Here is a 134,887-nt window from a genome sequence, read left to right on the forward strand (position 1 = left end):
CAGCTTGATCTAAAATAAATTAGCCCTTTAATAGTCAATCACCACTGTTTCCCATGATATGGTCCACCTGAGAATTGGATCTGTTTCATTTTTTGGCTCATGCCTTAAAATAATCTGTAAAACCAGATGGACGGCGTGGATATAGAATAAATACATCAAGTTGGGCACCGCGGTTAGGGCCGCACCTAATCCTCTCTCATTTCGCTGATGCAAACCAGCAGCATTACGACGCCAACGGAACTCTTTTATAGTGGACATTTCTCAGAAAACTTCATATATCTGCCATTTTTGCAGAGGTCACATACTCGGGCATCATGCATTATCATTCTTATCATCAGCTCCTGCAAATTCTGGACACGTGGCAGTCATGCCAGTAATCATAGTCATTCATCTGGTAGAACTCATAGAAAATCATCTACGATACAAAACTCGCACGAGGAGGACAAGCTCGGGTACCTAATTCTCAGACCTGTTACCGTTCCAAATAACCCTTCACCGTCTGCTTTGCGATATCGATCAGATGGTTAGAACCATTTTATTATAAAATCATACAGTGGCCCACCAGATGAACCGTCTGGATCAGTTAATTGATTCTCCACATTTCCGTTATACGTGGTAGGGCACGATAAAGAGTATGAGTTGCAGGAAACATCACTATTCACTTGAGCACGGCGCACCGATTTCCGTTCCTGTGCACCGCACTTTCATCGACACGTGTAACAACGGATGATCGGCACCATTCACGGGCTGGTTTTAAACATTAATGACGTCCTCTCGAATGGGAACCGTCCAAGTGCACTTACAAACGGAAAACTCGGGGCGCGGATTGGATACTTACAAGGTCAGTAGCCAAATCGCTACTGAAGTGACGTCACCAAGTTCTGTGGACCCCACCATGATGCTTGTGTTGTATCCATCCTGTCCAACCATTTGTAGAGATCGTTTTATCTCATTACAAAGAGAATGAGATAGATCTAAATTTTAAGTGGACCCACCACAGAAAACCATGGGATCTGTCACACCCACCGTTGAAGCATTTATAGGGCCCACAGTGATGTATTGTTGAGATCCATCCACTTCATAAGTTAACATAGAGATGGATGAAGTGAAAACAAAAATACCAGCTTCATCGGAAACTACTTTAGCCCCTAAGAAGTTTTGAATGGTGGATGTCACTGTCCCCACTATTTTCTATGGTGGGTCCACTTGAACTTTATATCTATTTAATTCTCTTTGTAATGCCATAAAACGATCTCTAAAAATGGTTGGACGGTATGGATACAACACATGAATCATGGTGGGGTCCACATAGCTTGGTGACGTCACTTCAGTAGCGAGTTAGCTACTGACCTTGTCAGTATCCAATCCGCGCCCAAAACTCGGTCGTTGAAGGAAGGAAGACTCCAACCCTTGTAATTTGTACTGTGCTCCGGAATCCTCTGCAACGCGTGTTGACAGAAGCTCGTGTAACACCCGAACTATGTGGGGGGGTACAATTGATGTTTCTACGAAATCTGATCCGTTCATTAGTTGGTCCACCTCATTTCACGGTAACTAAAAGTAATATCGTTGCAAAAATCATATGGACCACACCACTAGAACAATGTAAATTCAACACTAAAATCTCTCAATTCATACGTTGTGGTCCAACTCAGTTTTTGAACGGGATGATTGATGGGCCTCACCTGAAGAACGCATTGGATGGAATAGAAATCACACGGTGGGCCCCAGGAAGGTTTCTATGGTAGGCATCTCTATCTCGACTGTTCCTGTGGTGTGGTCCACCTGAGTTTAGGTCGGTCTGGTTATTGGACTCAAAGTCCGAACATGAGGGGTCTCAACAGATGGACAGAGTAGATTTCGCACGAACAAAATCAGTGGCCCCACAGAGCTTCGGTGTTACATGCTTGAGCTACAGCACTTGTTGCAAAGGACTCCGATGGACTGATGCGAATTTACCACAACCAGTTACAGGAGCCTGTGCAACAAAAAGCTCTCAGGACGCCCTCGTGATGTCTGTGTGACATCTACTCCGTCCATTAGTGCGCCAGCTCGGATGTCATCCAAAAATGGCAGATTCAAAACCTAAGTGAGACAGACCATGGAAATAGGAGGGATGGTGACGCACAACAACAAAACCTTCATGCGGCCACCGAAATTTTATATCAGGCTCATAATTGTGCTTTCCCTTCGTTCTTGAGAGACCCACATTGTGAACGGATTGGATGATAGGTAAACATCACGGTGGGCACTAGAAGGTTTCAATGGTGAGAATTTCCATCCTAACCGTTTACGGTGGTGTGTCCCACATGAGTTTTGGATCTTTCTCTTTTTGTTATAACAACCTTAAATAATCTTTAGAAACTGATGGACGGAGTAGATTTTACAGAAACCTAGCTTCGGTGTCTCAACGGAGTTTCTGTTGCACAGCCTCTTTGTAGGGGTGTTAGTAGGAAATTCACTTCTACTCCGACAGTGGAAGGGGTGTCAATGGGCCATGCTCGGGCCTGCCAAATCAGAATTTGAAAACGCATGGCCGGAAACAGTTCAAAATCCGGGCCGGGACCAACCAACCGGTTTGATCGGGAGCTCAAGCGGATGTCTATTACTATTAGGCTGAGATTGAAAGGAGCACCTGCCAAATTCTAGCAGCTCTGCGAGATCCAGACCGTTCATCTGGTGGGCCTCTCAAAAACATAATAATTCCTTTACGCGCATCGGGTCTTCTTACTCATCAGCAGCAGCGTGTGCACTTAATACAAACCGTCCATCATTTTCCCCCAACGGTCCATTCTATGGTAAAAGAGGGCCGGAATTGTTTACGACACATGTTTGGCAAAGCACGCAAAACAATCCGTGTGTCTTTGGTGCCCACCATGTTATATACGTAAAATCCACTCCGTCCATCAGTTTCTATCTTACAAATGCCACAACTCAGGTGGGCACGAGAGAGGGGACGGTGGGGATGAGATGGAAACCATAGGTTTGTTTGTTTGTTTGTTTGTGTAGCCACCGTGGTGTGAATATTTCAGGAAGCCTGTCAATCAGGTTGGGAGATCACTGGGAACTCAACTCATGCAGTGACTCCGCATCAACTTCATAGGTTTTAGTTGCAATTTTAAGTTGTTTGGTTTGTGTAGGCCACTGGACAGGGTCATGTAAAACTTCTCATTTGATGGACGGAGTTGATTTGCATACACGACAACATGATAGGCCATAGAGCTCAGGCAGATAATGCCGCACTTATATGTGGGGCCCACCTTGATGTATTCATTTCATGTTATATGTGGGGCGCACCTTGATGTATACATTCTATGTAAATGCTTCTTCGGATCATGTTAGGAAATAAGCCCAGAAAATAAGCAGAGATCCAAACCGTATCAGGTGGACCACAATGTCATCTAAGCTGCTGGATGGGAGTGGGAGAAGGTGTGTGAAGTTAGAACCAATACCAGATCAACAGCCCGAGATGTCGTCTTTCTCTCTAATAAAGAAAACATGGGAAGGTATTTTAATCACGAAAATCCATCCCCCACTGGCCACTACTAATATTCTAATAACTCCCATACATACGGCCATGTATCGACAAGCGTACGACCCTTCCCTTCCCTTCCCTTCTCATCTCTCTCTTGCATGGCCTCCTCTCTTCGCTTCTCTTCTCTTTCTCTTCTCTCTTCTTTATATATACCTTCCCTTCAAACAAACCAGAATATTAGAAGAAGAAAATACCCCCTTTTCTCTCTTTCTCTCTCAACCGTACATCGCCACTGGATGGCTTCTCCGGTACGCTCCCTCCCTCATCCCCCAAACCAACATATTGAGATTCTGAAAGAAAAAAGAAAAAAGAAACTCCTTTCTTCTTTTCTTCTTTTCTTCTTGAACTTGAAATTAGGGTTTAGGTTTTCTGTTTATACATGGCTAAAAAGCTTCTTTTTTTTTTTTCCTTTTTTAAAAATAAAAAACAAAACAAAACAAAACAGAACAAAAGTAGAAAAAATCTGCAAGTTGAAAGCAGGGTTGGGGTTTCTGTTTGGTGGGTAGAAAGGAAGAAGAGAAGAAAGAATATTTCTTTTTTCAGTTCTGGAATTTGAAAACTAGGTTTTGGAATTGCAAAATAGGGTGGATGTCTGTTCTCTCTCTCTTTTCTTTTTTTCCTGGAATGAAACTAGGGTTAGGGTTTCTGTCAATGAAAATCTCTCTTCTCTCTCTCTCACATTAACTTAAAAGCTTGAATTTGAAATTAGCGTTAGGATTCATTTCTTTAATGTTTGAATTTGAAATTTGAGTTTGCAGTCGTTAATTTAAAAAACTAAAATATGAAATTTGGGTTGGAATTCCTTAATTTAAGGGGTTGTTTGGCAGCATGGATTTTGAAACATGTGGAATGGAGAGGATTTTGCTAATCAGCTTTGAGAGGGGAATGAAAGAGGGGCTTTTGGATGAATCAAAATCTTCACGGTGCCAAAATCTTTGCTACCAAACGTTCCCAAAAACAAAAATCCCTCAGAATCCACACTGCCAAGCGACTCCTCAAAGATTTGATTTTTGGTATTTCTGGCAGTTCATAGAGAACAGATTGAAAAAAGATCTTCTTTTGGTTCTAGAATTTAAGATTATTGTTGATTTCAGTGATGGGGGGTCCGTTTCTTTCTCGAGTAATATTGTTTTTTTTTTCCAGGGTTAGAAGAAATATGATGTTGAAGGAAGGAGCAAGAGGGAGGAGAGATTATGTTCGCGATGTTCGTGATCTTTGATGGTTGCTGATATTCGTAGTCAGGATCCGAGGAGTTGGAAGGGATCGAAAGGCTTGTTTTTTTTTTTATTTCCTTTTTCTTCTTCTTCTTGGAATAGTTGGTGATTTGCGGAGACCATGATGCATAGTCAAAATGCTGGTTCCTTGGACACTGTCGAACCTCAGGATGCAGATTATTCCTATGTCCCGTCTCTCAGCGATGATCTTGCGCTGCTGATCTTGGCTCGGGTCCCACTTTCAGAGCACGCAAAGCTCTGCTTCGTGAACCAGCGTTATCTTAGTTTGTTGAGGAACGGGGAGTTGTACAAGATCCGGAAAGAGATGGGAATCAGAGAGCCATCGGTATTCTTGCTAGCAAGTGGGGAGTCCCGTTGGCGAGCTCTTGATCCCCGCCTTGGCTCTTGCAGGGATCTTCCTGAGTTGCCTTCCGATTGGTGCTTTACATCTGGGGACAAGGAGTCTTTCTGTGTGGGAACTCACCTTTTAGTTTCGGGTAGGGAGCTTGAAGGATTGGTCATCTGGCGATATGAATTGTTGGCAAACAGATGGTTCAGGGGCCCACCGATGATTGGCCCAAGATGCTTGTTTGCTTCTGCCAGCTGCGGTGACTTTGCTTGTGTAGCAGGTGGAATTAGGAGTGAAGGATTAAGGGCAATAGAGGTCTTGAATTCAGCTGAGAAATATAACCCACATACGAGATCGTGGGAACTGCTTCCTAATATGCTCCGTCAGAGGAAGATGTGCTCTGGATGTTACATGGATGGTAAGTTCTATGTGATTGGTGGGGTGGACGAGCGTAACAGAGACCTCACATGTGGTGAATTTTACGACATGGAAAGGAATGTGTGGGACCTGGTTCCTGATATGATAAATGTCACCCCAGGTTTTGCTCGATCACCCCCACTTGTTGCTGTTGTGAATAACGAGCTTTATTTGCTTGATGCACCTTCAAACCAGCTGAAGGTGTATTTGAAAGGAAGCAATTCATGGAGGGAGTTAGGACCTGTGCCAGTGAGAGCAGACGATAGAGGAGGTTGGGGAGTGGCATTCAAGTCCTTGGGCAATGAGCTACTTGTCATGGGCAGTGCACAGAATGCTCCCGGAATCCGTGTGATGACCATATGTACTTGCTGCCCCAATCCAGGTTCCAACAATTTGCAATGGCAGGTTCGTAGAAGCAACGGTCATCATTCAAGCCCCTTCGTTTTCAATTGTTCGGTGATGGTAGCTTGAACTTGAATTTTGACCCTTGATTAAGCTTTTGTGGAAATGCCTCCCCACAAGGGTTCTAGAATAAAAGCTCACTTGGTAGCTAGAATGCAAGGACCTTTTGTTTTCTGAATGAACTCATGAATGACTGCGAGTTTGGAACATCAGGACGTGGCTTGTGTTGCCTTCTTTGATTATATATTTTTATCCTTTGAGATGCTTGCTTTTTCAGGCCTTGTTATTCAGGTCATTGACAGTATGAAAGATGTGAAGATGCATGCTTGCCTTTTCAGGCTTTGTTATTCAGGTCATTGACAGTATGAAAGATGTGAAGCTCCATTGAAGATTAGCTATGATGGACGTTTGTGTCAAAGTCTCTCTTCTCCTGCTTTGGTGTCTGAATCTGTTCTTGAATGTTAGTCTTGTTATGATAGACTCCAAATTGCAGGAGGTTTGAATATTTTGGCAAAACTAATGGCCTATTGATCCGGGGTGGAAAGAATTTTAATAATAGCACCATAGGTATTGTATTTGTTCTTTGTTACAAATACAGCTTTATAGAAAACTACCCATTGCGATTTGGGGTACATCCAAACAAGCCTAATGCATCTTAGGTCTATGTCATAAACAAGGTTTGTAATTCAGAAAATTTAAGACTCGGGCATGATGAGAGGGCACTATTTCAATCTAACTCAATCCAGTATTTGTTGCACATACAACCATTCAATGCTTGCTTTCAGATATTCAGGCTTTTTTTTTTTTTTTTTTGCTAGTGATCTACGCCTTATATATATATATATATATATATATATATATAAGGAAGAAGCAAGTCGAGTTAGTTTTTGCTTCTTGAGTTCTTGGTTGAGTTTTTTAAACCAATCATGCTTCTATTTGCATGGAGAGGAAGCAGGAAGGATGACGCGTTAAAGTGAATGATATTCGGCCATGCGGTAAAGTTCACGTGTATGTGAACACATGAAGCTCCGTTCCGCAGGCGGGCCACACTCAAAATCAACGAACGGGGAGCCAATGAACAAAATAGGACTAGCCAGTACCATTCAGGGTGAGCCCCACGTTACTGGCAACGGCCAATGAAATCTTTTGATCAAGAACCTCATATAGCATAAAATTCAACGATGCAACCCATTTGATTATGAACTCCATATAGCAGAACATCCAAGGATAGCATAACATCCAAGGATCCAACCCATTTATTTTATAGGTATCCCCTTGACTTAATTGTTTCGACAATTGATCATACCAAAAGGATATGTTGGCCGTTCATGTTTAAAGCAAAAGAGCCAAATGATCAAAGGTTTGAAATAATCCAATCGGTGAGCCTTTTGCCTGTTGATTTTCCATCTTATAAACAGTTGTTTGGACAATCCTATCCTGTTGATTTGCTTAAATGGCGCCAAGCATCTGCAGGGAGTGAATATCTTGCTTAGAACTTTTTTCCTTCTTTCTTGTTATTCAAAGAATTTGTCATTGTTCGGAGATGAAGGGGCCTGGGGTGAACACAGCCGCTCACTGACAAACAGAAGCATGGTAGGTAGGACCTACTTGAATAAGGCCTTCAAAAAAAAAAAAAAAAAAAAAAAAAAAAAACATGCTTGTTTAGGTCTGGAAAAAATATCATATACCTACAGTGGGGGGTTCGGGTAACAACCCTCTTCATGATACAAGTCATCAAGAAAGCCCCCACATAAAAGTCGCACAGACCAATTTTAGCTCATGCAGTCACCCACCAATTAGTACTGAAACCAATTTAATGAGGTTCCACCACAGTATTTTTAACATAACTATTTAGAATAATTTTTTATTTTTTTTTAAAAGAACACCTTAAGAGTTAAATGTCAAAACTTCTGGCAAACAAAACACCACCAAGTTCTCAATTGCATGACTACAGAAATGATGAAAAACATAAAATGAAGCCGAAATTTTCAAAAATTTCAGAGCTGCCTTCTACCTATGGTCCACTTAAGATGAATCCCCGCTGCGAAGAGCTTGAGCTTTCTTGGGTTTCCTTGGAGCCAACTGAGTATCAGGCTGCAGCATCAACCAATTAAGTTTGTTAGACCTAACAGCAAAACAACAAGAGCAAACGTGTTATGTGGTAATAAAGCTTCAGGATCTGTTTGGACATGGGCTGAATCATTTCTTGTGGACTATTTTTCCTTTGCTTGAATGGAAAGGGGCACATATACTTATTTTTTCCCTGCATATTCTATAGGCATACATAACTGCAACTAGTGAAACAAGAAGGAGAGTGATTCAAGAATTTGCTTTTTACCTCCTTCTTGACAGGTTCTTCCTTCTCAGACAAAATCAACTCAATATGACAAGGTGATGACATATAGGCTGGCAGAGCAAAGCACAGCATCTTGTTGTTAATACAGAGCACAAATTCACAAAGCAGACCAAATAACATTGATATATGAGATAAAAACTTGCGGTTAATCCTTAATATTGATATATGAGATTGAGATAAAAACTTGCGGTTAATCCTTAATATTGATATATGAGATTGAGATAAAAACTTACAGTTAATCCTTAATATCGATATATGAGATAAAAACTTGCGGTTAATCCTTAATATTGATATATGAGATAAAAACTTATGGTTAATCCTTAATATTGATATATGAGATAAAAACTTACGGTTAATCCTTAATATTGATATATGAGATAAAAACTTACGGTTAATCCTTCCATGAGCACGGTACGTTCGGCGCCTCTGCTTCTGGGCTTGGTTCACCTGGACGTGAGAAACAAACAGCGTGTCCACATCCAAACCTTTCACCTGCAAATAAAATTTTATTATCATGTAACATGTCAAAGAAGAAACTAGGTGGGGTTGAAGAAGATGGTGATTAGCTTTAGTAATAGAAATTAACCACGAGGATAGGGTATAACGTACATCGGCGTTGCTCTCAGCATTCTTGAGCAAGTCCAGGATGAATTTTGCAGATTTTGCTGGCCAGCGGCCCTGCCCGTTTGGATGGCGGTTCTTTGCTTGGGCAGTACGGCCAACACCCCGACAAAATCGCCGGAAGGGGATGGCTTGTTTATGAGCGATTACATCCTCGAGATACCTTTTCGCCTTCACTAGGGGCAACTTTCTAATTGCATGGGCAGTCTCCCTGGTATTCTGATAAGAAAAAATAAATAAAAGGGTATTCTGATAAGAAAAAATAAATAAAAGATAAAGATAAGCGGACAAGGATCTGAAGTCCTAGTATACCATAGGAGTGCAAAATCTCACTTTTCAAGTCGAACTATGATATACAAACAGCAGATTGTCATACACACGGCATGCTGGAGGCACCCTCCAAAGGGGGGTTTGAGGCATAAAGGCCGACTTTATCAAAACTGTTTTTATGTTGTGCATTTTGATGCTTTTTGCACATCCATATGCAGATCGCATATGTGGAAATATGCGTCGCATATGCAATGTATGCGATCTGGCTATGTCACACTAATTTTTATTTTTTATTTTTTTTCAAAAAAAAAAATACAACCTTTTACTTTATAAGAACTGAAGGCGTCCAAACCTCCTCCATTTGCAATATTCTTACCCCAAAACTCTTACTCTCTTCTTCTCTTACATTTCTTAATTCCAAGTAATCTTAATCTCTCTCTCTCAATCTCTTGGAAGTTGGAAAATAAAGATTCAAGCACTTTCAAGTTTCAAGGAAGATAGCTTGTTGATTTTCTACAATAATAAATACATAGCTCGGTGATTTTGTTGTTACTTCTTACTTGTTAACTATATTGTTGAGTGTTGATGACTTGATGTTTAACTCATTGTTTAATCGATTTTATTTCTCTCAAATGTATTTTAAATATGTAAAATTAGTTATCGATTAACTTAGGAAAGTTCCCCTTAGTTTCTTTTCTTTTCTTTTTCTTTTTTTACATTTTTTTTACAATTTCCCTATTTTTATATTTTTTAAAATTTGCGATTGCTCATGATCACATATGCAATTCGATAACAATGATGCCGAGTCAGCAAAAGTGCTTACTAGTTTTTATGTTGTAAATTCAGACCACTCACTGTTTTACCCTTACACATCCATTTGATAGCCCGTTAATTGCAGGGTTACATTGCTTGGTCAGTATGAATTTATAGCTATGCTTCATACACAATGGGACCCACATTTTCGATTTTCTAGATAGCCATATATCAGTGCATGTGAGGAGGACGAGTTGCTACCATTTTAAGTTGGAAAAAAAATTCTAACATAAAGAGTCTGCCATCCAAGCCCGCAGCAGCATCTCAGTAGCAGTACTAGGTCTCAATGAGGATGAGTAAAATGGGACATCCAGTCCACCTGTGCGGCTGGAAGTCCAACTTCTACAATACAAGTACATATGTGTGGCATCTGTGTGGTTCCATTCATTCATTATGGACAACAATGGATGGCTCACACAATGAGAATCATAGCAATGGAGCAATCTTAATCCCAATCATTGCAATTTTTAATTTTTTTTTGGGTATACGGCCCCTGCATGGCACACTGATTGGACAGCCATAGGCATGGGGTATAGAATACGTGAGATCTACCATTGTGCTTGCAACAAATGGGTATGTGAAACAATCAACTATTTATTATCATTGATAGCTGATACAATACAAGCATTGCCTCATCATCATCACTGTCACCTAAGCCATATCCTAACCAAACGGGATCAGCTACACTGATCCTATTCTGCAATTACACACTAATGAAACTTTGTAAGGATTCATGAGACGCATACATGGAAAATACAACTACACCTTTCCAACCACCACATGTCATGCGTGTCGAACCACCCAATGAAGGTCATGTGCCGTGAAAATCAAGTCAACCAAAGCATTAAATAGGCCATGCCTAGTCAGACCATCTGCTGTCCATTGATTTCAATGGCACAGCCCGCACAATGCATGGACTAGCTTGATTTTTACCCAAGGTGATCTACACACAAAGTGGTCCCCACCACCTTTTGCATGGATTGGATATCCTACACATACATCATTAAGGTAGGACAAGATAGCTATATATGGAACCTGTGTGATTAATGAGGAAGAGTACATAGCACGAGTGCAAACATACACAATGCTCTATAAAACAAAAGGAACAAATGTGCATAATGTTGAGTAGATCACACACCATCTCAGTTGATAACGAAAATTAGAAACAAGTCAGCAAAGACTCAAATTACAGCAGTGAAATTAAGCAACTCAGCAAGGCTTCCAAATTATAACATGACAAAGATGGTCCTGTGATTCATAAAACACCATGCACTCAATAATCTAACAGTGGCTGACCAAACATTAAAAGTACACAACAGAGGTGCAGCACTTGGTAGTTTTGAACTCATTAGGCATAGAAAGGCAGCATAGGATGGAAGAAGCAGAACCCAGACATACCTTCCTCAGAGGGTAACAGTTTGGAACAGTATAAACCATGATTGATCCCCAAAAATAACCAGATGAAAATATGCAAATTTAAATTCCCTAAACATTACTAAAGAGGCAGCAAGAGCAGCTTAATAATCAAGGAACGCATCACCAGAAGATGACAAATTATTGTCAGAACCATCAAGCACTAGCACAATATACAGGTGTTCATCCAAAAAGCAAATGACAGAAATCATCTAGCAAATGAGATTTGCCTAGCCCACGCACAAGTACAATAAACTCATGTACGCACCACACGTTTGTCATCATGGCACGCAGGTCCGAGATCCAATCCATCCACTGGAAAGGCACCACTGTATTGATGCCCTAGACCAAGAATGAATTTGATCCACTGGCTAGTGGGCCTCAGTTTGCAAAATAAATGTACGGCTCTAAGACACTTGGCTGAGGTTTTCTAACCCAAACCACCTGTTTCTAATATCGTGGCCCAGCTTCTGAGAAGACAATTAATTTGAAGGCAAAAATGGCTGGGACCATCCAGTGGATGAATTTAATCTTGGACCTACGTGCCATGGTGGCACGTGTAATGTGTACAGCTCTACACTCATGTGCCATCAACAACCCTTCCAACAAGGGACAGAGATCTTTGCAAGCATGTAGAAGTGGAAACCATTATAGAAAAAAGGGGTTAAGGCTGTGAAAAAATGTGCAAATTTTGAAAATTGGTTTCCTAAAATTGATTGAGTGGTTAACCAAACACTTAAATCCTAAAAAAGTAATTTTCAGAATCAAAATCACAAAGAAAAAAACACTATTTAGCGAAGCCAAACAGGCTCTTAGTGAGTTTCTATATAAACATGTACCAGCTTTAATAACCCAGCAAGAAATGAGATTTTTACCTAGAATCCTAAGAAATAATAGCAGCATAACATTCATCCATTTATGGAGTTAGTTTATAGTGGCCCATCATGTACTGAACCCATGGTTTTGAACATTGGCTAATGGTACATAGCTGTATTGTAATGGCATCGGCCACCCCAATACACTACGCAAATATTGATGCATAGAAGTTTGATGCTCCCAAAAAATCCCATGACAATTCATATTGCCAACACTGAATTGTGGAAAATACTTCAAAGAGTTCATAACTTCATTTTCAAATTGAGAAATTAGTGTAGTATAATTCATCAGCAATTTCCACAATGCTCGTTAATTTTGCAGCATGCTTCATTGACTGAAACATCTGGATAAAAAATATATTTAACGAGCAACCTCAATTCCATTAAAAGCAAAAAAAGTAGAAAAAACCAATCAAGAGATTAGGTAGGCAAATGAGACTTCCTTTGGCAAGCATCATGATCTCATTAGCCTCACAAAGTACAAAATTTTTTTGACACATTTGTATGAAAAAATTGCAAAACAAAAAGAAACCTGTAAGCAATTAGCTTTGGCTGAGAACTTCATTAAAAAAATAAAATTTACTAGGAAGTTTCTACAAAATTACAATGGCATATATGAGCTTTAAAAATGTTCAGAAGAACATCATACTAGGGTAACCGCAGTGACATAACTTTTTAATGAGGTTAAGTTAATATTTAATGTGTCATTGTTTACTGAACCTTTTGCCATTGACAAAGCTTACAAAGGTTCACCCAATAACAATGTGTTCAGTTTCCCTGAAGTTTACGAGAGACCTGCTCATATAGACAACAGGCCACTGCTTTTTTTCTTCAGGTTAAAAACCCCAGTCAAAACAAACTCACGACAAGTCAACATTTGGAAAAGTCCATGGAAAAGATAAAAAATCGTCCTGAAATGATTAAAATGTCAAAAGAAGAAGCATTCCCAACCAGCAAAAACTGACCACTGTGGAAGAATGTGTTTGTTTGTATGCTGATCAAGAAAAAGAATGCTACAGCTCTAAAAATACCTAAATATGAGTTCCAATCTTCACCAAACAGTTGGTTGCTACAGAAGCAAAAAGACAAACACCAGATAACAAAATGACACCTTAACTTGAAACTCAAGCATCAGTGGCAACTAGGAGGACCAGATAACTACCAAGCTATGTAACAACGGTGCTCTATTTTCTAAAAAGGGAAAAGAAAAAATTATCATGTCAAACATTAAAAATAAAATAAAATAAAAAAACCACTTGACCGTACCTTTCCATTCTCATACATTAACAGTATCACATACTATTATATAGTTGTTAGTGCATTTTAGTTAAGAGATACATTTTCCAATATCTCATGTTTTCTTATATAACATATTTTTCAATATCATATACAAAGTGAGATGTACAAATGGAAGGCTCTAAAGGGCAAGGAGAGAGCCAAAAAGGACATGGGTGAAGGTAGTAAGAAAAGACTTGATGACCTATGGTCTAGCTGAAGTTATGGTCCTTGATAGAGTGGAATGGTATAATAGAATTCCTGTAGCCAACCCAAATTAATTGGGATAAGGCACAGATGGTGATGACGGTTATGATATTTTTCAATATCGTTATATATTTGTAAGGACATGGCAGCATATAAGGTGTTTCATGGTCCCCATCTCTAAGAGATCAAGTCCATGTTCAACTCCGAATTGTGTATCCATGACGAAATTACATAGCTTTACAAACAGAAGATCTTGGTATAACTGTTCAAACTGAGATTTTCGTTTTTTGATGCATAACAAAATTGACAAAGACAAATGAGAAATTCAAGCAAGGGGAGGGGATTGTTCTATACATTGTGAAGACCTTCCTTAAGGAGATGCATCAGTAACCTAATAAGAGACATGAAGAAGACAATTCTTGACAAGTTTCTCTAGCAAGTTCCTGAAGTTCTTTAAGAATATTCACAAAACACACAATAGCCTGCAGATTATTGAGTTAACCATGAGATCAAACTCGAGCAGTTGCATTACTATGAACCGTCCCAAAAACATGGAAGGAAATCAGGCGAAGATCCTGGATAAGTGCCTTAGCTTCCACTCCATTCAAATCTTTATAGTCAATTAGACAGAAGGACAACCAGGTTAGACACTATACTCATCGCTCCCACAATATTCACAATCCAAGAATTAAAACTTAACCTACTAATAAATTAAATCAAGCATGCACATTTCTCCCTCTTTCAATTTTCTCTAAGACAAAGCTCTAACCATCTTGGCCCTACTATGATTACACACCTACAAGAGCCCACTTTTACAGTATCCAATATGGGTCCAGAATCAAATATAGAAATATCAATTCATAAAATACAAGGTAACATGTCCACTTCGACAATTAATGTATTCTTACACTGCAGCTAAATATTGTATCCAGATAGATAGTGATTGACTTAGAGAAATCAAAACCAACTTTAGTAACAATCACAATTCCAAAATATATGAGATTACTAAAATTCATTTTTTTGAAAGATTACTAAAATTCACATGAAATGCTTAGAAGCAGAAACAGGTAAAAGGATGAAGGTCGATGTACCTTGAAGTGAACCCTCAGATCCGATCCCCTGGCCTTGCAGGCTGAGAAAGCAAACACAACAAAAACAGATTAGAAAAAAATTTCTGAAACCAAAACTTCCTACACGCTTTTGACCTTTCAAGCCTAATCCAAATGACCATGCAAAGTGAAGAATATCAGCAGCAAACTATAAATTGCCAAAAAAAAAAGGAGGAGATGAGGTAGCTGAGAAGAACCCCAAACTCAACGGGAAAATCAACATTGGAAAACAAATACCATAGTCTAGGAGATCTAACACGACAATGACAGAGATGAAGAAACCATAGTTTTCCATCCTCACTGAAAATGAGATCGAATTGACTATCAAATCAGACGAAGAAACCCTAATGCTTCAATTTTTTTTCAATAACAAGATCAAATTCAATGCCGAGTTCGATGAAGAGTCCTAGATCTTCATGTGCATTACATACAACATCGAATTCAACACCACAACAACCGATAAAAGCCCTAGATCTTCAAATCGAAAGAATGGGGGATCAATTCTAACAACAAAAAGATACGAACAGACCAATTTTTCAAACGAAAGAAAAGGAACTCAAGTGCAGCAGATATATCAATATTTTTCACATGGAGAGCAGAGATCAGACGAGAAAATCATCAAGAAAATAGAGGGTAAGATGGAGGATTCTTACACTTGGTCGGATTGTCGGGTTCCCTCGAATACTTCACCTGAAAATACAGAGGAAAAAGCGGGAAGAGAGGTTGAAATCAGTACAAAGAAGAACGCTAGGGGAGAGAGAAGGAGAAGGAGAGAGAGACCGACCATGGCTGCTGCTGCTGCCGCGAGAGGTTCGGCGCTGCAGCTAAAATGGAGGCGAGGAGGAGGTAAAACAAGAGAAGCTGTTTGTTTATATAGCAGAGTGAGAAACCCTAAGCTCTACCAATTCGTCCCTTTTTTATGATCGGGCCGTGTGTGATGGATGATATGCATGCACTCGGAAAATCCTCGTGTGGATAATGTGTAAAGCGTCCAGTTAGTAGGACCACCATAGTTGTCCGGAAAGTAACGAAGAAGCTGATATCACGACTCCTCGATTTGTTGATAACCAATAGATGCTCAACATTAAACCAATCAACGGTTTATATTCTATTTACAGTGGAGTTCCACGATTTTGGTCGGTTTTAATTTTAATTTTAATTTATTTTTTTTGGGTTAGCTTGTTAGTTCACACCCATGTCAGCACACACACTCGATGCTAGGGATCGATACCAAGACCTCAAGTGTTGAAACGAGGTATCTCCACTCCGTCTGCCAGTTGATTTTGGACGGTTTAATTTGAATTGCATATATTGTCACTTGTGCCAATGCAAGTATCTGCAGATTGTTGGTGTCCGAGTCATGGTTAAAGGGATTGAATGGTTCGATCCCGAGTGGAGTAGGAATTCGACTGAGTCGTGGTTGATTTGGTGGTATCATTACAAATTGAATCCAAGTCGAATCAGACAAGGTGGCAGGGTACGTGTCTTAGCAAAAGAAATGAACACGCAACAAAGGTCAATTGACATTTATCATTAGAGTTATTTTTGTATATACACCAGTATTTTTAATATTTTTTTAGAGTTGGTGTGTAGTGTGCAATGTGTGATCCACCCCAGTATTGAAAAAAGACCCAAGCAATATGTATGATGCTGGTGGAATGCATTTTATTGGTCGTTGAAGAGTTCTTTTAGACAAGTATAATGGGTTCTAAGCTTGAAAGAACCATGGTTGCATGAATACAATGAGAAAATCTCCTTTTCAGTAATTTCGAGATATTTTCAATATTTGAGGTATTTTGTTGGGTGGGGGTATTATCAGGAGGCCCAATGTCTACAGTCAAATCCAACAGTTTAGCTGACTAAACAAACTCAAATGCAACATCTACCGTCACAATGTATCTTATTGAAACATGTCAAGATTTATTACAAAAAATAAATAAATAAATAAAAATTTGATACCTATTTGGAAACAAGGACTCCCCACCATTGAAACCTAATTGGACTCACCTTATGAATAGCATGGGTGGCGTATAAACATAACAATGGACTAGGAAGGTTTCCATGGCTGTGTTCTAACCCATGATGTATGTCCCTTACATCCATGCTGTCCAAAAATAAGGCAGATTCAAATCTTTGGTGGACCACACCATAGGAAATGGTGGTGATTAACCATTAAAAGCTGTTTGTGGGCCACGAAAGTTTTGGATGAAGCTGAAATTTGTGTGGTCCCTTCATTGAGGTCTTTGTGACCTTATTAACAAGTTCGTTGTATAGCAAATAAACATTGAAGCTGATACTTGTGTGGTCCCTTCATCGAGGTCTTTGCCACCTTATTAATAAGTTGGTTGGATAGCAAATAAACATCCCTGTAGCCCCAAAGAAGTTTTTAATGGTGGGAATTCAATCATCTCTGTTTGTTGTGGTATGGCCCACCTAAGATTTGGATCTGCTTCATTTTTTGGATCATGCTATAAAATGAGCTGTCAAAGCAGATAGGATGTAAAGCACATACATCAAGGTGGGCCCCATAGTCAGGGTAGAGTCAGGGATCCACCCACCAAAGCTACATTCACTGTTTCCTACCTCGTGGCCAACATGACTTTTCTGAGCTCGAGATCTGCCTTGTTTTTGGACTGATATCTATCCTAACATTAGCTTGTGGATGTCACATGGACATTAAGGTAGGCCACACTTAATTTTTGGTTGCATGGGTTCCCTGTTAATTGGCACGATTATGGGCAGTTGACAGAGGTAACCCCAAGAAGTCCTAACTTCCTTTTTAAATCAAAAGTTCACATCTCTTACCATGAGTAAATACGTCATCCAAAGCTATTTTGCGGATCCACCCACTGGGTAGGGACAGTTATTAGCATTCGTTTGCGGTGAATAAGTAGTCCTCCACATCTGTACATTGAACGTTGGTGATTTGGACTGTCCAATTGATGATCGTCCACTTTTTTCATGCAAATGGAATGGGCCCATCATTGTTAATATGAGAGTGGCATTTTGCTACTACGAATGTAAATAAATGATCCGTAACTGATGGATGAATGGATCAAATGTCTTTTATAAATTCTTCATGCAGGTACAGGGACATGGCGCACTGCTAAGCACCCTTGTCTCAAAGGGGGAGAGTATGGATCTGGCCCAATTAGCAGCCTTCGAGGGGAATTAATAACCTGCATATGGCTATATGCTAACTTAGAATGCAACCTGGCCTGGTTTTTCCCATCATATGCTATCTGTAGGACATATGACTCGTTCAAAACAATTGATTCTACAATGAGGGTCTGTCCTCAAGACCAGGCCAATCCACCCATTGGGCCAGTCATGCCTATTACCTTGAGATACACCACCATCCTATTTATTTCAACAGTGCGGCCTACCTGATCACACCAGTGGTAAAGATGCTGTATGCTAAGTTAGCATGGAGGTGATCATTTCTCTTAATCTTCATAGGAATCTGATAAATAAACCTTTTTCTTTTTCTTTTTTGTTGTTCTACTTTTATTTAGAAATGATTTTTTATGGGGAAAAAAAACTGCAATAGGTTAGTATGGAAGCCTTAAGGAGTATTAAGTTGAGTATCATGGGCCCATGTAGTATGAATGTGACATTGTACCCGTCTAACATGTGCATCCACCATGATGATCATACACCCAAAGATTAGAGTAGGAACCATCTGACAGGGGTGATGTTGGGGCATGCAAAAGGCCATGATCAATGGATTAGGTTACTGAAAAGGTATTACATGGTGTGCAACAGTGAAGCTCCACCAGAATGCAAGGTGGTAGTCGTTAAACCTTACTAAATCAACATGAGGAAAAAAAAACGAAGACAATGAAAGAAAAAGCAAGAGTAATATTTACTTTGTACATGTCCATATAGCAACCACCAAAGAGAATCCAAAGATAAATTAAAAGGAGTAGGTTGACAGAAAGATTGAATAAGCAGTAACATCTACCCAGCTTGGGAAAAAGCCCTTCAATTTCCTCAAATCATCAACTAGATACTGGTCAAGTACAGCTACATCCACCCTCACAGCTTCCGAACTGTTAGCCTGCAAACATGCCCATGGATCAGCATTCTGTTGTGGTATGACGTAAATGTTATCATCGCCATCAAGTGGGTATTTTATGATGCTCCACCAAACCAAAAGCCATTTTTCACTTCAGCCCAGCAACTATACAGGTGGCAATCCAGACCATTTACCTTGCAGGCTCTGCTATTTATGGTTCACATCTCCAAAAACTCCTCCAGTAAGGGCGATTTTTGGGGCATGTGTCGTTCAGGATGAGCTGCACCAATAAACAGCCTGGACAGCAGAGTGGTGGACATGTCATGCACCTATATGTTTGCTGGAGGAAGTGCAGAACTAAACATCTTGTTGATTTCAACTAACCACTGCATATTTCCTCTATTATTGCATACAATGAGGCTGAAATTAAAACCCCTACAGAGGCCAAAAAGACAATTCTGCAGAAACCGGTCAATGGCCTGCAATGATACTTCACCTCTAACCAGAAGGTCCAGTTCTCATGCCTCTTTCCGCTGAGTCTCAAGATATATGAGGGTGGAATGCCGTCTGCTGTTACAGCAACTACAAAGAGCAAAGACAAGAATCAAGATACAGTAAAAAATAACTAAAATCACATCCGACAAGAAAAGCAGAATGAGATATCGTCTTAGCTCACCTGGAAGACTATTGTCAGCAAATGACCAATTGGATAATGGGCCTGTTATGTTGAGGACTGAAACCCATACCTCCTCTAAAGAGCTGAAATTGGAAAAACAAAGAAAAAGAATAAATAAAACAGGGAAATTCTCCTTGAAACCAATAGTTGCAGTGAGATCCAGAAGAATGGATGTGATCGTAGAGTTTTGACAAGCCAACACAGGTCCAGACGATGCCACACGCATGTCACATCCCAGCCATTCATCAGGTGGGACCCACTGTGTATGCAGAGAGCTTGACCGAAAAGTAAGGCAGGTCCACTCTTGATTGACGTAGGTAATTTATTAAAGGAAACCAAAAGAACTCAAGAACTACAACGTAAAGCCCTTTCCATTAAAGTCTTCCATACGACACCCACACAGACACCACATGTATCAGCCAAGCAGCCACTTTCCTCCTTACTCTATGGAGAACTACTTCCAACTATTCATCTTTGTTGTTGAACTTCCTATTGTTCCATTCTTTCCAAACTGCCCACAACACTGCTAACAAGGTCAGCCTCCAACCAGCACCCTTGAACCATGCCTCACCCCAATTCTGGACTTCCGATTCAATCATCCTGGCCATAACCCAATCCATCCCGCGAAAATCAACGAGTCACCACCACTCTTTCGGTAAAAAATAAAATAAAATAATTCTAATTTTTTGTACGCGTGGCCCACCTGATGAGTTTACCTCACCTGACGCACGTCATGGACATCCTACATATGTGCCATGTTGGCAAGTATGGCTGCATGCAGGCATGGCAAAACTCCTTGATTGTATGTATACATGTAATCACATGCCTAATTGTGTATATGATGCATGTGCATCAGGTTTGTGCATGCCCACCCTAAAGAAAGTTCCAGGTATACTTTGCGAGATCCAATACTAGAGAGCATAGTTGGCTTATAAGCGGACAAGTGAGGCAAATCTCTGTAATGATCAAAGATACCGTCTCCTCTTGCAGGGAACTTCAAGCTTCCTGAAAACAAGAAAGATACTGGGAAAAGCGCCTGCAAAATATCTTTAAGGTTCAGGGCGACCTTTATTGGAATGCCGAAGAAATAATATAGCCTGTAAACTGAAGTTTGGGATGTTTGCATATAAAGTGCACTGTGGAGCTGAGTCGAAGTGAATCTAGAAAAGTACTAATATTATCATGTGCAACCAAAATATACAACTTATGTGTGGCACAAAAATTTAAACATGTACCAGCAGCCTACTGATCCAGACCATTCATTTCATGAGCAGCACATGGATGGGCTAGGGTCCCAAAAACTTCAACGACCAGACACTCTTAGTTATCTAATCAACGGACATTTTCCCTTATAAAGTGCCCACTTTCATTTTAACTGTTTTCAGGCCACCAATAAAGCAGATAATATTGCAGGAATGGTCTGGTTTTCAGGCTGTGCCCCACTCCTTGGATAGTTCATTTGACGCCTAGAACAAAACAGTAGTGCATTCTGTCTTGCATTATTTAGAAAGCGCTCCCCAGCATAAAAATAAAAATAAAAATAAAAATTGACAGAGACTAGAATGAGAAGATACAAAAGTTGCCTAATAACATGAGAATACCCAGAAATGAAGATAGAAGTATGATAATGTCCTCGAGCAAAAAGTATACAGACCCACATATCCAACAAGATATGCAACCTTAGTGAAAAACTGCAACAACATGAGGGTGAGTGATTGTCAGTAACAACTGCATGCAGGTACGCTATCTAATCATCATAAATAGGTTGTGGGACAGTCACAGACAGCGAAAACATCTCTTAGGGCTGGTTTGTAAGCCCATCAGCTCCTTGAGCTCTGCCATATACCAGGCCTATCTGGTCAGATTTAAAAGTTCTGGACAATTAGTAATGGGGCCACCTACAGGTCAAGGTCATTGGTCCAGCAGGTCGAATGATAACAATCATTTACATACAATTAATATGCACATAGAAATTGCTTAACAGGCTGAGATCTTGGTTGAAAAAGCTCTAATCCAGTTGAGCTCAGGACTAAAAAATTTGACTAGTTTCAGGTTTTGGTCAGGCTCAGCCCTCATGATTTTGGGTTGGGCCAAAGCCGATGCTGACCCAGACCAGGCCCACCCATTGACATTCCTACTAGTTTGGTCTACCGGCATCCCTAAAGAGTTTACTGTATGGTTCAAATGATCCAAAAACGGTTAAGTCTCAGCAAAAACACAATGTGTCCATCACAAACCACAAAAAGTGACAAAAGAGTGGGATAAGAAAATATTTTATACAGCATTTTTTTAATTGTTATTTGTTACACAGCAAATTGTTTATGAATTATGCAATATATACCAAAAATGAATTTACATACCACCCAAGTACTTCGATCAGAATGATTTGCAGATTTAAGAGGAAATTCTGAATCAAAGTGGAGCTCCTTTGCTGCTTCAGGTGCATACTTGAAAAGAAAAGACAGAGAATTGGCATCTACAACAGAAAAATCATAGCTGGAGTCCACAACCACATTTGCACCTGTCATTTCCAGCAGCAACATATTTTATAAAAGAGAAGTAATCAGAACATGCGGGGAGGCAATGGTACCTTTAGGTGAAATACATTAAAAAATGTCAAAGAAAACAATGCATATAATAATGAAAATGGAAGAGGAGAAGCAGGGAAAAGCTTCACTAGGAGAAAAGTACAATAGCATTCTTCTCTGTAGAATATGCGAGTTAGTAGAAGACTCCACAATCGTATTCTTAGAGAACTCCCAGTTCTTCAAGTACTAAGTTACAACTTACGACATTATAAAATACCATTCAAGGTTTTAAGTAACTCAGCTTCATTAGCAACTCGTCCATGACAGAAACTGACAAGACTTGGCTAACATGGCTCCATATTGGAGTTGACCGCTAAATTAATTATCAGCTAAATCATGTCAAGTTTACAAGAGCTCCCTGTTGTATAGGCACCTCATATCAATGATCACCTACATGGAGTCCACATGGCCAAGTTGTTTCATATCAGCCATTTCTTTAAGACATGCTACTATTATAACTCATTATACTGTGAATAAGATCAGAGTAAAGTTGCATCTCAACAGCAATGGTTTTGGTGAGATGCCCTTTGCACCCCCAATCTCCCCTTCTACCCAACTTAGAAGTATTGTCTTGCCAGATGGGCTAGGTAGAGTGAATAACCAATAACAAAATCAGCACAGACAAAAGTGCTTTATAGGCCAATAATCAGCCTCCAGCTATTGTTGTAACTTCTCTGGATGACAGCAAGAAAGAGAAATAACAAGCAGCAATACGTTCAGAGTCAAGTGTATTCCATAAACTTTCAAGCAACATGGATATATATACCATCCCTAGAACTTCATTAAAAAAAAGAAAAGAAAAGAAAAGAAAAAAAGGAGCAATTTTAACTTTCCCCATTAACCATCTGTACACACAGGAATTATCATTAAAAAATGTAAATAAAGGAATTCCTATCTCACACAGAAATTTAGAGAGAATTCCTAAAGCTGGTTCTACGAACCTTCACGGTTTATTTTTCTATCTCCTGATCATGGAGTCATATTCCAACAAAATCCTTAACGATTTCACAGACTGGAGCCAGTATAATTGTCAGCAAGAAGTTAGAGATTGCATATAGCACATGAAAATGAATATACTCATCATTTCCCTGATCAATCCCTAGCATACCTGTGGTCAGGAAGGCATGCTGAAGCACAAGTCGTTTTGGTGCAGCATTGCTGTATGGGAAAAACTGTGATGACAGTGCCAAGGCAAGAACAGTAACATGAATCAAGAACTGCATGATTGATGATCTGGCTAACCAATGACCCACAATAGGTACTACTGGACCAAAACACCATCCTGTCACAATTCCAATTACAGCTGCCACTATTATATCCTGGATGAAATATCCTGCAAGAGAAGATCATATCACCTCAGCCACATGCCCATTGTAACATTTAGTGATGATAACCAATTATACAGTGTGATCCAATGTGTATAACCTTCAGTCTGCTTTAGGGAGAAATCAAAGGGACAAGTTATTATGAGAAGAGACTATTTTGACGTGTACAGCATCATTTTAGACCACTTAAATTCTATTTTGACGTCACTGAGAATGGACATCAAATCATATGAAATTAACAAATTTCTCTTTATGGTGTGCCGAGGTGAAAGGAAATGAATGCTAAATGCTTCCCGTGTTGGAAAGACAAAAGCTGCACAGAAGTCCAGCAGAAACACCATAAGATGGAATTTTGGTGTAAAATAATTCATCACATCTAGAATACACATCTAAGTATTCCTGTAGGGAAAAAATAAAATAAAATCCACTAACCACAAATGACTTGCAAGGATAAAAGTTCACTACAAAAAAAAAAAAAAACATTACTAGCAAGGATAAAAGTTTAATGCAACTAACCATATGGATGTGGAAGAGAACCCATCATTCCCATCTTCTCAATCACGAATTGGACAAGAAAACCACCGAAGTAGACAGAGTAGATAAGGCATGGTATTAGAGGTACTATATATCCCGCCAATGACCTGCAAAGACTTATCATTCAGCTATCATATCTCAAGTTCAACAAGATTATACCAAGCTAATTATCCAAGTCATGGGTTGATTATTCCTCGAAACCAACTCTCTAACACACTCATCGTCAACATCATAGCCTTATCCCTACTAATTGGAGTCAGCTAATGATGGAAGTTATAGCGTAAGTTAGACGCCAGATGCCAACCTCTCTAACACAGTAAGGGAACTAAAACTGTTAAACTTAAACCAGCCGGTATTAGGGTAGAAAAGAAGAACCATGCTGAAGATTATACCGACAAAATGGGAAGAGAATCTTCTTCTAAAGTGATAAATCCATCTTGACATGAAATCCCCAATTAGTTAAAAGAATCCCCTTATGATGATGCCTCAAACCTTCCTATGCATTGCTTGATTCAAACAAATATGCAGATCTTGCATTCTGGAGGAGGCATTAGTTAGCATGCACATGTTAGCTCTTTACAGAAGGATAGTTTCTTTTCTATTGGACAATACAGCCCTTTTGGAAACCAAAACATTGTTCAGCTTATGTAGTCTCTTCTCTTAAATGTGAATGACATTCGCACCACAGTTGCTTGGCATCTTAGATCTAGGGAAACTATTTGTGCCTCAGGAGGTGCCCTTGTTGATTACTGTACTGTTATTTTGTGTAATGAATTTTTAGAACCTCTAAAAAAAGTTACAAATTTGTCGTCACAGAGTATATTCATAATTGCATATTACTAATGTAGTCCATGTGTGTTACTAAATTCTCCCACCTAGCTTTTCATGCATGAACTGGGAATATTTTAAGTCATTGTTATGTCATTTAACGGAAGGGCACTGTTAGTACATAGTACATTCTGGACTCCTCATGTTCACAGGTAAACAGTGTTTGAGATGTATATTTAATTGTTAATCAGAAGGCAAGAAAGTCTACTAGGTGGTGGATGGAAACACCACAACTTGAGGAGTACGAGTTTATGGCAAATTTCTTGTCACCTAATAGTTTAAGCATGTATTAGACGGCCAAACAGTTTAACGTTTTACTCCTGCTTTACAGATTAGCGATAGACCATTTTGTATCAACCATGGTGTATACAAAGAAGAATAAGAAGAAGAAAAAAAAATCTAACCCTTCAATGCAGAAATCGTTTGAGACACAATGACTTGGCCTGCCAATCTTATTTTTCAACAACAAAGAAGAAAATATAGTACAAAACAGATAAGGAATCAATAAATTTCCCACTTGACTACAGTCAACAACCAGTTAGGAAAAATAAGAATTGAAAGATAAACAATTAGAACATTTTCCTGCATCAGATTTTAGAGAATTACATGCTTTAAAAGTGCAAAAGCTAGATCAGGAGAATTGTTTCGGAAGTACTTGAGTGATTGGCGCCCAAAACACTTGGCCAACAGACAAAAGGAGATCCAAGACGGAATCATAAAAGCTGAGAGGAAAAATGTTGTGAAACCTCCACCCAACCCTGCTACTAGATAAGCCTGCTCAGAAAGTATACCATCACAAAAATGTCACACATCTTGAAGCTTCTATCATGCACTAAAGTAACTGAAATTTATAATCAGTTAGATAAGCCAATATAATTTCATATAGACAACCAAAGAATCAAGATAACAGGTCATTGACTAAAAAGAAGTTTGAACAAAATAACAAGTGCATAAATGCTTTTCGGGGAAGTTCAAACATTTTACCAATTTATTGCATGTAGGTAAGAAGATCACTTCTCATATACTGAATACATTCATATATGAATAGACAATAAATAAGCTACGAGAAGTGAAAACAGATGTGAGCTCATGGGTATTTAAGCAGATCTTCACAAATAAATTAAAAATACATGTATCAAAAATGAAAATTTTATCAGCTGAAACCCATCAGCTACAGAATACACACCCAGAAGAGCAACCTGCACCATAAGTCTCGAGTCCAACCGGTTGGACCACAAAGTACAGTCCAGCCAGTGGATAGCATCCAACCTATTAAGTGCATGTGATATCCAACCCTTCCAATAGGTTGGTCCCACCATGAGGATCATCTAATGCAAAAATTACCCCTATCTACTTATCAGGTGGCCACACCATATAAAACAATTTCTAGCCATTAATAAATAGCGAAAAAGATGTGTGGGCACTCGATGAGTAGATATTGTTTTTTTGTTTAACAAGGTGATCCTCTTGATAAGGCCAAAGTATTGGATGGGTTGGATGTCACATACACATGAAAGATCGGAAGTTATTGGCTGGGTGGAGCATAACTTATAGTCCCACTGGTTGGACTTGAGAGTTTCTATATGTGCGGGCGTGCGCACGCATATATGTATGTAAGTATGTATGTATACACATACACATATATGTATGTATATACGCGCACGTGTGTGTTAGAAAAATGCGATACAACCTGCACCATACAAAGCCCAATAATACAAGAATGCCCAAGAATCAACAGACAAACTACACTCTTTTAGATTGTTCACATTAGATGCCCATTCCATACTGTCCAATTTCACTTTCCTGAACACTTACACAGCTGAAGTGCTCCTATCTAGAAAGCATCAATTGTTCCTTTCTCCCAAAAGAGCCGAAATTCCAGCTAGCAGGGACAACTTTCAAAGCACTCTACCTCTCTTCCCTGCTCCTGCCCCATGTCATGATCTAATGACTTCCAAAATTGAATCCTGCATCACCCATTGCATACCAAACAAGACCAAGAACCAATCCTATAGTTCTCTCGCAGAAGGACAAAGTAAGAATAAGTGGTCAACCAACTCCTCGTTCTGAAGGCATAGCAAGCACGCCTTCACAATCAACATACTCTTCCTCCGTAAATTATCCACCATTAGCACCTTTTTCCTTCCTACTCGCCATGTGAGAACTGAGAACACATGGCCGACTTATCATTTTATAGAAGGAACAAACTATGAATTTTCCGGATTTATCTTTCAACCACGTCATTGCATCATTCTCAAATGGGGACAACCAGATGCCATTTAGCTTCTTTGATAAAGATATAAACTTTTTCGCTTTGTCTTCAAGCAGATTCTTTCGACATGGGATGGATCCATACTGCCCCGAATTCCGACCCCACAAAGCATCCCACAACTATCACATTCTCACTATGGCCAAGACGGCTAACCTCAAGTAATCCTTGGGTGGCCTCTCTCCCACCCACGCATCACCCAAAACCTAGTACTTTTTTCGATCCTCTAGGGAGAAGCTCACCCCCTCTACAAATTTCCTTTTTAACCAGGTAATTTACCCCCACACTAACATCGCCCTATACAAGGACGACTCCTTCGTCTACCACCCCCTACCCTCACACCAAAATTTATATGATCACCTCCTCCTAATACCCGCTCCCCCTTTGTCATACGGCTTGCAAACTTCCTCCCATCAAGTGGAACTGGCCTCTCTTCCACCCCTTTCCATAGAAAATCCCGCCTCAATCTATCTAGTTTGGCTAGAACATCACTTGGACATTTGAAGAGAGATAGGTAATAAAGTGAAAGATTTGATAACACTACTTTAATTAGGGTCAATCTTCCACCCATGGAGAGATTGCACCACTTCCAAGATGATAATTTCCTTACCATTCTTTCAAACACCCTATCCCGTAAATGCTTAGCAGGTTACCAATACATAGGAGTATTATGCCCAAATATAATTGACGCAGGATGTGAATTTAAATATGATATGCAAGATTTCAGGCTTAGATCACACCAATTCAGAAACAATCACACAAATTCCACATCCCACATGAAAATCCAACTTCATTAAAGGGGAAATATGACCTTTAAACCAGGACACTAATTTACCAAGCAAACGGAAATAAAATAACTCTCATCTAAATTATCCTATCCAAGGGATTCCTCATTCAATCAGGAACCAGGTAACAAATCATTGGATCAATCTAGGTTAGATCATAAACGAAGGTAAAGAGAAAAACTCAAGTTTCTGTGGATAAAGCCGCGACCTTGACGCCGCGTGGCCAATTGAAAAAGTCACCTTGCCTGGTCGGCCAGGATGGACTCAAAACCCAAATCTCCTCGATCCGATGTACTTTTGCGTGGTGCTCAATTTAGCCGAAATGAAACTCGCATAAGAATCGATGCAAAAAGGACAAATTCGAATAGGATGGTGGGGAAAGGAAAAGATGATGGAAGATGGGTGAATTGGGATCTGGGTCGCCACGGTAGTTAGCCCTCAAAAGAGGCTTGCCCATTGATTCTTCCACAACTCAGAAGAGAGCAGAAAATAAAGAGAATTTTTATTAATTAATGAATGAAAAGAACTACAAGGGGTCTTTTTAGGAGAACCCTATCCAAATCGCACCAGTAACCTATGACTGGATGAGTAATAAATAAAAACCAAACAAGGAAATCTAAACGCAATGTTCTAAATAATAAAATAAGCAAAACCTAAAATATAAAACCAATCCGCGTGACCACGATCATGAGATCCCATGGTGGGCTTTTCTTCAGGCACTTTTCAACCAAAACTTGTCTCACTGGAGGCCCTCGTGTCTCACGATGGTGGGGTCCTCCTTCTGTGTACGTACGTGCGTAGGGGTGGTGATGTGCGGGTGTGCGTGTGCACGATTTCCTCATCAACTCTCCCCGACTGCGATGATTTCACCACTGGTGAAATAAAACTTCTGAACCGCTCTAAGATGTCAGGATCAAGTCTCTTTGCATATAACACCTTTCTTGCCCCCTTTGTGATGAAAGTCGATACACTCGTGTGCTAACTACACAGTGCCCATTATCAGTCTCCCCTCCGTGAAAGCTCCTTGGACCTTGGATATAACCTTCCCTAAAATCAGTTAAAATCTGGATACAAGATCATTGAAAAAATCTTGTATGGGGCACCGATCAAGCCGATGGGTCTAAAATCTAACATCCTTTCCGCACCTTGTACCTTTGGGATCAAAGCAATGAAAGAAGCACCCATCTCGGATGATAGTCTATTTCTTCAAAAAAATCAAATATGAAGACAAACACTTCTTTCTTTACCATTTCCCAAAAATACTTAAAAGAACGCCATTGGACAACTGTCTAGGCCAGAGCCTTATCCCTCCCAAGGGAATCTACCACCTTCTTCACCTCCTCCAGTCACCAGTTTTTTAAGGTTCATTGCGTCTTCTTCCAACAAACTAGAAAGCTGAAGATTGTCTAGCCTCAGCCTCTTCCATCCTTCACTAACCAGAAGGTCTTTGTAAAATTGGATAATAGCATCACATACCATTGACTTCTCCTCCATTCTAACCCCATTGACCACCACATTGTGTATCTTGCTACTCCTGCCTTGGCACTCATGGTTCCTTGAAATTTTGTATTTTTGTACCCCTCCTTGAGCCACATGGCTCCAAAGCACTATCGCCACTTGATTTCTTCCTCTTTTAGAGGGATTTTGTTCTCTAGTGTGAGCAATTCATGCCTAGCGTTTTCTTTAGACGACAGTTCCGTACCTTCCTCCCTTATGCCGGGCCCTAGAATCTCATTAAGAATGGACCCCCATCTCATCCTCCATGCACCATACTTCTATATGACGACAAAGGTATCAAATTATTTTATCAAATTAGCATGAATACTGATGGTATAGACAGTTGCCTTCCATGCTACACCTAAAGATGCCAGTGAGTATTATAAGAATGGAGCAACACCAGCATATGCACTAAGCCACTGAATAACACCAACATTTTGTACAGGAAAGCCAGCATATGAAGTGTCATATGCTGCCTGAATATCATATAAATCCCCAAAAAATCCCAAAACTATATAAATATTACCTTTTCTACCATATCTCCTACTCCCCCCTGCTTCCATATCTCCTACTCCCCCCTGCTTCCAATATCTATTGATATGTATAGATAGATTATAGGAGAAAATAAGAGCTTATATGTAATGAAACGACATACATTATCAATACAAATCAACATATAATGTTATTGCTCCTCTAATCTTGGAGAAAAAAAGATTGTCATGTATAGTGGATCATACTTCGATATGAAAACAAATGGATCAAATTAAGGGCTACCTCACCAAAATTTTAAGAATTTATGTAAAAGATTACATAGCATGAATACTGATGGTATAGACAAATGCCCTCCATGATATACCTAAAGAAACCAGTGAGCATTACAGGAATGGAGAAACAACAGCATATGCACTGAGCCACTGAATAACACCCATGATGCAATAGTCAACATTTTGCACAGGAATAATACCTTCATAGAAAAATAAACCAATAAATTAGTTACCAAAGTCATGGTAGCATATAACCCAAAAGCTCCCCAAAAGCGTGCTTCATCAGATAGTGCCTGTAAGTTTCAAAAATCATTAAATCAAGCAAGAAATCCAATCATCACAAATCATGCATCATATTACCAAATTATTCACAAGGAGCTAATGTAGGCATGAGGGTGAACAGCCAAATGGTTAGATAAGCAGAAGGAAGACAACAACCATATACAAAATGCGTTTGATGATCCAGAATAACGCGCAATATTAGCATCATTTTGAGCAAAAAATATAAGGATGAAAATCAACTGACATCTGCAAGTCAATTACAAAATCTAGATGTCACAGAAGCAAACTAAAGGAACCAAAGAATAAAATTACAGCGTAAAATGACATAAGAAAGGATCTACAACCTAGTTATTTGAATCACACACGCATGCACACATATACATTACACACAAACACACACACACACACACACACACACACACACACACACACAAAATTTGCCCATGACTGAAAGAAGGTGTGGTTGGGGTATTGATATCATAAATTGGTTATGGGAGTAGAAAGGGACTTCAGAAATTGAATGGTCAAACAGAAGGATATATTGGTTACAAAATTCCACTTAGACTTGGTCCAAAATCACAATGCCAAAATACTCAACATCATTACATTCTCTGGATGGACTTCGGAAAGTGCCAACCAAGATACCAAGTGACCAACCACATGGAAGTTTCAAGGACACTGTCAAGTCACATCCTTTCTTCCACATCCTTCAAGTTGAATGTTACTACATGCCAATGAAACTCAAGGGAAATTTTTACAGACTGCTACTTGACTAGCAATGGTATATGGAGCAAAGTATTGGGCAATTAGGAAGGAACATAGGCAGAGTGAAAATGGTAGAGATGAGGATAGATTGATGTCTAGGAAGACTAGGAAGGATAGAATCATGAATTGGTCATAGGATGCGATCTAAGGGTGGTCCAACAAGAGAAAATGATGAAGAGTAGATTGGCATGGTTCTATCATGTGCTAAAAAAATCCAGAGAAGGCCCTAGTAAAGGAGGGGAACTTTGATCAGGGTTGGAGGGCCTGAAAAGAGAATGAGGAGAAGACCTAAAAGGACGAGTGTTAAGGTGATGAGAAAAAATATAAAAGATTATTTACTATACCAAGGGTAGGACCTAAGATAGGAAAGACTAGCGAAACATGACTGATAAAGGCTACCCCAAATAGTTGAGACAATGTTATGATGAAGATGATCCTTCAAGTTGAATGATTCATGAACCTTTGAATTTGATTTGGTGAATATTTCAACACTATATTGTTTGAAATTTTATGTTACTTGAAGCTACAATGTGCTTGTCAGGGCATGTGATTTGTTTTAGTTTAGTCACTAAAAACTCACATCTCTAATATTAATGACATCCACACCTTCACCGGTATGGGTAATTATTAATTTTGGGGACGTTGTCTTTGATGTTCTAGATTTTCATGTCTCCAACGTGGTAGCCCAAAGAGGTTGTCTTCAGATGGCATGGGTGTAATATAAGGCTCAAGATAACTTTTTTCGAGGCTACAAAAAAAAAAAAAAAACACATGCCTTTTGCATTAGTTGGCTTCCCTTTTGTTTAGTTCAGTTTTCCATTTTGACTTCTTCTGTTCTAGCTCATCGATGCGCTCTTTTGTTTTTAATGGTAACTGAAGCTTTATTAAAAGCAAAAAGACCGAAGGGGCCAAAATAATCAACTAGGATGATAAGAACATATTAGCCAACCTCGCCTTACATAGATCAAAGTGATCCCTGCTAAATCATGAAAGCCCCTCACACATATGGAGTGTTAGATTCGTCACAGACGAGAAAATTGGATTCACCGATTAATAATTTTAAATCAAATATCTTATGGGAAAAGTTCATGTGCTCATGGGCTTGGAATGCCGAGGAAGGAGAGCAGTGTTAATGTTATAACTTCGGGTAATAAAAATGAAGACGGTAGCCACCGTATACAAAGAGTGGCTCACATACAGTGCAGTGAGAGAAAAGAAATCAGAAGGGGATGTTCAATTGATGAGAGCTGTACAATACCAAAAAAGGAAGTTCAATCGACATATGGGAATTATTAGATATATTTGGATGTGTAGTAACTATCATATGTTCAAGATGTGTGAAGCCCACCCATGATGTGTATGTAGAATCCAATTCATGCATCTGGTGTGCCTGCTTGTACTCACCATACATACCAAGAATCATCCTAATCCAAAACTTGGTGGGGCACACCACAGGAAGCAATGAACAATCACACCAAACCCAATGTTTTCATGTAAAGAAAAAAAAAATTCTTCATGTTTTCATGTAATCTTACATGTCTGAGTTTTGGAATAGACTGAGTTTTGTTGTGTTTCTTCATCCTGCTGGGTCGCAACTCATGACTAGGATGGATATCTTATACACAGCACGATGGACCATGCATCCCATCTGGCAGTTTCTATCGTAGGGGTCACCCTCCCTAATGTGCACATCAATTACACTGAAACTATGGGTGAAGGTCTGACACGAGGGATTCATCTAGTGAATGGGTCGGATGGCACTCAGACAACAAGTTAGGCCCCACGCAGCTTGAATCTATGGGAATGAATGTGTTGAACACGTGCATCCAACCTTCCCTGCAAATCTCTCCTAATTACTAGGTTTATATATTCAAAAGGATATGGTGCACACCCCTGATCACAAGGTTTTGAATTTTACAAAGAAAGACATTAATACTCTGATAGAGTTGATGGATGGCACGCAGGCACTTGAACATTACTTAGAAACTGCATATGTAATATACAAGTGGTTCGAATTAAACTATCCAAGTGATGGCTACTTGTCTGGATGTATCATGACCCAAAGATTGCGTTTATTTGAGCATCCGTCTGTTCGATTGATGGACATTTACAGGATGGTTCAAATGAAAACTATCCATTGGCCATTTTTCAACAAACTAGTCTACATGAATCAGAGGTTAGCATTATTGGGGGAGAGGAAGCAATAAATTGGGGTTTATCAGGACCAATGCTACGAGCTTCGGGAATGCAATGGGATCTTCGTAAAGTTGATCATTATGCAACCAATATGATATTTGGAATTTGACATAGAAACAATGTTTTACAAAATTTAGCCGGTTTAATTTGTGAGTCAATGTGTGTCACACGACAAGTTTTGAGTGCTTGCATATCAAGCATCATATGCATCATATGATATGGTGCTCCCACCTCAGATTGCATGTATGTAAATTATAAAATACCATCGGGTGATCAGGTAAACAGATACAAAAAATGGTAATGTCCATATGTGCTAATAAGTCAGATAATCGAGTAATTATAAAATATCCAAAGTGGACACTATTGAATGACTGCACATATTGAACATGGGACCTTTGATCCAAACCCTCCATTTTGTATGGCATTGATCTAATGGAAAGGTACATCTAAATAGTGTGAACTTTTCATGGTGAATGATGAGTGCGTTGTGCTAATAAGTCAGATAATCGAGTAATTATAAAATATCCAAAGTGGACACTATTGAATGACTGCACATATTGAACATGGGACCTTTGATCCAAACCCTCCATTTTGTATGGCATTGATCTAATGGAAAGGTACATCTAAATAGTGTGAACTTTTCATGGTGAATGATGAGTGCGTCAAACCTAATGGATATTCCAGGTTTGTCCATCCACACATCTAGGGCACAAGTGTGCACCGATTCCCCATGTCCAGGAAACTAATGAAATGGCCCCATTTTGTAAATAAAAGACAAAAAATAAATGATACATGGCAATTCTATAGTTGCAAACGTGAATCAAAGCAGCAACATCTTTGGGTGCTGGAGATGGGAAGCGTCTTTTTCAAAATGTAAATGAGTACAAATACATAGGAAGCATTTAAAAAGGTGGGAAGAAATGCCATAATGATTAAGGTATATATGCCACATCTCCCACAGGTCGAACATGTTGAGATTATATATATATATATATATATATATATATATATATATATATATATATATATATATATATATATATTAACATTTTGCATGTGTTAATGTTTATTGTTTGCCTGTTGTATTAGTGCATGTGCACTTGATGCAGACAATTAACCACTTGCTCTAAAAGCTCGACTGTTAGAGTATGGCGAATTAATCCCTTTATCTCATAGCCCGGGCCCCATATCTCATGGATTAGGACCTCGGCCGAACCCCCTTCGTGGGCCTCACATCACATGGGCTGCCCACCTCGAGTGTGTCCCCACATCCGACACCACCTCACTCGAGCCGGTGTGAAATGCGCATTACTCACCTGAAGGAGTCTCGAACACGAGACCTCCCCATGGACCCCAAATCACATGGGTCACCCACCACTAGTATGCGCATCCCACAAGCGACTCCACTTGAGCCCGGTGTGAAAATGCCCCTACATTAATCGCCCCAGAGGAGTCACGAACACGAGACCTCCCGCTCGATACCAATTTGATGTAGGACAATTAACCACTTGCTCTAAAAGTTAATTGTTAGAGTATGGCGAATTAATCCCTTTATCTCATAGCCCGGGCCCCACATCTCATGGGTTAGGACCTCGGCCGAACCCCCTTCGTGGACCTCAAATCACATGGTCCGCCCACCCGAGTGTGTCCCCGCATCCCACGAGCTACCCCACTAGAGCCGGTATGAAATGCGCATTAATCACCTGAAGGAGTCTCGAACACGAGACCTCCCCGTGGGCCCCAAATCGCATGGGTCACCCACCCAGAGTGTCCCTACACCCCACGGCGACCCCACTCGAGCCCGGTGTGAAAATGTCCCTGCATTAATATTTGATGCGGGACAATTAACCACTTGCTCTAAAAGCTCGAAGCTGTTAGAGTATGGCGAATTAATCCCTTTATCTCATAGCCCGGGCCCCACATCGCATGGGTTAGGACCTCAGTAGAACCCCCCTCGTGGACCTCAAATCACATGGGCCGCCACCCCGAGTGTCCCCGCACCCACGAGCTACCCCACTCGACCCGGTATGAAATGCGCATTAATCACCCAGTAAGGAGTCTCGAACACGAGACCTCCCGTGGGCCCCAAATCGCATGGGTCACCCACCCAGAGTGTGCCCCACCAGGCGACCCCACTCGAGCCAGGTGTGAAAATGCCTGCATTAATCACCCGTGAGGACAATAACCACGGACCTCAGCTCGATACGAATTTGAGCATGGGACAATTAACCCTTTCTATGCTCGAATCATGGTTAGGTACCTGGCGAATTAATCCCTTTGGACCAAATACAGGGCCCCACACTCATGGGTATGGACCACGGCGACCCCACTTGACGTGGAAATGCCCCATAATCACATGGGCACCACACAGCCTCAGTGTGTCCCGCAATCAGCGGCACTCCTGGGCCTAGAAATGACATTTCACCCAGGTAAGGAGTCTCGAACATGAGACCTCTACCCGTGGGAAATCCCACTAAGATTCATGGGTAGCCCATCCCCACTCGTGTGCCCTAGAATCACATTATTTACACCCCATCTAATGAGACCTCGTGTGAAAATTGTGCCCCGTTATCATTAGCACTACCCTGCAGAACCATGTAATTGTAATAAGAGTGTTGGTGTTAGGGCAAGAGACACAACACTCATTCTCCCAAACTTTCTCTCTTCTCTTCTTTTTTACTCTTCTTCTCTTCCCTTCACCATTATTTCTTTCTTTTAATCTCCTACTGAACATGCATGCAATCCTTTTTATTATGTGAGAGTCTTATGGGGTTTTCTTTTCTTAATTTCTCAGACTAAGAGAAACAAGACAACATTTATAAATTTGTATTTTTTCATTTCAAAATGGAGTATTCTTATTAATTTCAAAATGGAGTATTCTTATCAATTTAAAAGTAAATAAATGAAGACAGTGTAATTTTGTAAAAGCTAAAGTTGCTTTGTGTTTTAAAGTGCTTCTACCTTTCACTCTTTTAGTAATGCAAATAATATAGTTAAGATCAGTGTTGTCAAAATCCTATGATTTACGATTTTAGTCGAATCTTAAGCAAAACGATTTGAATCCCAACCCTGAATCCCTTTTTGTATGAATCCTATGATTTACGATTCAAATTATACTTGTTCTCTTCTATTTAAGCTTCACTTGATTTTCATTTTATGTTTTTAAATTGGTGGGGCTTTAAGAATCATTTAGAAAAAGTAAATTATTTTTATTTGTTCTTTGTAAGAGATTAAATGATATATATATATTCTCTTCAATGTTAAATCATATAGCTGTTTTTTTGTTTTTTTTTTTTTTTTGGTGATTTCTTACTTCTTAACTAGTCGATACACCAAATTGATGCATGACTTAACTATAATGCTTTTTATGGATGGTTACGATCATGCTGACCTATATGTATTATGGAATGGTGTTTATAATCAAAATATATTTTTCGTCAGTCTACAGTATCAAGGGTCGCTTTTCCACTGTGATTCTACATTCAAAAAAGGCAAAAAGAACATAAAATATTAAAGGAACATTGTATGTTTTTTAAGGAAAATTTCATGAAAGACAAAAAAAATAAAGGAATAAGAATCCTTTAACATTATCATGACATGGTGTTACTTGGTGCACATTGATGGTAAAAGGAAGATAGGTTAGGTTTTTTTTTTTTTTTTTTTTTTTTTAATCTGATTTATTTATATTTTTAATTTCTTTTTTCAAAATTTTAAGAAAATTGTAAAAAAAAATCTTACGATTTACGATACGATACGATTTGTGATCCGATACGATTCAACCCCCACTACGATTTACGATACGATAACAATTTTGACAACATTGGTTAAGATGCATATAGTGAAAGGATAATGTGTTTAAGCATCTAAGCAGTTGGATCCAACTGGAAGCAGAATAATGACATGTCATTCAAGAAATGTTGTGTTGGTGAAGGTGTGTCGTAATGGTCATTACAAGGGCCTAACAGTCGGTGGTGCCCGTTATGTGATATAAGGTGTAACGAGAAACCCTTAGAAAACGATACCATAACAACCGTTATGGGGTGTAACAGTCGTTACTCCCGTAATGGTCACCTCCCCTGTAACCGTTTTAAAAAATGACTCTTTTTTTTTTCCTTTAAAATTGGCGCAAATGGCCTCCCCTCCTTTTCCACTTTTTTTTTTTCCATTTCTCTTCAATTTTCATTGTTCTCGGAGTGACCTAGGCCGATTTCAAGATACCTCGTGCATTCCTTACGGATTAAAACACTCAATTTAACTGATTTGGGTGAATCAAAAGATTCAAAATTCCTTAGCCATTTTGGTAAAAAAAAACGTGTATTCAATTTTTTTCTTTAATTTCTTGCTGAAATAGATGTAAGATAAATAGATTATAAATTCATGCCTTGATGAATCATTTTAATCCGATTTTGTTTTTGTTTATTTATTTATTTATTTATGGTTGGAATAGATATGTGATGAATAGATGTACGAATTCATGCCTTAGATTGCTCATTTTAATCCATTTTTTCTTTTTTTCTTTTCAGCTAATTTTCATATGAACAATTACTGTCAAGAAAAATTCCAGAAAAAAAAATAAAATGTTTTTTTAATATTGATTGTAAATGGTTGGAATCGATGTAGGATGAATAGATATACAAATTCATGCCTTGGATTAGTCATTAAAATTCCATTTTGATTTTTTGAATTTTTATTTTCCGCTGATTTTCAAATGAACAATGACTATCAAGAAAAACTCCCAAAAATCTTATTCATTGTTTTTATATTGATTGTAAATGGTTGTAATAGATGTACAAATTCATGCCTTAGATAGTTAGATTAGTCATTAGAATCCATTTTTTTGTTTGTTTTTTGTTTTTGGCCAATTTTCGGATGAATAGTGATTGTAAAGAAAAATTCTCAAAATATGTATTTATTTTTCTTCAGTATTGATTGGCAATGATCGGAATATATGTACAAATTCATTCCTTAAATTAATCATTTTATTCCCTTCTATTATTTTTTTAATGTTTTAGTTTTTGTTGATTTTCATATGCGCAATGATTATCAAGAAAAATCCCCCAAAAATGAATCTTTTAGTCATATAAATGTAAATAATTAATAGTCTCATTATTAGTACTACGTTCATGCTAATATAATATTATCATTGATATTAGATATTTAGGGAAATTAAAATATAGGAGTTTTGCAGTCACTCTAAACTTGTCAGGTTCGTGAAATCATTGAACCGGCCGAGACAGCATTCTCAGCGAAGAGCAGACCATTACGCCATCATAAACAAGTATAAAAATAAATAAATAAAAGAATACATATTTAGAATCCTCTAAATATTTGGTATTTACTCCATATTTTTCGTTTTTTTTAAACAAAAAAATCTGACCATTATAGGGGCATAACAGTCAAATGTAACAGTATCGGAGGAGACCATTACGCCCACTGATATTGTTACGGCACAACTCAAATTCTTCAGGCACTTGTCATGTTTCCTAATCGAATAAAGGTAAGCATAACCCGCACATTCTAGATCTATTTACATTTGCTTTCAGCCAGCTACATACTGCACAAAATGTTCCATCCACATGAGGGTGACAACAAGACAACAAAACTACTTCTATAAACCACTGTTTCCAGAACATTCATCACTCAGCAGGTTTCACTGATTAATCCTCCCAGGTTCATTTCTCCAATGTCAGCAGCTGATAGAAGTAGATTGATTTTTTTTATTGGAAATTAAACCAAACAAATGTACATATGTATGTATGGACATAGGTAAGGTTACAAATCTATGTATATTAAATTAGCAAAGGCTGTTTGTCATGCACAAAAAAGGTTTTATCCCGCACTTAGCCGCTTTGTCTTCTAATGCATAGTCATGCCACTTTAGAAAATTAACGCTTATGGCCCAACAAACTGATCCATGAGATATCAAAGAATCTGAGTTAATCCATTAACAGTTACCTATCAAATTTAGGGTCAGTCGAAAATGATGGAATGCTAGAAATGGAGCCTGAAAAATGTAGGTCTTTCGAAGGTACCTCTTTTGATGTTTTAAGAAGTGAAGCATCTTGAGAGATGGGAAAGCTTCTCCAGACAACTCTAGGAATCAACAAACCAACTAGCGAACTAGGGACAAACATTACAAAAGCCAAATATGGATGAGCAAACCTGCATAATGTTAAGTTCAAGTCAGCATGAGCGAGGTAAATAGGAGCCAATATGCATGTATTGGTGAGTGCATACTATATTTAGATATTTTATGCATGTGACTGCTCAAATCCATCATTTTCAGGTCTCGTTTCATATAGAGGTGGCAATGGGCCAGGTTTGAGCCAGGCTAGGCAAGGCCCTGGCATGACCTGACACTTACGATAAGACCCAAGGCCCGAGCCCAGCATATGCCTAGCATAACAGGCCCAAGCCTGACCTGAAAAAACAATTGATTGGGCCTGGGCCCAGCCCAACCCAAAAATTGATAAAATCCTAATTTTTCCCTTGAATTTTCCTAATCTATCCATTTATCAAGTGAGCCACAATTAGGGGAAAAAACAAAGAGGAATGAAACCCAAAGCTCCACATTCAGCATAACACATAAAAAATCAGGTATGATCAAGTCCGTTCGAGATAAAATGACTGGAACCCAAGCCTGACCCGAAAATTTATCGGGCCATGATTGTGAGGCCCAGGCGCGTCCTCAGGGCCAAGATAGTAGGTTCAAGCCCGGCCCAAAGACAGGCTGGGCTCATCGGGTCAGGCAGGCTGCCAGGCCCATTGCCACCCTTAATTTCATATCACCTGGACTTGGATGAGTTGCACAGGGATGACTTGTTCCATATCACCTGGACCCAAACGAGTCTGACCAATTCAGCCAAAGTTACTGGAAATATAGGGTGAGTCACCCCCTCAACTATGTGAATTAGAGGGGTGTATTCGATCGCTTGGGACTGAAACCAGTACATTTCGGGCAACATGTACTAGTTTCAGGCGATAACTTAAAGCATGCTTCTAACAACAGCTTTTCCTACAAATCTTTTTTCCCCCTTCTTTTGTGTTAATTCCAAATCTTTCTCAAAGCTTATTTCACCTTAGATATCCTAATCTTATGGAAGTTGTTAAAGTCCCTTGACATACATTGATACACCATCCTCTAACAGCTCGAGCTTTTAGAGAAATTGGTTGTTTGACATGGTATCAGAAAGGAAGGTCTTGTGTTCGAAACAAAAACATTTCTTGTTAACAGTTATATGTATATTGTCATTCCATCACCAAGTTCCCTCATATGACTGGCTTTTCCCTAAAACATCTTTTGCCACTTTCCTAATGCACCTTTTTTTAAAAGGCAACTAAATTTTGTAAGAGAAGCACTTTCCTAATGCACTTAGCCATCTCATTCTATGTAACATTTACTTTTTCCTCAACCTTACACTTTCCTTCTTCCATCAATTTATTTTTGAATAACACTGTTCTCTCCTTCTAAATTCCACCACCTAGTTTTTGGACACCTATTAATTTCACTCCTTTTTCTTCCATATCTTAATGTAAACATCTATTGATTGGAACTTCCCCTCTTGGTGGGTGGGAGTTTTTTTTTTTTCAAACCCACCCCCACACACTCACGCCGTAGTGGGTTTTCACCACCTATGGATACTCGAACCCTTGACCGGGTGTTGAAACTCCAGAGAGTCTTCCACCCGAGCAAGAGTAAGGATCCAAGGTGGGTGGGAGTTGCTTACAAAAAACGGGGATGAGATCTTGAATGAATTTTTTGGCCCTGATAGTGGGGTGAGTTCTGTTGAGGCAAACCCTGATTCTCTGTGAAGGCTTACATATGGCACCATTGGTTGTTAGTGTGTTTTCATATTGAAGGAAACTCAAGTTTTGTCATAAATTGGGATTCTGGTATAGGGCAAGGACCTTGGAGACCAGCTTCTTCTATTTCTACGTTCCAAGACTATGCCAAAGTGAGATTAATGAGATTTGCCATTTCTCTTGGGAAAAAGGAAGTGACGAGAGGATCACTCATAGGCTCCTTGGTGCCTCTCTCCTAGTTGTTTTCACCTTTTTCATTTTATTTCATTCTTTTTTATTGAAGTGGGATTTTTTTTTTTCTTTTTTTTGAAAGATTTATGAAAGTGGGGATTATCATTTTTAAAAAAGAAAAGAAAAGAAACATAGTACTCTGTAAGAAGAGTGATTCTCTTACTATTGGTTTTCATTTCAATGTATGTTCCATAAAATATATGAAATCAATTTGTTTCAGTCATTGAACACAGATCCAAGATCCTTTTTCTTGTTTCTCCTCATCATTTGGTTGGTCAATCTTTACACTTAATCCACATCTTCCTTTCTTCTCCATTTTCAGTGCCCACATCAATTTAAAAGGAAAGAGCATCAAAAATATAAATTACTGTCAATCTAAAACAGATATAGAACCAGATATTTTACAGACTGCTTCAAGTTGCCGTTGAATAGATAATAGCCTGAACTAAGTCATCACACATACAACCTATGGAATGTTTGGTCTTGAGATCTACCACACTAACCAGAAGCTTTATCTAATCTGTTCTGTCGTATCCCACAAGTGATCTCCATGCATATTTGATAGCAATGGTATATCTCTGTGAAGAATTCACTTTATGTCCACCAACAAGGCACTTTCTGCAAGACTGTCCATTTCACCAAAAATTTGCATGAGGTTTCCTTCTTCGTTTGACCTAACATTCTAATGCAGGGGCATTTTCACACTAGGCTCGAGTGGGGTGGCCTGTGGGATCTAGGAGCACACTCTGGGTGGGCAGCCCGCGTGAGGCGAGTGAATCATGTGAGGCAGGCCCCACCCGTGTGAAGCGAAACCCATGTGAAGTGAGGCCCGCAAGGGGGGTTCGGCCAAGGTGCTAACCCATGGTATGTGGGGTCTGGGCTATGAGATAAAGGGATCAATTCGACATGCTCCATCAGTTCGAGCTTTTAGAGCAAGTGGTTAATTGTCTTACATCAAAGTGGTATAAGAGCGGGACGTCTCATGTTTGAGACTCCTCACCGGGTGTGAGGCGGTACCCATGTGAAGTGGGGCCCACGAGGGGGGTTCAGCCAAGGTCCTAACCCACGGGATGTGGGGCCTGGGCTATGAGATAAAGGGATTGATTCACCATGCTCTATCAGTTTGAGCTTTTAGAGCAAGTGGTTAATTGTCCTGCATCAAAAAGTTTCCCCGATCAAAATATAAATCCAAAAGTTTCTGTTGGACGATGCCCCTAAAAAACTAGGGGCAGATATTGTACAATTTTAGCACCAACAATGAAATTAGCGATTGAACTGTTAGAAACAACAGAAAGTCTACACTTCATTCTGTGAGCAAAATGTTGCAGTCTCACAGATCAGCACAAAGCTAATCAACTGATATTGGACAGGTTGACTATAACATAACACACAAGAATACATGATAAAGGAAACCCTTACCAATTCATTGCAGAACTAGAGAAAAGTAATCTCGATATTGCAAAAATAACAGGGACAACAATTGCCAGAAGAACTCCAATGGTATGGAACAGCAATCCTGCATATAGTATCAGATGCATAAAAAATAAAGCACATTTGCGTCTGCATTGACAAAGATAAGACATCTCAAAACCTCGTCCAACTTGGCCAGAGGGGAATGATCTACTTAATCAAATTAATACTTCACATACAGCCAAACACAAAATAAAGGCAATTTTAACAGCATAGTGAGTCCCACCAAGAAAGGAGACTATAATTTACCAAGAAAGAGGTTGATCCTTCTATTTCTGAAATAACAGTAAATATAAAAGCCCATATTCAGATAATTTGAACTAAAAGATATGTGGGAATTGGTGATAAATAACTCACATGAAACAGAGTATGAACCATAACCTTGAATCTAACAAGGACTGTTCTAGAAGAAGAAGCCAAATAGTTAAGACGGTCACCCATGAGGGATTTTACCCAAGATTGCCATCCATCAAAAGTAAGCACCGTTGGAAGATCAAAATGCTACAAACCATGCTACAAGGGTTACCCCTCCAAATATTACAAAGTAGAAGGACCAAACCATCTTGATGTCCACACCCTCCTATCAACACCCTATCCTCAAATCTCTATTGTACAGAGAGGTCCATCACAACTTCCCCTCCAACTCTGTCATACCAATCACTGACTCATTTTTCCTCGGAAAAAAGACAATACAGCACAGGAGAACACCTACTAGCTTATTTCCATCTCTTTATCTCCCAACTAAACTCCCCCCACCCAACAAAAAAAATTGGTGTCTGTAACTCGCCAGACTTCTTTCCAGAACTGTAGATGTTTCTCTCTATAACCCCACTACATAAAAACTCAATTGGATGACAATTAAAGCCATCAAAATAAATTGCTCCTAAGAAATTTGTGATCGCCAATGTCGCTTACGTTTCCCTCTTTTTTCTACAAGTAATCAATTTTCCATCTTGAATAGGCAAAGTTCATTGCACAATTAACTGAGACAATTATCAAATCAATTTGCATAAGACCAGCAAAGTTGAGGCAAGAAATTTTCACACTATGATTGACTCTCAGTAACTCTTCACCCAATATTTGATCGGTTAATGATTTATTCTGATAATATTATTTAACATGACGATCTAAACACTATTAACATGAAACAATGTCATAGGTACAGGGTACATTTGGACTTCCAAAATATCTCATGTGGATGGATGTTTTTCCAGCCATACCGATTGTGAGAATATTTCAGATCAAACCACGAACAATCTAAAAATCAATCTGCTGAGGGAAAAGGGTGGTCACAGTAGAGAAGAAGAGATTTGAGGAAGAAGATGGAAGAAATGGAAGAGTGAGAGGAGATGGAGAAGGAGAGAGAGAGTAGGGCTCCCAACCCCACACACCTTTTTATTATAATACTTGAGTTACAATAAAGTGCTACGCAGGAGCACAAAACACCGTGTGAACATGCACACACAAAAGGACACATAAAAAACATATAAAAGTACATCTATAACTTTCTATAGTCACGTAATCTGTTTCCTAGTTTCCGCACTGTCCCAAACCACTACAGAAGGGGTTCTTTTTTCTAAATGGAAAAATGGGTTCCAGCAAAAACAGATACATTTGCAATCTGTGTGGATGATTGCATCCATTGGTTCCATGACTAACTTAAAATAGAGCACCCATTTATCAAGAACCTACAGAAAAACCAAAAGGAGACAAAACAGGAATAAAATCAAGTACGAAAAAAAAAAAAAAAAGTAAAATCCATTTTTGGTATATATTTGTGTATACACATGCACGAAAGCAAAAGGGTGAATCATGAATTCTTCAACATGATCAAATGAAACCCTTCTCACATAGAATTGTTCTTTCAAACCCAATTGTAACTGTCATACCTTTCATCAAGTCGGCAAAGGTCGCCAACAAAGAACAAACTCCAATGTTGGGAAAATGCAAAACCAATGGCATGAGAAAGAATATAACAATGGGAAGACTATGAATAACCAGAGCAATCTTTCTAGAATAAGATACCTGTAGCAAACACAAAGAACAAAAGGTAGGTTACCACAAGTATACTTTAATAGCTACAAACAAATAAATGGTTGTTTGATAAATGTGTATCATAATATTAACATGGAATGAGAAGTCTGAAACTATGACAATAGGAAACTCAAAATACCAATAGGGTGAATCATGAATAAGGAGCATACCATAAAGAGCGATAAGTAATCAAAAAAGACAGACTGATCATCCTTGGTACCATTTCCGGCATCTGCAAGCGCTATTCTTTGCTGAGCATTTAGTAGCTCAGGAGAACTAGCAAATGCATTAATTAAGCTGAACAAATTCTCCCCTCGTGCCTGAATGCTTCCAGGTCTGGTTGACAAATGCTTGCATTTGTTAGCCATTTGACCAATAACAAAGTTCCATCCACATACTCTAAAAATTAAAGAATTTGTACCAAAATAACACTCTTAACGCATACAATAGTCTTTCCACTGTATCATAAGAAGTGTGATAGAAATAACCACCAAGGAGAAATATGATATCCAGCCCAGGAATGTCCCCATAATCTTCAGCAAACATTCTGTAATCTGTGTCTCCAGGAATTGCAGGAAAAACATCCTGCAAAAAGAATTAAATCACTTCAAACCTCATGAAGTTTACACAAGTGAAAAACATGCAACAACAAAGATGGAGGAAAAGAAAAACTGTCTTCAGAACGATAAGATTAACATATATAATCCACCTTCAAAGCACTAAAAACTTATATGAGGAAAATAATTTTCTATCTTGTGCTAATGCCTCATCTTTGCCGTTTAAAAAAGCATGCAACACAATAGTACCCTGTAGTTTGCAGATGATAAGCCATCTCACAGTAACTTTGAGGCTCCTATGATATTATCTCATTGATATTTCAAAAGAAAATGTTACATCCACTAATAAGCCATAAGTTGCTCAATCACAACGTGGCAACTCTATATCTCAACGGAAGTATGTCTCAGACATTCTTAATGACTTCCCTCTTAGGTGCTCAGGTCACATCTCCTACTATTGAAGTCAATCATCTCCCACCAAATCGAGTATTCTACTCTTATGGCCTGTTTGGTATGTGGGCTTAGGAGGGATTAAGTGGGATGGAATTGCATCTAGTTCTGTGCAAATTCCATCAGACGTTTGGAAACCACGGGAAGGAATGGGATTGGGTGGAATGGAATTGCATTTGGTCTCATGCAGGATTTCTAGTGGATTTTGAAATCCACTACATCTGTGGGCCCCACATTGATGCATGTGTTTCATCCATATGCATCCTTTACACGTAACATTCGAGTTGTATATGTGTGCAAGTGTCCGACATCAGTTGTGAATCTGGTCCATTGATTACAATTCCATGGCCCACCAGACATGAGTTTTGTTGAATACGGTGTTTTATACTGAGGAAGAATCTGATCCCAAGCATGGGGATTGGATGGTCAAAATACCATGGTATTTCCAGACATGCAATCATTGTGCAATAATGGTGTCAATCCCATCCAATGCAATGACATACCATTTAATCCAGTGGACCAAACAGGCCGGGTGCTTAGTCAGGAAGTTGATATACTTATCTATCATCCGTCCAAATATTGTCTATGCAATGAGTGTTGGTATCCAGTTTATGCAGTCCCCTTGCTCCCATCATCTTGATACAGCGTATTGGATTCTATGATACTTAAAGTCAAATCCAGGAAAGAGTCCATTACATGATGATCATGGTCATTTGGATATTCAGGCATATACTAATGCAAACTAGGCAAGGTCCTCTAATGATCACCCCTAAACTTTTGATCATTCCGTGTTTTTTAGAGGAAATTTGGTCATGTGGAAGAGCAAGAAACAATCTGTGGTTGCTCATTCATCTGTCGAACGATCTATAAAATTCAACTTGTGAGGTTTTTTGGCTCTAGCCGCTTTTTACGTGATCTATATGTTAATATTTGTATAGTAATTCTCTTTTATTGTGATAAGAGAGTTGTGATCCACATTGCTTCTAAGCCAATGTTTCATGAACAAACAAAGCACATTGAAGTTGATTACCACTTTATAGATGAGAAGATCTCATTAGCACGTGTAATGTGTAATGGACATTCACGCTATCAATTAGATGTACTCCTTGTCCCCTCTCCTATTCCTTATAGTTGCTGAAGCATTATCTCAAATGATCCTTTCGGGTTAGCGGGCTGGTCTGTACAAGGGTATCTCAATGCCGGGTGTCGAAGAGCCTATATCTCATATCCAATTCGCCGATGACACCTTGATTATGGTAGAAGCTGAGTGGGAGGCGATGGAAAACATTTGAACCACCTTGAGATGTTTTGAGGCTGTGTCGGGTCTGAAAATTAATATGTCTAAATCTAGGGTCTTCGGCATCAACATCTCTGACCAGGTGCTCTCCTCCTTTGTTGATTCCTTGGGCTGCCCTACAGCATCTTTCCCCACTTCTTTTGTGGGTCTTCCCCTTGCTCTAGGCCCCCCGCCGATCGCAATGTGGGAGAAAATTATTAAGAAAGTTTAAAGATCTCTTGCTAGATGGAGATGCCGTTACCTCTCTATGGGTGGTAGATTAACTTTAATCAAAGATGCCCTCTCCAACCTCTTAGTCTATTTCATGTCGCTGTTCAGATGTCCCTCCTCTGTGTTGGCTAGGATTGACAACCTTAGAAGAAGCTTTCTTTGGAGCGGGAAGGAGAACCAGAAAAAGCTTCACCTTCTAGACTGGAAAGAAGTGTGTAAACATTATAGGGAAGGGGGTGCAAGTATTAAAAATCTGAGAGCTATGAATAGTGCTCTTTTAGGCAAATGGACCTGGAGGTTGGGTCTTGAAGTGCACGCACTCTAGAATAGAATCATCAAAGGAAAATACAGCTCTTCCCCAGGCGGTTGGTGGACCAATGACTCTACTACGTAGAGAGCATCTTATGTTTGGAAAGGAATTCTTCACTCCAAAAATTCTACTCCTAATATCAATTTCCACCTGGGTAATGGAGCTACCATCAGATTTTGGGAGGACCCTTGGGTGGAAGACAGCTCTTTGAGAAGACGATTTCCTAGTATCTTCGCTATTGCCTCTGATAAAAACAGCATGGTATCAAATCATTATTCTATTTTGCCAGCTGGGGTGGTGTGGAACATTCCCTGCGTCAGAAATCTTCATGATTGGGAGGCAAACGAATTCATTGAACTGATGGCTTCTTTATCCAAAGCGGTCCCTGATACTACAGCTTCGGATTCCATGATCTGGAATAAAGAAAAGTCGGGCGTTTTCTCGGTTAGATCTCAGTACTCCTCTCTGGACCCCTCCCCTGCCCTACTACCTCAGGCCCTCCCTTTTATTTGGAAGTATCCTACTCCTCCTAAGTTCATCTGCTTCGCCTAGTTGGTGGTTAAAAACCGTATCTTAACGAAGGACAACTTGCGGAAGAGAGGCATGCAGCTGGTTAACGTCTGCCTATGCTGCATGAGACACGAGGAATCAGTGGACCATCTTTTAGTCCACTGCCCTTTTATCTCCCAAATCTAGAGCGAGTTCTTCTCCCGTTTCAACGTTAGTGGCTGTCTTCCTAGCTCTGCTCCCTCCACGCTAGCATACCGGCATGGGTTTAATCTGGGCACCTCTAAAATCCGTATCTGGAGGGTGGCTATCCTTGCTATTTGGTGGGCTGTCTGGAAGGAAAGAAATGATCGTTGTTTCAACAATGTCCACCACTCTGCTCAGACAATGGGCTCTTTTGCCAAGTTCCTTCTGATCGAATGGGTTTCCTATGTTTTGGGTCTAAAAGACTTTAATTTCCTATTCTTAGGTTTGTAATTTTTTCTTTTTTCTCTGCTTGCTATCTCAGCAGCCCTGCTCTGTAAGTTTTTCTTCCTATCTTAATGATATTCCCGTTGCTTTTATATTTTAAAAAAAGATCTCATTAGCATGTTGCGTACACCAAATGTGAAAAATTAGTTAGCCAACATCCTCGCCAAGCAATTCATTCTTCATCTCTCCAGGTGTTTAAAGGCAAGCACAACACAATTGACATCTTTGCTCCAGCTTGGGGGGAGTATAGAGAGAGTGGGAGTGTATATACTTCTGTTACACATGCATGTACGGGGTAGAGCTCCTCCTCTGCACCATGCATCTTTGTGTTTAGGGTTTTTAAAAAGGTTGTTATGGGTTTCTTCTCCAAACCTCCTCTTTCCTCTCTCTTCTTCTTTCGTCTTATTCTCTAACCATGAACACTAACAATATGAAATTCAGCAGGCCTCATATGCAAAAGTAATGATAATGAGCTTATTCTATATGTAGGCTTGTTTTTATGATAAACCTCTTGATTAGAAAACTAGATTATTCTTGCTAACACAATATGCCAAGGGATAGTTACACAAAATTTTATGTGAAGTCTATCATCTCCTAGGTCCTCCCCAGACGTTTCTCAAAAAGGTGGCCCTCTATTCCCAGAGTCATCTTTCATCAATCCTAATGCGGAAGCTCTAGATATTCCTCCCTTTGGGCGGCCCTTTGATTCGATGATGCCCAGCCTCTCTCGGATATTCATAATCCGAGATCCTCCTCACTGAAGAGTTTGCATATTCCAGTGGACACCGTTAAAGAGGCTCTTGGCCATGTTGGCAGATTATTAGGTGTACTTTTTGGCAATAGGGATGTTGACTATGCTGCCCTTTTCCAAATGACAGAAGAGAGGAATTTGGCTAGCTAATGTTGTTGGTCATTGTCGCTCCCCTAGATTCTCCAAAGGATGTAGGGAGCTTCTTAACTTGGGTATCAACCTAGCTGATGAAGCTACCTCGATTCCAATAAACAACAGAAAAGGGAGAGGGGCAAGACTTGTCTCCTAGTGAAAATGCTATGTCAGAATGTTAGGGGTCTGGGATGCCCCAAGAAGAAAGTTATAGTTAAAGATTTGTGTGTTAGATTTAAAGCCAATATCATTACACTCCAAGAATCCGAACTTCAATCGGTCACTAGAGGCACTGTTGAATCTGTTTTGGGTCAACGAGGGAGTCGATTGAGTTTACTTAGATTCTACAGGGACCTCTAGAGGGATTCTTCTTATGTGGAACCCCTTCTTTTGGAGCAAAGAAGATAGATGGGGTGTTTTTCGGTCAATGTGGCCTTTCGTGAAATTTCCTATGGTTTTAGGTGGATATTTTCAATAGTCTATGGTCGGAATATTCCCTCTGCGTCCTTGTTTATGGAATGAGCTTTTTTTGGTTTGGGATATATGGCGGCTCCCCTGGTGCATAGGGGGAGACTTCAACGTCATCCACTTCTCCCAAGAAAAGCTACACGGTGGTAAGTTAACTCGTAGCATGTGTGGTTTCAGTGAGTAGATCCTCAAGCACAACCTTCTGGATATCCCGATGGGCAGTTGAATGGGCAATCCCCTCTGGCCATGTCCCTTTTGGATAGATTTATTATTTCCCCCTCGTGGATCCAGAAGTATCCCATAGCTCATCAGAGGGTATTGCCTACACCTATTTCCGACCATAATCGCATTCTTTTGGAAGTAAATGACGTAAATTGGGGACCCAAACCCTTTTGTTTTGAGTTAGCTTTGCTTGAGATAGAAGGGTTTAGGTCCCTGGTCTCTAATTGGTGCTCGTCTTTTCAAGTTGTAGGTCATGCAGGGTTCGTTTTATTTAAGAAAATGAAGCTGCTTAAATCCAAGTTAACCTCCTAGAAGCGTGAAATCTTCGACTTTTGGGAGCAAGAGATGGATGCAATTCTTGGGGAAATCCAGTCCTCTGACTTACAGGAAGAAGCCGGCATCCTCTTGGTGAAAGATTGACTTTCCAAAGCTAAGTAATTTGATGATTATTCTTCTAGAATTAGAGAGCTAGAGATCAAATGGCACCAATGCTTGACAGCGCTTTGGCTTAAGGAAGGTGATAGTATAGGAACACTAAATACTTCCATGGTATAGCGAGTGCTCCAGCTAGATCCAATTGCATCTCTTCCCTTCTTATCAATGACAAGAGAATCTCTGATAAAAATTTGATATCGAAGGCTATTGTTGATTATTACGTTAATCTGCTATCTAATGAAGGTCGAGTCAGGTCCTAAGTCAAAAATCTAGATTTTGATTTGTGATCCCCTGAGGAGGCTACTAGCCTTGTCCCTATTAGGCTTGAGGAAATCAAAGAGACTGTTTAGGAATTAGGGTGTGATAAAGCCCAGGTTTGGACATATTTCCATTGGCATTCTTTCAATCATTTTGGGATATGATCCATAAAGACCTTTTTTTATTTCATGTCTAAAATTTTGAGTCAAAGGATTAGGTTAGTATTACCCAGTGTTCGAGTTGTCGGTATCGCTACAAGTTTCGCTAACCAGAGATAAAGATATAATATCGTTATCGCCGATAATATCGCCAATAACCGGAAATGTGGGAAAAACAACGGAAACATGAGGAAAACGGTGGATTTTTTCAATGAAACTTCAAGAGATGCCTAAATACACATATTTGCATATTTAGGAATAAAAAAATTTGCATAAAGAATGCATACACAATGAGTTTTCATTGAATGGGGCATAAAAGCATGCGCTACCATAAGATATCATTCCAAGTACCATCTGGTCCTCATGAGATTTGGATCTGCTTCTGACTATGTCCTAAAATGAGCTGAAAATTTTGATAGATGACATGGATACACAACACATACATCAAGGTGGGCCCCATGGTTAGGGAAACACCCACTATAGTGTTGCCTGGATAATACTAATCTACTCATTATAAAATTGATGTACACAACACACGTGTCAGCATGGCACATAAGTACAAGATGCAATCCATCCATCAAGTTGATCCAACCTTATACATGTTTTTCAAAAATAATTATGATCCAAATAACATGCGGGACCTAACATGGGAAATAGGTGGACAATTAAAAAGCTTCACCCTAGTTGTCAGAGTTGTACATTTGTTTTGCAAAATGCGGCCCACTCGACTAGTAGATCAAACTGATTCTTGGACTATGGCATCAATGCAGTGGTGCCTTTTTTTATCACAGTTAGATCTTGGACGTATCATGCCATGTAGGCACGTACATAACGCATACATGAGCTTTTATTGCATGTGCGTGTCGCTTAGCAAGGCTCCATGGGCAAAAGAAACCCTATAAGGGCGCACTCTTCAGGGGAGTTTTATGATTTGCAGCCCCTCCAATACACGTGGCAAAATGACATTTCATTTAAGTTTATCAACACTATCCATTTCATTTTGCTATATAATTTTAGGATATAAACCCCAAAATTAGGCAAATCCATGGCTCAAGTGGACCACACCATAGGAAGCAGCAGTGATAAAATGATCATGGTGGGGATCCACTTGATATTTGGATCTACCTCATTTTTCAGATCATATCAAAAAATGATATTAAAAAATGGATGGACGGCCTGGATGAAACACATTTCATAGTCAAGCCCACATTACTTTGAAAAGCAGCTATTTGCTATTGGATATGTTGTAGGCCAATCCGGGGCGCGGATTGGATACTGACAAGGTCAATAGCCAAATCGCTACTGAAGTGACGTCACCAAGCTTTGTGGACCCCACCATGATGCATGTGTTGTATCCATACCGTCCAACCATTTGTAGAGATTGTTTTATGGCATTACAAAGAGAATGAGATAGATCTAAATTTCAAGTGGACCCACCACAAAAAACCGTGGGAGCCGTCACAGCCATTGTTGAAACATTTATAGGGCCCACAGTGATGTATTTTTGAGATCCATCCTATTCATAAGTTAACATAGAGATAGATGAAGTGAAAACAAAAATATCAGCTTCATCGTAAACTATTGTGGGCCCTAAGAAGCTTTGAACGGTGGATGTCATTGTCCCCACTATTTTCTATGGTGGGGTCCACTTGAACTTTAGATCTATCTCATTCTCTTTGTAATGCCATAAAACGATCTCTAAAAATGGTTGGACGGTATGGATACAACACATGCATCATGGTGGGGTCCACAGAGCTTGGTGACGTCACTTCAGTAGCAATTTAGCTACTGACCTTGTCAGTATCTAATCCGTGCCCGCCAATCCGCGTCCTTTTCTAGTTAGGTGGGTGGGACGGGACTTATCCATGGGGCCCACCTCAATGTACATGTTGTATATCCACGTCATCCATCCATTTTACCAAATCTTTTTAAGGCATGGTCCAAAAAATGAAGCAGATCCAACACTCAAGTGGACCACTAACCGCACCTCAAGAGACGGTGGTAACTGACAATTAAAATCTTTTTGTGGGCCACAAAAGTTTTGGGTCAAGTTGATATTTATGTTTTTTCTTCATTCAGTTATATGTGACCTTATGAACAGCTTGGATGGGAAATAAACATTACGGTGGACCCTAGCCCCTAGGAAGTTTTTAATGGTAGGTGTTCAACGACCATTGTTTCTTGTGGTGTGGTCCACCTGAATTCTAGATCTCTTTTGTTTTTCAGCCCATGTCCTAAATTTACATGGAAAAACTAATGGAAGGTGCAAATATACGATGCATACATTGATGAGGGCCTCACACAGTCAGACACATCACGGTTGTTGTGTCCATAAGAAATAAAAATGAAAGGGAAAGTGTCGAATTGTTGAAGCCAACCTTTTCGAAACCCCCATTTCAAAACCCTAAATCAGATTCTCTCTTTTGAATCGAAGTGTTTTCAAGCCCCTTCAATGCAAATATCGCGGATTCTTTGCAATAGGAGGAAATTTCGGTGGAAGATCTCCTACACCCTCGCCGAAATTCCCAAAATTTCAAGTTTTTTCATTCCCCGCAATCCAAGCACCTCCAAAAGGAAATAAAAAAAAAAGGTATTTCTTCTTTTTTCGAGTATTTAATCTGGACCTTGCTCGAATTTGTAGTTGGATGAAAATGCCTAAAATTTTCCCTTTCTGTCTTCGATAACAAGGTGTTTGTTGGATAGAAACAGTAACTTAGCGACAATAATTTGAAATTGTTGGAAAATCTGAAAAAATGGGCGAAAATTCGCCAATATCTGGAATAGAAACGAAATATGTGGTGTTCGATATCGATGACCCAGCGATACCGAAAATATCGGCGACAATTCGATAATGTCGCCGATAATTTAAACACTGGTATTACCTAAGGTGATTTCAACCTTTCAAAGTGCCTATATCTCAAGTCGGCAATTTTTGGACGATGCCTTAATTACTCATCAGTGTCTTAACTCTTGCTATAAATCAGGAACTAAGGATGTGGTTTGTAAATTGGATATGGAAAAGGCTTATGACCACTTCAGCTGGGATTTTCTTGACTATGTGTTGAGTAGGATGGGTTTTAGAACCAAGTGGAGGCAATGGATCCATTGTTGTGTTGTGTTTCTTCAACCTCCTTCTCGGTGATCATCAATGGGTCTCCCTTTGGATTCTTTGAATCCTCCCATGATCTGCACAAAGGGGATCCTCTTTCCCCTTTTCTATTCGTTACTTTTTCCAAAGCTCTTAGTAGGTTGCTTTCTACAAGGCAATTAGTGGGTCTTTTCAGAGGATTCTATTTTGTTAATTTCCTGACCCAGATCTCTCATCTTCAATTTGGGGATGATTCGATTTTGTTCTATGAAGCGAATTCCTCTACGGTGGCTAACTTGAGAGTATCAATCTGCTAGTTTTGAGCTGATATTTAGGTTGAAAATCAACTTATCTAACATTTCTCAAGAATTTTTATCTTCTTTGGCTAAAATCTTTGGTTGTTCGACTGGGGCATTTCCATCTTCATACCTGAGTCTTCCTTTATGTTTAGGAAAACTTGTTGGTCATCTTCGGGATAAAGTTGTGGAGAGAATGGAGAGTAAGCTCAGCCCCTGGAAGAGCAGGCTACTTTCTTTAGGGGGCAGGCTCACTCTCATCAAGCCTTGCCATTCTAGCATGCCTCTCTACTTCATAGCCCTTTTCAGACACCCCAAGGTTGTGCTCGAGCTCATTAATAGGCTCAAAACAGATTTTATTTGGCAAGGTGGAGCCTCTAACAGAAAATTCCACCTCCTAAACTAGAAAGATGTTGGTCGCCCATTTAAAGGAGGGGTTGGTATTAGAAGGTTGTACCTTGTTAACTCCGCCCTTCTGCACAAGTGGGTCTGGAGATTTGGCACCGAGAAGACTAGTCTATGGCACTATTGTTTTTACCAAATATAGGCTTTCTCGTATGGGTTGGTGGACTAAAGAATCTTCCTCCTACCATGCCTTTTTGTTTGGAAAGCCATTTATCAGATTGCCCACAAAGTGTCTAGTTGGATAAGGTTTGATGTTGGGGATGGTTCTAAAGTCATATTCCAGGAGGACATTTGGTGTAGGGATTCCTTGCTCTGCATCGACTTCACGGATCTAGCGACCCTCTCTCTCGTTTGTAGGGTTTCTATATTCGGTCAGATGTCAAGGATTCAATGGTTTGATTTTTTGGGGAAGTTGGAAGTTGGGAAGGTTCTCTGTTCGATCTTCTATCTAGCCATGTCTTCCTTTGGCACTAGCAGTGATAGATTTTGTTCTTCCCCCATTTGGTCCCTTGGTGCTCTGCCAAAAGTTACATTCTTTGCCTAGATAGTAGGAAGGAAGAGGATCCTTACAGTAGACAATCTCCAGAAGAGGGACTTTGCCTGGCTAGTAGGAAGGAAGAGGATCCTTACGAAAGACAATCTCCAGAAGAGGGGCATGGTTCTCCCTAATGCCTGCATTCTTTGTCTCGAGGAGGAAGAGACAGTGGATCATCTTTTTATCCATTGTTTGTTTTCCAAGATTGTTTGGTCTGGCATTCTGTGATCTACGGGAGTCTCCTAGGTTATGCCAGATCGAGATTCGATCGACTCCCTCTTTTGGTCTTGGCTCGGCGATTCAGGCGGCTGCTTCCCTTCTTGCAATTGGAGGTTGTCACTACTAGACTTGCTCTAGTTTAATCGGTGGGAGAGGAACAACCGCGACTTCAGGAACATTCGAAGTTCTTCCACATAGAGGGGGGGACCTCTTGAGTGCAGAGTGTTTAGGTTTGAGGCTGTGTTTTTTCTTTTTTGTAGTGTTAGTTTATTTTCCTTTTGTATAGCTTTTCTTTGTGTTTTTGTTTTTCCCCTTCTTGTTTGTTTTCTTTTTTGGCCTTTGGCCCTAATAAAATGCATCATCTTTCAAAAAAAAAAAAACATATGTTTCTCTAAAATAAATAGAAAACATCTTAAAAGTGCTCAGATAAATATGGTGTAAGAAGTGAGTGCAAAACCTGGGCAGCACTATGTGCCATGGGATATATTGCTGACTGAGCATATACACGAGATGGCCAAGACCCAGGTCCAGACTGGCAGACCAGATCTGTCAACAGAACAGTATACTAATCAGGCAAGTACTCTGCAATGTATACAAAGACAAAAAGAAGAAGAAGAAGATAAAAATAAAAAAATCATAACCTCAACAATTAATGTATTCTAGGTGACTTAGAACCCATACACATGCCTTTGAAATTGAACTTCAATTTCCATTGGAGAGAAAATTGTGAAAGGGGGGAATATGCCTATGGCATAAAGAAGTAAATCTGTGTAGGAAATATGACAAGAAACATTGACCACAGATATGGAGCAGTGAAACTCAAACAAGCATGAGCAGACAAAAGTCATTAACAACACAGTCAAAGCATACGAAAATAATTCTAACTGATGCCTTTCGAATAAGAGATAAGTGCACTTAGGATTTTTCTTTTTCTTTTTTGAAAGGTGCAATTAGGGTTTCAATACTAGCATGGTTTAATGCTAAAAGGAGTAATAGAATGCCCTCGGTCAATAATCCAACACTGAAGTTATTCAGATATTAAGAAATGGCAATCTATAGCAAGCGCTCTACATTAGAATATATGTTACAACACTCCCCCGCATGCAAGAGCATATAGATATCTACAAAAGTTCGTGGAGCTGAATTTACCAAGACTTTCTTAAACATGTCTGTCTTCCAGACTCAAGTTGATCCTATGATTTGATTCTTTGAAGAATGGAACAAAGATCTCCCTTGCTATAATCTTTTTCACTATGGAGGTGGAAATCCACTTCTATATATCTAATCCACCAGTTATACACTGATTGGATATGTGACTAGCCATCTAAATATCAGATACATAGAGCATGTTCAGAAGAGACACCCTTCAATCTTTACTCAACGGTATCTTCAATGAGGCTATCTATTACCTCTATATACTTGTTACTAGATCTGGCCAACAACAAATTGTTCTTTACTCTCCAAGTCACTAGATCACTCACAAATCACAACAACCAGTGCCCCCAGTAGTTCATTTATTGACAAAAGAACCTGCCGAATCAGCATTTGAAGAGGCCACTATATGGGGATGCCCGTAATGAGAAAATGAATCCTTCCAGCAGGAACTTAGATTAATGATTCCATGCATGACTTCTCTATATGGAGTTCTAGGAGCATGAATGGCTTCTCTATACTTGTGGAGGATAAGCTTGAAACAATGAACTCTCGAAAGTAGCTTTCAAGGATCTATACAGTACTTTGGTTTATCTTTAACATAGGCATTTTGTAAAGCTTGAATATTAGAAAGTTTCAGGTGAAAACTATGACTGTATGAGTTCCATGCTAAGCATATAATTAATGTGCTTCCAATTCAGAAGGTTCTGGAACCCACTACACTCAAAAGGGCTTTCATAAATCGAAAGTAAATATTTGTGATACAAAGAGTTTGATACCTTACAAAAGAATCATACTAGGGACTAGGAGAAGGCACATCTTCCACACGAAGAGTCTTGTGCCATCTAATGACTCACTCAAGAATAATTTCACTAGTAACCCCCTTTAAGGAACTAAATCCATAGGAGCATGGAAGTAGGTGGCTAGACATAATTTGAACCTCAGGGGCTTTAATAAAACATATATCCACCTCCCCATAGTTCCAAAATGGAATTTCTTCAACATAATCGGGTGCTTGTAAAGGCAAGCAACTGACTAAGAATTCTTTATGAGTGAGTTTCTGTTCAATCTTATCCTATTTTCCTCTTTAGGCAATCTCACAGTTGCAGAGTCATGTGAAAAACTAGAAACTTCTACTTGCAGTTTGTGATATTCTTTGTTCCAGTTATTATTAGCGCCGACAAAATGGACATGTCAGTGCTCAAATATATTCAAACAACAGTAACCAGATTGGATGAAATCCATACCCGGACCACCAGTCCCAGATGCTTCGACATTTATAAAAGCTCCGACCGAATCATGCCATCTGTGCGTCTCCATAAAGCCATGTGAACCCTGAAATGTGGTATGCAAATTATCCATTAGAAGATTGAATAAAAATCCATTGAAAATGAAAGGAACAATAAAAAGATAGATACCTCACATTATTGACATTAACGAATCAGATGTAAATAAACATTGACTACAAGGTTTCAAACAATCATCTCTTCTACAGATACACAATAGACCAACCTCCTAATGACTTATTGATATATGCAGATAAAGCCTCGCAATCATATTCAAAATGTGAGCAAGTCTGCCCGTGTTACTTACTTAAAGACTCCTGGTTTAACCATGCCAGCACTTGATGAGAGATCAAAGGCAATTGGAAGATATCACAGGCTTTTGTCACTTTCATTCCCCCATGGTACATGCTAAACTTTGTCTTCAAATAAGGCAAAATCCACTTCCATCATTCCATAACGGAGTCGAGTACGAAACCATCCTCCAGGTAGAGACATACCAAGTGTGGGGTGGGGTGCAAGGAACCACACTCAAGCAAAAAGGGGTCAACATTCCATACCGAGGTTTGATGAACACGATCATGCAACCAAAAATACAACTCCCACCTAGTGAGAATACAAAATAAGTTTAATTGTTCTATTGCTCTCAGTTATTGTTATTGCCTCGTGTTCTTTGTTTAGTCCAAAGTCGGATTCTTATGGAAAGTTTAGGACTTCCATATAACTATATGAAAGTGCTTAGATCGACAACTTTAACATACAAGTCCATAAAAGTATAGCACCATATGAACCTAGATGCTCCAATTTGGTAAGAGTACCCCAATCATCTCTTAAAATAGATTATTTGTCATCTGCATCTATCGCTTTAGTATTGTTGACATGAACAAAGCCGGTTCGATCTCAATGGATTTATCTGTTGCTTGCTGTTTGTCTTGCTATGCTTGTCTGACACATGCTTTGTGAACTGCTGATTTGCCACTATCTAATCTTTGCACAAAAGAATCAGAAATACAATTCCTTTTAAGTTTTAACTTTGGTTTTTCCTTTTTTTTTTTTGGTTGGCCACAGCATGTTGCCAATGCAGGCCTGTCTTGTGGATCATTAGTGTAGGGTTGTATGCCTGCTCCAATCAGCCAATTCAGTTAGATCTGACATGATGCATGCCAATAGTTCATCAATATCTTGACTTTGTGGATCATTAGTGTAGGGTTGTATGCCTGCTCCAATCAGCCAATTCAGTTAGATCTGACATGATGCATGCCAATAGTTCATCAATATCTTGACTCGGCTGACTATATTACCAAGACACTCCTTGCCATCAACTTGACATGAAGGATTTCAACTGGCATTGAAGCTTTCTTCATAGATATTTTCTCAGCTTGTCACTCCTCTGTTATCTGTTGTGGATGTGGATAACCATCTATTGTGTAGTGTTAATGTGTTATACACATGCTCATATGCAGTGCAGTTATGGGGCGCCAAGACCCTCTACTACCGAGACTCGGAATGGCAAAGGTGTAATGAGCCTACTTATTATTTGGACCGGGTCAAGGTATTAGTTGGAGATGGCCCCATTGCCGATGGTCAAGTAGGGAAAAACAAATGTGATCCTCATTGAAAGGCCCCGGGTGGCCAAGTCAATTGTCGTGTGTCAAATGGGAAGAGGTGTGACGAGCCCAATGTTTGCCTCGTTGGAAAAATAGCGTCACCCACAGCGTTGCACGGGGGCTTAGTCCCGATCCCAGGTATGACAAACATATATACATATGGGCCATTGTGAGGGAATGGCGTCGGATATGGTTTTATCTATAATGGTACAAATGCGACATGTGAACATGTATGGGTATTCCTGCATTCATGCATTCGGGATTGTAGATGCGTTAATATAATCTAGGTGCACATATTCGCTGGTCATTGTCCCCAATAGGTATGAGACTATTGGGGATCTGAAGTCTATCATCCCGGAATCACTTTGCACGTTAGGTATGGGACTAACGTGAGTTGTGGCCCTTAGTGTGAGGCCTCTACCAGCCCGCAATACCACGGATTACGACTCAACCATTCGTTATATATTCTCTTGTAACATGCCTACTTATGATATATTGCCCGTCATAACATGCTTAGCATTAGTTTATCATGCCCATGTCTGTGATACCTTTTGTGATTGAGGAAGGTCCATGATAAGTCGTGCTCACCTTCTGGCACGTAGTATGATCCACGAGTTTGTGTGCTCACACCCATGTTTCCTTATGTGCTTTCAGGACATTACCGGGCTCGAGGTGCCTATAGACGTTGATGGACGTCCTTATCAGAACTTTCCTTCGATTTTGGAATTTTGAGATTGTGAACATGATATAGTGTGGATTTATTTGGTGATGTAGTCATTATGGGATATTGATGTTTTATATTTCCTTTATAAATGTAGCTCGCCTAAAAAAAAATGCCTCCGCCACAAGCCAAATTTGGAGTTTGGGAATTTGGTGAGCCCGTTCGCCAAGTCTGGTACATAGCGAGTTAGCTAGAGCAACATGGGATTGAGACCATTCTACTGTCAAACAATGAACCTGATTACTAGAAAAGGCATCCTTGCCAACGGAGTTGCCTTCAACAAAAGAAACAATTTGGACCTGGGGAACCCAACACAAACATCATTAAAAGCTCAAAGTTACTCTTATGAGACTGCGTCAGCTTAAGCTAAGGAGCTTGTGTTTTTGAGGTTGTTTCATACTTCAGCTATATCTTTCAATTAAATATATAGATTTTGAAACAGAAAGGAATGATGAAGACATCAATATCCTAACAACTAATAATAGATTGAGAAAAATAACTATAACTAAAGAGAAATCATGTCAAGCTAGAACTAGTTCACAAACTTATAATCACATAGATTCTTACCAACATAAAAAGTTCTTCTGCGCCATTGAAGAGCAATATAACAGGTCGTGGTGGTAGCCAGCCAGAATCAACCATAACTCGTGCTATTTCAAGCATTGATGCTACAATAAAAATCAAGATCAGACTCAAAGAAAAATAAAGCACATAGCAAATGGAACAAGCTAGTAGTTAATATCATTAAACCCACCAACACATGAAGCACAATCCCCAGCACCAGGAGAACCAAGCGGACTGTCAAAATGGCCATTAACTAAAACTGATGGATCAGTATCTTTTGACTCTGTTGATGAAATCCTGTAATTTAACTGCAAGTTATTCATAGCATTTTTGAGACAATTCCAACAAGAAAATTTATTAAGCACTAGATGGTACATAATAAATTTGTTACATGGTATAGGGTTCATGAAATTGGAAGGGAAATTGTTCTCCAAATGCAGCATATGCAAAAATATGACAAAGAAAAAACATGTCCATTTCAACACAATGATGAGAGGAGTCCCAAAAGAAAGTTGATGACAATCTATAATTCATATCAAGTGTTCGAGAACCTAACTGCACCACCTGGGTTCATCTAATTTCATTTCCCTTTTTCTTATTCAGTCCACTTCCATTCAAGGGAATATCAGCAACATCATCATCATTTTAGCCTTTCTCAATTTGGATTTCCTTTCAATGGTAGATTGGCAAAAGTTCTACAATTGGATGCCCACCAGAAATCAACCTCGATCTTTTACGACCATGGCAGAGTCTTCCATTGACGCCACACAATGCCAAGACAGTCCTTTACCCCCAGCCCAACAAAAACATGCGCAGTCCAAAGCACAAGCAAGAAAAGTAGGGCCATGGTGGGGCAGTTTCTAGGCAAACTGCTATGCACAAAGCACCCACAAACATGAAAGGTAATGCTCAAGTAGTTGGCTGCACAAAATAGAAAAGGAACCCACTATACATGATTACTAACATGACTCGCATGCTAACAAGGTCAACACCTTAATACAACTGTTACTGAATGTGATATGACTGTTAATGAATGTGACATGGGCCTAACTTGGGCCCACTTAGATGGGTTCTTACGGTCTAAAACATAAAGGAGATTTTTACTTTTGTTATTAAGGGCATTTCTATAATTATGAAATTTTGTTATTAAAAACCAAGGGAGGGGATCTATAACTTCCATTCAAGCAGTTTATGTACCTGCGGATGATTCGGGTCCACAGGTACTTCTACCAAAGAGGGATCTATAACTTCCATTCAAGCAGTTTATGTACCTGCGGACGATTCGGGTCTTAAGTGCCTTTCCTCCAAAGGGAGAGATTGATTGGAGGAATCCTTCGAAAGGATTCTTTCCTAGTTCCTATCGATTAGAGTCGGAACGTTGGGAACTGTTTTCCCGTAGAAATCCCATTCCCTTATCCCTGGAAGAAGAAAGTGAAGGACTACATGAAACAATTTGTGTCTCACTCGATCATTAGTCAGCCTTCTATGGGACTGGTCACTGGGCACATCCCCCTCAGCTGGAGGGGGAGGAGCTAACTTTTACCCCTTTCTCTCTCTTTCTTCTCCTCTATTCCATCTCTCTTCCCACTCATTTACATCGTATCAGAGCTACATCATTTTCAATCCAACTTCTTCTCCAAATCCTATTATTTTTTATCTTCTTTTATCCTTTGGTGTTTCTTATCCTGCTTGTGCTGAAAATTTCTTAAGAAACCTAGGGTTTCTTTTTGGTTTCTTTTATATGCCGAGCCTTTGTAATGGTCCGTGTATGCGTAGGGGAAACGAATACATCAGCTTCTTGAATGATAGCACCTGATGTGTGATTGTTGCAAATGTGTGAGTTGTTTGCCCAATATTTCTTCGTAGCCAGTTGAAAGTAGTGGGAGTGTGGACTTATTCTTTTGTCTGAGGTAACATGTAAAGTGCCTAAGTGTGGTGCGCATCAATTGTGCTAGGTCAGCCCTTGTTTGTGCTTTTGAGGTAGTCTCCTTTTATATGTTATGGAGATAAAAAGCAATCCGAAATATGGATTTATAAACCCATCTGATTTTTAGAAATCCAAATAACCTCTATTAAGTTAAATGGAACAAATTATTTACGGTGATCTAAATCAATCCAAGTTTTTTCCTCATGACCAAGGGAAATTTGAGATTGACCATAAAGAAACTTGATAAAGACTCCAGTACTTTTGACCAATGGATGCAAAAAAGAAGAAGAAGAAGAGGAAGAAGAAGAAGAAGAAGAAGAGCATAAATTATGACTTGATTATGGAATAGTATAGAACACTCCATACGTGCAAATGTCATGTTTCTGGATACGACTAAGGAAGTACGGGATGCTCTATGAGAAATGTATTCATCTAATATAAACATCTCTCGGACCTATCAATCACATGAAGAAATATTCGATCTCCAACAAATAGATAAATCGTTAGGTGAATACTAGTCCAAACTCAAAGGAATGTGCGAAGAGTTGAATGTGGTATTAGCCTCTAACAACCGATTTGGAGAAACTACATGAGCAGTGTGAAGAATTCCAAGTGGCCAAGTTGTTATCTATGTTGAAACATGAGTATGAACCGATTCGTGTACGGATTTTGGGTGGCAAAGATGTGCCATCTCTAAACGAGGTGTATGCATGCCTCCAGCATGTGTCTTTGGGCTCTACAAGTAGACACACTAACAGCTCGGCTCTAGCATTGTTCTTTAGTCGGGGCTACGATGGAGGCCGTAGTGGAAGAGGTACCCATGATGACATGGGAGGTGGCCGTGGCCGTGGCAGAGGTCCATGAACGTAGAAAATGCACGCATTGTGGGTTCCCCAATCATTCTATTGAAAAATGCTAGAACCTCCTTAAGAAGCCTGTATAGGCTAATCAAGCTTCCCACACTAGAAAGAGCAGTGAGCCTTCTTTGGTTGACTCTGCATCTATTGCTCCATAGACACGTATGACTGATGAGATGGTTATGCTGGCCAAAGAAAATATTTCAAGTTGTTGAACAATTTATATAATCAACCTCTTCATACTACTTCTATAGCTAATTTTAACCACCCGACTACACTTGTGACCTTAGGCATGGTTTGTTTAAGATCCAAGTCTCCTAGTCCATGGGTAATTGACTATGGAGCATCTGACCATATGATAGGGGAATCCAGTGTCTTTTTGTCTATTGATGGCTCATTAATAGGTTCTATTATCACTCTGATAGACAATACCCAGTCCAAAGTATGTAGAATGGGTACCATTCATACAAGTCTCTCTTTCATTATCCTTTGTGTTATTTGTTCCAAAATCTCCTTTAAGACTTTCGTCCGTCAGCAAACTTACCAAATCCCTTAATTGTTACATCAATTTCTATCATTCACAATGTGTTTTCCATAATCAAAAGACGATGAGGAAGATTGGTGGAAGACATGAGCATGACGAGCTATGTCATCTTGATCGTGATATTGTAGGCGCAACAACACAAAAAGACATCTCAGTTTATCAATGACATTATCGTCTCAGTCATCCATCATTGAAGAATCTTAAGGGTGTCATTCTTTCCTTGTCATCAATGTCATGTCTAAAGTGTGATGTCTGTGAGTTAAGTAAGCATCACCATGTTACTTTTCCACAACGTGTTAAGAAGCTTCATTAATTCATTTACCTTTAGTTTATTCTAATGTTTAGGACCTAGTTAAAATATCTGATAGGTCTAGGTTTAAGGTATTTTGTTACATTTATCGATGATTGTTTGAGAATGACATGGTTTTATTTAATGAAAGATAGATCTCAATATTTTCTATTTTTAAGACTTTCTACATGGAAGAGAAAAAATCCCCTCTGTCCTAGTCCAAAATAACATATCTAAGTGGACCGAAGTTAAGCTCATATCACATTCATTAGCTCTCCCCCTCTAGCTGGAGCATAGATGTTATCTATCTCAAGCTTGGAATATATGTGTAGCTTGTGTGAAATGAAGAGCCTTAGTGAACACATCAGCAAGTTAGTCCTGAGATTGAACATATGGGGTAAATATTTGGCCACCAAAAACTTTCTCACATATAAAATGACAGTTGACTACGATGTATTTAGTTTTTTCCTAATAGACTAGATTGTTCGTGATGTGTGAAGTAGCCCAATTGTTACAAAATAATTGCATAGATAGGTGCATCATACATCCCATTTCTTGCAACAATTTCTTATTCCATGTCAACTCACAGGAGGTATGAGCCATTGCTTTGTACTCTGCATCGGCACTCAATCAAACTTTCTCTTCGGGTTATACAGTTTATAGTTGTTAATCATGATTGGCCCCTCTTCCAACTTGACATAAAAAATGTCTTCCTTCATGGTAATCTTATAGTGGAAGTTTATATGGAATAACTACTTGGATTTATTACTCAGGGAAAGTCTAAAAAAGTGTGAAAACTGGGAAAAGCAATTTATGGGTTAAAACAGTCTCTACGTACATTGTTTACAAGTTCAGCAGATTGTCTTAAACTATGGCTTTGTTCAAAGCCATGCTGATCATTCTGTTTTTATACGAAAGGGTATCTCAAGTCTCATTGTGCTTATAACATGCGGATAATATTGTTTTTACTAGAAGTGACAACAAGGGGAAAGGAATTAAAGAAGTATTTTCAACGGCATTTTCTCACAAAATAACTAGGTCATTTCCGACACTTCCTTGGTATAAAAGTAGCCATATCCAAAGAATGAGTTAATCTATCTCAACAGAAATATGTTCTAGATTTACACATGGAGACGGCTCTTCTTGGAACCAAGACAGTTGATACTCCAATGTATCCTAATCACAAGCATATAAATAATAAAGAAGACGTCGTGGAGGATTCGCGGAGATATAAAAGATTGGTTGGAAAACTTATTTACTTCACTAATACTTGATCAGACATATCCTATGCAATAAGTGTGGTAAGCCAATTCATGATTTCCCCAAGAGTACCCTACATGAAAGCAGTTATTTGAATTCTTGTTACCTAAAAGGAGGACTAGGTAGAGGAATTTTGTATAAACAAAATGGTAATCTTCAAGTCATAGGATATTCAAATACAAACTGGGCAAGTTCCTTAGTAGATAGATCAACTATTGGATAGTACATTTATATAAGGAAATCTAATCGTGTGGAAGAGCAAAATGCAGAATGCGGTGGCTCAATCGAGTGCCAAAGTAGAGTACAAAGCAGTGGCTCATACCTCTTGTGAGTTTATGTGGATCAATAAATGGTTACAAGATGGATTTATAGTGCACCTGCCTATGCAATTATTTGTGGCAATCAGGTTGTTTCACACATCACGAACAATTTGGTTTATCATGAAAGAACTAAACACATCAAAGTCAATTGTCACTTCATATGTGAAAAAGTTTTTAGTGGGAAACTCTCTACTCCATATATTCAATCTCAGGACCCACTTGCTGATGTATTTACAAAGGCTCTTCGTTCCACTCACGCTACACATATATATTCCAAGCTTTACATAAGTAATATATATGCTCCAACTTGAGGGGGAGTGTTAATGAACGTGATATGAGCCTAACTTAGGCCCGCTTAAATGGGTTATTTTGGTCTAGGACAGGAAATAATTGTTTTTATTATTACGGGTGTTTCTATAATTATGAAAGTTTGTTAATATAAAAGAAGGGGAGGGGGCCATGAACCTTAACTTTCACCCCTTTCTCTTCTCTCCGCATTCTCTTTTGTTCTCTCTTTCTTCAAGTCTATTACATCTCTCTTCCCACTCATTTACAACAACCATTGCATGCTACTCACAAAAGGGAATTCGAGAACAAATGATGCCTAGAGCTGTAGAGCATGCAAAAGTGCAAGACAATCCCACCGAGCATGAAGTTCCCACACAATCAAACAGAGATAACACGAACAACGAACATTGATAGTTGCAGTTATATTGTGGCATCAATTTGTTTCTAATGATTAATAGTCAAAGCAACCATCACATTCAGCATTTGATAGGAACTCAATAAACACAATTGACCAATGAAAGTACCTCAAAGCAAGATTGGTATGGTTTCTGTACCCAAAGGATATGCCATGGCCGAGAAAAATCATGTTGAAAGAACCATCAACATGTGTTTCATCAACCTCAACTCTGCAACATTCACAAAAGACAGCGTGACTCAGAATACAGTTAAGTTTAAATTAAATAGAATAGGATCAATAAATAAGCACCGACAACATTGTCTAGCCATCCTTCAAAACAACAAAACCACAAACGAATATGGCAAGACTTCTCTGATAAAAGTTACACAACAAATTAACATCCAAATAATTTGAAATTTTAACCTTTACTGACCTGATATTAGATCCAGCTCGCTCTGCTAGCAGCTCCAGCTGCATCTTTATGTAACGAGCAGCCTCATTTAAACCCGGGCGCCCTTCCTAATAACAACAATACCACTCCAAATTAAAAAGCCAATCTTGTAGCAACCCAGGTCTCCAATCCAAGACCTTTTGGTTTCCAAACAAGTGCTCAGAGCACAATTTAGTATGCTTTGGACTGCACAGAAATAGTATCTTTTGTACAGTGTTCCATTGATCCAGAACATTCATGGGGTGAGTCCCATAGTGGACAGGCCACTGCTTAAAATCACAAGCATTTGACAACATCACCAATCCAATTGCTGGAATTAATGTTCTGACGTCCATTTCCAGGCAGCTGATAGCACCGTACAATCTTCCAATCAGTGAGATTTTTATTATGAGGCACATTTATGGAGTGCTCCACCAGATGAACCGTTCTGATCATTAAGGACTTCTTTCTTTTTCTTTTTCTTTTTGAAAGATATTGAGGACTACTTTCCGACATGTAAAATTTTGTGGGCCACATGGAAAAGTTAGATCTGCACACCGAGCACAGGTTAGATTTCCCCATTTTTTTAAAACGGAAGAAAATGTAACAACAGTCATGGGAGCAAATTACTTATCCTGAGCTCCCTGCGAAATCAGGCACAGGGCATGATTTTTGGGTGATCCAAACCGTTCATCTGATGGGACTCAAGTGGGTAAGCCACAGTCCAAAAAAGAAATCTTGACTACTAAATCATGGATTTCATAATAGAGAAGCCAGCTACTGCAGCCAGGATAGAGCCCAGTACTGTAGTGCATGTTCAACACTTTTTTGTAGGGGCGCATGATAGATAACATCACAAAAGTGAAACTATTCACACCCAGCTACTATTTATAGACAGTAATACAAAATTGTACCATCGTATCACCAAAACTAGACAAAACTGATGTATCTATCATGGGTGTAAATATCAAATTCCGAAAAGAAAGAGAAATAGATATTTATACTCGCCTGTCGGCCGTCGATTTCCTTGGCCAGCTTCCGGACGTGCTTGACCGCCCTCGCTTCAGAGAACTGATCCATCGGCGCATCGAACGCCAGTGGCTTCACGTGCTTCATGTGCACGATCGAGTATCCGACGATCGACAAAATTCCGTACAGTACAGCGAGAGAAACGAAGCATTTGAAGGCCGAAACGTCTCCGGGATTCAACCGAATCGCCATTCTCGATCTCCGAAACTGATTCGGGGATCTCAGAAATGCATGGAAAAGGAGAATTCGCAGCCGATTGGAGAAAAATCAACTTCTGAATTCAGAGAGAATTTTTTTCTAGGGTTTCTCTCTCTCTCTCTCTGTGTCTCTCTATGGACGATGAGAAGGTCTGCGATCTTTTGTCTGTTTGGAGACGAAACAGGTTGAAATGAAGAACATCTCCCGCTTCTGGGCGTGCCTCGAAGAACAGAAATAATATTTATGCGGAACTCGCGTATAATACTCGGGTTTTCAAGACGAGTCCGGATCCTCTGTTTGCGTTAAACCAGGAAAATCGTTGTTGTTGCAATCTAATCGTACCCTGTTAATACACACCGCCTTTAATACTGCATTACTGACGCAAATAGAGGAATCAAGACGGACGCGGATTTCCTGCCAGAGCCTTCCCAAGTATTCCGGGTGGGGCCCACTGCGATGTTCCTGAGAAATCAAACCCGTCCATCCGTTTTTCGATCTCATTTTAGGACACGGAAGAAAAAATAAGGTGAATCCATAACTTAAATGGGCTACAAGAGATGAAAAAGTTAGGATTTAGTTTTCACCATTGAAATATTTATATGGCCATAAAAGTTCTGCATTGGTTTAAGTTTTCGGTGTTTTCACATCATCCCATTAAAAATGACCGTATAAACATGACCGTATAAACAGTTTGGATGGCATATAAACGTCAAGACAGAGCCTGGGAAGGTTTCAATGGTAGGTAATCTTTTTCCCACTATTTCATCTTGTATTACCCACATGAGTTTTGGATCCTCCTAATCTGGTTACATGTCCTGAAATGAGCCCGGTAGACCCCGCTTTCACAGGAAATCCACATCCAAGACGGACCATTTGGGCTGGGAAGCGATTGGCTGGTGTACCTCACATCAGCTATATAGCTGGCTGCTGTGTTGACGTGAGCAAGTTACGTAGGTCTAATAATAAGGTAGATGTTATATACAAATCGTACGTCTATCTTCCTAGCTCTTTTTAAGACTTTAGACGAAAAATAAGGTAGATAAAATTATCAACCAGACCACATTACAGAAAGCGATGAGAGATTGAACGTGTACCATTGAAACCTTTCAAAGGGTTACAAAAGTTTTGGATAAGTATAAAATTTGTTTTCCCTCTTCATTTTGGTCTTTGTGACCTTATGAACAGATTGAATGGAGAATAGACATTATGGTGGGCCTTAAGAATTGTTTAACAGTGAAAATCATTATCTCCACTGATATTTGTGGTGTGTTCCGGATGATGATTTATGTTTTTGGATAATGCTCTAAAATGACCTTTAAAAATAGATGAAACGGTGTGGATATAATAAATAAATCACTTTAGGCCATGTAACTTTGATCTCCTTCGAACCGTTTGTACAACGCGGAGCTGGAGCCTTCGAGCGACACGTACCTACACCAGTTATATAGCTGGTGTGTGGTACAAGCCAATCCGGCTTCCCTTGGGCTGTGGACACGCACTATGTACGTATAAAGCCCCCAGTAATACACATGACAATCTCGGGACATTTTCTGTTGAATGTGAACCGTTGCTATATTTCTCTTCTTAACCGGCTATCGTAGGCTCCAAAATCCAACGATTAGATGGTCGTCGAAGATATTTTTCATAAATAGTGCGTCCACGGTGGGAAGCAACGAACCATGGGACGGATCCACCGAGGTCGGTGGATCCCTGACTGTAGGGCCCACCTTGATGTATACGTATTATATCCACGCCGTCCTTCTATTTCTCTGTATCAATTTAGGGCATGATTCGAAAAATGTAGCACATCCAAATCTCAGGTGGACCACAACACTGGAAACGGAGGTGATTGAACACTTACGGTTAAAAACTTCATGGGGATCATCAGAATGCTTATCTACCATCCAAACTTTGATAAGGTCACAGAGAACTGAATGAAAGAACCACACGGATATCAGCTTGATCCAAAACTTTTGTGGCTCCCTGATAAATTTTTAAGCGTTCAATCACCACTTTTCCCATAGTGTGGTCCACTGAGGTTTGGATCTTCTTCATTTTTGGGTTTATATCCTAAAATGATATGGAGAAACGTATGGATGGCGTTGATATAAGTCACATACATCATAGTGGCCCCCGCAAACACGGATCCACCGAAGCTGCCATCCTTACCATGGATCTGGATTGCAGAAACGTGGGGCCCACGTGAGGTATGAACGATATCCAAACCGTCCATCAGATGTGCCACATCCAAAACTCCTAGGAAATAACAGAAAATGGATCCAAAACTCATCTGGGCCACAAAGCAGGGGACTAGGTGAGAGGAGACTCCCACAGTTGAATTTTGTGAGGACCCACCGTGTTATTTATATGGAATCCAGGCCGTTCAGGCCCTTCATACAGCAAATCAGGAAGATCCGCATCTCAGGTGGGCCCCTATGAAAAGCAAGGTTGGGTATCCCATACCAATTTGTTCTCTATGATATGCCCCCCTATGAGTTTTTTCTCCAGGTAAATCTTGAATTTTGGATCGCAGGGGTTTTTTGAGATGAAGAATCTGACGGACGGGGCACATCACGTGGGCTCCTTTTCTTCACGGTAGCTCCGGCAGATGGGTGACCCGGACTTGTTCACTGTACTTAGGTTTTCAAATCTGTGAAGATGGGCTCATTTTTCAGTAATCCAAACCGTTTATCTGTTGTGTAGCACTGTCGATGGATCTTGCCCAACAAATATTTCCGCAAAACCATTCCAGCCTCTTTTTTTCTGGCCTACAAACAGATCCAACAGTTGATATCCTACGAATCCTATGAGGTGCCATGCTCCTCTACTAAAAGGGTAAAAACTACCTTTAACCATCACTCCGGGCGAGTCTTGCAAACTGTCCACCCGCTTTACTTGCGTTCCACGTATTGTATTTTTAAAAGAATTTTAAAATAATTTGTTTTAAATTTTAAAGTTTTTCTTAAGTATTTTGTTTTTAACGTATATTTCTTCTCCCACTTCCAAAATATCAAAGAAAATCCCAACTATATAAAAAAGAACTGTCAGAATAATCAAAAAAAAAAAAAAATACACAACTAAATAAAATGCGATCGACACATATACGATTGCATGCAGCTCGTGGGAGATCCATGTAGCTCGTCAGGCACGCATGATAGCTCTAGCATAAAAAGTCGGTACACTTCGTTGAGTGGGTACGTGTATGGTAAAAGATGGGTAAATGGTACACAACCAACATGTGGTGGGTGGCCCACCAGAACAGTGGAATGTGAGATCTAATAATGCGAAATTACCGTATGACCTTGTGGCCCACTAGAACAGTGGAATATATGATATAATAATTCAAATGATCTTGCTATGCATTGGATATGGAGATATGGAAGAATATATTGCTTACTTTGCTACGATGCAATTGCTGCGAAAATGGAATGCCAAAGTCTTTTTTCCTTTACACTATTTCGAGAACACACAATGGGCTTGAACTTCTGGAAGCGGTGTTAGATTGGAGACCTAATCATGTTAATATATGTTAGAGGGGTGAGGAGTTTAAAACCTATCAAAACTCTTTACCCCAATGCTCTAAATTGGAATGCATACTGAGTAACTTTGTATGCTTTTACCGTACTAAGTAACCTCAGTTGAGTCTAGGTTTATCCACACTGTCCATACCCCTATGTGAATTTCTTGAAGTATCACAACTTAGTGGGGCCCACTAGTACACCCGATCATATTATTGGACTCCAAGGACAATCCAGACCATTGATCAACAAATCCCACCTAATAAGATTCTTACATGGACACACTAGACCTTTGGGCCAGGGCGCTCATGTGATGGAGCATGCCCTATGAACGGACTGTGTCTTTCGCACGGCAGATTATTGGTTGACCCAACACTACTTATCTACGTGGTGTCTTTGCAGCCTCACAGTGATGTCTCTGTTTTATCCAGGCTCTCTGTCCCTTTTTCAAACTTATTTCGTGTTATGAGCCCTGAATGGGAGCCTATACAAAAACTCAAGTGGACTTCATCGCATCACATGGATAAGACCTGCATTGGAACCTGAAAATCACGGATACATCCAAAACTTTTGTTACCCGAAGGAAACTTTCAATTTTTAGCTTATGCCTCGGAAGTAACTGAAAAAACGGAATGGAAATATATGTGCGTAGCCACAGTCCTGACACCACCTAACTACTTGTTGTTGGGTCACATCGCATTCCGTATGATCCTCTGGCTCTTATGAAGATCAGTGAATCCCTAATTATGGGGGGACGGCCACAATGTATATGCCTTATATCTGCTTAGTCCATCCATTTTAACGCCTCATTTTAGGGCATCAACCAAAAATGAAGTAAATATGAATCTTAAGTGGACCACAACACAGGAAAAAAGTGGTGATTGAATTCCACCGTTAAAAAGTTACTAGGGACTACTGGTATGCTTATTTTGTCGTCCTTGATAAAATCACATAAACTTAAACAAAGAGATCACACAAATATCAACTTGATTTGAAACTTTGGTTGCACATAAGAGGTTTTGACGTCTATCATCACTTTTTCTTGTGGTGTAGTCCGCTTGAGATCTAGATCCGCATCATTTTAGGATCATGCCCTAAATTGAGTTGTCAAAACCGATGGATAGAGTGGATGTATGGAGCATACATAAAGATCCACCCATCCCGGTGGATTGGGGATCCACTAAAGCCCCCCTCTCTTACGAAACATATTGTTGTGTGCCTCCATGGATTCTCAAGCGGATCACACCATAGGATATTGAACACCCACGGTTAGAAACTTGTTAGGGCTACAAAAGTTTTGGATGAACTTGATATTTTTGTTTTTAGCTCATCCAGTTTATGTGACCTTATAAAGATGACAAATAAACATTACTATGAGCTCCATCAAGGTTTCAATGGTGTTAATCACTATCCTTACTCTTTTCTACAGTGTGGTCCACTTGAGTTTTCGATATACTTCAATTTTGATCCATGCTATAAATTGACCTGAAAAAAATTAGATGGACGGCATAGATATAAAACACATACATAGAAGTGGACTCCACACTCACAGGCCCACCAAGGTTGGTGGTCCCGATCCACCAAATCCGTGTCCGTGCGGCTGCGAGTCTGCGAGCAGGTCCCTGCATGCAGCCGCCTTCGTGTTTCCTGATGAGAATTGCAATGCGACTCCCACTTGAGATGCCACGTGTTTCTATGCACACCGGCCAACGTGGCAAAAACGAGAGATCGACGCCATACATCTGGTGGGACCCACCGCGAACATTCCTTAACTCAAATATAGGGCTGTTTGATGTATCAACCAGGCCACGGATGCACGTCAATCATGTATTGTTGGTCGTTATTTGTCTGGCTGTCTGTGTCTACCGTAAACGTGTGGCCTGCGTGATCTGTGGACTGGCCTGATTTATCAGCTCACATTATATTTATGGCTGATCGACCTGATGTACGGTCGAGAAGAGAGTTATTTGATACTCTTGCAGAGTACGACGCAAGCACTCAGAGATACAACGTGCATCATTAACTACGGTTTAAAACTCGGCGACTCGACTCAAAACTCGAGAGAGTCAAGTAGGTGGACCGCTAACCTAAGACGGACGCGGATTGCGTCCTACACCCGCCCGTCTCGGAGACGGATTTGCTACTCCCCCTGACACCAGCCCCGTGGCTGGTGGTCGGTGCTCTGTGGGCCCCACCATGAATTACGTGTTTCATCTATTCCGTTCATCCATTTTTACAGGTCATTTTATGGCTTAACACAAACAATTATAGGGATTATAAATCTTAGGTGGGCCACACCACAGGAGAAAAAATAATGAACGGATATTCACCATTAAAATCCTCCCAAGGCCCATTGTACTGTTTATTTGACATCCAATCTGTTGATTTGGTCATAAAGACCCAGATGAAGGGAAAAAATAAATATCAGATTAATCCAAAACTTTTATGGTCCCCAAAACGTTTTTAATGGTCAAAATTCATTAAACATTGTTTCATGTAATGTGGTCCAATTGAGATTGAGATATAATTCATTTTTTTTCTCATATCATAAAATGATATATAAAAATAGATGGACGGCATGGATGACACACATACATTATGGCGGGCCCCACAGAACACCGACCATTAGCCAATGGCTGGTGTCAGGGGGAGTAGCCAATCCGTTGCCGCCCGTCTCTAGCCACGAACAGGCAGTTCCGTTGGCGGGCCCACTGTGATTTATCTATTTATCCACGCCCTCCATCCCTTATCTAAGATCATTTTAAGGTATGTACACAAATTTCAGTCAGATAACAGCAAAGATTACTCTTGCATTTAATGTTTGGTGCATTTAATGCAACTCAAGCATATTATTTAGTGTGATCCATTTAAGCGTTGGATCTGACTCATCTTTTGTGCACATAACTTAAAATGATATTAGATAAGGGATGGACGGCGTGGATAAACAGATACATAACGGTGGGCCCGCCCACATAACTGACCATTCGTGACTAGAGAAGACTGATACGTACTCTCAAGCTGCATATTGTATTATATGATATTTTAAGGGTTCATTGTTAATGTAACTAACTCGTAATTTAATTATTAAATATTGAGTGGAGATCGATCGAATCTTCTGGTCCACCTAATTCTGCTAGCCATTGAGTCGATTCAAGTGTTTTATTTTTAAACTGTCATTAAGCTATTTAGTTAACGGTGGCAACGACTTTTACTGTTCATCTCAAAATTAGATTATGTAAAGAATCATCAAACCTCATTCGCAGACACTCAATATTTAAAATTGAATTATTAGAATTATTTATCATTTAATCGTTTAATAAACTTGCACCAATTAGATAGTTAGATGGTCAAATAGGACTGAATTTTCTATGATAGAAATTCCTATTTTATAAATGCTTGGGTACCATCCACCAACGCTCCGCCAGGTTAATAAAAATTTTCTCTACTGATGAAGGACGGAACCAATAAGTAGGAAGTCCTGTAGTCGTAAGCTGCGTGGGGTACCCAGAGATTCCCCTTAAAAATCCATTCTGTCCATCAGTTTTGAAAGACAAAATATTACGGGAATCTAAAAATCAGGCAGATTCGAAACTAATGTCACATGAAACGGAGGGGATTGATTGTACACCATTGGAAACTTTGTAGGGTACATAAGTTTTGTATCAAGATGATATTTGTGATTAAAGTTTATCTTAGTGGTAGTAACCCTATAAACGGTTTGGATGGCATATAATCATCATGGTCTGCCCCAGGAATGTTTCAATGGTGGACGTTTCCCTTCTGTTTCGTGTGGTGCGACGTACATGAGTTTTGGATCTACCTCATTTTTAAAATTCTACCCTATTGTTGTCTTGAAAAATTGATGGATGGAGTGGATTTGTTATGGGTATATCTGTGGAGCCCACATAGATTCCAAATACAGGATCAGGGGATGTAAGAGATCCGCGTCCGGTACATTATCAAGAGGACTTCATGAACGTCATCGGCTGCCGTATGGCCCCCCATTTCTTAAGTTATAAAGGTTACGTCTAATGAACGGACCATATATAAGCAGAAAAATTGTATACTCGCGCATGCACGTTCAGCAGTGACCTGTCACACTCCGTGGGAGGTGCGTTTGATCGTATCTCGCATGCTCTGAATTTTTTATCCGTTTGAGGTTAACCATGGTAATCGAGAGGAGTGGTTGGTCGGTGTTGTGGTCAGATTTGACAGACGGGCGCCGATTTTCATGAACTTGCGCTGGAATGCTAGGTGGCCCCACCTTTATCTTTGTTAGAAATCATTTCCGTCCATTCATTTTTTTGAGATCATTTTAAAACATTAGATCGAAAATTAGGTGGATCCAAAACTCAAGTGGGCCATGCGAAAGGAAAAAATGGGAAAAGAGTTTCTTACCGTTGAAACCTTACTGGGCTCTGACTTGATGTTTATATGCCATCCAAACCGTTATGAGGTCATTACCACTTGTATTAAGTGAAAAAACGAAAACTTATTCTAATACTAAACTTTAGTGGCCATAAAATTGTTTCAACGGTGGTCACTAAATTCTCAGTGTTTCCTTCAGTACGTCACACTTGAATTTTGGATACACTTCATTTTCTGTCGTACATCCTAAAATGAGCTCGCAAAACTGATGAACGGGGTGGATTTCTAACAAATATCTCAGTGGGCCCACCTAGCATCCCACCTTAGGAACTAAAGGCTTTCGCAGCAAATCTGCGTCCGGGCAGAACAGCCTCTCACGTGAGGGAGTGTAACACGTGCATCGATACAGGGCACTTGTCAGGAGCCATTCATTGGGCAGTGTGCACTGTTAACTTGGGGAGTACCGAGAGTCGAGATACTACACTACGAACGCGGAGTGCGTACTTCCCCCATTCGTCTCTTGCCACCAACGGGCGCATCTGTGTAGGGCCCACCGTGATGTATCTGTTTATCTACACCAGTGATGGTAATTGATATGGCAGCCTGATGCCGTTTTCACTCCTAACCTGACTTTGGAAAAAAGACAATCCAAAGACGCGGATTCTCTACAAAAGCCTTTCGCGGGACCTTACAGCCACGGCAAGCTAGGTAGGCCCACTAAGATGTTTGGTGGAAATCCATCCGATCATGTTAGGACATGGTCTAAAAATGATACGAATCCAAAACTCCAGCCTGCACGACGGAAAAATGTGGGCATGTAAATGCGTGCCGTTGAACCTGAAACACTAAAACTTAACCTGATCCAAAACTTCAGTCGCATTTAATCCTATCATGTGGCCCGCTTTAAGTTTTGAATTTCCATTATTTGAAAAGACGGATGGACAAAACATATTTCTCACAAACATAAGTGTGGCCCCACCTAACTTGTTGTCCCAGAAAGATCCTACGAAAGGCTTTCACAGGTAATTTGTATCTTAAAAGCAAATGGTCCCAGTGAAAGAAGTGTTCAATGATGGGGATATGGCCTCGAGCTTGGGGACGATGGTAATTTTTTGACGATGTAGATCGTCCAATCAATGGTACTGATCAATGCACACGGAGCCTGCGAATTCGTATGTGTGGACGCAGATTGGGTACTAAGAACTAATCCCACCGAGACCAAAAGCAGATTTCCTAATAAAGCCTTTGGCAGTAATTTCCTGCAAAAGGAAACGGTAGAATTATGTGAGAATTGTTGAAACATTTTTATGATTATAAAAGTTTTGTATCAGTCAAATTTTTATGTGTTTTCACTTATTCTAAATGAAATGACTTTATAAACAATTTGGATGACATATAAACAAGATGGTAGAGCTTGGATTTTTCACAAACATCGTGGTGAGCCTCACCCATCATCCTTTTGCGCTAACATGGCATCCACCGAGTCCAAGGTAGAGACAGAGGGTCCTCTACCTATGGGCCCACTGTGATGTATATGTTTTATCCACTCTGTTCAGCCATTTTGATATACCATCTTGAGGTATGAGCCCAAAAGAGGTGGTTCAAAGGCTCGATAGGATGGAGTGGGAGTTGAACACTATAGTTGAAAACTTTATAAGGCTTACTGTGATGTTTATTTACCATCCGGGTTATTCATAAGATCAAATAGATCTGAATGAAAGAAAAACATAAACATCGTCTTGATTCAAAACTTCTATAGCCCTATTAATCTTTCAAAGGTATGATTTCATTCCCCACTATGTCCTATGTGGTGGTCCCTTTGAGCTTTTAATCTAATTCCTTTTTTAGCTCATAAGCTAAAATTATCTATCGAACAGCATGGTAAAAAAAATATATACATCACAGTGGTGCGTACCCAATACGCCTACCTATGTGGTGGCCTATATAGGACCCACGTACAATCAACTGTCAATTGTACATGATCAACAGGTAGCCATGATTGACTGATCACAGCCGTATGATTAAGGTATACGAGATAAACTATGAGGATTAAAAAAGAATGAAAGAAAGAAAGAAAGAATAACAAGCTTTACCATTTATATGGTAGGCCCTTATTTGAATGGATGTGATCATCTGTTCTGGATGATACTGTCGCATGTGAAATTCACCGCGGATCTCTCATAACCAACGGTCCACTGCGATTGTAGGTGGGCCCAGTTGGCCCCACACGTAATTCGCATCCTATGACGTGCGAAGAACTTGTCGCGTCCGTGTATCAACAATTTCTCTGCATCTTGTGTCATCCCGACCATTCATGGCAATAATTCTGCGATGAGATTGAAGGGGCAATTCGCAACGTGCTTGCCAATGTATCATATAAACGCAAGATCCATCCATCAGCTGAGGTCATCATGATCATCGACGGGCCAGAAACTGGGCTCATCCACTCGCCAGATGGGCCACGCGAACAGGTGGTTGAAAAAAGGAAAAAAAAAAAAAAAGAAAAAAAAAAGAAGGGAAAATTGGTGAATGTCTACATGTCGAATGTACGCGCGTCTCCCACCTAACGAGTCCATTTTTTGGTCAGGACATGCTGATGGTGGACCCCATTAATGAATGGTCTTGATCTCCGACGTATCCAACACGTTTGCATTGCGTCTCCTGAGTTTGTTTCATTGCATGAGACGCCTCAGCAACCATTCCTTTTTCTTCTTTCTAGAACCTCCTTTTGCAACTCCAAGTCTGTGAAAACAGCCTCAGCAAGCGACCGGTGGCTGTGTGACTTTGAAATTCATTCACAAAGCGACAGGAAAACAATCAAGTGCTTCTAGAATCCAGATAGAATGCCTAGGTAAATAATTATACACAACGTTGGACGGTAACATTCAAATCTTTTTTTATTTTCCGCTGATGTATCACTTCATTGGAACATCCGACCCATGGAAAGAGCATATGATAGCATGATCATCACCTCCATTGAAAATTGAACATGTCAACTGTCCATCCTGATTCTCATATGATTTGTATGACATGGCCCACCTTTTCCACTGCTCGGATGTTATACTCACGTGACACGTAAGTAGAAAATTAAAAAGTTATATATATATATATATATATATATATATATATATATATACACACACACACACACACGGAAACGCTCACCTGCGAACCAGTTCTTACCTACTATGTACGAACTTTTTTGAGAACCCATCGTACGTGCTGTGGATCCAAAATCTGAACCGTTCATGTGAAGCAACACCTTCTGAAACCCCCCAAACCTAAGTTTTACTTTGATCTAAAACTTTGATGGGCCATGAAAAATGAAAACAGTTTCCTCCCTTGATTTGCATTTCTCTTTTCTATGGCCCACTAGAATATTAGATCAGGGTGAAAATTTGTTGCGTGAGGTTTTATGGGATTCCGCATCACATGGACCATTCAGATTAGACACCCATGGTACGTGTGCAAAGGTGCGCACGTGCATAGGTGCACTGGGGAGCATGACTCTATATACATGCTCTATATATATATATATATATATATATATATATAAAACTGTTGTAAATAATCATCAATCAATGTTAAAAACTAGTTGTATGTTATAATTTAAAAGCTAATTATAAATTAGTTACCAAGCACTTAATCTCCATAAACATGGCATGGAAGGATTGTGATTGTTAATGTTTGAGTATTATCCCCAACTTGGATGGGCTATTTGAGACTATCATGGGGACAAATCTCCTTATTAATTCCTTGGGAAATATTTAAAATTTTACATTTAAATAAAATATTAAAAATATTTATTTTAAATTAATAAATGATTCTTAAGTTTTAAAAATATAATAACAAATGATTTAGTTTACAATTAGTTGAATTAGGATAGAGTATATAGAGTACAATTTTAATAATGGCTACGGTGAAAATAAGGAATTAGTTAGAATTATTGATTAAAAAGATTCTTAAAATGACCACTCTTGATGCTTTGCTAAATAATTCGTGAGATTAAAGATATTGAAATCAATCTTACCCCTAGAAATCAAGCAAAGTGGAAGAAATGAAAACGTGGCTTTAGAGTTTCAAGTGAATATCATTGTCTTACTCAAATTGAAAGAGAAATTTTATTTTATGCAATTGAAATGTTGAGCATTTTAAAAAAAAAAAGATGAAAAAGAAAAAAAAAACATATTCATGAGATGTGTGTCACCGAAATGAGAATGTTTGACATGGATGGGTGAAAAAGTAAGAAATAATAAAATTAGAAATGAATGTATTTGAGAAAACCTAAAATACTAATATGTAATAAAACTAGCAGAAATAGGCTTAAATGATTTAGTCATGTGGTAGTTAGAAAAAACCAACAGAAGTTGAAAGCTTTAAAATAAAATAAAATAAAATAAAAATTCCTAAAAGATATAAACAATAGTAAAAATAAAATAAAAATAGACAACCTATAATTTAATTAAATGCCCGGCACTTAATAGATTAATTAGAATGTTGGAACAAGATTTATATTTCTAGCCTTAATTAATTGAAATAAGGTTGAGATGGTGATATTATAGGATAATAAATGGTTTACTTTGACTATTATATAAAATTTGCTTTCAATCACAATCATGTGCATTCCACTTCAAAATCACAAAAAAGTAATTCTATATTTCAAAAATCAGGTGCTATGGTCATGATAGCATCATTTGATCAAAATTTCACCATAATATCGTGAGACCTATGAGAACATCAGGATCTCATTGATATTTGTCACAATGGCCATGACTGCAAGATTCCCATTATGAGAGTAGTACATGACCTGAGTTGGCTCGGTTAGCTTGCTTGACTCAACTCAAAAAAGTTTGATTTGACTCGTTTAAAATTGAGTTTGAGCTGAGTCGAATTGATTTATTGAACTCGAAAAAATTTCAAACCGAGTTCAAGTTTGCCCAAGCTCGACTCGACTCGGATCGAACTAGTTCGGTGACTTGGTTACTTTGATATTGATGTTGCTCACCAAGTGTTTGATGAAATAACTCTACGAAGTGTTGACGGGTGGCAAGAAAAGTATTTATATGAAACAAATACCATTTTTTCTTAATTTTGATGTTGCCTACAAAGTATTTAATGAAATACTTGCAAACAGCTGCAGCTATTTTATGTACAATAAAAATTTGAAAGTACAATCCATGTGTTTATAAAAATGCTGCACAAGCTCAATCTTAGTTCGTTTGAAAGTACAATCCATGTGTTTGTGAAAATGCTGCACAAGCTCAATCTTAGCTCGAACTGGCCCCAACTACTGACCAAACCAAGCCGAGCCAAGTTCGAGTTGGGATCGGTTAGTGGCCGAACCGAGTCGAGCTGTGCCAAGCTCAACTCGATTCAATTCGTGTACACCTCTACCCATGATCTATGTGATTCATTGGACTTAAGTGTGATGTTTGACATGTCCGATAACAAGTGCCCAACAGATATGAAAGTGAAATGTTTTCTATATTAGAATTATTTGAAAGTCCATAGGAAATAGAAAATTGATGTGTATACACTTGGAAATGATACACATGGCTTTAACTCAAATCAAACATAGTACAACATAGGACCCATTGCCACTAAGTTACAGCCCAAAAATCAAATTGATTGGACAATCCTAATCTCTACTCTAGTTGACACTTGTTAATTGAAATAACGTGTGTGTATATATATATATATATATATATATTATATATATATATATATATATATATATTTGTCATTTTTAACCATTCAAAGAAGTCCATCGATTTAAAATTAGATGATCAAATATTTATAATATATCTAAACTAGTTGCCATAATTTGGACAATTTAATTTAAATTAGTTATATGTCATGTATGTAATTTTTGTGTAATTTCTAAGTACATGCATATCATCAATGACACTCAAGCAGAGTATCTAAGTAGGCGAGATTATTTTAGCTGCGCAAGTCATTGGATCACGTTCGCGTGCACCACATGCCCAAGTTAGTGCTTGATAACTAATTTAATTTTCACTCTATCACACTAAGCATTGCAGTCCAATCGAGTTGGCTAATCCAACCATCTTGTGGATCCCACCTTTTTTAACGGATCAGATATCCTATATAGGTCTGAAACATTGGCAAAAAGGAAATGTTGCATGTGAAAGGTCACTAAAAGGACCATATGTGATCATTTTTCAATGTAATTTGGATCCCAAGCCTTCAATATGATTACGAGAATGCTGAGGAAAGAAATCCCAATTCGAATATTTCCAATTTAGCCTAATGATAGCAATTAAAGTTGACGGTGGATCCAAACAGGGCTTAATACAGTGATATTGTTGTGATTTTTGTGCTATGGTTCAACTGTCACCATCACTTTGAGACAAGTGTTAGATATGGTAAGAAGAGAACAAAATTCTCTCATTTTAGTCGGATTAGGTGTAACCAACAGCCCCTTTGAAGATAATGCAGAGTTTAAAACATAGATTATGTTGAAGGTTCATCATTCAATGAGGGGCTCTTCAGGTGAGGGGCTGGCACACGTGTTAGAGATCCAGGCCATTTATCCTATAGTGTGCAGTTTGAATGGGGCGTGAGCGGTGGGTGGGATCCCTGACTGTGGGGCCACCTTGATTTATGTTCCTTACATCCATGCAATTCATTCATTTTGACAGCTCAGTTAAGGCATGATCCAAAAAATGAAGCAGTTCCAAATCTCATTTGGACCGTACCTCATGAAAAATTGGTGATTTTGACTATTAAAAACATCTTATGGGCTACCAAAGTTTTGGGTCAGGCTGATATTTGTGTGGCTTTTTCATCCAGGTCTTTGTAACCTTATCAAAAAGGTTGGATGCAAAATGAAATTTCAGGTGGCCCCCAGGAAAATTTTGATGGTGGGGATTCAATCACCTTTTTTTCTTGTGATATAGTCCACCTACGACTTGAACCTGCTTCATTTGGGTTAAAATGAGCTTTCAAAACGGATGGAAGGTGTGAATGTAAGTTACATAAATCACAGTGGCCCCACAGTCATAGATCGATATGGGATCCACCCAAGCTTTGGGGTTTGTGGATCCCTGACCGTTGGGGTCCTATGTCATTTATGTGCCTTACATCCACGACATCCATCCATTTTTAAATCTCATTTTAGTTCATGATTATAAAGACGAAGAAGATCCACGGATAAGGTCGACCACACCACGGTTAACAATGGTGATTGATCATTAAAAACATTTTGCCGGCCACAAAAGTTCTGGATCCAGCTGATATCTGTGTAGTCCCTTTATCCAGGTTTTTGTGACCTTATCAACAGGTTTGATACAGGTTGGATAGCAAATAAATATTATCATAGTGGCTTCTAAAAATTCAAAAAGCTTTTAATGGTGGGTATTCAATCAGCAGTGTTTTTTGTGGTGTGGTCCACCTAAGAGTTGAAACTGCTTTACTTTCCATCCAATCTGTTCAAAAGGTCACAAAGACCTGAATGAAGAGGAAAGACAAACTTCATAATGATCCAAAACTTCTGTGACCCCAAAAAAGTTTCAATGGTAGACGTTCAATCCCCAACTGCTTTTTATAATGTGGTTCACTTGATTGTTAGATCTGTCTTATTTTTCGTCTCAAGCCTTAAGACGAGCTCGCCAAATGGATGAACGGTTTGAATATAACATATACCTCATGATCAGACTCACAGGACTTATTGAGGTACACCAGACCATCTCCTTCCTCACCGAAGCCGCCCTTAGTTTGAACATGCCATATGCCAAAAATTAGGCAGTACAGTCACTAGGGGGCCATTTTTACCTCACCTTTTTATCTAATCAACGTTTCAAATCATTGACACGTGTACCATATACATGTATTTCTAAAAGTGCTCCGCCGCCGCCTTTAAATGGGGAACGGATTGGCTACTCCCCCTGACACCAGCCATTGGCTGGTGGTCGGTGCTCTTTGGGGCCCATCATGATGTATGTGTGTCATCCATACCGTCCATCTATTTTTATATATCATTTTATGATACAAAAAAATGAAGTATATTTTCATCTCAAGTGGACCACATTATAGGAAACAGTGTTTAATGAATTTTGACCATTAAAAACGTTTTGAGGGCCATAAAAGTTTTGGATCAAGCTAATATTTATTTTTTTCCTTCATCTGGGTCTTTATGACCAAATCAACAGAGTGGACGTCAAATAAACAGTACAGTGGGCCTTAGGAGGATTTTAATGGTGAATATCCATTCATTATTTTTTTATCCAGTGGTGTGGCTCACCTAAGATATATATCCCTATCATTTTTTGTAACAAGATCTAAAATGATATTTAAAAATGGATGAACAGAATGGATGAAACACGTACATCATGGTGGGGCCCACAGATCACCGACCATCAGCCACGGAGCTGGTGTCAGGGGGAGTAGCCAATCCGTCAGGGGTCTTCATCGAACCACGACGCTATGTAGAACGGTGGTTTCTCTTCTAGAAGGTAAACTACCTTTCAACGGACGCGGATTCCCTGCGTAAGCCTTTCACAGTAAGCTCCTGCGCTTGAGACTTAGGTGGGGTCCACCGGGATAATTTTCATTAATACACTCCGCGCCTATCCGTTTTGTGAGATGATTTTAAGAGATGCAATTAAAATTGAGTAGGATACAAGACTCAAGTGGGCCGTACTACAGGAAAAGGTGGTTAGGGAAATTTCTACCGTTGAAATCTTCCTAAGTTTGACAGTGATGTTTAAATGTCATTCATACCGTTAATAATGTCATCTGTACTGGGATTAACTAAAAACAAATAGTACCATGATTCAAAACTTTCTTGGCCTCACGTATATTTCAACTGTAGAAGTTCAATTATCACTTTTTCAGCCCACTTAAGCATTGGATACGGTTCATTTGGCCTCACCTCCTAAAATGAATTCAAAAAACGTATGGATGGAAGGGATTTCTCACAAATATGACAGTGGGCCACACCTAGGTTCCGAGTGCAGTAACTTGACGCGAAAGGCTCTCCCAGTAAGTTTCATGTTTCATGCTTCAAACTTAGGTGGTCCACCGTGATGTTTTTCATAAATTCACTCCCGGCTTTCATTTTGTGAGATCATTTCAAGAAATTAAATCAAAATTGAGCGGGATGTAAGACTCAAGTGAGCCGTACTAAAACAAAGGTGGTTAGAGAAATTTTTACCATTGAAATCTCCCTATGTTTGACATGTTTAAATGCCATTCACACCGTTGACAACATCTGAAAACACAAATAATCGGATCGGCTGTTCTACCTCACACCCGCGCTATATAGCTGCTTTGTCGATGTTAACAAGTTTAGTGGGTTTGATCATGAGGTATGTGTTATATCGAAACCGTCCATCCATTTGGTGAGCTCTTCTTAAGGCTTGAGACAAAAAATAAGACAGATCTAATTATCAACTGGACTACACTGCAAAAAGCAGTGGGGGAGTGAACGTCTACCATTAAAACCCTTTTTGGGGTCACAGAAGTTTTGGAGCAATATGAAATTTGTTTTTCCTCTTCATTCAGGTCTTTATGACCTTATGAACAGATTGGATGGAAAATAAACGTTATGGTGGGCCCTAAAAATTTTTTAACGATGAATATCATTATCCCCGTTGTTATTTACGGTGTGGTCCATATGATCTTTGGATATGATTCATTTTTTGAATAATGCTCTAAGGTGATCTCTAAAAATAGATGAACAGTGTAAATATAATAAATACATCACTCTGGGGCCATAAAACTTTGATCTCCTTTGAACCGTTCGTACAACTCGGAGCTCAAGGAGCGTTGGTGCTCATCTTCGCACGACAACTACAGGTTACAGCAGCTATATAGCTACACCAGCCAATCCACTTCCCATTCAACATCTATAAGAAAGAGAGAGGACTGGAATGTGAATACAGTAAAAGAACAGCTTTTGATACTCTGGGAAGTGCCATCGTTCATACACATGCTGACATGCACCTTGATATTTGTACATGCGGCATGTGTTTGACTCAAATCAAACTTTCTAGATCGTACGTGGTATTACCATAGATGAGATCTAAAAGAACAGTTACAGTCTACCAGTGTTCTAGCTGGCTGATTTGAGGACATTTAATTGAGGTTAATAACAATAACCAATGATTTGATTTTAAAAATCAACTAAAATTATGTATTTCTACATGATTAAATTATATTATTTGCGTTTGTATGCAAGGAACCCAACAGTCTATACAAAGTGTAATAAAATAGGTTAATGGTACGCTTTATGAAGTCATGACCACACTTATCATGAGAATGGGCATATGTACTAACTCTCTGGCTGGTGAAATGTCTTCAATTTTGTTGTGGAAAAATACACATAAGTAATTAATGTAGACTAAGTTAAAACCATATAAAAATGGTCAAACAAAAAGTAAATGGGTCAAATAAAAAACAAAACACAAGATGCATATAGATTTATGTAATTGATAATACGTAAATTTCACGGGCCGAGTTCAAATAGGTCCTATTTCGGCCCGATTCGGTCCATAACCCGACTCAATCCAGCCCGACTCGGTCGAGTGGTGTGTGTGTGTGTGTATTCAAAACCCTACCCGTCCCTTTCCCCTTTACCCTTTTGAGATCGCTTGACCCCTTTACCTCACAGACATATAACTTGAATAACCTACATTCATCCAAATACAAAAAGGAATTATAATGTCCTGAGTCAACTAGTTACATTTTTTGTGGAGTTTATAGTTCAACTATATGAACCGTTGATTGAGAGCCAAGTAATAGGACATAGATTACCTGCCAAAGCCCTTTCTATGAACTTGTTGTAAGGTCTGAAGTTGGCCCGAACTCGGTTCGAACTTGCCCGATTGCTGACCAAGTCGAGTTTGGGCCGGACATGTTGGCCAGGTGACTGGGCCGGGTCTGGTTCTCACTGGGTTTGGCTGATGACCGGCCCGGGCAAGGCTGGGCTGAGCCCAGTTCGACTCGGATCTACTCGCGTACACCCCTAAGTCCAAGAGAAGTCCCACACCTTCTCATTTACAGTAGGCTTCGGTAGCATTTTATTATGTCGTCATCAATATGAATTTTCTATAATAACATATGACAATCTTCCACTACATCATAAATAAAGTGATATTGAACATCAATGTGCTTGGTCCGAGTATGAAATATTGGGGTTCTTAGCCAAGCGTAACACGCTTTAACGATTATCAATGTGCTTAGAACGAGGATGAAATGCCAAATTCTTAGCCAAGTGTAACTCACGATGATAGTAAAATGAATGACCACAAATTATTTTGCTTGAATTTCAATTCTTATAACAATACTTTTAACCAAATACTTTCCTTGTACGCTTGTGTAGATGACATGTACTCTACTTCTGTAACATCTTGTATTTTCACTGTTTTGGATTTTCAAAAATCCTTAAAATTTTTTTAATGTAATTAACTTATATTATCACTTACTGACCATTGGCACTCAATGATAGTTTATACACGGGTAGAACCAGTAAAGAACCGCACAAGTCCAATTAATCAACCGTAGGAAGCCAATGAATCCACCCGATCACTTGAACATTAACTTTAGCCACAAGATTTACTCACATAGGGCCCAAAATCTAACCGACTCATCGCTAACTAATCAAGATAATCATAATTAAAGTAAAGATCTAACCGAAGTCGAGTCAGATAAGGCCCAGATCTTGACTAATAGACCAAATCAACCCCATTACTCTTTTAGCCTAAAATCGACGGCTTAGAGTAATCATGACCAAATCTTCACTTTCACTAGTTATAAATAGGTGACACTATGAATATAGTTAACTCCAACCCTAATCATTGCCCACAAGAAATCTCAATACCTAATTCATTCCAGAAATGGCCCGAATTTCCAAACAAGCTATAAACCGCTCGTTGGTGGGCTACTAGTTCCAAAACTATAGAATAATGTTCATCTTACTGGACTTGACGTCCATCGCGAGACATCCAGTCGAGATCGTGACTCAGATCGCTCAACTTGAACTTACTAGGTTGGTGCATGAATTGCGCGAATATTCTTGAAACTAACCAAAAACTTAAGTCACTTATTTGCGTTTGGTCTTTACCTAAGTTGTGGCTTTCGTACCGTTAGATCATGACCAAATTTGGGGCAACAACCTAGAGTAATGTCTTATACAAATTCGTATAGTCATGGGCCCGATCGATAGTCGGTGATCGTTGAACTGACTGATCCTACCCGTTGATCGATGCATCCAAATGACGGGCCATTTGTGTCTATGGGTAGATCATCACTAGGGTCAACTATTCAACGGTGGGTGTCGACTCCTACGCCCCGTAGTAGCCCCAAAATGGTAGAAAAACACCCCCTAGGGCTAGTATAGTAAAAACTCATCCCTTAGGGCCATTTACACCAAACCTGACACTATATAAAGGCCTTATTTGGGCACCCCCTCTCCCCATACGAATTTGCCCTAGGAGGAATAAATGGAGAGAAAAATGAGAAGGAAGAGAGGAAGAAGAGAGTAAAGGAGGGTGTTGTTGGTGGAGGAGCCAAGGAAACTTGGAACCTTAGCAAATCTCCTTCCTTTCTCCTACATCCACAACTCCAAGCTCCATTTCCAACCGATTGAGGAGGTAAGTACCCATCCTTTTGTAATATTTTGTGTTGATCTAGAATTTGCATGTAAGCCTAACATGCAAATTCATTTGACTCAGGATCTCTACGAATCCACCCGTGAGCTTGGCAACCCTATATCGTTTCCTAAAGCTCTCAACGATTCATAAGTGCAGACTATTATTCTTAAGTGTCCTAACACCAATTTTAGTATAAATCTAATGATTATGATTGTTTGGATGATGTATTTGAAGAATCTAGAGAAAACCTAAGCTAGACCTTATGTTTTAGATCCTCTCAATTAATATGGATTAATTATGGCATGTTTGTTGTTCTTTAACATGATTGGGCATGGGTTTAGTGAACGCATGTTCATTATTGCTTGATCCTTGTGATGATCCCCTATAGTTTGTATGTTACATTAATCCTTGTTATATATATGTGCTTGCGTAAGTCCCCAAATGTATGTTATGCTAGCATTAGTTCTTGTTACACGATTGTGCTATGAACGGTATAGCTCTTAATCTCCTCGCTAACCCACACCACACACATGCACGTTTATCTTATAATATTGTTAGTACTTGCATTTTTATAGAAAAATCTGAATATTCATGTTTGAAGTATGAATGTATGACACCACTTGTGTTAGATGTTAAATTTGAAATTGTTGAAGTGTCATTGATTACTATCAAATCCCTAGGTTAGTTAGGAAACCGAGGTGAGAGAAGGTGGTCCCGCTAGTAGGACTTTCTTGAGGTTAGACCAGCGGTTTTGGGCGGATACGAATGGGCGACAGTAATTGGACTACATGGGTCGCTTGTACTCGGTGTCGTCCGTCATGTACTCGCTTGAACCCGCACGGTCTACTCCGCGTACTGACCAACCTTGTTTGTTAACCCTGTCAGCTCACGTATATATGGAACCTGGAACACCTTTCACCCGTTGTAACCCATTGATAACCAAACTGAAACCAGTTCACCGACTCGGGAGCCGGGCATAGTGGAATGGGACACTGTGTCTGAGCTGTCAGCCTACGCTGGGGTGACGAGCCTCCCCGTAGTGACCGCGAGTGATCCCTTTTCTCAGCACTCCCTATGTGCTTGAAGTCGGGGATGGGAACCTGATGGGATCAAGGATCGTGGGGTCTTCGCCTCGCAACTAGTTGAGGGTATTGATACGTGGGGTGTACCAGTTTTTCCAATCTGCTAGATGAACGGAACTAACTAAATACTCTGTTAATATTATTAATGCATTGCATTAGGTAGGATTTGATGACTCGGCAATTGAGGTTGCAATGAGAGAGTGCTGGTCATGTGAGATCGTTAGACGGAGTCGCTCGAGGGAGTGTTGTGGCGAGGTCATGCATCATATCATCTATCATGCATATGCATTAATAAGATTAGGTAAGGATTCATGAATGTTTGCCTTTCATTAAATTCATAATATAATTGATGCATGATGTAACTTAACATTAATAGCACCCACTGAGTTGATCACTCACTCCCACTCTGAGACGGTATTTTAAAACACCAACTAGACCCTTTGCTAGATGCAGGTGAGGCGGAGCTTGACGAGACGAGCGAGGTAAGAAAGGATAGGGAAGAGGAGCTTCCCTGCTTCTAGACTTTTGATGAATCCTTTTAGTTTGAGTTCGGGATACTGCGGGGTATGAGCCAAGGCCCTAGTCGCTTTGGGTCATGTATGGGTGTGACTAGTTAGATCCCTATTTAAATGATTTTGGATTCGTGGTTGTAATATTTTTATATTTAGTAGTAATTGATACTGTTTTATGACGTATTTATGCTCCATGCCTTGCTAAATCATCCAGTGTTTATGAGATCATCCAAATGTAATTAAAATATGAAGCCCATTAGAGCACCCATGACACCTAGAAATTCGGGAGCCAAGTTTTTACACGGCCCCTGAAAATTCGGGGTGTTACAACTTCTGTAGTAGGCAAGGCCACCATTAATTGTAATTTCAACAACTAATTAACAATATCGCTAGCCAAAGAGAGAACATAACCAGTGCTAGATCTTCTTTTATCATGGTCTTATGCATAATCTGTATTCATGAACCAAGTCAACTCTAAATTCCAATTAATAAATATATGCCTCAAAAGTACTTCTCAAGTATCGAATGATTCACTTCACAATAATCTAATAATATCTGCCTAGGTTTGTCATGTACTTATTGACCGCGCTCCCACTGCTTATACAGTGTTTAGCTTGGTACACACCATGGCAGACATAAGGCTCCATACAGCCTATAAATATGGTACTTGAAATGTATTTGCTTTCTCTGCTTTTGTGTTGAAACACTAATCTAAAGACAACTTGCAACCAACATGAAATGAGGTATTGGCTGGGTTAGAATTCTGCATATTGAATCGGTGCATAACTTTTTCAAAATAGTCCTTTTGAGTTATCAAAACCTTCCTGTTTTTTGTCTCCAAGTACCGTTAATCAATAAATTTGATTAACATCACCAAAATCCATCGTGTCAAATTCTCTATTGAGACGAAGACAAATCCAAAACTCAAGTAGGCTGCTGATAAGAAAAAGTGGGTAGAGAAATGCCTACCGTTGAGATCTACATGGGTCCATCATGATGTTTATATACGTCATACAAATTTTCATAAGGTCGGTCATATTAATAATTTAAAGCTGGGCACAAACTAAATTAGCTTAGTTAACTCGCTCGACTTGACTCAGCTCGAATTGGGCCGAGTCAATCTGTTTCATGGAGCTCGCAAAAATTTCGGGCACCCCGAGCCGGCCCTAACCCTCTTTTTCTCAAACTTGTCCAAGCGCCCCAAGCCCTAACCTTGGCCCATTTTTCCCCTTTCTCTCTTTGTCCGAGCCCCGGGCTCATACGCACTCATCCCTGCTTCTCTTTGTCTGGTAACACACACACACACACACACACACTCTCTCTCTCTCTCTCTCTCTCTCTCTCTCTCTCTCTCTCTTTCTCCCTCTCCCTCCCTCTCTCTCTGCATCTCTCTCTGTATTTGGGCGCCCGATCAGTCATGTCCATGACAGCTCGGCCAACTGCTATCCATGGCAGCCTGACTCTATGTCAAATAATTTTAAAATATATTGTGTATATTATAATATATATTAATATATATTCTATATTATTTGTATTTGGGCTCCCGGTCTGTCACTGTTTATGGTAGCCTTACTCAGTGTCAATTAAATTAAAAAATATATATATATATATATTATTATTATCCTACAGTATATATTATAAAATTATTCCATATTATATTATGTATTATATATTATATGTATAATAAATTACATGTGTACTGTAGACACTGAAAATCGACGCCCACATTGATTGTAAGTTTCGTGGTGGTGGTGGGAGTGATTAGGCTGATTATGGATGTTGGAGTCGCCACTAGCCGAATAATCTCAGAATCCCGCAGTCGGCTAGAACTACGGAATACGTAAGGTTGGAGAAATCTAAAGATTTTTCTACCTTAGATTGACTCCTGGTCTACGATCCGGAACTCCAGGTAAGGGACCTCGGTTACAAAGAGGGAAGGTACTAGGCACCTTCTCTACCCATACAAATGTACAATTTCTACTTTATGTGGTAAAATAATCTCAAGGGATGGATGATGTGGTTGAGATAGGACTAGACACACATGTGGATTTCTGATGCGGCAAGATTCGAGATTTCGGCAAGCCATAGAGCATACGTCCGATAATGTGTCTAGAGAGCGGATGTGATGATGCTTATGTAAAAAGGTAAAGAAAAGTGTATTAGATCACTTAGGAATTTCTGATGTGAAAGGATCCGATGTACGGCAAGTAACAGAGCATATGTTCACTAGAGATCTAGAGAAGCAGGGGGGTTGAGAAGGGAATAGATGTCAAGATGGATGCTTGTCTGACTGGATCTTTGGCTTGATTTTTGAGTAGGCTAGGACATGGATCGAACTATGATTAAACTGGGCTAGGTTGGATGGGTTGGAGAGGTCAAGAGGAAAGGCTAAGGGGGTGGCTTGAAAGATCAGAACTTTGAAGGCTTGGGAGCTCTTTCCCTTTCCTTCACTTTCCTCCTTACTCTCTTTTTCTCTTACTCTCTTAAGCTTGGAAGTGAGAATGGCTTGGTGAAAATGTAAAGAGGAGAGAGCTATTTATAGCCTTCTCTAATGGTCCCATGGTAATTTTTGGGTTTGGGAGGGGTGAAAGCTGATGTGGCAAGAGGTGATTGGTTGGAGGGAGAGTGGCGCTACGTGATGTGTTCTCATTGGCTAAACGGGTTGGTAAAATGCTAAATAAGCTTGGATTGGAGGGTAATTTCCTGAGAGAGTTGACTTTAGGACGCTGGGATAGCTGTTCCCAGATGGCCACAAGCGGGCCGCAAGTGGCGGTACTCTGAGTTCCGCCGGTGGTAGTCTGACTACCACTGGTCATGGGTTCGGGCCGGGCTCGAGCGTGTGGGCCTTGTTTGTCGTGTTGGTTCGTTCGGTGGTCTTCTTTTGGAGTTTTATGGCTCAGATAAGTGGGCTTAGGTTTGGATAAAGGGATCTTAATCATGGTATAAGGTAAAGATGGGGCTACATGTGGATTGAACGGTTTGGATCACGGTTTCTGGTTGCGGGTTAGCAATTTGAGATTTTTGGGTTGGGTGTTTAAGCTGGGATCAGAGATATGATCATGATCCTTGGATTGTCTTAGCCTTCTCGAGATGTTAGCTTGGATGAGCTGTCTACATGTGCATACATTATTTGTGTACTGTTAGACCGTTAAATTGTAAATTATTGTGAATCATGTTTGATTTTTATTATTAAATTGTTAGACTTAATGTGAATTATAATAAATGTTACATTTTTAATCATGTGAATTATAATTAATATAAAGTAAAATTAATGTGAATAATGTGAATTAGATTTAATGTAAATCTTATTTATTGCGAATAACATTTTTGTTAATTTGTTAGAATTTTAAATTATTAGTTAGATTGTTAATTATTAAACATACATCAATTATTCAATTAGTTAGATTTTTTTTAATTATTATTATTATTATTTTTTGTAGTATAAGATAATCAGTTATCCGTTTAAGGATTTATATGTTGTCAAACATATATGTAGTGTGTTTTTTGAAGCACAGAAATCATCAAATTCTTCCAATTTTGGACAATTTAATGTTTGATAGATTGAAATATTTTCATTCATTCTAATTTAAATACTTGCGCTTGTTATGACTCATCTCACCATTTCTTTTTGGATATATCTATTGCATATATTTTCGTCATTTGAATCAAATGCATGATTAATATTTTTAGAGAGAAAATGGGAGATAGTGACAAAATTTTGGCGTGTCATTTAAATTGAAAAATGAAAACATTATAAATTATTCAACCTTGAATAGGTGACTAATTTAGACAATAAGGCAACTTTAGAAAATTTGAAATGACATTTAAGCAAACACAACGTTATGTTGATAAATGCTTAAAAGTTAATTCTCTATATTTATATTCATAGATGGTCAGTGAAGAATTCTCAATTACCCGTGATGCTAGTGTGTCGGTCACATCTCCTCTTATTGTAGAGGGAGAAGTGTCTTTGGTTTCAACTAAAGAAAAGAAAAGATCAGCAGTATAAGATGACTTTTAAGAAATCGTCGTTAATAGTATAGTAAAGATTGAATGTATGCATTGCAAACTATTATATGGTAAGATTCCTGTAAGTTCAACTACTCATTTAAACAATCATAAGTAAAAATGTTCAAAGAGACAAAAAATCTCAATTTCAAGCCAATAGTTACTTTCATTTTACCAAGTTTGAAGGGGATGCCTTTCAAGATAAACATTACATTCTTAAGTTTGACAAAGATAAGCTGAAAGAGTGGTATACAAGACCAATGAACATTGAAGAAAAACCATTTAAAATGATAGAGAATAAATTTTTCATTTATTTCTTTAAATTCCTTAACCCTCAAATTGAAAAGGCCTCTTGCATCGTTGTGAAGAGGGAATGAGGCGAACCAAGCCGAGTTGGCCAATTAGGCTCAATGACTAAGCTGAGGCAAACTCAAGTTAGGGTTGGCTGCTGGTGGAACCGAGCCAAGCAGTACCAAGCTCGACTCGGTGTTCGACTCTAACTAAGATGAACTAAAAACACAAAAAATTAGCTTGATCCAAAAATTTTGTGGCCCCACAAATGTTTCAGTAGTCGACATTCAATCCTCATTGTTTCCCGTCATGTGACCCACTTGAGTTTTAGATTTGCTTCATTTTTTGAGCTCATGTCCTAACATGATTTGTAAAACAGAAGATGAACATAATGTATTTCTCACAAACATCACAATAGGCCCTGCCCTACCTAGCTTCTAACGGTAGGAACTTTGCGACAGCATCCACTACTGGAGATGCCTGATACTCGTGGTGTGGGCTTAGCAAAGCTCTGAATATCAGCTGTCAAACATTTTCACTGGCTCAGATTTCAAACACGAACGGGTCAGACTTGAAATTAAGGCCGGATAATAAGGCCGAGCTGAGCGAGAACCAATGATGAGTGGGCCACCTTTATAATGGTTAACGGATACTCATTACCCGTACCCCCATAGAAATATCAATAATCCAAGCAGCTGATATGTAGTATTTGTTGTGGATGGAGGATATCCCAAGCGATTTGAAATTGGGCCTATTAAAACCCTCTGATCACTTGACTCCTTTTCTTATGGGGGCAGCTTGTCTTGGCCCGCCCCTTAGGGCTAAGGCCAGGGTTCAAGCGATTAAGTATGGGCTAGGGCTAACCTAAGGCTCGCCATAGCCTGGCCTGACCCATTGCTAAACCTGGATATTAAGGCTGATAATGAATGGAAGTGGACCCAACTAAACCACTATTTCAAATAAAGCCCAGCCTGGCATCTAAAAATCCAGCCCTGGGCCCTTCCATTGCGAGGCCTGCTTGATATAGATGGACGCAACAAACACCGCCTGTTTCTCACGGGAAACGGATTGGCTATAGACAGACCCTGCCACTAGCCAATGGCTAGCGGTCGGTGCTCTGTGGGCTCCGCCATGATGTATGTGTTTCATCCATGCGGTCCACCCATTCTTACAGATTATTTTATTGTATGAGCCCAAAAAATAGTTTGATCCAAATCTCAGGTGGACCTCACGGTGTTGATTGAACGCCCATCAATAAAAACTTCTCAGGGCCACAAAAGTTTTGGATCAAGCTGATATATATATTTTCCCTACATAAACGTCTGTATGACCTAATAAACAGGTTAGATGTCAAATAATCATTACAGTGGACCCTATGAGGTTTTTAATGGTGGACATTCAGTCACTACTGGTTTCCTATGGTGTGGTCGACCTGAGATTTATATCTATCTAATTTTTGGGGCTAAGACTTAAAATTATCTTTAAAAATTGATGGACGGAGTGGATAAAACAGATACATCATGGTGGGATCCACATAGCACCGACCACTAATCACCTGGCTGGTGGCAGCGTCACTAGCCAAACCGCGTCCTTTCTCACGACGGCGTCCATTGCTCTATGCGAAGGGCTTAAATGTCCAGACCATTAGAGCCTCTTTGCCTGATTCTGATGAATTCTAAAGGACCTGATTTTCAAACTAGGGCCCATTCTCCAAGAGGTCCATCAAACGAACGTCTCAGGTCTCTCACACATTGGCACGTGCACCTTTATACATAGGCAAGGGCATTTTCGTAGTTTTATCCTACTCGAAGAAAACAAAAGAGTTCGAGCGTCTACAGCGTCTCTGTGGCCTCGCCACTCAAAGTCTCCGACTGAAGCAGAAGTGAAGAATTCCCAAAACCGCTACACTGTAAGACTCTATCTACCCGTCTCTATAAGATTAGGGTTTTGAAGGATTTTTTTTTTTTTTTATAGAATCAGGGCTTTTAAAAGGCCCATCTGGAATCAGGGCTTCCAAATGCTACTATTTCCACGTCTCGATCATCTCAAGTAAATTAGCGTTTTTGTCTACTTTGGCAGGAAATGAAAGAGATTCAGGACTTTGAAGAGTCTTACACCAGGCCAGGGATTGTCAGGGTTCTAATATTGAATTAGGGTTTTGATCCTCTGAACGAAATTAGGGTTTATGCCCTTTTCCGTCAGTAAAATAAGAACGAGGTTAGGGTTTCGAAGTTGTTTAAATGAAATTTGGCGCTTTCGAGGGCTCTCATTGGAATTGGGGTTTCCATCTTTTTATTTGCTGAAATGATAGGGTTTTGCAAAAATCAGGGTTAGGGTTTCATGGAATTAGGGTTTAGATAGCAATGGCAGCCAATAACAATAGCTCTTCCCCTTTGGGGGGTGCTGCTGGAGGTGTCTCACCGTCGATGGCGATGAATCTGCCTGCCAATCTCCATGCTCCATTGCAATCGCAATCACAGTCGCAGTCACAGTCGCAATCTCCATTCCAAACCCCAATGCAGCTTCAACACGCCCAGATCTTGGCCCAACTCCAGTCTCGGAACCAGGTACACGCTGAAGCACGAGCGCAGTTCCAAGCCCAGTTACAGGCCCAAGGCATTGGTAGTTCGTCTTCACCCTCCCTTTCGACACCCGGTACTGCTGGAACAAAGCGGGTCCTCCAGAAACCTCCAGCTGCTCGCCCCCCTGGCCCCGGTGGTACGGCCACAGCCTCTCCTTTCAAGACTACAGAGCTGACCCCTGCTGCAAAGCGGAAGAAGCGGAAGCTTCCAGAGAAGCAGCTCCCTGACAGAGTGGCTGCGCTGCTGCCGGAATCTGCCCTTTACACACAGTTATTGGAGTTTGAGGCTCGGGTTGATTCTGCTATTGTGAGGAAGAAAGTTGATATCCAAGAGTCATTGAAAAACCCACCTTGTACTCAAAAAACCCTTCGAATATATGTATTCAACACCTTCTCTAACCAAAATCGGACAATTACGGAAAGGAAGCATTTTGAGCCTCCTTCTTGGTCCCTTAAGATTATTGGAAGGATCTTGGAAGACAGGGCCAATGCGGATCCCAATGCCAGCATGGGGATCCAAAAACTAACCCCTCTATACCCCAAATTCTCATCTTTCTTCAAGCGGGTCACAATCTCGCTTGATCCGAGCTTGTATCCTGACAACTCCACAATTGTGTGGGATAACGCCCGTGCACCCGTGCAGCATGAAGGTTTCGAGGTTAGAAGGAAAGGGGATAAGGAATTCAATGTGAGCATACGGCTGGAGATGAACTACGTCCCTGAGAAATTCAAATTGTCACCGGAACTGACGGAAGTTCTTGGTATTGAGGTTGATACACGCCCGAGGATCATAGCTGCAATTTGGCATTACGTGAAGGTGAAGAAATTGCAGAACCCAAGTGATCCACTGTACTTTGCATGTGACCCTCCTCTCCGGAAGGTGTTTGGAGAAGAGAAGATGAAATTTGCTATGGTCTCGCAGAAGATCTCACAACACCTGTCACCTCCGCAGCCTATACAGTTGGAGCATAGGATCAAGCTGTCAGGGAACAATCCAGCTGGCAATGTTTGCTACGATGTACTGGTGGACATTCCTTTTCCATTACAGAAGGAAATGTCAGCATTCTTGTCTAATACGGAGAAGCACAAGGAAATTGATGCCTCCGATGAATTGATTTGTAATGCCATAAAAAAGATCCATGAGCACCGTCGGAGGCGGGCATTCTTTCTTGGGTTTAGTCAGTCTCCAGTGGAGTTCATTAATTCTTTGATTGCTTCTCAAAGTAGGGACCTGAAGCTTGTTGCGGGGGAAGCAAGTCGTAATGCTGAAAAGGAGCGCCGTGCAGACTTCTACAACCAACCATGGTAGGCTTCTCAATCTTGTTTGCTTTACTGTATCCCATCAAAGATTTGTTTGTTTCCGATTTATGCTAATCCCACTCGCAGGGCAAACATGAGAGCATGGCACATATATGAGTTTTTAGCCGCTCGCCAAGCTGCCCCAACCATGGTTTAACCGGTCCAAAATAGGTTGGGCTGACAATCCACCACTGGATTTGAAGGAGAAAAGACTGTTGAAAGTTGATAACTCCACATTCAGTCCCCAAATCTACCAGTTATGATGGTCTGAATTACCTGATTTTTGGACCATGTCGTATGCACTGTTCAGCCTGCCTGGTGAGTAGCTTGGATCTTGTAAATGTGTTCCCACGAGTAGGTTGGTGCATGGGGGATGCATTCATCAGATTACCAAACATCTTGCTCATTTATTTATTTTGGTGGGAAGAAATACGTGCAGATCTTTATCTGGATGCTTTTAGTAATGAGTTGACCTTGGATGAACTTCAACAGGGTTGAAGATGCTGTTATTCGTTATCTGAACCGCAAGCCAGCTGCAGGAAATGATGCTCCTGCAAGCACATGAAAAAGGGATTGTCTAGATGAAGATATCATACTTACTCATGCTTGCCTGCGCAATGCATACGCGACCTTGCTTTTGTTGTTGTGGCGTGCTGATGTCTGCATTTGAAACATTGGGCTGAGGAAGAATGTCGAATAGTGTGTTGGAAAGCATCTGCTCACCATTTTTTTTCACAGACACAAACCAACTCTGGATCATTCGATTATGCTCAAAGTAACCAATGTTGGCTAACCACTTTATCTTTTCTCAACGTTTAAGGCCTAAAATGGTAGATTTTTGTGCCTCTTAAGGTATTGATATTCACTGCCGCATTTGGGAAAAAGGTAAACACTGATTCTTATGGTCTTGGATGCTTGAAAGATTACATCACATGGACCATAGCTTGCTTTCCTATTTTTCTTTAATGAAAATATCATGCATGTTCACATACTTAAAAGGTGTCTTGCTCTATTTCCTTGTTCTTATCTTATTTAATTGTGAAGCTAGTCCGAAAATATTATGTGATATTATACACTGTTGAGCCCCAGAAGTTAGTACAATATGCTCATTTTTAGGTTGTACAAGTGGGCCCATGCACCAAAAATTCTTCATTGGGAGAATTAAAGTTTTCCAATCCAGTTTTTGTTGGTGCATGGGTCATCCACAACGTTGCTCCCTCACATCAACTGTTTGGATCACTGAAGCAGACTGCACCTGTACAAAATGAAACTCTTACTGTACAAGTATCATGCCAAGTGATGCGTCGTAGCCATCGGTCGAAGTCTACAATAGGAAAAGGTCCAAGAATGTGTCCCTACTGCTGGCTGTTTGATAAAAGAGACATTTGACTGGATGTGGAACCGATAAGATCAATATGTTGGGCTTTACAGCTGTCCATTTGGATTGTGGGCGTACGAGAGTCCAACTGGATGGCCATGATATATTAATATGAATGGACCTCACTGGGGTCACAGCTCACAATTCCAATCAGCAGCTTTATAAATGCATTTTGACAGATATAAGGGCCCCTATAAGCCATAGGGTTGAATGTTTCGAGGAATTTGTAGTCTTTATTTGCTAATTTTGTTCTTTATAAGCCATAAGGTGTGGCCCTTGATAAAGTGGAAGGGTGGAACAGGATTCATGTAGCTGACCCCAGTTAACTGGGATAAGGCTTAGATGATGATGATGATGATGATGATTATCTTGTGTAATAACTTTTTAAAGATTGCCTAGCAATGAACCTAATAGTTTATAATGTGGACCAGAGATAGTGTGGACCACATGTTGTACTCGTTAGAGTTTAGGGTTTAGGCATCTTCTCTGGGGAGAATTGGAATTTAGGGGCAACTTGGTTTTATGCTATCCACAAGGAGTTTTTAGTACTGCTGGTAGCTGGATTAGAAATTCAATGGAGATTCACATGACATGAGAAAATTCTTCAATTTCATTTTAGTCTCATTATTAAAGTGACCTATTGCTCCTGGGTAGACTATCTGCACGGAGGAATTGTAAATTTGTAATCAGTTGCTTCATGTCCTCTATCACTTGGATGGCTTTCTTGTTTCAAAGATGTGGGAAAGGACATATCTGAGATCTTTTGGGTATTTGAGCCATTTTTATTCATTCAGGTTTCTCTTATTCTGAAATATGGGTCAAATTCCTAGCATGGTAACAGTAGTTGGATTGTTTAGAAGTTTAAAGGGTTGCTTGTATTAACATTTGAATTCATGAATTCAAATTTTTTTTGAAGACACCCGCCTGATTGGCTGTTGTTGTAAATTTTTTTTTTCTTTAGTTTTGTTTTCTAAGTTTTTTCCTTTTTTCCTTTTTTTTCCTGTTTCCTGTTTCCTTTTCTTGCTTCCTTCTCTTGTGTTTTCTTTCTGGCTCTGGCTTAAGAAAATTGTCAGTCTTTCAAAAAAAAAGAAAAGAAAAAAGGAAGGGGAAGAGAACTCTCGATGCAATCGCTAGTGCTCTATTCTCCTTAAAGATACAATCAAGAAACCATGGACAACAGCATACAGATCTGTCATTCACCTCAACAACAAGGGACAGATGGCTGAATTGATTATGAATGATGTGAATTGCCTCCCTAGTGGCCATCGCTAGTGCTCATGTCCAAGAGCGTCTTTTACTGAAACAGAGACTATAGAACCTGCCTCATTTAGAAGCATTCCTCTGATACCGAACATGTTGCTGTCTAAATGGGATCTGCAAGCTCCACAAGTTGCTGTCTAAATGGGATCTGCAAGCTCCACAATAAATCTCTGGCCCTTGCCAATCGCAATCGCAGTGGAAGGGAGAGAGACCGGGAGGACCCTGCCCCATCCGACGAAGGCTCCCCAAATATAGAAAGATCAAGGGGATTACAAACCGAGCACCAGGTGATTAGGTTGTATTTGATTCTCTGCCAAAAATTCTCGCAAGAAGATTCAATTCCTTCGAAAATGAAAATGCGAGAGTTTCTGTTGGACCAAAGTTCCCAGCAAACAGTGAAGGGAGCTAAAGACCAAGCCAGTTCATGTACTGTCCCAGCTGATAATAAAATGCTAGCGGGTTTCTGAAGACACCTGATGACTCGAAACAGAGAGGAGACAAACTGACAGATTACCTGATCAAAAAGAAGAAGAAGAGAAAAAAAGAAGAAGAAGAAACTGCCAGACCAAGCTAGTGGGCACTGAATGAAAATGTGGGGAACTGATTCTTTGCATTGCTTTGCAAAGATCACCTCTGCTGACGAGGCTGGATCCTCTTTTCTTGTTCTGCTTTGAGAGAGAATTTTCCTCTTAACTGCTGTCCACATGAAGGCTGAGATTCTGGGAGGAGATTTGGTGAGGACCCAAAGGCCAAAAGAAGGATTTGGCTGAGAAATTTCCTGAAGGTGAGTGCTTCCAGATTTTGATGTCTTCCTCGGTCCTGAACACCTAAGACCGCTCCAAGATGCTCATCATTTCCACAGATTATATCTGAATCTAAACGTCCCAGACCACCTTCCTATCTAAGGTAGCGGCACAGTCCTTAATCGAATGATTCTGCTGTGCAGCCACCCTGTATAAAGTCAGGAAAGGAAGACCTGAGAGGCTTTTCTCTGATCGATTCATCTTCCCATGAGCGGACTCTGTTCACTTGCCATTGTTCACCTGGAATCTAGAACCTTCCTTGAGGCCCCATCTCTTACTACTATCCCCATGCTGCAAACTGCCCTCCCAAGTCCCGACATTCTGAACTCACGGCTGACCCAACGTCCCCAACCTCTGTTGTGTGTTACATATTTGGATACCACAATCCTTCTTCACGTGCCATCCTTTTCAGCATCAAATCTCCACCACCATTTGTTTAAACGACTCCACTTCTTTCCTGAATACGCCCAATTGTTAAGTCCCCTTCCCTTATGGTTTTCTGAACCTCTTTCCAACTAAGGGAATTTTCTTTTTCTCCCCAGTTCCATCCCACAGAAAATAACACTGATTTCTCTCCAGCAGTTTCACCACCCCAGCAGGAATTTTAGAGAGATAAATTAGATAGGGAGATTTTCTAACGCTGCTTTAGTTAAAGAGTAGTCCCACTCAACATAGTCAAAAGTTCTTCCCATATCGATTTTACAGATCAGACCTTCCTCAGCCTTTATGAGTATATACATTCATCTGCCAAGATAATCTGCCTGTCTGAAATAAAGTTCCCTTGGAAGAGCGAACTGATCTTTGCCATATATGGTTTTTAAATGTTCGGATAGGGTTTTAGCTATGATTTTGTAGATACTAGAAAGCAGACTGATAGGCCCAAGAAAGTCTGATAGGATCATGAATCTCATGATGGCTTGGCAGGAGTTCAATGACCAGCTTCCTACACAAAGGTTTCAATGATCAGCTTCCTGTCTGACATTAGCCCTCCTTTATCTAGCATGGCGACTGGCTTACAAATCACTACCGGGCATAATTGAATTTAATTTAATTGCAACTATCAGGCTGATATAATGTGACATTACAGAATTGCAATTTCATTCTTTAGCATCCTTTATCAGGTACGGGACCGGCTGATTGAATGCTAACTTCTCAACCATGTGCAAGCGTCTCCCATCTACAAGGAGGGGCTTAGAAAAAAAAGAGGTTTTAATGGAGAAACACCATCCGACCATTACAACCCACAACAAGTAGCCGATGGTTCTTCCTTTTTCTCTTCTGAGTAACAAATAGCTGAATTTTTGTGTTTTAGTGTCATGGAATAGTGTACAGCTTAGAGTTGTGCGTGCACACACACACACATATATATCACAATATAACACCCCTATGGTTTGGTTTCACCAAATTTAGTGAAATATCATGATATTTCATGATTCATCCGTCTAATTTGGTGCAACCAAACACACCCTTAATGAAGGATATGGTATGTGATAGAAGTTGGTCGCGGTCATAAGAATAACTTAGTTTGTGCAAGTGGGGCCTGATGCTTCAGTCATCTAGACCACTTTTTTCCTAGGGAACAACTATCGATAATAGACTCTGTGCTCGATGGGATAATCCTATCCTTTCAGTTTGTGACCTGAAAATAGCTGGTGAGAAGAACAATAGAACAGAAGTAGGCTCATGGTTTTATGCTAGGATCTCTTCCAGAACGGCCCTGATCATTTGAACCATGGGTCTTGTACAGACTGGAAACCTAGTATATTGCATCGACTTGAAAGTTCTCTTGGAGTTGGAATTGGAAGGTTGGCTGCCTGACGTTGTCCTTGTTTATCTTACAATTTTATTTCAAATTTCTTGTGCACGACTTCAATGCACGTGGAACTCATAGAGTATCGTGCCCTCTATTATCACTCACCATTTAAAGTAAGGTTGGCATTTCGGAATTTTGAGTCATCATGAGTCCACTATGAAATGCATTTCAAGATCCTCTTCCATCATTTATGAATGCTGGGAGACGAGCGCAGTGAATACACCTACGCAGACTTTAGCTTTTCCCAGTTTGCAATTTCGTCTTCCGATACCCACCTGTTGCTTTTTGTACTAAAAAGGTATTTGGCTGCCTTTTCCTGTTCCAAATCATCTCTGGGGCACCCCCAAGTTCGTGAGATCTGGACAATTTACCAGGTGGGGTTCTATGCGTACACATCCCGTTCCTATCCTGAAGTCAAGACCAGTCAACTTATTAGGCTGGTCTTGATTGGGCTGTTGGTGATTTATTTTCTAGTCATCCATTTCCTCATTAGTGTGGGGCCACCTGATGAGTGGATTGACCTGATTTATGGTTTGGGGCATGAATCACCATACCAACTCTTTAGTTTTTCTTATATTCATCATTTTTTAAAAAAATAATAATAATAATTTTTTTTTTAAAAAAAAATCTTTGGAGCAAGGACCCCCACAATGAACTTGCCCTGGTCCAAAAATCAGGTTAGTCCGGACACCAAGTGGCTCACGCATATTATAAACAGAGAATTTGATATGCATGTGCTAAGAAATTGTAGAGTTGGTATAAAAGTAACTCAAATGCCGAACCCCTTGCTTTAGATGGGTCGTCTTAATTATTTAACTGGTTGACTGGTAGCCATTTATTGGATGGTTTTGATATGAAAAAAGAGTCAGGACTGGAATCACTCAATACAACGAATCTGATTTTGTCACAATTCACACACTTTATTTCATGCTAATGTATGCCATTGACAATTTCTAAGTGCCCGTATATCAATCATCACGCCCTGCTCGACTATCAAATACTCCTTCCCGTACAGATGGGGTGGTTTGATGACGTGAACTCCGCCTTCTATTTGATTTGATTTTGCTTCCCCCACTTTCCATTTTGTGAACTGCACGTGTTGCAGTGTACTGTTTCAGGTCTTAACTACCTCAGCTCCCAAAATGATACAGGCAGCCATACTACACCTTGTGGTACGGTACAATCTTTTTTCCCCGCTAACATGCCACTTGTGTGGGACATCAGTGCCATGAAAACAGTAGGCCCCACCGTGAAGGCCACCCTTCTTGAAAATTAGTCTCATCCGCTCATCAGGTGGCTCATATCTGCATGTTGATCAGGTCATTGGCTGTCCATTGATTCCAACTCTGGCCAGCCTTGGACGTTCTTCATGGTGGGGCCTACCATTTCCATGGTACTGATGTCTGTAAAGTGGCATGTAGACTGTAAAGATGGTGCAGTACCACACATTGTGGTACCCTGCTTTCTCAAATATGTCCTACAGACTGCGAAGTGGGTGGTCCAAGCATATTAATGGAGTCATTTGATACTCTGGTAGAGTGTGTTGGTTCATACGCAGGCACCCATAAATTGTGCAGGCAGCATTTGTTAAATATGTGAACTGGAAGTAGTATGGTGTACTGATTCAGATATCCACAACCTCGGCTCCAAAATGGAAAGCGTACTATTTTCAGTTCCCAAATTGCAAAGTGGGTGGTGTAAGCATGACAAATGGGGCGAGACATTTGAAAGTTTTGCAGACTCATAAATTGTACACGTATCATGCATTAACTCAAATCAAACGATCGGAATTAAATGGGCCCTCTGTAGGTATGTTATCATCAGTCATTCAGATTTATTGGACGATCGTAGCCTCTGATTAATGGGCATTTGTATTTTTAATTCTGACTGTTGATTTTTTAGTCCATCCATCCATTAAAATCAATCAATTGGCCAGTTAGGAAATCAAAACAGTACTTCGGACACACGTCTGTTGTTTGTTGATCCCAGTTAGCATGTGTTGCTCCGGTCCACATTCTACTCTGGAGGTCAGTCTTGTAAATTTCCCAAACTTCGGTTGCTATTGTTTTTACTTGCTGGGTGGAGCTGGCCACAGGTCAAGTTAAAACCGCGACCTGAAAATTCGGGTCTTAGTCTGGACCAGCATTCTATACAGGTGGCCCCGCCTTTTAAAGCTTCAGACCGTTCATTAGTTGGTTCCCAGCGTGGCTAGACTGTTCCCAAAAAAGTATACCACAGCAGAAGATCTAACCTTTTGACCGGTAAACAGATGGATGGAAGCAGGATATAACCAACTGTCCACTTGTCATGAAAAGGGTCTTCCAATCTCATGGCTCCACCAATAAAAGGGGAGTTATTTGATACTCTGGCTACGTATGAAACTTGATAAGCAAGCACCCTGAAATGGTACAGTTGGCTTGTTGTAACTCAAAAGTAAGCAGACTAGGTTGTGGAACACAATGTCACTACGTAACAGTCCCAAGATCAGATCTGTTAAGCTATTTTAAAGTTCTGATTTGTGGACCATTGGTTATTTTTCATTTTTCAACCGTCCAACTAATTATCGGTTCATGATTCATCTGAGGACCTATGATTTGAAGGTTTAATTTGAATTAATTGTAAGCCATGTATGCAAATTTTTTTTAAAAACAATTTCTTAGTGTATGCGTATCATCCATCAACCCTCGGCACACTCCAATCGTACGGCTGGGATATCTCAATCGAGGAGTTTATTTTTTCCCTTTGCCCGTGCCCATGATTGAGCATATCTCATGAACGGCATGGATCAGGTCGCTGCATGAAATGTTCTTCAGATTTCAGAAATGAAAACGATGGTATAACCACATTGCATTGATGTATTTAATTGTCTAAAACCAAAAAACCGTTGGTAGTTCAAGTTTCACACCTAGCATTGTACGTCAAGAAATGCGAATGGCACTCGTGTGCATCCAAGTTCATCTCAACACGTGCGGATTTAGTACGTAGGATATGGCCTGTTCATTTGGTGGGTCACACCAAATACGTGGTCTGGTTGAAATGTCAAGTCGATCATCCTGCTCGACTGTCCACAGCATGTTCGATGGCCTGGATTTACTGATTACTGAAAGATAGGCACATCTGTCAACTATAGGAAATCCAAGTATATTATTCACGGACGCGGATTGGTAACCACCGTGATGTATGGATATTATCCAAACCGTCTATCCATTTTTTTCATATCATTTTAGGTTATTATCCAAAAAATAAGTAGATGCAATGCTCAAGTGCACTACACGGTGGGGATTAAATTCCTACCGATGAAAACTCATTGGGGGCCACAGATGTTTTGGATCAATCTGATATTTGAGTTTTCCATTCATCCAGATCTATGCGACCTTATGAACAGATTGGATGGAAAATAAACATTAAAGTGGACCCTAGTAAGATTTCAACGGTGGATGTCATTATCACTGTTGCTTCCTGTGGTGTGGTCCAACTGAGTCTTGGATCTGTCTTATTTTTGGCATTAGTTCCTAAAATGATATGGAAAAATATATGGACGGTGTGGATAAAATCCATATATCAAGGTGGGCCCCTCAGAGCCCCAGCCTGTTGCGAGCTCAGGACAGGCAGGGGTAGCACCCAATCCGCATCATTATTCACAGGAACGGGCTCAGGCCATGGTGGAGAATCAGATAATTCCTCGGATCTAGCGCACCTCCGAAGCTCCCGGCGAGGTTATACATCGTAATTCACTCGAATCGACAGGGGCATTACGGTAATCTGACCATCCTCCTCCTCCTCCTACAAAACCGCAGCCCATCATCCGTATCTTCTCGATCTCGTCCTCCCATGAACATTCGAAGCTCGCAGAAAAAGGACGAGAAGAATATCAAAATTACGAAAATGCTCTCGAAACCCCTAGCAACCCTACTCTTCCTCGCCATCGTCCTCTTCTTCCTCTATATCTTTATCGAGATCGTCGATCTCCGGTCCCACTTCCCATCCCTCACCCTAACCCTACCCATCTCCTCTCTCTGCACCAGTCCTCCTCCCCTCAAGATCTACATGTACGATCTCCCCCGTCGATTCAACCTCGGCATGCTCGATCGACGCTCTAATCGTGATCGGACCCCACCGTCGGCCTCTAACCTACCTCCCTGGCCCCGCAATTGGGGCCTCAAGAAGCAGCACAGCATCGAGTATTGGATGATGGCGTCACTATTGTATGAAGGAAAGGGGAATGAGGAGAGGGATGCGGTTAGGGTTAATGATCCTGCGGTGGCGGATGCCTTCTTCGTTCCATTCTTTTCTTCATTGAGCTTCAATACACATGGGCATTATATGACCGATCCTGAGACGGAGGTCGATCGGCAATTGCAGGTATAGACTGTGAATTGTTTGAACTGATGATATGCGTGATTTTGCTTCATGAACGGATTTCCTTGTTTTTCTTTTCTTCTCTTGTATTGTTTGAATAGATTACTATGCGATCACAACTCGTGAGAGTGCCACATTGGCACATTTTGCACTAGATCCGAGTTGTTCATTAGTTTGGTCCCACCAATTACAGTGGGTGGCCCGGAATTCAGGCCAGTCCAGTCATCAGGTGGGCCTGTATATTTTGTTTTAAATCATATGGCTAAGAGGATTTGACCAACAGTGCACACTCAATTTACAGTTGTTGTCCACCTCATGAATGGATTGATGTAATTTTCAGGCCATGGCCACATACACAGTCACTGCATTGGCATCTGTTCCACTTTATGAATGGTCTAGATCTCATACACAGTCACTGCATTGGCATGTGTCAGGAGAGTAGGATCGGAGATCTACTCTTGCCAGCAGTGAGAGCAGAGATTAAAGAAGAACCTGTTGTCAAAAGGTGTTTGTGGAATTTGGTTCTGGTTGGGGAGAGTTGTTTCTGTCAATGCTCTATTTATTTTATGGCTATTTGTAAAATGCTTATTTTGAACTTGTCTTGGGAATTGAGAAACTCTGTTGTAAAAATAGTTTGGAGAGCTTTAATATGGCTGTTATGGTTTTGGGATGTGAGTTGATGATAATGGAATTTATTGTGAAATTTGTTTCACCATAAAGAGCTAAATTCAGATGGGATGCATCGTTTGAAGCAGATATTTTGGTTATAGTTAAGTTTTCATATCTGGATTCTTTAACGGTTTTGGCTTATTTATATATGCAGTGGCAAATGTACGCGTCTTCTTCTTCTTCTTCTTCTTTTTTTTCCTCCTTTTGAAAGTCCAACTTACGCATCTTTCAGGTTGAAAAAAAAAATGATTCTTGCTGTTCTTGTTGGCAGTTGCAGTCTTTAGTTAAGTTTTGTAACCTATATGAATGCTACGAGTACTCCTCTTTTCTAAATTGAGGTTAGCAGAACATAAAGGAAACATGGGGCATATCAAAATCACACACAAGTTGGACAATAGTTTTTGGATGGATGGTTAAGAAAAATATGGGCAGTGCTTCACATTCAAGGGAATGGACCATTGTGGTGGTTAGCTAAAAAAAAGGCTGCTGGGCATGTTTAATTCGGAAGTGTTCGAGATGAGAGCTCGTTGGGAGATCTGCAACCCTTTCTCTACAATGGTGGCTTTCGGAGAAATGAATGGGATAAAACCCATTTTGAGTATGCAAGATCTAGTGGTCTCACGGAATGTAGTGCAGCTGAAATTGGTTCCTTTTCGAGTGCCCTTGAAGCTTTGAAAGAGGAATTATAAGATATACAAACTGGGGCATTGAACATTATAAATAGGTCTTCAATGACAAGTGAGGCCATGTTTTGGTACTCTAGACTATCGGTTTGTTGCTTCCCATGATAGATGCACCATCCCTGAAAATCCACAGATTGGTCCAGTCATCTCTGCTGTTGTAGCTTCTTTTTTTTTTTTTTTTTTTAAAATTATTTTTAAAATAAAAATAAATTTAAATTGCACGCGCACACACACCCCCACACACTCACGCCATAGTGGGATTTCACCACCTATGGATACTCGAACCCTTGACCGGGTGTTGAAACTCCTGAGAGTCTACCACCCTAGCAAGAGTAACTTTTAATATCATTTTCTTTGAAATATTTTTCTTTTCTTTGACAAGTTATGCAATAGGATGGATTAATCAAAGCATTACACTGTAACACATGATTCGAATTGAAGTCACATCAAGCCTGAAACACCCAGTTAGTCACACCACTGATCGAAGCACACTCCCCAAAGCAACAATCGCAGGATTAACAAAGAACTGTTTTTTTATTCACTATTTACAATTCATTCATAAAAGAGTCTTTACATGCATATATACTTTTCCAGAGCTAAAGAAACCCAAAGCTAATCCTGACCATCCACTGCTTCTAGTTTTCACCATCTATCTTAAGAAATCATTGATAGTTCTTCGTAAAGTTGGTCATTTGAGAATTGTATGATCTTGGGCTTGTCTGAAATCTAATTCAATATGCTTTCAAACAGGACAAATTTCAGGCCATTTGGACATGGTTTAGTACTTTAAAAGTAGCCTGAAAAATGAGTGGTTTACCTATAAACTGTTGCTAAATAAGCTTTTCTTTTCCATAGAATACTACTAAATATTTGCAAAATATGGACCATATGGACTCATAGATCAATCTCATTGGGCCCACCGATTGATCAGATAGTTTCATGGACCCAATCATCGATTGGATATCTTAATCATGGCCACTCCCGGGCTGCATCAGTTAATTATCAAAAGGAAATAAAAAGGTCCATATTCAATGAAAGAAAGTCCATTTATTAACAGTTCTTAAAGATTACATCTTGTATATTATTCTATAGGGGGTTATGCTGTTACAATGATATTCAAAACTGAATCCTGCTCAGTTGTTCGTCTTGGCTCTGACTTTGTTGATGATGCTTTGCTCGTTTTCCCAACCCAATTGTAATATGTTGATATTTCCATCTTTTATGCATCCATTCTTTGATCTTTCACACACTTGTTTCTTGATGTATTTTGAAGATGTTGGAGTCCAAATCAAATGTTCTCATACCATTTTGTAGGTTATTACTTTGTTTTCCAAACTTAAGATGCCCCTCTCATTTATTGTTAAACATATCTTGATCGTAGGTCGACCTACTGGAGTTTCTGAGGAATTCCAAGTATTATCAGCTGTCTGAAGGCCGTGACCATGTAATTCCCATGCATCACCCGAATGCTTTCAGATTTCTTCGGGATCTGGTGAACACATCTATGCTTGTTGTTGCGGATTTTGGGCGCTGCCCCAAAAATGTGTCCTCTCTGAGGAAAGATGTGGTAACACCATATGTGCACGTTGTGGATTCATTTCTAGACGATGATACTCATGACCCATTTGAGTCCCGCACGACCCTCCTCTTCTTTCGAGGAAGAACAGTCAGGAAAGACGTATGTTTGTCAGATCTGTTAAATTTGTTGGTATTCTTCTGAACCGATTCTTTTTCATAGCCTGAATGATTTGTGCGGTATTGCTATGGTGCAGGAAGGAATCGTCCGTTCAAAACTGGCCAAGATTTTAGTAGGCCAGGAAGATGTCCACTTTGAAGACAGTGTAGCCACTGGAAAGGGCATACAAGCTGTAAGTCACATTTTAATTTGTTTTTTTCTTTTACGACGCCTGTGTTCTGGCAGGTTTGATTGTCTTTTTCATGTCGATTGCCATATTCATTTGAGAACATGAAATGGAAATAATCCAGACTACTTTGGCTATAATTTCAACTGTATTCACCCAGCCATTTGTACTGGAGGTAGTATAAAATGCTTATATGCTCATTTTTGAGGTTGATAGGTGGGGCACATCATTGATATTATGTTCCCCACTATGGATAGCACATGCTCAGAATTTCCTAGATGGGAAAACCATTCACGTGGTGGTTATGACCGCATTTAAACAAAAAAAAAAAAGCGCCAAATATTTGACAGCTAAGTTCTTTCAGTCTGGGGAGTTTTGATGCATGGGCAATCCCCCATGATACTGTTGGTTTCGTTCACTGAACCATGGTCCCTACTACCTCTGCAAACTGAAAACCCGATTGTACTGTGCAAACTGTCAGCTTGAGCATTATATAATACCTACCTTGTAATGGAAGCTGAAGGTAGGTATAACGGGGCGTTGCTTGCTGTGTTGTGGTCTGTTTGGTTCAAAAGGAATAACGGGGCCTTTAGAAATGTTCAGCATGCAGCGTCGGATGTTCATAGTAGGGTTGTAATGCTTCTCTGATTGGTTTCCCTGAGGTTGTCTCAGGCTGGGTGTGTGGCTAGGGCTGTATATTTTTCCTCTTTTCCTTTCCTTTTATTTTGTTTGTCTTGTTTTCTTTTGTTTCTGGCTCCTGGCCACTATAAATTTCATCTTTTAAAAACAAAAAAAAAAACCCTACCTTGTATCTCTCTTAAGGAATGATCCTGTCTGTGAACTATAATTCCAAAATAGTGTTTATAGACAATTAGCTGCAAGGAAACATGCTCTCCTTGCAAGTACCTGTTTCAGGTTCCTTGTTTCCCATCAAGTAACCAACGTGGCAGATTTGTAGGAAGCTGGTTCGTGCATACATTCCTGACAATTTTGGGATCATAATAAACTGTCTCTACTATCTGATTGGTACTGTTACACACGTCCATCATTCTGGATTGTTCAGTTTATGGGCCACCTCTTTGATGTGCTGTATTCCAAAGATTGCACTGGTTAGATAATCCCAATCTGATTAATATCCAGCTTTTGGATGGTTAGCTAAATTTATCGGCAATGATCTGCTTGAAAGGTCAAAATGAGGAACATCCAATCGGTGCAAATTTTAGGTCAGGAGTCACCCAAGCTGTATCCTGTCCCATTAAATAATTTGGATCAACATGATACACACCAATTGTATGGAAGAGATGGTTAATCATCCCTCTTTCTTGTTTGAACATTTTAGGAGTATTGCTCGTCTTTTGCTGCATAAACTGCCTCATCTCACTCTCTCTCACTCTCTGTTATACCAGTCCACGCAAGGGATGCGTTCATCGAAGTTCTGTCTGCACCCTGCAGGGGACACCCCTTCGTCTTGCCGGCTCTTTGATGCCATCGTCAGCCACTGTGTGCCCGTCATCGTGAGCGACCGGATTGAGCTCCCTTTCGAGGATGAGATTGACTACCATGAGTTCTCACTCTTCTTCTCTGTCCAAGAAGCTCTGGAACCTGATTACATGCTTGGGCAGCTGAGGCGGGTCCCAAAGGAGAGGTGGATCGACATGTGGAAGCGGTTGAAGAACATCTCTCATCACTATGAGTTTCAGTACCCACCCAAGAAGGACGATGCCGTGAACATGCTGTGGAGACAGGTCCGGCACAAGCTCCCTGGGGCCAAGCTTGCAGTGCACCGAAACAGGAGGATGACAATCCCGGAATGGTGGGACCGGAGATAATCGTGACTGTACATTCATTCATTTGACTCTGCAGGACCCTTTTTGCTTGGGGGAACAATCCACATTTCAAACTCATCAACCTTGGCCATCGATAGAGTTGATGTTTCATCCACTGTATCAAAAAATCAACCCAGATATGCAACACACACGTTTCTTTCCTTCATTAGGAATCATGTAATTTCTTTTTACCTCCATTTATTTGTACTGTACCAATTGACTGTAATTCAAATAATACAGAAGCAATTTCTAACAATGTGGGTTTCAAACCGGGTCAGGTTGCAACAGTTTAGCCGCGTTGAGATGCTTGATTGTATGAAAGAGTTCCTCATTCACGCTTTTAGAATGGTTAGCATGGGCAGTGGCGGGGCCCATGAATCTGAGCACGGTGCATTTTGAACCAATGAAAATGTTTGAGGGTATGTTTTTCCAGAATGTGTGCCAGATTATTGTCTTTCTCGGGACATGGTTATAGGATTGATGTTTTAGCAGCAGATGGGAAGCGGTCTGGGATGACTTTTGCTTGGGCTGCAGAAAAGGGTAGTTTCCACGTGATATGGTTCCATTTTTGGTGCCCAAGCTGGGATGAGTTATGCTTTGGCTGCAGAACCAATCCTGGTATTGGAAGTGCTTCAAACCAGCTTGAAAAAGTATGGGATTGATAGCTTCATCTCTTCTTTTTTCTTTCCCATGCTTTTAAGCAAGGGATCCTATTGAAAGATCTATCCAAAATTATCATGGAAAGGAACTTCTGATGTACGCTTCTTCCAACTCTTCCTATCCATAAGGCTAGCATCCTCGGGTTCAACACCAAACAGTCTACAAGCCCATGGCATTTACTGGCTATGGGGAGTTTATTGGGAGTGGTTTTACAAAGACAAGTTTTGATTTTATTTTTTTATTTTTTTTTTTATTATTATTATTATTTTTTTTTTGGGGGGAGGGGGGGTGGGCAAGATTAGGAGAAGGGATAGTTTTTTTTTACACACGCACACACACCCCCACACACTCATGCTATAATGGGATTTCAGCACCCATGGGCACTCGAACCCTTGACCAGGTGTTGAAACTCCTAAGAGTCTTCCACCGGATCAAGAGTAAGGACCCACAGGAGAAGGGATAGTTAAAAAGGACCCATCTATAAAAATCAAGATATGTTTAGTGCTTCTCTATTAGATTCGACCATCAATAGAATGGATCCCCTCATTGATGATCCTCCCATCTTTGATTGATGATAAGCTTCTCTACCCTAGAATCCAAACTTCTTTTACGTGGACTTTGATAAATTGAAATGATTTTTAACTAAGACAATTTTATTTCCTAGGTGAGAAATGGAATAAATTTGGGAAGTCTGAATTTGGCAATCAGATTGCGTGCTGCCCTCTCTCCTCGAAAATCGGTCCGGCCAAGGGCTCTATGGGGCACACCATGATGTATATGGGTTTTATTCACATTGTTCATCTATTCTTCTATATCATCTTATGGTATACACCCAAAAATGAGACAGATCCAAGGCTCAAGTGGACCACACCGCAGGAAGCAATGGTGATAATGGCTCTCACCTTTGAAACCTTCCTACAGCCTACCACTGCCCCCCACTGTGTTTTTTATTTGCAATCCAAACTGTTCATAAGGTCACATGGACTGAGAGTGGATTAGGTGAGACCCTGGCCTCACCTAAGACATCCTGCCCTTACCGTAGGGTTATTGTGGGGCCTATCTTGATGTATTTATTATGTATTGTAACGCCCCGAAAATCGGCACCCGAGTACATAGACTCCAATCCCGAGTTCCCAGGTGTTAACCAAATGAAAATGCACGTATGTCTTCATTCAGATTCAAATTCATTTCACACACAGATAATCAAAGTTGCGCAATTCAACTTAGGAGAACTAAAGCGAGGTAGAGATAATAAAAGATTTAGAAATATATGGTTAAGAGTAAAAAATACAATTCCATTAGTGATGATTGCCCAAAATGAGGATTGCACAAGCCACAACAAACATGCGATAAAATTTACACATAAATAACGTAACTAAAATAAAAGAAAGGTCTTCCAATTTCTCCCGACGCTCCCAAGGCATCCCAACGAAAGTGCAAGCCAATCAAAGTCTACCCGTCATGGCCTCGGTAGAACCTATATAAACAGCAATGCGTGATTGGTGTTTTAAAATATCGTCCTAAGTGAAAGTGAGTAGCTAATTCAATGGTTCTATTAGTTCTAAGTTATACATGTTATCAACCCAATCAACAGAGTTAATGATAAACAAGACATCAAATAATTTCTAAATACTCTTGTTAAATACGCATATGAAGATATGACATGATGCATGCTCTTTCCAAACAACATTCCATCACAAGCGACTTCAATACCTATTTTACAAATGCCAACACTCCCTTATCATGCGACTCTAACACCAAATCGCCACATCCTATCTAATGCAATGCGATTGATGCGTATGTTATCCGAATAATTATTTAGTTCCATTCATTCAGCATATTAGCGAAGTTAGGATACCAATGTTATATCATGAGTCCTTATTCGGATCACGTGGCTTGTTACTACACGTATCGACTCCTTACCAAACTTTAGGTTTCACCCGTTTATCTCACCAATCAACAATTTTAAAGGTATCACATGATATCCAAAGGCATGAGGATTAACTCGGTATGAGTCATCACCCAAACACTAAGTATGATCACTCAGTTGTGAGGTGCGGGCTTGTCACATAAAATTAAACCACCATAAAGGAAAGGTCTCATCACCCAATTCCATTCACGCCTGAGTCGTTCAAACGGTACTCTGGCACGCAACCATCGACCGGGTAATTTGATAGGGGCCGTTCGAATAAGGATTTATAACCTCCATTAGTGCTCACTGGTTATTACTGGGAGGCTCGTCACCCCAGCGTAGGTTGACAGCTCGAACATGGTGTCTCATACCACCATGCCCGACTCATGAGTCTTAGGGAGATCGTATCGCACTAACGGTTATGAATGGACTCATCCATTGGGAATGGGGTATCATAGATTCGATTTAGTCGTGTCATACATTGTCAACATATATGATCAGTCAGCTAGTAGACCAATTCGATTGACCTAGGAGAACACCGGTGCAACCGGCATTGGGTGCAAGCATCTCTTGTAGTCCAGCTACTGTTGGTCGTCTATGTTCGGCCTAGGTCAATCGAACAAGCTTAGGGTGACCGACCTAACTCGGACCACCCTTTGTTTTGGGTGATTTACCGACTGACCCAACATCTTAGCAATCCTAAGTATTTCTATGGACTAAAGTCTATATCACATAATTATATCATAAATTTTACTACACAACCACTTAGGAATTTCATCGAACACGTGAACATCTATAGGGTATTACGTTCACTAAAGCATTAAACCAAACATATGAGCATGCATAAAGTAATATAATCACTTAGGCAATAAATCAAGCACATGAACATCGACAAAGCAACACATTCTACCACTTAAGCATTTCATCAAACATGTGAGCATCCATATCCAACCAATAACATATAATACAATTAAACATGAAATATGAACATGCTAGCTATTACAACTCATTTAACATAAGATGTCATAAACTGAGACCCTCAAGGGTCGGCAAAAGGAAACCTAGGCATAATGGTCCGCACCTTTAAGAAGAAATCTTTGATTTTGAGCTCTTAGGTTTAGGAATTTGGGGAAAAATAATTCCTACATCAATTTCAAAGCAACTAGGTAAGATTCATGTAATTCAACATAGAAAAGCCTAGGTTGGAAAGTAGGGTTCGTTTCTTACCTCTCGATCATAAGTGAGATGGATTTGATGGAGAAGAACGGTCGAAACTAGGGCTTGATCGAAGGAAATTTATCAAGATCACCCCAAGATCTCCATTCTTCTCTCTTTCTCTCTTTCTTTATTTCCTTCTTGGAAAAAATTCGTATGAAGAAATGGGGTGCCCAAATGGAGGCCTTATATAGTTTCAAAAGTTGTGCAAATGACCCTAAGGGCTAGATTTTCATTATACTTGCCCTATGGGAGTGTGTTTCTAACCTTTAGGGCTCATTATGGGGTGTCCATGTCGATATACACCGTAAGATAGTTAGCCCTAATGATGATTTATGTATGGATATGATCGACTCGCCATTTGTATGCGTCGATTGACGAATATAATTAGAAGTCTGTTCAACTGTCACTGATAGTCGATCAGGGCCATGGCTATACGGATATGTTTGGGGAAATATCTTTAGTTGGTACCTCAGCTTTGGTTGTGAATTGACAGTTCGAAAGTTACAACTTTGTGAAAGAACAAATGGACTTATTTCACTTAAGTTCCATATTTTCATATAAGGTATTCACATAACCTAAGCACTCGACTTGTGAGTCCAAGTTGAATGCTTCAAGACGTGATCTTAGCTCGATGTACCGTGATAGACGTCAAGCTCACTAAGACGAACATATTTCTATAGCCTCGGGTTTAGTGGCTCATTAACGAGTGGTTTAAAGCTTGTTTAGATAATCAAGGCATTTCTGGAATGAATTGGATATCGAGATTTCTTGTGCGCAATGATTAGAGTTTGGATTAACTAAGTTCTTAGTGTGACTTATTCATAATTAGTGAAAACAACAATTTGATCCTAATAACCCTAAACCATTCTTAGGCTAAAGAAGTAACTGGATTGATTTTGTTTGTTAATTAAGATCTAACCCTTAGTTGCCTCAACTTTTGGCAGGTCTTTATTTATTTATGGTCGTCTCGGTTAGTCAGTGATAGGTTGGCTAGATTTAGACCCTACACGAATAAATCTTGAGGCTAAGCTTGATGTTTAAGTGATTGGGCGAATTCGTTGGCTTTCTACGGTTGATTAATTGGATTTGTGTGGTTCTTTACCGGTACCACCTGCGTATAGGTTCACTTCGAGCGTCAAGGGCCAATAAGCGACAATGTAGGATAGTCATATCGAAGATTTTCAAAGTTTTTTTGGGAAATTCAAAATATCGAAAATTTGGGACGTTACATGTATCCATGCTGTCCATTCATTTTTTCCGGATCATTTTAGGGCATTATCCAAAAAATGAAGTAGATCCAATTATTAGGCGGACCATAACATGAGAGTGGTGATTGACCGTCATACCATTAAAAACTTCTTAGGGCACACCTTAATGTTTCCGTAGTGTTTACTTACCATCCAATATGTTGATAAGTTCGCTTAATACAATAGTTTCCTAGCTCATTAATAGTCAATCACCACTGTTTCTTATGGTATGGTCCACCTAATAATTGGATTTGATTCGTTTTTGTAATAATGCCCTAAAATGATCTAAAAAAAAAGAAGAGATGAACAACATGGATACATAAAACATATATCAAGGTAGGCCCCACAGTAAGGGCTGCATCGTCTTGGGTGAGGTCAGAGTCTCACCTAATCTGCTCCCCACATAGACATGGATGAAGGGAAAACACAAATGTCAGCTTGATCTAAAACTTCTGTACCTTCCAAAATGTTTTTAATGATGGGGTGTTATAGTTGTTTTTCAAATTTGGTCATGGGATTAAGCTGACATTTAGGCATATATGTAGTAAATGATCGAGATCAAATGAGATTGACCACCTATTTAGCCACTCGCTCAGTATGTTACTGGATTAGGCGATATTTAGAGGATATGATTCGTTCTCTGATGATGGGTTATAAAATTTTCTTATGTACGAAATAACTTTTCAGTACAAATAAAAATTGAAAAATAAATTCTTATAATCGGTAGCGTAGAGTAGTTACAAAACACCTTCCTGGATGAAGAATGAATCCAGTGTATGAGCATAGACTCGGATTAAGTTAAGATTACCAGTTACTCGATTAACATTACGGATTACACTATGAAATATAAACAACATGTAAAAAGTAAATGATTATACTAAGAAATGTAATTGACTTGCAAAAATGTAGAGTGATTGCATTAAGAAATGTAATTGACGGGTGATGGGTAATTGAAAGGATAATTGAAAGATATATTGGGTTGATTGGGTTTGTATGAGACACATTCTTCATACTGAATTCTTTTGCTATTTATAGCCTTAACTGATTATATGGATGCTTCCCACATTCTGATGATCGATATAACCGTTCAACACTATTTAGCCTTTTGGATGCTTTACATGTTATGACGGCTGCTATAACCGTTCATCGTTACATGGCCTTATAGAGAATTCCTTCTAAACTTGTCACATGTCATTGTAATTACTCCATGTCTCCTCGTTGACTCGACTGCATTCCGCTCGGCCACTTGGTTTGCTTTTAAGATAACTATTAGCTATTTGATCAACCTTTGGATGGTTATCGATTGTTTGGCTTCTGGATGATTATTGCCTGTTTGGTCGACTACATAGTTTTTTTTTTTGAATTCCTCTCAACTACTTCTTTTCTTTTCATCCTGTCCGTTATGATTTCATAAAAAACACTTTAAGTATTTTTGAAAATTTTTAGTTTGCTATATCTTTTCCTTGTTATAACATATGTCCTTTTCAATTAGATTTTTTAAAGAACGGTCAATAATACGATATAACATCAGCTATATCTTTCTTTGCAATAACACGTGTTATTTCTAATGGAGTTTTTCAAAATTGGTCAGAAATAGTATAACAGGGGGTTCAATCATAGTGTGTGGTCTACCTGCGTTTAGATTTGCCTCATTTTTTGACTCACAGTATAAAATGATTTAAAAGAATTGGATGAACGGGTAAAACCCATAAATCAGTGTGGTCTCCACCGGGCCTCTGCCTGGACCCATTTCGGTTCAGACGGGGGCAGTATACTCCGCTCTACGGGTTTTACCCTTCAAACTAATCATGCAAAGGTAGGGAAAATAAATGTTAGTGCGCGTAGGCTGATCTACAAATTGGAAGAGTCTTCCTTTTTTCTTATTTTTTTTTGAAAAAGAAGAAGAAGAAGAAATAGACACTAAATCAGACCCCTGAATGGTCTCATTTGATGTTCTCGAGTGGCCCATTGGATGAGTGGACCCCACCCAATTTTTGTGGTAGGTGCCGGCTCTAGTACACTGGGTTCTGGTAAAAAATTGGATGCTGATTGGGTACCCCAACTAAGAACACGCTGCGGCTTTGAGGGCTCACCGTGATGTTTGAGTTTATCCACACCGTCCATCCATTTTTCATATTATTTTAAGGTATCAGTCAGAAAATGAGATAAATTCAGTACTCAAGTGGACCAAACAGTGGGGATTAATCTTCCACCATTAAAAACATTTTGAAAGCTGCAGAAGTTATGAATAAAGCTAATATTTGTGTTGTCTTTTTTAAGGTACACGTGACCTTATGAACAGGTTGGATGGCAAATAAATATCACAGGTGGCCCTATAAAGGTTTCAACGGTGGGTGTCATTATCGCTGCTTCATCTGGTGTGGTCCACTTGAATCTTGGATTTTCGTCATTTTTACCCCCAAAATGATACGTAAAAGCTTCCTCTGCTGTGGTCCACCTGAGCCTTGGATTTGCATAATTTTTGTGCTCCTATTCTAAAAATAATATATGAAAAAATGAACGGTGTGGATAAACCCATACATCACGGTGGGCCGTTCAGAGGCCCCCGCCAGTTGGTGGCTCAGAACAGGGTGGGGGTAGTACTCAATACCCATCCTAAAAAAAAAATTAAAAATTACTGTATACACTAGACATTGGGATGGTATGCTTTCCGTGTAGTAACGAAAACTAAACATGTAAAAATGAACATCCTCGTGCAGCACACGTGTAAAAGGTCAGGTCTTTTCATAAGGTCGGCTACAACTTTTAATCTCTGCCATAAATGTCAGGTGGGTCACAGAAAGACAATAATAAAATAAATGGATTACTAAAAAAATGTCATTTTCAACCCTTTGTTTAATGTGCACATTGTGGCCCACCAGAGGAGTTCAACTGCCTGACTTCTGGCAGAGTATCTAAGCATTTTATTTCCAGCCAAATATAAATTTTATATTCCACACATGTGTTCCATATTAGCACGTGTGCCTGCAGTCACATGTACAGGGCTCCACACGTGTTTGAAGTGAGATAAACAACATAAATATCGATTGGCCGACATGCTAATTATAATATCGAAATTAATATGATCCAACCAGTCATTTAGCAAGTACAACAGTGGGTGGGCCATAGACCAAAAATCATACGGTTGGAATGCCTCCATGCCGTCGCCGCATAACTGTCGCAAATGTACGAGATTGGAACTATTCATCAGCATGTCTAATTGTGAATGAGCTACAGACAAATTATCACAAACAGTGGCTGTATCTGAACTTCCAATACAGCCATTTCTTTAATTTGTCCGTCACGTCTATAACATATCCGATCCGTTCAGATTGTGGGCCACACTCTGAAGATCACCTATTTTGAAAATCATGCCAATCCACTCCGTCAAGCAAGACAAGGTCTGAAAATTATCGGACAACCGACAGTTAAGACTCAGATGAACTCGCATGGTCGATAAGTCAATAGGCCTGAATTTTCTACCAAACTATCATCATGGTGAGCGGACAACCTCTTGAATGGATCTGATATTCTATGTCCGCAATACCTTGGCTGGAAAAAAAACGGCTGCATGTGAAAGTTCATATACAGCTGCTGTTTGTAATCATTTCTTAAAAGAAAAGAAAAAAAAAAAAAGCAGCAGAATCTTCACATAAATAAGACAAGCATGTGCACCGGTAGTTAGTTAAACAAGTAAAAAATAAAAAATAAAATAAAAAAATAAAAAACTTATATAAATGGGCCTGGCTATTGTTTCTATATCGAAGCCCACGTGAGCACATGGGCTTTCTGAATCCAACGGACGTCTGTTTCCTTCTATTCCTCCTACCGTCCTTAAATCATGCAAACTGAGGTTAGCTAGTTCCAAACGCGTGTATAGATATATACATCGACACGCGTATCCGCTTGAAAATGTGAAGCAGGTGTGTGAGATCTGATCTTTCCATAAGGTTGAAAATAATGCCTTCATATACTATATAAAAGAACACACACTTTCACTTTTCGGGTGGGCCACAACGTACAAGAAGTGAATTGACGGTTATTCAAATTTTTTTTTTTTCTTTTTACAGTAGTTCATTTGTTTCGATATGCTGTGGGCCAACTGACTGTTAAATACGCGGACGTGGATTGGTCTCACCACACGTTAACATGGTGTAAAGACTTTGTGGGGCCCACTGTTGTCTATGTGTTTTATCCATGCCATCCATCCGTTTTTGTCCGGCCATGAACTCAAAATTTAAACATATCCAAACCTCAAGTCCACCAGCCAACTGAAAACAGCAGGGATAGTGACGTCCACCTCGTAGGGCCCACAGTGATGTGTATTTATCATCCGACCTGTTGATAAGGTCACACGGACCTGGATGAAGGGAAAACACAAATATCAGATTCATCCAAAACTTTCGTGGCCACCAAGAAGTTTTCAATGGTATATGTTCAATTCCACAGTTTCCTGTGGTGTGTTCCACTTGAGCTTGCATGTATATTTTAATTTTAGTCTCATGCCATAAAACGAGCTGTAAAAACGGATGAACGGCATGGATAAAACACATACATCACGGTGGACCCCAAAGAGACTTCACATGAGGGTAAACGGTGGTGAGCGCCTCACTTCATAATCCTCTTCCTAAATAAGCGTTCAGTCCTAAATAATCGTTCAATCAGCACCCATTCCAATTTTGTATCTGCTCATTTTTTTTAGCTCACGTGCCGAGATGGTCCGGCGAAACGGACGGAGGGAGCACACGTCGCACGGACGTTGCGGCGGGCTCTGAAGAGCTTTCGGTTATGGGAAACTGGCGTCTCCAACAGGAATTTATTGTCATGCACGTGGCTCAACCTGATCCGTCCAAACCGTGACGCTACCCAGATAGGTCATAAACCAAAGGACGACCCCCGTGGAAGCCGTCACCTTTTCTGACTGAGCTGCACGTGAGTGGAGCTTTAATGACATCCACCCCATCCAATAGTCATACTGCGTAATGTTAACCCAGAAACCCAAAAATCATTAAGATGCATAAGTCAAACAAGCCACACCATCGAAAAAAAAATTTAGGATGGCCCACCCACCGTCAATCGCGGTTTTTATATGCCAGTATTCATCTCGGTACGAAAGAAATGCCAAATAATAATGCTATTCCAAGGAAATATATTACACTCAATATCCGTGTATGCACTAACACTGAGTCATATATACGACATCCTAACACAATACACACTAACACTGTGTATACACTCAATGGTACTCTTCTGAAATTTATATCATCTACATTTCAAATTAAGCTAAGAACCTACAGATTTCCCTCCTCTTTCCTTAACCATCACCTTCAATCCACCGTCCATGTGAGCAGTCAGGAGGGGCACATAAACCGGCGGGTCCTGCCGAACCGGTTGGAACTCGAACCGCCTCAGCATCGCAGCTACCACGTACTCCATTTGAATGAATGCCATCTCCTTCCCTAAACAAATTCGTGGCCCACCTTGGAACACAGGGAACTTGTAAGATGTAATATGCACCGTCGATCCTAACCAACGTCTTGGATTGAACTCTAACTGATCTTTGCCCCACACTGTCTCCATCCTTCCCATTCCATATGGGAAATATGTCACCCTATCGCCCTTGTTCACACGTGTACCATCCGGAAGCGTGTCATGGTGCCGTGCATGCTTGGAGTCCCATGCAACAGGTGGATACAATCTCATCGATTCACATAAGCATGCTTTCACTAATTTCATTTCCTTCAAATTTTCGTAATCTAATCTTACTTCATCCGATTCCAGCGGCGTCGACACTTCATCGATCACTTCTTTCTTGATATCAGGATGACGAGCCAGCAACCAGAAGAGCCACGTAAGAGCAGCTGACGTTGTATCTCGTCCGGCCATTATGAAGCTGATGACCATATCACGAATCACCTCTTCATCGTGACCGCCCGATATCAACCTCGATAAAAGATCTCCATTTACACTACTTGTTTCATCTAATTCATTGTTTTTAAGTTTCTTACAATGAATAATCTCCATCACTTCACCATGAACAAGCTTGATAGCATCCTTGAGTTTTTTCTCCGATCCAACACGCAAAGCTCGCTTCGCCTTCCACACTGCAAAAACAGGTGACGTGGCTCGCTTTGCGCTTATCTCCGACGCCATGTCGAATGATCTTGCAAGATTCGATACTGGCAGTGACGGGTCTAAGCAGCCCGGGTCCGTCCCTAACGAAACCTTACATATACTATCGAATGTGAACCGTCTGAGCAAATCTTGCAAATCCACCACCGTTTGATCTGCAGCGGCGGATTTCAAGATCGGGACCAGCCTCTCGTTAACCTCAGCTTCGAGCGTTGATATGACGAATTCTCTCAAGGATTTGGTAGTGAACTCGTGGCTCGCTAGCTTGCGTTGGGTGTGCCAGAGCTCGCCGTCGACGTTGAATATACCACGGCCGAGGAGATCGCCGAGGATCTCCGTAAAGGGCTCCCCTTTGGGGAAATTATCGAACTTGGTCTTGAGGATGTATTCAACGTTATCCGGATTTGCAGTGATGATGGTCCGCCTGGCACCCAAGCGTTGAACTAAGATCGTCTGAGTCGGCGAATGTGCTAACATATCGGTGTACCAATCCAATAGACGGTAGCGATTCTTGTAGAAGGCGATCAAGCATCCGAGAATCGGGTATGTTGGTGGGCCATAGCTGTAGAACCAGTTGAATCGGCGGGATCGAGATAGAAGCATGTGTAAGATGAAGAAGAAGCAAGAGAGTGAGAGAAATGCCAGTGATATGTGTGTAAGATGGGGGATGGACATGACCATTTTGGAATATGAAATTGTGAATTGGGAGAGGAGTGTTTGGTTGTTTTGGAAATTGGAATTTGGGTTGATTGTAAAACCGTTGGACGAGGTTTTATAGAGGAAGCGACCGACAATTTGCTCCTTAAAAAGAGAATAAACAGCCACATGATTCTTGAGCTGAAGTGAGAGATGATGTGGGAATAAAAACGGCACCAATGAGTACTTCTCCTGACCCCACAATCACCTCTACACGCTTCGCTACGTCACAATCTGATGTGTTTGTAGAAATTCCGAAACGTCTACCAGGTGGGGCCCACTTCTTAGTTAATACAACCAGAAAATCAGAAATCCTGCATGCAAGGTAACTGAGAAACATAATGGATGGTAAGATCATCATTTTATAATTATATTTGTGTGCTATATGATTGTTTTACCCGCTTGATGATCATTTTTAGAATAGATGATGCACAGGGCAGATTACACCTTATTGAACGGTCGGATTTCGTTCATAAATGACACGTCAGCGTGCGAGACTGCGTGGTGGGGCGTGGTAGGATTAGTGTGTGTAGGGGCATCAAAATCGTAGCTAGCTAAAATTGGAGGGAGGTCGTTATCCCTCAACTGATATTTTCGGCAAGTAGTGATATAGATACACGAGAGAGTAGCTATCAGATAGTACTCTCCCAGGATGTGCCAATGTGTCATTTGATTATGAGATCTGGACCGTTCATCATGTGGGTCCCGCAATTTAGTGTGGATTGATTTTTAGGAGAAAGGAAGCGTAGAGTGTGGACCACCAGATGAACGACTTGGATCATGAAAATGGGAAATTAATATTCAGATAGGCACCATGTTTCATGTCGGCAAGCGAGCGGATTGCCTGACGGTTGGTGACTTACTCTTCGGTCTTTGGTTTTCCTTCCGTGAATATAATAAGGCAAGGAGAGATAAATGGACCTTGCACTTAGGTTCGTCGGTGGCCACACGGTAAAGATCTGACCGACTATTTATTAACGGCTGTTCCCATGCGTGTGGACGGTCAGAAACAACATGGGCGGCAATCAATATTCAACGGAGTTAAAGTCTACTTTACTGTAACAAATAATGCCTGAGTAGTGTGTTATATATATAAAGGAATTGTGTTTTTTTTTTTGCAACGGAATTTTTTTAAAAAATAAAAATTAGAATGAACTAACCACTTTTTCGTCACAAATGATGCATGGGTGGTATGTTTTTCTCAAGGAAATTGTGTGTTTTGCAGGGAATTGAAAAAAAAAAAATAAAGAACCTCACATGCACACACACCATCTAATTAAGATAGAATGTACAGTTCTGTGCCCTTTTGACCAAGGTTTTCAGAAAGTATCTCACTAATCTACGTAATTATTACCGGAGCACCTTCTTTTACACTCCTCAACGGCTGCTAAGCGACTGCGCAAGCAAAGGTGTCCGCAGCTTGAGCGGACAAAAATAAAAAATTAAATCCAACCCAACCGGGAGGTGCACCTCTTATTAGGCCCAGGGTCTAAAATTCAGTTCCATCTTAGATTCAAGTGGACCACACCAGTGGAAATAGTGTTATGGGCAATACTCACCACCAATGAAACTGTTTTTATTGGTGTGGCGTGACTGTGCAATTCAATCAAGTACTTGGTAACACAAATGATTGAGGGCTTGTATTTGGTCTATGCGTGTGATTAGAAAATATCGGAGTAGTACGTAGTGTCTACTCGATTCAATGTTTGATTGAATGCTGGTGATATATATCCCGTGCTGAGATGTACTGATTAAGACTAAATTATGGGATACAGTTGTCCTCTCAATCACCTGTCATAATAATGATCAGGCGATTTACACAAATGTAGGGGTGATTAATTTCTAATTGATTTATTTTGTCTTACATTAAAGACTTTTCTTTCAACAATAATTATAGTTAATATATTTTTCAAATGAACAAAGAAGGCTAAAACAATAATGATTTTATTAATTTGTGAACGATGCTCATTAGAATTGACAAAATAAAAATAACCAAAGAAACATAAATGAGATAAATACTTGAAATTGTCCGAATGAATAGATAGTCTTGACGAATGGTCAGCATGATGTGATTAGTAGATTTGATTTTCCAAGTAAAAACTTAGTTAATCAGGATCCAACAACAGAAGGTTGTAAACTATTATACTATTCTTATGACATTGTAGTGGTAGCGTTGATCAGTACTGATCTATGCTAAGACTAACGTTACACTAGGCTATGTTAAGATAACTGTAAATGTAAAGAAAATATATTAGGGCAAAATTCAAATAGGAAAGAAGGGTGACCAAAATATGTATTTATAGTCTTATTTAGGGATTTAGTTGCCCTAGAAAGAAGGCTAATGGCTTGGCAATACAATAGTATGTATCAGGTGGCGATCTATGTAAGGCAATGCTCGCTCCTCAATTTAGATGTGTCGATCGACAAATACAGTTAAGAGTTCAATTCGACGATGACCGATCATCGATTAGAGTCATGACTATATGAATATTAAAGAAACGATTATTAAGGTTGATATCCTCGATTTGATCGCGAACCAATGGTCCGAACATCTCAACAGTGAATAAATCCAAATTAGTATAACTAACTTTATTTTTAAAAAAATATATAAGAAACTTTTATTCCATAGTAAGGATCTTTATGCAATTCTTATGCAATTCCATAGTAAGTTGAACAATTTGGCATATAGTCTTAACAATTCAATTCATGTGGGACGTCAAGCCCGCTATGATGAATGTTTTTCTATTGCTTCATGGTCGATGGCCCACTAATGAGTGGTGTATATCGTATTTAATTAATTCAGTCATTTCTAGGGTGATTTGAGAAGTGGGGTTTCTTGTATTTGATGAATAAGATTGGTCTTCACGATCTTATTCATCGGTCTTCATGAGATTAGTAGAAATTGGTAATTTAGCATTTATTACTTTGTACCATTGATTTAAAGGTCATATGGGTAACTTAGTCAATTCGGTTTATGTGTGAGGTATAATCAAGATCTAATCCATTATTTATCTAGGTTTAAGAGGATCTTTGTTAAATCACGATTGTTCTTATTAATTGAAGGTGGGTCGCCTAGATATTTGCTATAAATAAAAATATCACAAGGTTAGGCCTATGATTTAAGTGATTGAGTGAATTCATTAGGTTCCTGAGAGTATTTAGCTAATCAACTTTGAATGGTTCTTGAAAGGTAATGCCCACATATATGGTAGGATCGAGTACGATGAAATATAAAGAGTGTTACAAAGATTATATCTTTGTAAATTTGAAACCGTTTTTTAGATCTCTACTTTTACGTAGATGTAATGATTAAAAATCGTTTTGAAGACACTTGCATCTAAATCTGGCTCAATTAGAGCCTTCCCCACCTTTCACCTATCGTCACCTTGATTATAAATGGAATTAGTGGGATTGGATCAATCAGATCTTGATCGGGCTCAATCCATTAGTGCCCATCCACTTAGATATTAATCCGATCTTCAAATCTCAGAAATTAATGCAAGATCTTCAAATCTATGACCATACCGAGCATATCCGAATTTATGATAGGATCCTTACCTCGGTGGATGACGCGCTTGCATACATTGCCCCAATTATACATTGCCACTATATTAATGACACGGGTTGTATCGCCAAAGAAAAATCGGGGAAATTTATTTTAAGGCTCGAGTACAATTCTGATAGTCTAAGCCCGTAGTGTCGACACGTAATAGCCTCTTATTGGAGGCTCGAGTACAATTCTGATAGTCTAGACCCATAGTGTCGACACGTAATAGCCTCTTATTGGACCACGTAGGTGTGTCAAAAATGGGTGTAAATAGCTCACCTAAAATACATATGAACCAAAATTTTGGACCCTAGGTTAAATGTTTGTGTGGCATTTAATGATTTGAGTGGATTTTATACACTTGTTAAGGTGGGCTGTATAAAAATCAAAAGGTACATGTCTCTCCTAATTATTTTCTTTGGTACTGCGGCTCACCTAAATTTCAAGTCATCCCTTTTTTTACATGCACATAAAGTAGCCCTCTAAAAAATTAACGGCAAGCCTCCTAACTTTTTTCAAGAAAGAGACATTTCCCCTAATGTATATATATATTTTAAAATTACAGACATCCACCCTTGATTTTTTATGGGTCTATGGGAATGTGTACCACTCTGACTATTAGATGTGTAATCCTACATTAGCCCAGGCAAAAATTAAGGGACATAGAGAAACAGTTGACAGAGATGTCCACCCTAACTTTTTACCGGGCCTATCATGATGGTTAAATAAATCCACTCCAATGATTAGATGCAACGCCAGAATTTAATCCTACTATCCAAAATTCAAGTCGATCCGCTGGACCACACTTGGAGAAACAATTTTGAGAGTGAATTTTCTAATTATGTGGTTCACATGAATCATAAATGGGGCTGATTTTTAGTTCCAGTGACTAACATGAGTCCTGATGGTCGGGTAGATTTTACGTAAGCATCACGGTAGGCGAACCCCAAGTCATAGACCCATTTGTTCGCATTAGCCTACTCTAATGATAATTACTTAGATAAAAGAGTCAGCTTATTAAAAATCATTTTGAAAAAGGCATTGATATGTAAATTATATATTTAGTAGTTTTTTTCTTTTTGCCTTTTCTTTTGCTTTCGTAAGTGTAAATTTCTGTTTTGCATCGTTATCCATCCATGGCATGTTCCTTTCGTTTGCAGGGCCACTTGGATTTTAGGGTCGTGGTCGGCCCACTTCCAGTACCATCATCTCACCATCAAACAGAACGTACAAGTGCGAGACAGCCACAGAATGTGCATGAACTGCATCACGTGGACCAGATAATCAGGAATTTCCGAATCCAATGCGGCGCACGTTGGAGATTTCTCTTCAATGACAGGAGCTCGTCAGGGTGCCACAATCGATCCACCGTACACGTGGCACATATGCACGCTAATTTTACCTTCCAAGTTGTGGGCCGCCTTGTGGATGGAGCATAATCGGTAGACCAAAGTAATTGGGCAATCTTAACCGTCTGATGTTGCTTGTTTAATTTGAATGGTTAAATATTCTCATATTTTACCCGTTCGTTCCTCATCTGGGTTTCGGACCGTCTGATCAGTGGGATCTTCCAGTTCTTCTCCATCTACAATGAGGGCCACAATCCGGACGGTCTAGATCGTGGTGAATCTACGTTATTTGAACGGTGGATGGGTTTTAGCACACTAGTAATGTCTTGCTTGCCTGGTTTTCTTTTTCCCAAATGGGAGAAAGGAAAGGAAATGGCCTCTATTCCACGCTTTGCATGTACCTCGAATCCCAACCACCCAAATAGCGGGACCCACTGTAATTGCTAACATCATTGAAATCAGATTGATTAGATAATTGTAACTACTCAAAAATGGATATTTGTGTGTTAAATTCGGACTGCTTATAACTTTCTACCGGTTAGACGTCACCCGTCTACAGCGAGTCCTATCATTTGAGCGGTTCAGATTACATGCCACATGTACAGCAGCGGAAGTGCGGCAGCTCAGTGGATAGTGTCCACTGTACAGCACCCTATTATTCCTCAAGATATGGTGATTGGTATGCTCCAATGGATACAAATGTCGTAAAAGAAAGTGAAGAACATGAACCGTTGAAAGAGAGTCCCACCATGGATAGGCCATTGGAAAAGCTACCCATTGCTAGAAACGATCTTAACCATTAGATCAACAAAGAGTTACAAAATGGCCAATAGTTTGCTTTTAAGTCTATTTGTTGAATAGTAAGGTGGGGCCCACCTCTGAACGGAGCTGATCATGCGTAGAGAGAGAGAGAGAGAGAGAGAGAGAGAGAGAGAGAGAGTCGTACTTGATGCGTGGTCCCATCTCGTGGATGACATTCCAATCTTAAGTGTGGTTATTTTGTCACTTCTCTCGAAAGAGATCCAACACCGTCCATTGACGTTGCCATGGTCATGGTCCCACCACATGTCTTTGATTAGAAATGTGTGATATCTAATTTTTCTCATCGAATTTCAATGATAGATGTGATGTGGAACTTTCACAGTAGCTCCTAAACCGGAAAATCGTATCTTTTCTTTGCTCGCATGCTTAGCTGCGCCATGCATTTCGCGTGATATAAATCCCGGACTTTTCGGCGCCGTTCTTTCGAGTCGGTGAACAGGATCGTTGACTCGCCGAGTTTACTCATCCAGTTTTGAGTTAGTTTCCTTGTTCTTAAACGTTGGTGCAATTACGTGCGCGAGGTATTATAACTCTAAGATCCTGTTTTCAGTTTGTACAATCAGGCAGCGTGGTTTAGCGATCCGAACTGTTGATATGATGGGCTCCCATACAGATGGGCCATTCCCCAAAAATCTCCTGAATCTGATTAAAAAAAATTACCTCTAATTCTTAGTCAGAAAATAAACGGTCATAAAGATAGAATTTATTTTACCTATTTCGCAATTGAGATCCCAGCTTATGCACCCCATGGGGCCCTCATGCAGAGACGGTCCGGTGATCGTAACGGTCCATATAGGTTATTACTGACATAAATGAAATATAGTAAAATAGTCAAGCTTGAAGGATAATCCTGGCCCTTGGTTTTTGAAGTTCAATGTCAACCTTTGAAAATACTATTTTCAATGTTTTACACTCATCTAATGATCAGAATCGTTAGTTCGGAGTAAGTTCCTACGATGTTACCTATAATGTAGAATTGGATTGGATGTTCTTGGAAGAAAAGTAAAATGGGCCATGATTGACGAGTGTGGTGGGAAAAATCTCCTCTTTTATTAGAAGCATCCGATACATGCACATGCATATCTAGGTAGCTAAGGGAAACTTCCATGGTGGGCAGACTCTGATAGTCGGGCGGTATGGAAATTGTACACGTGTCACACAAGTAACATAAATCAAACTGTCCAAAACGCGTGATAGTGACACTTGTTAGATATTCCAGAATGGATGATTGATGGACATTTAATGGACCGCTGGAAAATAGTTGATGGTATTTTTTTAAAAAATAGCGGGACCCAATCTACAATATAGACAGTGGGGCCAAATTTGATTAGCGGCTATGATCTTGCACAATGGCACGTGTGGTCGGGATTGCAATTCCTGCACCCGCCTGGACCGACTCGGTCCAGGTAGGGGCTATGTGGGGTCCACCGTGATGTATGGATGTTATCCACACCGTCCATCTATTTTTTCAGATAATTTTATTATCAAAAATAAAAAATAAGAGAGATATATCGCTCAAGTGGCCCACACAGTGGGTATTGAAATACCACTGTTAAAAGCTTTTTGGTAGCAGCAGAAGTTCTGATAAAGCTGATATTTGTGTTTTCCCTTCATCTAGTTCTATGTAACCTTATGAACAGGTTGGATGGAAAATAAACATCATGGTGGACCCTAGGAAGGTTTCAACAATGGTCGCCATTATCAAAACTACTCCTTGTCGTGTGGTCCACTTGAGCATTTGATCTACCTCATTTTTTGAGTAATGCCGTAAAATGATTGGGAAAAATGGTTGGAAGGCGTGGATAGAACTCATATATAAAGGTGGGCGCCGAAGATCCCCTGCCTAACCGAGTCGGCGAGTCCCTTGAGGCGGGGGCAGGACGCAAACCGCATACCTAAACTGTGGGCGCCTACACTCGTACCATATGTTCATTTCCATCACATTTTAAATGAATGAGGAATAATAGGAGAGTAGATCCAAGCGATGGATATCTTGTACCGGTTAGATACGTTAGAGCCTATCTCACTCTAACATTGACATTGGAAAATACACACGTGTGCTTTGATTGGATAGATTTCGGCCGTCTAAAGACGGTGGGCCTTTTTGGACACGGATGTTGACGTAAGTAGCAACGACGACTACACACTATTTTTAGGCTTTATTCCTTAAAGTCGCTATCTTGAAAAGGTACAGTCGTCCAATATGGCTATTAGCCGCACACGTGGATAAACAGGATGACTGGGAAAGACCCGGGCATCTTTTCAGGGGACGGGGATTGCGTCCTACCCCCGCCTAGACGGTAATCCGTCCGGGCAGGGCTCTGTGGGGCCCAACGTGATGTAAGTATTTTATCCACTCCGTTTATAGTTTTTATAAGACCATTTTAAGGTATGACCCAAAAAATAAGGCATTTTAAGATCTAAGTGGAGATTGAACGTCTCCCATTAAAAACTTCTTGAGAGCTGGAGAAGTTTCGGATCAAGCTGATATTTGTGTTTTCACTTCATCCACGTCTACATGACCTTATGAATAGGTTGTACGGTAAAAAACCATCACAGTGGCCCTTACAAAGATTTCAACGGTGGGTGTCATTATCACTGCACCTTCCTTTTGTGTGGTCCACTGGAGCTGTGGACCTGCCTCATTTTTATCACGACACCTTAAAATGATCAAAGAAAAACGACTAACGGAGTGGATAAAACACTTACATCACGGCGGGCCCTACAGAGCCCTGCCCGGACGAATTACCGACCGGGCGGGGGTAGGACGCAATCCGCGACCCTTTTCAGGTGGGGCCCACGCAAAATACGCCCGGGCTCAAGGGCGCGGCTTCGGTGGATTCATGACCGTGGGCTCCACCGTGATATATATGCCTCACATCCACGACGTCCATCAGTTTTTACAGCTCAATTTAGGGAATGACTCAAAAAATGAAGAAGATCTGAGTCTTAGGTGAACCACACCGCAGGAAAGAGTGGTGACTGAATAAATACCGTTAAAAAATTTCGTTGAAAAGGTATCAAAAGACTTGGATGAAGTGACCGTAGAAATATCAGCTTGATCCAAAACTTTGGTGGTCCACAAGAAGTTTTTAATGGTCAATCACTAATTATTATTTTTTTTCCCGTGGTGTGGTCTACAGGAGATTTATATCTGATTCATTTTTTGGGTGATGCCCTAAAATGAGGTGTCAAAATGGATGGACAGCGTGGATTTAAATCAAATACATCACGGTGGGCTCCACAGTCAGGGATCCACCAAAGCCTCATCCCCTGCTCAAAATCTGGCTGGAGTGATCCTTGGGAGCGCCACGTGCAAACTTTGGTCCGATGTTTTCATTGCATCCAAGCCGTCCAAAAAGGGGCGCCTGGAACGAGACTGGGTATCCTAAAAAATTGAATCGCCGACTTGATGTAATATTCAGCACATAGTGATAGCATGTGGGATTTTAGGAGGTCCCAATCAACCTCAGTGGCAGATAAATGTGGAATCTGACCATTGAATTTTCTAAATAAACGAACAAATTCCACAAATAGGACATTTGGGCCGTTAAAGGTCAGTGGGAGGGTCTTGATTTTGGACACAGAAAGATAGAAACCAAACAATACGGTGGTGGAGCAGTACAAACACACACCCTCCACTTGGACTCTCTCTCTCTATCTCTCTCTCTCTCTCTCTCCCCTTCTCCTTTCGTTTTTTCTTCTTTCATTTCCTTGGAAGGACACTAACGTGCGCAATGAAATTTATCGTACACCCAAAAAAAGAAAAAGAAAAAAAGAAGGGTGGATTTGGCGCAGCTCCATTCTAATATTTGCCTCGTG

The 134,887-nt window shown here is 39.9% G+C and overlaps 6 protein-coding genes, 2 long non-coding RNA genes and 1 other non-coding gene across 17 annotated transcripts; 4 read left to right on the top strand and 5 right to left on the bottom strand.

The window, feature by feature from the left end:
* The first annotated feature begins 3,497 nt into the window (after positions 1-3,497).
* Positions 3,498-6,065, top strand: LOC131246867 (F-box/kelch-repeat protein At3g27150). The gene is made up of 2 exons (XM_058247316.1): positions 3,498-3,783; positions 4,679-6,065. Exon 2 carries the CDS (start codon positions 4,871-4,873, stop codon positions 5,984-5,986), a length of 1,116 nt encoding a protein of 371 aa, XP_058103299.1. The 5' UTR covers positions 3,498-3,783; positions 4,679-4,870; the 3' UTR covers positions 5,987-6,065.
* Positions 6,066-6,069: 4 nt separating this feature from the next.
* On the top strand, positions 6,070-6,335 carry LOC131246868 (uncharacterized). Its single transcript, XR_009171524.1, has 2 exons — positions 6,070-6,208; positions 6,270-6,335. It is a non-coding gene; the product is annotated as an uncharacterized LOC131246868 (long non-coding RNA).
* Positions 6,336-7,720: 1,385 nt separating this feature from the next.
* On the bottom strand, positions 7,721-15,744 carry LOC131246869 (large ribosomal subunit protein uL22y). The gene is made up of 7 exons (XM_058247318.1): positions 15,641-15,744; positions 15,510-15,546; positions 14,839-14,879; positions 8,883-9,113; positions 8,663-8,765; positions 8,256-8,323; positions 7,721-8,011 (listed from the first exon to the last, which is right to left on the bottom strand). The coding sequence occupies exons 1-7, from the start codon at positions 15,641-15,643 to the stop codon at positions 7,943-7,945; spliced, it is 552 nt and encodes a 183-aa protein (XP_058103301.1). The 5' UTR covers positions 15,644-15,744; the 3' UTR covers positions 7,721-7,942.
* Positions 12,963-13,093, bottom strand: LOC131247749 (small nucleolar RNA snoR74). Its single transcript, XR_009172020.1, has one exon. It is a non-coding gene; the product is annotated as a small nucleolar RNA snoR74 (small nucleolar RNA).
* Positions 15,745-18,553: 2,809 nt separating the features above from the next.
* LOC131246870 (uncharacterized) lies at positions 18,554-68,849 on the bottom strand. Of its 8 annotated transcripts, none has more exons than XM_058247321.1 (21): positions 68,338-68,849; positions 67,333-67,418; positions 67,027-67,128; positions 61,208-61,314; positions 61,021-61,121; positions 58,090-58,177; positions 56,148-56,236; positions 45,367-45,506; positions 45,092-45,257; positions 44,777-44,912; positions 42,837-42,933; positions 39,416-39,545; positions 30,374-30,433; positions 25,481-25,599; positions 23,980-24,104; positions 23,247-23,471; positions 21,911-22,071; positions 20,423-20,586; positions 19,551-19,633; positions 19,371-19,456; positions 18,554-18,916 (listed from the first exon to the last, which is right to left on the bottom strand). In XM_058247321.1, the coding sequence occupies exons 1-21, from the start codon at positions 68,548-68,550 to the stop codon at positions 18,773-18,775; spliced, it is 2,622 nt and encodes an 873-aa protein (XP_058103304.1). In that variant the 5' UTR covers positions 68,551-68,849; the 3' UTR covers positions 18,554-18,772. The 8 variants fall into 8 exon arrangements, 6 of the variants coding, with proteins under 6 accessions (XP_058103304.1, XP_058103302.1, XP_058103303.1 ...); XM_058247319.1 differs by having other exon boundaries at positions 30,341-30,433; XM_058247320.1 differs by having other exon boundaries at positions 30,341-30,433; positions 67,333-67,414; positions 68,334-68,849.
* On the bottom strand, positions 67,796-68,026 carry LOC131246872 (uncharacterized). Its single transcript, XR_009171527.1, has 2 exons — positions 67,960-68,026; positions 67,796-67,879 (listed from the first exon to the last, which is right to left on the bottom strand). It is a non-coding gene; the product is annotated as an uncharacterized LOC131246872 (long non-coding RNA).
* Positions 68,850-96,607: 27,758 nt separating the features above from the next.
* Positions 96,608-99,820, top strand: LOC131246873 (SWI/SNF complex component SNF12 homolog). The gene is made up of 3 exons (XM_058247325.1): positions 96,608-96,858; positions 97,029-98,835; positions 99,322-99,820. Exons 2-3 carry the CDS (start codon positions 97,313-97,315, stop codon positions 99,392-99,394), a joined length of 1,596 nt encoding a protein of 531 aa, XP_058103308.1. The 5' UTR covers positions 96,608-96,858; positions 97,029-97,312; the 3' UTR covers positions 99,395-99,820.
* Positions 99,821-107,730: 7,910 nt separating this feature from the next.
* Positions 107,731-113,738, top strand: LOC131246874 (probable arabinosyltransferase ARAD1). 2 transcript variants are annotated; one of them, XM_058247326.1, is made up of 4 exons: positions 107,731-108,445; positions 111,176-111,472; positions 111,567-111,662; positions 113,063-113,738. In XM_058247326.1, exons 1-4 carry the CDS (start codon positions 107,915-107,917, stop codon positions 113,483-113,485), a joined length of 1,347 nt encoding a protein of 448 aa, XP_058103309.1. In that variant the 5' UTR covers positions 107,731-107,914; the 3' UTR covers positions 113,486-113,738. The 2 variants fall into 2 exon arrangements, with proteins under 2 accessions (XP_058103309.1, XP_058103310.1); XM_058247327.1 differs by having other exon boundaries at positions 111,176-111,286.
* A 9,907-nt stretch (positions 113,739-123,645) lies between these two features.
* LOC131246876 (cytochrome P450 94B3-like) lies at positions 123,646-125,426 on the bottom strand. The gene has a single exon (XM_058247328.1). The coding sequence runs from the start codon at positions 125,330-125,332 to the stop codon at positions 123,803-123,805; it is 1,530 nt and encodes a 509-aa protein (XP_058103311.1). The 5' UTR covers positions 125,333-125,426; the 3' UTR covers positions 123,646-123,802.
* Between the last annotated feature and the right edge of the window lie 9,461 nt (positions 125,427-134,887).

This window comes from Magnolia sinica, chromosome 5 (genome assembly GCF_029962835.1).
Source record: "Magnolia sinica isolate HGM2019 chromosome 5, MsV1, whole genome shotgun sequence".
Classification (NCBI taxonomy): domain Eukaryota; kingdom Viridiplantae; phylum Streptophyta; class Magnoliopsida; order Magnoliales; family Magnoliaceae; genus Magnolia; species Magnolia sinica.

Excerpts from the sequence above, each read along its gene's own strand:
- LOC131246867 (XM_058247316.1), top strand. The coding sequence starts at position 4,871 with ATGATGCATAGTCAAAATGCTGGTTCCTTGGACACTGTCGAACCTCAG.
- LOC131246869 (XM_058247318.1), bottom strand. Across the intron at positions 9,114-14,838 it reads ATCTGAGGGTTCACTTCAAG|AATACCAGGGAGACTGCCCA; the intron begins GTACATCGACCT and ends TTTTCTTATCAG. Across the intron at positions 8,324-8,662 it reads TGCTCATGGAAGGATTAACC|CCTATATGTCATCACCTTGT; the intron begins GTAAGTTTTTAT and ends TTGCTCTGCCAG.
- LOC131246870 (XM_058247319.1), bottom strand. The coding sequence starts at position 68,550 with ATGGCGATTCGGTTGAATCCCGGAGACGTTTCGGCCTTCAAATGCTTC. Across the intron at positions 45,507-56,147 it reads TGGCACATAGTGCTGCCCAG|GATGTTTTTCCTGCAATTCC; the intron begins GTTTTGCACTCA and ends TTCTTTTTGCAG. Across the intron at positions 19,634-20,422 it reads TACCTGGAACTTTCTTTAGG|CTCTTTAGAGGAGGTATGGG; the intron begins GTGGGCATGCAC and ends TTCCAATTTCAG.
- LOC131246873 (XM_058247325.1), top strand. The coding sequence starts at position 97,313 with ATGGCAGCCAATAACAATAGCTCTTCCCCTTTGGGGGGTGCTGCTGGA. Across the intron at positions 98,836-99,321 it reads GACTTCTACAACCAACCATG|GGTTGAAGATGCTGTTATTC; the intron begins GTAGGCTTCTCA and ends GAACTTCAACAG.
- LOC131246874 (XM_058247326.1), top strand. The coding sequence starts at position 107,915 with ATGAACATTCGAAGCTCGCAGAAAAAGGACGAGAAGAATATCAAAATT. Across the intron at positions 108,446-111,175 it reads AGGTCGATCGGCAATTGCAG|GTCGACCTACTGGAGTTTCT; the intron begins GTATAGACTGTG and ends TCTTGATCGTAG. Across the intron at positions 111,473-111,566 it reads GAAGAACAGTCAGGAAAGAC|GAAGGAATCGTCCGTTCAAA; the intron begins GTATGTTTGTCA and ends GCTATGGTGCAG.
- LOC131246876 (XM_058247328.1), bottom strand. The coding sequence starts at position 125,332 with ATGGTCATGTCCATCCCCCATCTTACACACATATCACTGGCATTTCTC.